The sequence below is a fragment of the Battus philenor genome, unplaced genomic scaffold, assembly GCF_028537555.1.
Source record: "Battus philenor isolate CCGP_79_NKW_IND1 unplaced genomic scaffold, ilBatPhil1.0.hap1 SCAF_2, whole genome shotgun sequence".
Taxonomy (NCBI): domain Eukaryota; kingdom Metazoa; phylum Arthropoda; class Insecta; order Lepidoptera; family Papilionidae; genus Battus; species Battus philenor.
In genome coordinates, this window is record NW_027181682.1 from 7,059,949 (window position 1) to 7,181,391 (window position 121,443).

The following is a 121,443-nucleotide window of genomic DNA, read 5'->3' on the forward strand; positions in this document are numbered from 1 at the left end:
TATATTTTCCAACATTTAAACAATTGAAAGTAAAATTTTATACATCATAAAAATAGACAATGTTCTAGAACGGAGAAAGGTGGAAATGTTTACGAGCTCTAGACCACAGGCAACCTTCTTAGTCTCTTGGCGGTTAAAAAAAGTTTACATTCACTTAATGCACGTCGTTGGACTGACCACTTTACTACGTTCAAAATCCAACACTTATTTATTTTAAAATAACCACTCTCCGAACGTATTGCGTAAGTTTACAGGCCCTTGCTGGAACTAAAAACATAAAGCTTATTGATTTTATTGCCGTTCAGGTCAAATTCCAACATAAATAATTACAAACATATCTATTTCTCACGCTAAAATTGCTTACGCTTTGAAACTTTAATTACGCATGCTTCTGAAAAGTTATTCGGTGCCTTATTTTTATTAGGATTTGGCTAAATGAACAAAATAAAATAAATAATTAAAATAGAAAAATAAGTTATGTGTTTTCATTTGATGTCATGATATTGATGTATGATTAGGTAGTACATAGTTTGACAGCATATAGTTTATAATTTTGAGTTGAGCTTGGCAAAAAGTGCTTTTTTTTAAAAATCAAGTCGTTGCAGCATGAACATTTTGATGGTCTTTAACAGAATGGTTATACCGACAATAACATGAAAGTAAAAAAAAAATAGAGAATTAAAAATTTGCAGTCATGGAATGGAAATAACATCTAAAGATGCTTAAAATGTATTTACTTTTTTGGATGGCAATGATTTTAAAAATGTGATATTACTTATACCCTATTTTAATTATATTAATATGAATTTACAGAACACCTGTATAACAGGAACTAAAAATACATTTTTTAATTTTTATAAAGCAATTGTAAACTATACATTACCATCAAAGCTGTTCGAATAGCAGGTCAACAATAACCGTCTAAAAATACTACATGCTCAGGCGCATTAACAAGATTCTCAATTAAAGTTTAATGTCATTAACATATGCACACGAGAAGTGATAAAGTAAAAACATAATAAAGATTACAATCGGAAGATACAAATTACGACAAGTTCAGAGATCAGCAAAGGAAGTAGCAGTGCGATCAAGTTCCATTTAGGGAAACAAGATGCGACCGGGTGGCTCGCGATGACGGACCACCTGGGATAGTGGCACAATGCCTCTGTTTTTGTCACATGTCCGATCATAGACCCCAACTACATGTAAATAATATATTTATTTATTTTTTATTTCAATGCCAGATGCAGTTTCAACTTGTATTTTATTTCCGTCGTTTAAAACTATCTCTGATATATATCCGTTAACGTTTACACTGATTTTACGAATCTTTTAGAATTTTTGATTAGGGATAAGATCTTTTCCAATATATAGAATAAGAAAATTATGAGTACAGTAAATATTTTGCTAATTACTTAAATCTACATGTATTTTTTTTCGTTTATAATAACACTAATTATCTGTTAACAATTTCACCTAACTTCGTTAATATGCCTCTGTATAAATGATTGAAAAGCAAAGAATACCTTCGACATTAAATACGCCTTTATACAAAGTCGATAAATAAATAAAAACAGCTGTCTGGTATCCTACTTGAAACATTTTCTCAAGCGCTATTATAATCATAATACTATTTTCAAGTTAAACAATGATATTTTCAAATTTAATCAGTGGGCAGGCCACGCAGCGGGCCGGAATGCGCAACTTTAAACGTTATATGTAACAACTTAAATAAATGAATAATGAAAAGCTTACTTAGTGTAAAAAGCTCCAAGTTCTGTCTCCGTATAGTTCCTATTGCAAACTCTGTGAAGCTTTAAAAGTCACTGGACACATGGTTAATGTATAACTTTGTTACGAATATTATGTAGTACAATAAAGTTAAAAAAATTATAGAAAAATTAACAATATAACTGTGAGTGTGGCGTCAAGATGATTTCTCTTTATTCTGGTTGTCCATTACTACACATTAGGGTGTCCGTAGAAAGTGCAACGGTATTGCTAGCAAAAGTGTGACCCAATCGTTACATGCGGGTGCACAATTAGTTGCACGTGACATGCTAAGAATCTTTTATTAAAACCCCAAATAAATTTTAATAAAATAAAATGAATTGATTTGATACCATTCACCTATTATCAATAAAGTCTCAATAAACAATTATTGGTTGGATTTCTTATATTTTTAAATTCTATTGTAAACTAGCTGACTCGGCAGACGTTCTGTTTAGCTACAAATAATAATTTCGAAACTTTATAAATTAAAAAATGTTATTTTTAAAACATAGTATTCATTGCAATGCATTTTAATACACAACATTGTTAGTTCTATTCTTTAGTGTTTAAGGTAATTTTGATAATTATCCAATACGGGAATAGGCAACATAAGCCACACAGGCAACAAAGGCCTTGAAAAATACGAGGATTTTTAAGATTGATGCCACAAACACTTAAAAGACTGCCCTTGTAATTTATATATCTATATTTAAAAGGCAAGCCTCTTAGAAATTGTATTTATTTTTTATAAAAATTATATATTTTTCATTTAAATTATGTTTATAGAAATATTGCAGCATTTGTAAGTAATTTAAAAATTAATTTAACAAATAATGCTTAATTTTATTGCAACATTTTTAAAAAGAGAACATTTTACGATCCCTTATACTTCTACTATCTCATAATTATGGATTCTCATGATTATTCGTGTTATAAATAACTATGTTCGTACATAATTTAGAATAAGTCTTCTTTATTATTCTTCTAATATAATTCTTCATAATTCTTCATAATTTTCATTAATGAATATACATTAAAAACACGAAATATAAGAACAACAATGTAAGCTATTTAAAAACTAAGAGAAAGCCCAATGTGATACAACATAGTCAAGTCAGGATTTTTTTAATTTTCCACATATTTATTCGACAAAAAATAATTTTATAATACATCGGCAAACTTTATATACAGTCTATAGGCGAAGCAAAAACAAAATTTAAATATAGTAAAATTATAAACAGTTCATTGAGTAAGTTATCGTGATTTAAATAAAGATATTTATTTTACACGACTAATAATATGTAATGATATCATTTACCAAAAAAATTCTGATAAGAGAATTAAAATTTATCTAGAAAAACTGTTGTAGTCATATGAGAAACAATTATTAAAGTTTATATTTAATCTGAAACCGGACGTTTGTCATTAAAAAGTTATCGATGTTTTATTTCCGATCCGTTCCTGTGGTGTAATTATATAACTGGTTGTAACATAAAATCATCTCACGTTCAACGCACGGGTTGTGCGCACATCTGGATACAGGGACAGTCTATTACCATAGAGTTATTGCGTAATATTCTAGTCGGGCAGATGTGCGAGCTGATTGCTGTTGGTATATTTAGCAAACAGGTGCTGTGAAAACCCACGTGGCTCCTTAGGGCTGTCACAGGAAAGGTATACCTTTCTTAGGATTCATCAGTACATTCAGTTTCTCATAGTCTTAATGGAATAAAACTTATATTTTCTAATAGTCTGATATTATAGCCTAATAAGGGCCTAAGGTTCTGGAATTGACACGACAAATGTCGACAGATGACCTTGTTACAGTCGTCGAAAAACCTAGCATTTTCCAACCACAGGCCGCTTCTACGGGTCTTGTTTTTTTTCTTATTGCCTCTTGTACCCCATAACATATTGAGGATAGGGACTCTTTATCATTTTAATTTTTTTTTTCAATTTGTGTTTTCATATCACTTTCCTATTTCTTTCTTCACGATCTCTTTTACTCTTCTTCTTTCATTCTTCACATTTTTTAAACATTTATTTACATTCCAATCATACCTCGCCTCTATTTTTTCGCCACACCCTTTTGGTATATCACAGTACAGTTTCAATTCTGATTTTAATTTATAACTTGTATTATTACATTTTGTCACATTTATTTGACCCTTACACTTTTTTCCTTTATTTATATATTTTTATTCTTTTTAACAATTTGCTATTTTATCCTTATTCTTACCCGACCGATGTTGCATTTTTACTTATTTCCTCCTTTATAATTTTTGGCGATATTTTCAAAAGATTTTTGTCTCCCGTTAGGGAGGCGATGGTGCCCTTCTTCGCTCTTCTTCCTGGCTCTAGCTCGCAGTCTGTTCTTACAATGGCACCACAGTCTGGTTCACCGCAGGGTCACAGATGTACGAGAAAAATCCCCCTCGCCCCTTAAACATGTGGGCCAATACGTGTCCAGCTCCTCTCCGGATTTTGTTGGAAAGATCTGAGGGAGGTCTGTTCCCAGCAGTGGATAAAAAACCTACGGCTAAAATAATAATCGCGATGACTGTGAAACGGCTCACTAAATGAATGTTTTATCACACGTGATTATTTGCCTTAATTGAATGACGTAACGGACAATGGATATTAGTCGAGGACTTAACTAAAATATTCGACGGATATAATTAAATTCTTGCACGGATTTTGTACCATTGTAATCAGATAATTCGAGTATTAAGCCAGATAAATGATACACATTTAATTTTTCTATATTTCACCAAACTAGCCAATCGCCATCCCTACAAAGAACTAACCTAGCAGGAATAACCAGTTGTTGCGATTTTACAGGGCAGCCATTGCATAATTATTGCCTGTGTCATAATAGCTATACAAGGAAAATATATTAAAAACTCAGCCAATACAGTACGTTAAACAGAAAAAAATAATATAAATGTTATATCTTTAGTACGTAATACTTTAATGAATAGAAAAAAAAAGTTTCATTTATTTTTCTATAATGTGCTTATTTCTGTTATACTCCACGTTTGGCGCACTGGTGACTCACCGTCGCCTTTACTTCTAATTCAACTGCTAAAATCATGTATACAATTGTACTGAATGGACTTTCGTGTGATCACTTGCAGCACTTATCACAAACTTTCTCAAAGTAAAAGCTGTAATTATGACACAAGAATAATATATAAAAACATGAGGATCTTTTATAACGACGTGGTTTTATCTAAAAAGAGATTTTGATCTCAGCAATGTCTAAAAAGTATTGCTTAACGTCAGACTTGGGCGTCACAATTAAACTTATCATTTTACCCTAATACGGAAATCATGTATGGTATCCTTTAATGTTACTTGTCAAAATTACCGAATGCTTTCACCGTAACCTTTTTTTTTAATTTCAACCTTTTTTCTTACTTTCTGTTCTTACCTGGACTCGAGTTTAGAAATTTTCATATTAATTAGCGCGAGGAGTTCGTTGTCAATTTTTCAACCCATTGACGCAAGACTGCAAGACTCGGGCCTCTGCTAAAGTTATCTAACGGGCGATACAGCGTAATCGCCACTCTTTGCGAGCGGGTTGGCGATTGTAGTGTGCTACTTTGGTACGCGGAAGATACTACCGCCCATACTGTGAAAACTTCTTTGTGCGCACTAACAATCCTGTGTAAGAAATTCACAAAGTTTGAATTTTAAGAGATTGTATATCGGGAATCGAGACTGCAACCAACGATCGCACGTGGAATACTTTAATTAATTAAAATGCAAAGCCTTAACACAGGTGCAAGAGATCACTCCCAAATCTGCCTCCAAAATCAAAGCTATGTGAGTTGCAGGAGAACATGTATTATCCAATGAATTCCAGGTCAACGGCTGCGGACGAGGACAATCACTTGTAATATAATACTTGACGCTACCTAGTTTGTCATTAAACCTTTTTGTTTTTACTCTAACAAATTAAATAAGGAGCGAGCAGGTTAATTTTTTACTTAAGTCACACAGCGTTTGAAAATCGCATGTCGGAATAATAATACAAAGTTGACGGGTGCGGGACAGTTGGTGGGAATAGTATGAATCAGGCATACAGCAGGTGGTTTCTTCGTAGAAAAGTTTTTGCCGAGATATCAGCAAGGCGAGCAGCTGCCGTGGAAGTCGCGAAAATTGCTAGCCCCTATACTCTCCACCACTAATAATCTAGGAATTAATAGTCAATTGCTAATGACCGAATGGAAATGTAGCCAACGTTTGGTTAATCGCAATGCAAGTGGCGATTCGTTAGTCACGTCGGAGCATTGGCAAAGTATACGGGCGTACATGTGCTTATAAAGCCACAATTTTACAATTGTTTGTTAATATCTTACATTATATAGACAGAAAATTATGTATGTTGATTAAAATTAAACGTATACAGGGTAATTAGTTATAGGTGAAAAGCTTAACGTAGAAAAAAGCTTATTAATGTATATAAACATATAATAACATAAAAAAAATGTTTTCAAAATTCAGTTTACTATATATTAAAGTTAATTATTGTATACTACCTGTCCCTGCAGACTTTGTGCTGCCAGAACTTACTGTATTTTTTACTCACCTCTTTCATATTGAAAAGTGTAGGTCCTAACTATAATACAGGTTAATTGGAAATAGGTAATAGAATCTTTAAAGAATTGAATTTATATCTTATTTGCTGTATAATAATAAATAGAAAAGTGGATCATTGACAATTTTTTTATGCCATAGAACATAAAGCAGTTGACTGGATTATCTTTTCAGTTTAGTAAAATTTGCCAGTAGTTTAAACAGAGCCCTTAAAATAAATCTAGAATAGATTCAAAAATATGTTAAGTTTTTTTTAAAAAAAATACTCCGTCTATTGACTATCATCTGAGAAAAAACCGAAAAATAATTAAAAGTAAATATTTCAGTATAATCTGCGTTGAACAATTTGGTACCTAACATATTTTTATGAAACTTATGTAGCTTCGTATTGTGTCATAAATACGGTCTTGGTTTTTTTTTAATTTAATTTAATACTTTTTCCAGGTAAAACTCATAGCAATTTTTATCGCTTAAGTAGCTTTCAGGGAAATGAGTAACTGCAAAAAATTCAAATTTTTCCAACACCATTCATCTATTAACATTTATTGTAGTACCGAAACATTACCTTAACAGTTAACAAATTGTGCATGCTGGGGTCTACTATGATTGAAGAACATGCCACAATGTGAATTATAAAATAACTAAATTATGTTTTTATTATAACGATATAAAAATTACTTCTTATTCCATTTTTTATAATATAGTTTTTAATGAAAACTTAGAAAACTTTTGACTACATTGTTACTTTTTAAGCCGGACCGAGACAAAGTTATTTAAAAATATTATTAAAATTATGAGAATCTATTCTTAAACATTTCTGTGTTACAAAAATCTTAACAAGTCAAATCATAAACATCAACCTTTCAATAAACGGAGCAATTCAATGCAAAACATTGCAAACCTATTGTGTGCGCGCACATGCGCCCTTCAATGTTTAAGAAATACCTAACAAAATGCTTTTCATTTCGTTTGAATCGCTTTGCGCATATTGTGCGCTCGCGCAAGATGAGTCAGATATTGTCATAGATCAACACGGATATCGTGTAGACCTGAAAACAAAAATTATAACGAATATTTAAAGAAGATTAATAGAAAATAAAGGACACTTTTAAGAGACAATTTTTAAAGTGTAGTTACGCTATAAAATTAATGGAGTACGAAAACTACTTCTTCTTGTTCCTAAAGTGCCATCTTCGTACGAAGGTTGGTGATCAATAAGGCAATCTTAATTTTTGACGCCAGGGCTCTGAAATGCGAACCTGTGTTCTTTTCAAGCCTCTAGCGTAAATTTTCTAGCCAAGATATTTATCTTCTATCCGCACTATTACTATTTACACTTTATTAATCATTCTCCGGCATATAATCACAAAAATCTCTTTATACTTGAGAATTAAAAGACAAATTAGTAAAACATCCATTTGACAAACATGAGAGACGATATTTTTACGGTCATCGGAAGACGCTAGATGACCGCTTTCTACAGGTCCTATAGAAAATTTTTTAAGTGAAACCTTTGTCTGGTAGTAGACTTCTTGTAGTTATAATGACGATGATGAAAATTTTATAACCTCGTAAAATATCGATCTGAGGTAATGATGAATAGTTCCAACATAGGTTGAAGCTCAATGAGTGCAAAAGGTCGTATCTAAAAATAATCAGTAAGTACATTAGTCTTTGGGCAGGCGTAATTAGTAGCGGAGTACGCGTTGTCTGTCAGGAATTCTTTTGAGAGGAGACAATCGGAGGAGGCTATAGCGAGCGTCCTGATCAATGGGGTATCGTGTGTCGGCCACCTGCGCGCCTTCCCTTTATGCTTTATGCCGTCGCCAGCCCTGCACCGTGTTGTATGCGCTTCTGCGCACGCCCGTACACGCGCAAAATATATCTTTTACATCATTTAAATTAAGACTTTGTTGCAATCACCGCTTAAAATTAGTTTTTATATTCCAAAGAATTAAGAATAACAATTTAAGGCTAGTAAAATCAAATTAATTTTTTTTAACAATACAATCGAAATTTTTTGAAGCAAGAATTTTTTTTCTTTCAAAGGAAATAAATAGTTTTTTTTTTATTTTTTGTAACATAAAGTGATGATAGCAACACTAGTGATAAATAAACCACTTACCTATATCATTATCATATATCACAAAAATATGGTGCTAACAAAGATTTTGTAATAAACTTTTTCAGCGTAATAATTAATTCGTCATTTCATCGTCATTTTATCGTAACTTTGTTAGCTTCGCGTTAGAAAGGACTAAATTTTAAGTAATTAATATTTTCCATCATTTTTTTCAGTCGTAAAAAATAAAAAATCTTTATTAAATTCCAAAAATGGTAAAAAAAAACATTTTATATAACATAATTTTTTGTATCACAAAAAGATCACCACTTTCCATACTTTTATTCATTAGTAGCACAAACAATACGTAAACTCCTCGAATCAATGATCGTAGTATATAGTGTATAGTCGTTTATATCAATGTTACAAATAACAAGTTTAAAGTACTTAATTTTTTATGTCGACGTTTCCAAAGATTCACCAATATTTTTAACAAACAAATTTTTACTTTTAAACGCAAACTTTACCCATTATTCAGAGACGCCTCTGTTAAATATCCAATACAGGCTAAACGAGAATGTCTCCTGTCCTTGCGCATAAAGGATGCAGTGAGTAAACATTTTCTGTTGTCTTGGTCTTTGCGTTCTGCCTATATGCCTAAACTAATCCAGCTAGGTTAATTATTATTTACATAAAAACATTTCTAAATATTCCATCGATAATGGCATACTTATATATTATATAATGCATCATTAGTTATTTTATAAATGAATAAAGATGGATTTTGCAATTTAAAATGAGAGACACAAAGTAGAGTAAAACCAGGTATGTAAACATTTACGAGTGTATGGTTCAGCAATTTAAATACAAAAGTCTGCCCAATACTATTACTGAGCTAATCAGTTTAAGACATGAAACAAACGTGTCCTTAAACATGAAAACAGTAAAGCTTACATACTTCTATTTAGCAGTTGTACATTAATTTTGATTTATTTCATTTGGTTTCATTTATTATACTTAATTTATTAATTCATTTGGTCATCACCACTGGGTAGTGGTTTTATCACCACTGGATACACGTACACAAGAGTGTGAATGGCAAAATAAACACAACTATTAAAAAAAATATCTTAGGTAAGTTTTTATACTAAGCCAATTTTTAAAAATTAGGGTTACAATTAATTTGTATGTAATACTAATTCATAACTAACACAGCCTTTAAGTAAATTTTGTTACTAACTTACTTGGACTATGGACCCACTAGATTCTAAAATAAAATTTTATTTCATTATTACTAATAATAATAATAAAACCTCTGTATGAATCATTTTTCACCACTTAGAAAATATTTTATATAGCTAGTATCTTTCTAAAAATGAGCTGTATCGCATTATTTCCCTTATTCATCGATACAATCAATCACTAGATCTCACACAAAGATATGCGGTACCCCCGCTGACTCCTGAGAACGGTACTCGTTATATTAACAATTTCTAAACGGCATAAAGTAAAATTTCTGTTATCGATCGTCCGCCCAGTTGCGGTTACTATGGAAAAACATTAAGAACGAGATCCACTTATTACCAACCACAAGATTGGCGAACCTAGTCTACAACTACGGCACAGCTGCAATCCTTTTCAAACATCTTGATATTTAAATGAATTCAAGCTCAATCGCTTTCAATATCACAGTATTAACTGGAAATTATTTTATTTAGATGTTAGTAAAATAATTATGTTAAGATACGGCTGACACGTTGAAGATTAAGGTAATATATATAATTCTTACAATTTTTAGCATATTAAAATAGCCTTCCATTTTAAATGACACCCAATATGTTTTTAAATTGCACAAAACATTTTTTTTTTCAATTAAATATTTAAGTAATGAAAGACGTTCTCGTATAATCACTTTTTAAATGTATAATATTATTTTATCTATAATAAAATATATATGTTTTAAATGAAGATGCTTAAAAAAAGATATTTATTAATTAAACATTTAAATAATGAACAATGTATGTATATAATTACTGTTTCATCAATGTTGTTCAGTTTAGTTATAACAAGTAAAATAAGTTGCTAATAAAGAAGAAAGCTTACCGTATCTCTCACACCCGTCCCTAATTCGAATGATTGTGGGAAATTAGAAAGACAATAGCGATTATATCACAGTTAATAGCTACCATCAAGAATCGGATGGGGCGACGACCGGGGGAACTTCAACTATCAATAGGATTAAGTACTGCCACAAAGTCAGCGTATCTACATGACCGTATTAAATAGTATTACACTATGTTATCTTTCGTATGTTGTGCAAAAAGAAGCATAATTTATTGCGCAAATCTAAAATCAGGAATTGAAACTTAATTTCATTTTCCGGAGACCTAATTAGGCCTGCGAGAAATGAAATAATATATTACAAACTAGCAATCAACCATCTCTAAGCAAAAAGTACCTAATGAATGATTAGATAGGCAATTATTTCTTCATAATATTTAGCCAATATGTCCTAACTAGAAATCAAGTGCAATAATTTAACATCTTAAACGACCCACAAAGTCATAAAGTATAAATATGGGATAAATTTTAGACTTATTAAAACTTCCAGAATTAATAACAAGAATATTAAAATCAGATACATTTCGTAAAGGTAAACATCACATTACCTCCATTTTTAAAACACTGCTACACACCACAGTTTACTGCTTTCCGTAGTAGCCGAAGGTACAACCTTCGTTTACAAAATAGTAAACACATTGACATTTAATATATTGTTTTATAACCCTTTTTGTAAATGATTCGTTATGACAATTTACGTATTTAATTGTATATGAACGTATACATTTATTTAAAAGTAAAATCTTTTTACATACAATATGTGTAAAATTAGTTTCGGATATAAATAATTAAAAAACAAATATTTTAACATTAGATATATAAATTTATAAACCTAAGGAGAAATGCTATTTCAATACCTGTTTATTATATTCACTGCTATACTGCTATACACCACAGTTTACTGCTTTCCGTAGTAGCCGAAGGTACAACCTTCGTTTACAAAATAGTAAACACATTGACATTTAATATATTGTTTTATAACCCTTTTTGTAAATGATTCGTTATGACAATTTACATATTTAATTATATATGAACGTATACATTTATTTAAAAGTAAAATATTTTTACATACAATATATGTAAAATTGATTTCGGATATAAATAATTAAAAAACAAGTATTTGTACATTAGATATATAAATTTATAAACCTACGGAGAAATGGTATTTATTGAAATACCATAAACAGGTATTGACCTGTTTATTATATGAGCATCACAAAGCCTGCAGTATTATGTATCTTAATATGAAATAAAGTCTTTTCTTTTTGCGAATTAATATTTAATGTACTTTAGAAAAAAACGGTATAATCAATCTTCTATCACCTGCAACAACGAGTCACATAGACGCAGATAAATTGCGATTAAAATTACATTATGATGGAATTGTATTTTAATAGGAACTTTTTATTTATTGCACCGACATTTTTGTTTCCAACAGAGACACCCATGACGAAAAAAATTTATGAAACTTTTGTATGTCATTATCTAGTTCATTTAATATTTTGTTACTATAAAATGAGACCTGAAAGTGTTAATTTATTATATTATTCATTTTATATCATTCTTTGTAAATATAAAGTCTTACTCGCACTTGTTGCCATTACATGTAAGTATTACAAATTTTATATCAAGAAATAACATAGATGGCAAAGTTACATACCGATTGAAGTATCATGTAAAATTGCTTTATAACAATTCACAAATGACCTGACCACACAAAAACTAATAATCAAAGCGAACGCCTACAACGTTGGCACACAAGAGAAAAGCTCTTTATCCATGATGTGCGCAAGTATGTACTATAAACTGCACAGATCTAAACACGACCTTATGGCTTTATAATTAGATATAATTTACTTTAAAAACTCATATTTATTATGCAAGGGGGGCAACGAATGTATTGTGTTAATATCACAATATGGTGCTGTCAGTTAATTGGAATAGATTATGGGAATGAAGGGAAGGAGTGTGTTTGCAACGAAGAATGGCCCCGAGGGATGCGCCGTCGATGATCGTTTTACGGATTTTTTTTAACTAGTCATCAAGTGACAATAGAGAAAGGCGGATTATCACAATATTTGGTAAAAGGTCGTGTGCCAACCCTTGAAATCTAAGACCCGTTGCGGTTTAGACTGAATAGCGTAAACAAATACTAACCACGATGATTAATTATTTATGGTTACATATAACTCTCATTTTTATAGAACTCAATAAATTAATAAGTTCATATATCATGTTCATTGCATATTCGTTTAAAAACTAGTGAATATAATTAGAGGCGATTCAAGAATCAGTAAATTTTGCTTTTCTTATTTTCTACTCTTAATACTTTTGCGTTTTTTATATTTATTTTAATAATATAACATTGCTGTACATAAACGAACGAACATTAAACTATTCAAAATACTACCGCTGCTATTATCTACGGTTTGTACAATAACTACATACGAGGAACTAACAATCTTGTCGTATCGAAATCTAGATGCTCTTGAAGATGATATAACTATATCCCGACAGTTTGAGAGCCTAATGTTAAAAAACAATTTTATCAAAGTATGGGAAGGGAGATGGCCGCCGGTGTTAAAGGCGTGACCCAGTAAAAGCCCGCATGTCTGCAACGGCAGACAGCTCGGCTCCGGCTCTGAGTCACGGCAGCACTGACCACGCTCGAGAGGACGTCTTTGAGACGTCCGCTGCCGTCTCGAGAGGCGAGATCATTGGTATTTCCTAACTTGAGACGGTGCATTACCCCGCCACTTCCTCGCCGCGAAGTTGATTGTTTCTCTAGATTGGTCAATTATTCAAGGAAGGGAATTGTTAGCATTCTTTTATACTCTGCAGTATCATAATACCCAATATACTATCATTTAAACCCTTTTTTTCTTATTTGACACACATGACTTCTTTTTATTATTATAATAATGATTTAGGTTTTGTTTGTCATCACCCAAAAAGCGTTTAAAATTTAAATTCGGTTGTGGTCGAATCGTAGCTCCATCAGTTGCTACAGTCGAACTAAAGATTCAAAGTTCAGTAATATCACATATAAAAAATCTGGCCATAAATTTTAATAATAATTTACTAATGTGACTAAAAATGTATTTGTTTTATTAAGATGGATTGAGGCGATAAAGAGAACCAAGTTGCCGCATTGTACATCCACTCTTTTTAATGCCATTAGGTGTGAAGAAAAATGCATTTTTTTTTAATTCTCTATCGAGTATAGTGTTCCTGCTACACACAGGAACACTTTGCCGTCCACACGTTTCGTAAAAATATATTCTCTTGGCGCCGGCAGCGCTAATACGGATTACTTGGCTTGTCGTCGGCCGTTTTTGACATTATCGGGAAATTATGAATTTTAAAGTTTTAATCAACTCATCGATGGTTCTCATGCGTTCTCAACCCTGTTCCCTGACTTTCATGAAATTTCGAAGATATACATACGTAAATAAATACAAAATTTGTTTGTTTTGTATATATTTGTTTATTTCCATTCTCTTTGATATTCAGTATTGGCCGACCATTTGCACACGACACTACTGTGGTGTCGCCGGACGGCATAGAGTTTAGGACAATGAAACCTCCACTGTTTGTTATAGTAAAAGACCTTAATTACGATTTATGGTCAGATTGAAAGACAATGGCACACTCTAAACGTCATGGTTTACATTATTTTTTCATTGAAAAAATCTTTAACATTGGTGGCGAAGGACTTTTCTTTGACGAAACCGTGACTCTATTTATAACAGGCCTCATTTAAAGGACTGTACTAAACCAAATAGAGATCATTTTGAACAAGCTTCGTATTTTATTGTTTTATTGTATTGATGAATACAATAAAGTTACAAAAGTTTTCTGTTATAAAAAAAAAAAGAATTTTTCCTTGTTACAATTAATTTATAGCTAGACTTAGCTTATCATTGTATAACTCATTTGCTGTTAATTAATGTATGTATAATATAGTAAGAAAAAGTGTTTTCATAGGTAGGATTAGTACATATTAAAATCAATTAATCTCTGCAAATTTTGTACAGCCAAAAGTATTTATTTTATCGGATTTACATAAAAATATGTATATAGAAGAAATAGAACAAAGGCGTAAAAGCTTTAAAGGTTTTTGCTGAAAAATAAGCTACATATTAACCCCTTTGAATCTTTAACAATTATAACAAATCTTCCTGTATGTTTAAGGTATATGTAAATTTATAGCTCCAACAAATGCGAAACAACAGAAGTAAAAAAATATAAAGGAAAATTTCGCAACTAGTAAGTTAATATCTTTTTTATCAATAAATAATACTTCATAGTTTATGAGTGTATCATCGGAATTTGTAACAAAATTCTGCAATTTTAAAAGAATAGACTATAAAGGTATACAGTAGGCGAATTACAGCGTGAAAGCATACATCGTTTAGTGGCGACGTGTGTGTCGATAAAAAACATAACAAAACTAACAAAGCTTTGAAGATGAGCAATAAAAACGTAATAATGGATCGTTATGTGCGCACCAGTGACGTCACGAACTGTGACGCATTACAAAGGGCCCGGCGCGTGCGCACTGCACCCGAAACTCGCACCTTGTCCTCTAAGAAAAAAAGTATTATTATGCATTTGTGGCTCTTATTCACAACAATGTTTTTGTATGAATGAAGAAACTCTTTTCGATATTTTTTTACTTCTTTTCCAAATTGAGCCCTTTTTAGGGATATCATTCTACCCCTATGACTGAATGTAAAATTAAATTTTTCTTTCACTATCTGTTTATTGATTTTCTTTCTCTTTTTATTCTTTCACTTATTTTTCTTTCGTCATCTTTCTCTCTTCACATTATCTGTCTTTTTCTTATTCATTTTTTGTTACCTTCTCTTGTTGATTTTTTAAAATTAAATATGTGATTTAAAAAAAAAGAATTTAAGAATATTTACAACATGTGCTTTTGTTGTAATTATTCTTAAATTCTTTGCTTTTGCTTTGCTTGCAATATACAATTTTTTAAAATATGTTATTGGTATAATTTTTACTAGACTGTACACAACTCACAAAAATGCAGTGTAATTATCAAGCCAATCAAAAAATGATATATAGATATATTATTTTCATCCTTTTGTACCGAAACAAGAAGCAGTTAATAGTTTAAAAAAATACTATTTATCGAATCGTCAAATTTTATTTTTATTGCATATTTTTAAAAATTATATAAAAGCCATTATGTTACTCTTATCTAACTACTCAATCGATAAAGAAACACGCTAAGCTCCCGTAAGCTATTGTGGCGAAATTCAAAAAACAAGCTCATATGCGAATAAAAACCTCCCCACTAATACTCCACAATAATCTTCCACAGTCCTTTGTTAGTTTTTTTTTCTTATATTTGATTTGTTGCTACAAATAGCCGATATGAAAAGCATTTAAGGTACTTAATGTCCAGTAATTGGCGATCAATGAGGATCAGTGGGCACATTGTGTTAAAGTATCGAATGACTACGTAAGCATTGTCCGAATTGAAAAGAATATAAAAAAATGTGCCAAGCTACCCGTCAAGGGTCAGCATTAATAGCAAGCTGTCGAAGCTGCCAGATTATAAAAACTTTGCGACGTGTAACGTTTTTTCAACACTGAAGCGATTTAATCTGTTAAGTTTTAATATAAAAACAGGCTTAGGAGCAGAGTTGTATCTCTAAAACAAAAGTTTTTTTTTATTTTGTTTATCTGGACATTATACTAGCTTCTTGCAACAGCTCACTATATACCAATTGTAACTAGCTTTAATGTGAAACTTTAATAAATACTGCTTGCAAAATTTTAAGACCAATTTTAAATAAGTTGACAAAATTAGGCACTGGTTTTTTGTTTATTACGTAAAAACAAATTACGTATCCTAAGGCCTTGTAATTCTAGATTTAGTAAATAAATTAACTAGTGTTTTTGCAAACGTTCTTTTAATCATAGAAAACATTTCGATGGACACATTTTTAATTAAGGAAATTAACCCTGTTCTGAAATCTTTGTCCTCTTACTGTATATTACGTTAACGTTAAACAGCAGATTTCAATTGTAATATGTAAAAGGTTTTTTTTTACCTGTGTTATGGTCACATCACGGAGTTTTTATTGTAATAAACACAGATTTCATAAAATACGTATAATTGTATAATTTATGTTATGATTAGTAAAAATTAACTAAGTGTATAAAGCATACTCTAAATTAGCAACAATAGGACTATCAAAAGTCCTAATTCACGGTCTAACAATTGCAGAATCATTAGTTGTCCTCAACGTTGGATAACCGACACGCCCTATCTTAGATCTTGATTTTCTCAAACTTTCAGTGTCCATTGCTGCATGCATACCTGTCGAATTACTTATTCAAACGCTATGTGATGCAAGCAAATTATCCTTCGCAAGGTGCAGAGGTAACGGTCTTCATCAGCCGTTTAAAAATTTAAACAAAGCACCCGATGCGTAATGAAATCACCGGCGATGGCGGGGCACCGCGGTCCCACGCGCGCTGAATAAGAAATATGAGCTGAACGGATACCGCTATTATCAAAACATTATTACAACACTCGAAACGCTTCGCCCTTCGAATGTAAAAATTAAACAACAATTGCCTTTAATATTCGCTTGCCGGTACCGACCCTCGGGTGGTTTTATAAAAAATCTGTCAATCTGCTGCAGATCAATCATTCCCCGTGAATGGGAGGGGTGAGCGCTCTAAGCCACAATCGAACTTCACAGATAATAAAAGGCGGACTATATTTACGTAAACGCATCGGTTTGACGCACAACATAACACTGCTCCGCATCCGACTTTGATTTCTGTTGTCCCCTTTCCTTTTTTGTTACAGTCCTGTGACTTGAGTGACGTTTGGCGGACGAGCAGACGTCAAGTAGGCAAATTGACGTACCTACAAATTCTATTGATCTTATTTTCTCTTTGGATATTTCGGGTATTATCGACTAGTGACAGCCCCAACCAATGTCCCCTCGAGATGCCAAAGCCGAAGCAATCTAAGAGATCCACAGTTTCCTTATGCTTTGTAATAGTACTATGCGACCCGTGCCGAGGTTCCTTCTGGAGCCTTAAAAAACCTGCGCAATCTGCAAACAATGTGCAGCAAAGTCCAGTCCCAAAGAAAAAATTCAAATTTAATTAACAATTGTTTTAAACCTTAACTTTGATAATACGTACTAATTAAAAATTCATAGAATACTACCCGGAAATATGTTGAAATATGGCGCCAAAGAAAGAACTTTAAAGAGTTATTAAGTCGTGTAAACGGAAACGCGACGTTCCCACTGGCCCGTAAGCTGACAAGACTATCTACTCAGAGCGCGTGTGCCGACGCACGTGTTGCCACGCACAGCCGCGCCCACGTGCCGACCCCGCCAGGTAACACTAATTTCCGACGTGTGTCGGCGATAAAAGGACAACTTACAACTTACAAGTGTTTCTAGGCAATCCAACAAAGGGTACTCTACTTTATAAAATAATATTGGTGTCTATTATTTTAACAATAATAATATTATTGTTCATTATTGCTTTTTTTAATTCTACAATATTATATTATTAGATTTGGAGAAAACTAAAAAAAGCCCGTTGTACGACGACAATCAATTCATACGAATTAATTATACAAAAAAGACTGCACAAGAATGCCTTAAGTTTCTTCATTGGAGATAAGAGATCGACAAATGCAGCGTAAGACAAGGCGGACAGACGACCTTGTGAAGGTCGTCGGCAGACCCTGGATTCAGGTCGCTTCCAACCGGTCCTGTGAAAATCTATATTTCCTATGGCTCAAATGATAATAATAGTGTGTCATTGTTGGAGCATCCAAAAAGCAAATCATTGTGCAAAAGATCTCCATTTAAAACCGCCATAACAAATGTAGATTACATTAAAACTTATATACTGTATCTAGAAGATGCTAAAATTAAAATTAAAAAGTATTCAACGTTTTTTGTTTATTTGATTTTTAAAAAATAAAAAGTTTTATTTGTATAAAAAATTAAAATGGGAATTCATTTTGAAACGTTGATAAAAATAGTTTTTATTGTTACCCTAATATAAACGGCACGAGTGTTGGTAAATAGTTAAATAGAAAGTAATGAGAATATACAAGAGACTGTATTAGCGGGACGGTAATCATAGTGTCAGCCGTGCATTTTATCACCGAAGCTAATCACCTCCTTGTCGCCCTTACTAAACCATCATGCTATTTTATTATGACGTTATTTTCATTTAAAAGCTGTTAAATATAATTCAATTTTTCTTTATTAATAAAGTTTTCTTTTCTTTGATTTTGTTTTTTTTTCTTTAAATTTTTTAAATTTTTTCTTTAATTAATATATATACTTACATAATATATGTACAAGTAAATTAAATTAAAATTGATCTTTTGGGTTATATCGCTCTTAAAACCACAAATGAATTATTGCAATATTTGGTGAAATACTGGCGCATTCTTAAATCCGAGCTATATATTCTCTATATGTTAAAACTACCACGTAATTGAGTATTTGGTAAAACTTAAAGATATATTGCATAGTCTTGATAAAAATATATAAAATGTAGTAGTAATTAAAACAACCGTATAAAGCAGAAGAGTGTTCAATACATCTAAAATGTATACGGCAGAAGATCCTGGATGCAAGCTGCTTCTAACCAAACCTATTGGAAATCCACGGTGGAGGCCTATAGCCGGAAGTGGACATCCTACTGAAGTGACGATGATAATGAGAATTTATATTAATAATCTATCATATCAAATTAAGTTTCTTATTATTTGTACACATTTATGAACATTGTTATAAAATATATAATAGACTGCTGCCTATGAATTTTGTAAGGCAAGCGTTTATTATTTTGGATTTCCAACAATAGAGTCAAAGGACTGACGGCACGCACGCAAAACGTCCGGTCATATTCCGTCTATTCAAAAAATCTGTGTCCGATTAGACGTCAATATGATTATGACTAGTATTTACGTGTTTCTGTATTAAGCTTGACCGCAGGGGTTCCATGATTACACATTGTAACGAATACCATTAATTTCTGAATAAATCATTATTTTGAAATGATACTATATTCTTAATTGACTGGACAAATACCTCTACTAATTTTCACTTTATTTGTCTAGTTTTATTTTGTTTAACAAAGTATATTTTAATATTTCCGTTACAAGAAGTTATTTACTCTTACTCTACGGCTATCTGATACAAACAATTTTTGCAACGCCTCATTTGCATATTGCAGAAATAACAATTAGCTTTTGAGAGGTATTCTGCCTAGTCATCAAACTACCATTTCCTCTCCTAGAAGCACTATAGCACTATATAGCATTATATAGCATATATAGCACTAGCACTATCCAAGCTGGTAGAAGCTTTAGAAACTCTCTTGATAACACGATAATAGCATCAGATCGAGTTTCGGTTGCAGATGATTCAAAACCTTTCTCGGAAACACTCGCTCCCAATAACTCCATGTAGCATTCGCCTAAACAACCCTAGAGCATGGCTTCGCAACCTGGTGAAATAATGAAAGTATCTGCCTGCTCTGCGGTACCTACGTTCACTTGAGGGAGCAGCCTGAACCTTGTTTACGTAACTTAGTTTGAGAACTCCCTGGGAAACCTCTGCTCAGGACGTTACATCACCGCGCAATATTACCGAATTGGGAGGCCGCGGAGCTCTTAGACTGGCGCTCCTTGTAGTAACTGCGCTATTTAAGAATACGCTCATTTATGTTGTACTAATAGTTTCCAAAAGGACCGGTCAGAAGCGGCTTAAATCCAGCATCTTCCGACGACATTAGCCACACCTGTGGTTCCTATATATACCCTTATATGTCCCTGTAGCCAATTTATAGCACAAAACACGAATAGAATGTTTAAGAGTAGAGATAGGGATTAGACGCACGAACCGTATTTTTAAAACTGGATATTGTAAGGTTGTCGCTAAGAACGTACAAGACACCAATGTTTCAAATAAAAATATATATAATTACAATAATTAGTTGACCTCAACTTAGTTTACGGTTTAAGTTAGTAAATAGTTTAAGATACTACAGGAGCAACATTATGTCATCTTCAGCGGCGCATCGAGAGGGAATTCCACAGAAATATAATTCTTTATTTACATCTGTATAAATACGGGCGAAGCTCTAATGAATAAGAAAGGACGCTAAAGTTTGTGGAATATAGATCCTAAAGTTATTAAAAAAGTACAATTTTTGACTTCATTAATTCATATAATTATCCATGCAGGATCATTTAGTGACCGCTTGCGTGCGTCATGGGAAGAATGCTAAAAAGGCTCAATTTGATAGAAACAGATTGACCTCTTCAATATTGGCATCCTTCATTTTAAAGCTGAGAGTTTCAAACGCGTCTTGATCTGATAGGAGCTCAAAATAACCACAGGCTTTTTTTTACTTTTAACATAGTTATTTAAACTAATATTTTGTTTTTAAATATCTCACTATTATATAAAATAATATAAATTAATTATACTATATATAAATTACTTCTAACATTATAACATTTTTAAATTTCTCGATACGAAATAAATACTTTAAGCGCAGTTTAAACGCTAAAAACGCACAATTGTTTCCACTATAGCTCGTAACATTATAGCGTTGAACTCATATTTACGATGGCACTTAACAGTAAGCATAACCGTAAATTTCATAAGTACAAATATTGTTCTAATAACGATCAACATAAAGCACGAGCGGTCACAGGGCGTCTAACCCTTTCCCACCGCTCTAATTTTACTAATGCGCCCCGTTAAGCGAGGGGGTCAATAAAGTATTAAGTTAAACAAACTTACGCTTTGTTCAATCCACGAATTAACTAATTATTAAAGTATTTATGATGGTATTTATAACAATGTTACTACTTTGAAATTTGATGCCCATGACATTTATTTTCACAATGCAAATCACGAAAGATGTACTCTAAAATTGTCACTTCATCGATCAAGCATTTACCATCGTAATGATATATCAAGAACTGTTAACTTTATTGCAAGTAAACTTATAATCTTTTATTTAACAAACATCATTAGTAACCATCGCCACGCGCCTTTGAAGATCCGAAACATAACAATCGAAATGGAATCCGTTCACATGATGTCCGCTGTCACAATCGTAGCTAATTGCGCATAATGAGTTGAGCAACAGCGGCAGTGCAATATGTTTTTTTTTTATTATTTATGTGCCGCAAACACCCTGCCAATTTGGCCACCCTTCACTAGTCGCGGGTTGAAATAAAATTTAATGGTCCGTCGGAAACGTTTTAAGTTTTATAAGAGATTATATGAAATATCGGATTTCCGGATTGTAATAAAAATGGGTATAAAATTAATAAAAAACATCATCTTTGTATCCTGTAGATATATAAATATTACGAAATATAATGTTATCGGTTTTACAATAATATAGAACTCAACGAAGGTTGAGTCAAATTGATCGTGAGAAATTTTCAATTCTTATTAAAAAAAATCATTATGATTATTAAAACTGGTACAGGAACGCGGCCAGAGATTAATATTTTCAAAGCCAAGCAAAACTAATTGCGCTATATACAGGGTTATTGGTTACACGTGTAAAAGATTTAAAGGGTGAATGTATTGCTTATTTGTTTTCCATCAATGTGTGGTATACAAGCTATCCAAAAAATTATGGTTTCAGAAATGATAAATAACCTGGTGGTAATATAACAAGAAACAGGATTTCAAAAATTCTGATTACTACCTATTAATTACTAACTGTCTCAGCAAAGGGTAATTATACAATGTGATTTCACGGCACAATACTCAAAATTGACACCTTGTTGATTATCAGAAATATTCTGACTAAGCATCTTTGCTGAAAACTTTTATGACATCTTAACTTTTATATCGTTATTACTTTTTATCATCTTTTAGATGGCCTTCTTATATTTATGTCTTGTCTTGTCTCCGTGGGCTGATTTCCGCAACGAAGCGGCACTACGCTCATTTTGCGCGAGGGCTAGCTTTACTAAAGCCAACCCGACTCCTTAAGAAATCCCAATAGAACCTTATTGTCGCCAGCGATCTTGGTGAGGCACCTGGGTGATCCAAGATGGGTAGTACCGTACAATGCAACCCGCGTACACCAAAGTAGTACGTGAGTAGCAGTCTCGTTCTTTTTCAGGCAAGCCCTGCACAGAAGACTGACCGTAAAACCTAATGTAAACAGATGTTTGGTGAAAAGACCATTTAAGGTCCACCAGACGCAGTTGGGGTCGCGACAGACTAAGAAGTTAATGTCCCATTATTACTATTTAATTTAACTGCTAATTTCTGCAAGTAAAATAGCTAACATATATCGATGTGATAAATGCAAAACTATTACATTACAAGAAAATCTGGTCATAACGAATCGTTGAATAGGCCCATTAAATTATACAAAATGCATGTCTAAAATTGTCTTTCTCAGAAAAATGATCCGATAGGCTCCCGTTTACTTGCACGTCGAAATAAACAAATTTGTCATAAATAAAGACGTCGTTGCAAATAAAATCATTAGCTCAAGGCAATAGGCATACGCCCGGAAAGTAATAAAAGTGAAATCCAAAAATTGTGCTTTTTTCGTCTCGTGACAATAATATACGAGAAGCATGCAAGTTTTGACACATAAATCATAACGACACGGAATCAAATTCCCACGCTCCGTTAAACATAACCTAAAAACTATTAGAAGCTTCAATTAATTAAACTCGACGATCAAGGTGCGTTCCCACGTCATGATATCTGGCAATCACGCAACATCTTTATACATTTATTAGATTATTCAACACCCCCTTTGTAACCACCATATTGTTTAAAGGGAGAGCGTGAAATGGGCTGACCATAATTACTTTTAAAATTTAGTGTGAAAGTCAAACTTATCAATTACTAATAATTTGAAATTACACATACATTACTGCCTAGATTTCTTGCAGTTCAAATAGAAACCACACAGTAAAGCTTTTATCATTCTAAAAAGTGTATAAAAATCAAAATATATATCAAAATACAAAAATTAAAATTAACAGCTTAGCCGTATAATATAAGTAATAAAATTATACTTCACGCTATCAAAATAACAAAGATTTAAATACATATGAAACAGTGTGCAAATTGTATAATTTTAGTATAAATCAATCCTGCCTTTTGAACCGTTACGACCCATCCGCATTATGCCCATGTTTATGCAAAATTTATTTGCAATACCTTGTAATCAAGCAAGGGTGTGATAAATCTAACCCTGAATAGTTAATAGCCAAATTTGTTTTGAACGACATTATTTTGAAACACTATCTCAATAAGATTAATCTATTCTACATTTTTATTTGTAAAACAAAATCCATATAAATAAAATATAATCTAAATGCGAAACTCTTATTTTAGTTGAAGAACGTGATGAATTCTTATGGAGAGAAAAAATTAAAAGTACAGAATGAATAAAAACATTGTTTCTAGTTGTCAAACATTTGACGGTAAATAAAATAAAAAATATTTTGTAATATAAACATTACAATGAAAATATGATCAAGATATTACTAAAATCTTGCGACATAAGAAAAAAAAACTAATTTTTATTTAAAAGATAAATAAAGTAAGAGACTTATTTTAATCAGAAATCGTTGTTTATTATTAGGACATTACATTAAAAATTAAAATGTTTAATTTGAAATACAATTATTCTTTTTTGTGTGGGGCCACAACAAATCAATAACTTTTGATAATACGAAAAAGGAAATAAATGTATAGATCGAATCTGAGGAGGAATAGCAAATACTTTGGTGTTTGATTTTAAATTATTGCAAAGATATTAATTTGTGTCAATATCGATAGAAAATTTCATAGTTTTTTATTATATTTTATGTTTATACACAGCCTGCAATCCAAGCTGTTAAATAGTTAGGAATTCGAAACACAAAAAAGCTTAGAAGAGCGCGTGGTCGCGTGCTGCATGGCAAGCAGGAGGCGGCGCACGCGCACCCGCATCGTACCGATAACGGACGACAATAAATTAACGTCGAACACACGGCTTTTCACAACAAAACTATTTAGATTGTCAGTTTTCACCTTGCCTTTTTATTTGCTATCAATTTCAAGGTACAAAAAATATTTAATTTTTTCTTCATTTATTTTTAACATGTTCAACTCTTTTAAAATACAATGGAAATATAAAATTAAACGGTTAAGTAAATTACCCTGTTGAAGTCAATTAACTCGAAGTAAGCATTAAGTGACATTACGTTTTGAAAAAACTTTGAAATACGTTACTACGAAAATTAATAATGAAATTTATTCAAACCGCTCATATTTTTTCTGTTTTTTTATTAATTTATAGGTGCGACGTGCAACAATTTAATTACGACTAGTGTAAGGAAATCCCCTGTGTTTCTTTGTTTGACTATCTTTTAAAATGTTTCTGTAGATAAACTTCAATTGATAACTATATACGATATAATTAATAAAAACGTTAGCCAAAAGATTTATATATAAATTGCCCCGACAAATTTCGTACCATCTTATATGTTGTACAAAAACTACATAGATAATTAATGAGAGTGATGGGTTCACCGATTTATTTTCATTACCATAAACAAAGGTTACGTACAGAAATAAGTTCTTTGTGCACTGCAAGACTTCAATAGTAATTATCGTTGTACCTAATGCTTTATGGTACTCAATATGTTGGGTATCGTAACATCCTAATTCTTCTTTTTTTGGTTTTATTTTGCGTTAAATATTTGACAGCTCTAGACAGATAGATATTTAATTTACTCTGAGGTTTGTATAAGAAAATCAATTTTTTCACTATTTGCCCCTCCTTATATAAAACTGCTCTGTAACATCAGGTAATTGAATAAATATTTATTATTGTGCATTAAAGAAATGTTTTATTAGGTATCTCATTGTAAAATTTTATTATTGTAGTTTGACGAACAGTATTAGTACGTCTTATTGGGGGGGTATGAATTACGACGCACCGACGGCACGAAGAGAGAATTGCTGTTTGCACCGCCGGAACAATAGGATCTCTGTTCATGTTATTGCTGTTAGTCGAATATAAGAAGATTCTAAAGAATTTGTTTTGTATTGGAAGAGTTTTGTATTCTGACAAGTTGTGTTAATTATGGCGATTTTTTTCGCAAAAGTGTCTACTCCGTTTTTTATTCAAATTTAACCAAAATATTATTATTTGTAATTGTACTCCTGTCCATAGATATTGATACTTGATAGTCAAAGTCATAAATAGTTGCAATAATTAACGTTACAGAGCATAATCTCTATCCACCACCAATAGTTACAATTCTTAAAACAATAGCTCGTTTTCACATAAGAATCCTTATATGTTCTTGAGTGAAACACATTCGTCAAGAGACAATTAATTGAATCATAATATATAACGCTATAAAAATGCAAACGTTACAGTTCCCATTTAAAAACCATAAATAGCACAGGAGCATTATAGACAGAATACAGCCGGCAAAGCTGTTACGATAATTCACAAGTCACTCGAATTGCGCATTTTGGAACTATAGGATTAGTTACAGTGGGCTCGTTGCGAGCCAGGTCAATCATCGATGTGTTTGTCGCATGACAGTTGGCGCCGAAACGCGGGGGCGTGTTTGAACGCGCTCCGCCGGAATAGTTGTTTGATTAACTCTCTTTCATGTCGGTGTTCGTCGGAACGCGATTGTCTGCGGATTTGTTTAATTTGAAGCTTTGTTTGAATCGCTTGTGTGGAAAGGCTCATAGGGCTGGGGTCGATTTCAATGGAGATGGATGTGGAGATTCGGTATCGGGGACGGGTTATCTGCGTTGTCAGAGACAGATCGTAACCTGTGCTTGATCCGTGAATACCATTGGATGCTACGTAAATGAACCAGGTATTGTATAAGGTTATGGGATGCTAAAACTGATATCATTCGATTATGGTTATTATTTGAGTTAAAGTACGAGGTAATTAAAAAGTACAAATTACACATTACAGCAAGAACAAAATAAAAATAAGCATACCTCTCTTTGTTATTTATTGTATAGGCACAAATTAGAATATTTTTATTAATTGTTAAATATTTATAATAGCTAAACAAGGGAATTGCTTATTTATTTAATATTACCACATATTCCATGACTTTAAATAACAATATTACAGTATCCGGCGATAAATATTGCACATCGATCTTTGGAAAGACACAATCGGTTAACTTCGGCTTCATAGAGCACTATCTCTGTCCCACACTACGTATATGATCAGTCGTATTTCGTGCGACAGAGATAACGCTCTAAGTCGAAATTAGCCGATTGTCTCTTTCCAAAGATCGATGTGCAATATTTATTGCCGGATACTGTATATAATTATTGCAACTATAATATAATATTAAAAAATAAAACGTTGATAAAAATTGAAAGGATTAATTCATAAGGATTTTTTTAAATCTTATTTATATCTGTATAGAATTTTTAAAAGGGATAATGAATAGCTCATTAGTAGGCAAGAAGTTTAAAAAAGCTTTTACATCTACTTTCAATCACCTTGTATAAAGTGACCACTTCGAAATACGTTACGTCAATGTTTTTTCTATTGGAATACAGCAGCAATGTAGTAATCCGAATTTTGAAATACCTTTTTCTTACTTTATTATGTCTTTACGTATTTATAAGTATATTATTTCTGAACCATTGATTTTTAGACAAGATGTACAGTGTACTTAACAAGACAAACTGTACTTAATATAAGAAAATGAAAATATTTTATCCTGGCAACACATGAAAACGGTGTACATTCCTCAGTATCACTTTTTCTAAATTCACATACTTTATCTAAAGTATTGCCTGTATATCTTTAACAATGCAAAACCAATAATAACTTAACGATACAATGAATTAAATAAAAAACAAAAGAACAATAGAGAGGATGAATTACTAACGTGTACATCTGGAAGAGATTGTAGTCTCTAGTGTCTGTGGGAAAAGTCGTCGGGGACGCCATGTGCCGTTTCTTTGATCCGCTGCTGTTTGCTCACAACTTAGAAAAGTTCTCAATTATTTTACTGTTTATATCTATTGCCTCTCCCCGAGTTAATTAAAACGTTGTAGATAAGTAACTAAATAAATATTGATACACTGAAAGCTCATAAAACAAAATTTAAAACATCGGTAATTTATATCCACTCCTCTGAGATTAAATGAATACTCTCATAGCTAATATTTGTTATAAGTTTTGGTACAATTTTCAAAGATAGAAAATAGTCTGCAAATAGTTTATCGATAAACACTGAATTTCGACTATGAAATTTTTCATAAATGAAGTTCGTTTAATCTTTCACTATTGAAAAATTATCAATTCGTGTAAATAAAAACAAAAATAATACGAATCAAAGACAAAAAGAAAAAAAACTGGCAAGCGTCGAATAGTTCGACGAAAAAAAAATCGAATATAAATCATTTTTTTTTAATTAAATATGGTTGACTTTTACTAAATTGTTCCCATATTTGATAATTTAACTAGCTCGAAGTGACTAATGATTATATCATAGTTATATTCCAAATGAGAAAGATTATCTTACTGGTGACCAACAAAACCAATTATTTAGTTTATAAAGTATTTTAATTTCAATTTTTTTTGATAAAGTGGCAAAGCTTGTGGATTTTTTTTTATTTATCATTGTATTCATTTTAAATAACTATTACCATCGTTTGTTGCAGTGAAATGTGGTCTCGTGATCCTTCGGTCGTCATCGGCAAGGCCAGTCGCTTAACGGGCCATGGAAAAGGCTATGCAGGGGATTTCTGGGATCCATAGACGAACAATAGTTAACGACATAACTTAGTGGATTGGTAAATTGAAGTGGCAGGGGGCAATCTACATAGCGCGGAGAACTGATGGCCGCTGGAGCCTTAAGGTTCTTGAGTGAACACTACAGACTGGCAAAGCAGCGTAGAATGTCCGACAACAAAGCAGAGAGACGACTTCGTTAAAGTCGTCGGAATGCGCTGATTCTTTTGTAAATCTATGCAGGGGCTTATGTCCAGCTGTGGATATTATGCGTCTCAAATTATTTTAATGATATACTATTATCACACATTACAAAGTAAGCGATCCTTTCGACGCTACTGTCTAACCAAGATCACGTTCATAATAAATGAGAGAGCTGTTGGAGACAGTGTGCACTGCTTTTGTATGTTGTAATGAAACCGAGTATTAAAAATACTGGGGTTAGTAAGTGTTTACACATATAAACACACATATACATGTAACATCGAAATAGAATAATGAATTTCGCGAATTGAGAACTTCCGGTGCGACGGCGGCGAGGCCGGAGCGCAAATTGTTGGCGCGGAACGAGTTATTTGGGCGTCAATTGATAATGCAGCCGACTGCCGAAGGGGGCTGCCTGCGTGCGCCAATCGTAGCCCGAAGTACCAGCCTACATAATTATTGTACACGTAGGAGGTAAAAAAAAATAAAGTTTACGATTGCATAACTATTTCGCGAAAGAATTATTATCAATAATTATAATAAATTACTTTAGTTTTTAAAAATTAAGAGTGTAGGTGTCAGTAGTTTAACAGTTTTATTAGTATTAATTAATTGATATATTTGATTTAGACGATTTAGATATAGATATTTTAAGACTAACATTATGAAATAATAAAATTAAAATAGTTAATTTCTTGGTCCTCTTAATATTTAGCTGCAGGTCAAGAAAAAGAAACCTTGATAAAGACCGAATCAGATCGTGTGGATGATTTTGTTATGTAGTATAGAAGGAAAATGCTCAAATGTCACAAGTTTATCATCCTACGCGATCTCAAAATCAAAAGCAGACTTTCTACCAGCTGCTTGGGCCAAGTACTGGTATTGTTTCGTCATGGGCCTGAGCATATTCGTATGCTGAGCATAGTCCCATCTGGAAGGTACGACAAAAACTTAGAACAAGTCGTGGTGACAGGAAAAATCGAACGCAAACAACCGAAACGGCGTAATCCCATCACTTGGCCAAACCAAATCGACTCGACACTTGACACCAATCTCTATGCGCTCCACGTTTGCGAATATAGGATCAGATGGCGCAGCTTAATGTAGATGAAGATTATTCATGATTACTTCATGATAAAATTATTTCATGTCCAGGAAATCATAACAAGCACAACGAGAATAACGACGAAAGATAGAGAATCTGTTACACGAATGTTAAAATTCTTTGATGTGCACTGTCTTTTGCATATAATTTTAATTATTAATTCGCACAATAATTTAACTCTTAAAATTCCCGTTTTATGGTCAGGGACCCGGGTCCGTATCGGCAATTTACCGTAATTTACAATCCCTATGCAAAAGGCTACCAGTGTCCTAAGTAAAAAAAACCCAAACGAAGATATTGTTATTTAGTTAGGATAATATTTTAAAAGCAGGTACATGCAATTTTGTACTAAATTTTTAATAAGATTTATCACTTTTTAAATTTGCGGTACCAAACATTAAGGAATAGTTAACAAAAGAAAGCTTTACGCGAGTTGCTCTAAAAAGTTTCTATGAGAAGCTAAACCAAAAAGGTATTTAATCCCTTTTGTGTTCTTTTGTATTTTTATGTCACGGAAGCTATTACTGATACTGTTTGCTTTGAGATCTACGGATAATTGAATTTTCACATTAAATTCAATTGATATAGTTTACTATGAACAACAAACATTACTATTAATATAATAAAAATACATTTTCTCCAATGTCTGCTTAATTCCTTGAAATGATTAAAATCTATTTCAAATCATAGTAATGAAATTTCATAATTCCGGTGGCAGGACGTCCACTACTAGATAAATGCCTTCCGAATATATTTCCAATAAAACCTGTTAGAAAGAGCCAAAAATTCCAGAAAATTTATCATATATAAAATGGCTCCACTTCGAATATTAAAATGCAACGCAAAAACATGTGAAGAACATAAATATTCCATGTATGAATTATTCAGTAAATGTTTTGAAAGCATCCAGATATTTGAAAATTGGGCAAATAAGATACCGCGCTAATAAAGATTTGAGAAAAAAAGAGTTTTTATTACGTAGGGTTATTAAAAAAAACTGTCAACTATTTTTAAAACGTAAATCTTTTACTACTTAGCCTTGCTATTAACATTGTTATAAATAAAAACAACATTATTTTATTGCACGTACCATTTATTATTATTACAATGAGCTAGTTTAATACAATAATAAAAAACGTTATAAATATATAAAGCATATTCGAAATGGTCTCTTTTAGCTGTAAGTCTTTTAAACATTGAGGCCAGTTATCAAAAGCAGCATTCTTTCTATGGAAAAATTCTTCAACAACGACAAACTTATGTATTGTTTCAGGTACTTTAAACCATCATGGCACTTAAAGCAAGCTTACTTTCTAAAACTGACCATCATAATCCAGTGGATTAAGGTTAAGACTAAAGTCATTCTTCAGCTCTGATGAAGTCCAGGACGTTCGTTTCTAACCAAGATTGGGTGGCACGAGCTTAATAACAAAGCGGCGAGTCTTATTGAAAATATCATTTTAGGTTAATAAACATGGTGTTGTTAAGGGGCTTAACTACCTTCCCGAGTTAAGTATTTTATTACACTGGTGACGTTATATTTATACCTTTTTCACAATAATATAACTCAGTTACATCTTCGTAGGTGTAACTCTGTCCCACCAAACCATCACTGAAATTGGATGATACCCACGTTTATACTCTGTTGACTAATTGGGAAGATTCATGAGAACTTTCAGTATATATACGGTCATATGTTTGGTAAAATTTTACTTGATTGTAAAATTTTGTCATCATTAAACAAAATTTTGTTGTTTTTGGCCGCCCTTTGCGTACCGATTAAGTAGTTGTTTTGATTTTATGTCCATATTCTCTTTTAAATTATAAATTAAGAAATGACCAATCCGTCTTTTATAGGCTGCAAATCATAAGTCGAACAAACGCGCGACATGGTGCCATCTTCATCTCCCGACATAATCTTTTTTGGTTTCGGAGAACATTTCGTCTTATTTCCTTTTTATTCGTATTATTTCTCTTACTACTTTAAGCGCCTCTTTCATACGAGCACTACGTGGAAGACTAATACTTTTTCTGTCACAAACAGAGAAGGTTTCGTTGTACCTATCAATAGCCCGGTACATAAACATTTCTCTAATACCTAGCGTAAGAAGGATTTTAAAAATTTTTATGAGGCGCTATATTTACTTTATGTAATACACATACAGCCATTCTATTCTCTTTAAAACCCGACTCCATTTTAATATATCACAAAATGTTGTATAATATATTGGCGAGAAAATAAGAAAAAAACATAAACAATCATATAAAATTAAGAGATTCCAAATTCAAAATAAAATTTTGTTTATACTTAATTATAATAGTATTTATGACCTGACTAAGTATATAAAAGAGACTTTACTTATCGTAATTTAAGACGAAGTATTAGGTCTATAAGTATGACGTCTTTTTTAAACCATCAAAAAAAAAACCCCTAAACTTGGCAAAAGAAATATTTGTAACCTAATATCATAAATAGTATAAATGACGCCTTCTAATTGGCTCTTACTATAACTACAATATTAATATATGTTTCATACAGCCAATAGTCTCCGATATAAATACAATACGTGGATATCTTTTCTTTGGTTTTCATTGTTAGATGTGGGTATATCACATTTATTGCAAGTACTATGCAAAATCGAAGCTGTTAACAACAGTTAGGTTAGGTTAATCAAATCGATTTTTTCACAGGACCTCGCAGGCCGTTCACACGACGGCCGGCGTGCGCCTGCGCCGCGTTAACGGTGTGTAGCGCGCCCGCATCGCTCACCCTTCGCGCACTCGGCCTACATATATTCACAAGTATCTACTCCAAGTGAATACATATTCAACGCTTATTCATTGCTATAATAAAGAAATTTACTCAATTTTAACATTTTTACTGTGAACAAATAATTCGGCGTAACTAGCAGTTATCATCAACACCAAGCCGAGGCTCGCTAGGAAGCCTTTGGAACTTCGCTACCTTAAAAGAGGCTTTAGGCTAAGTGCCCTTGGCGCCTTTCCCCGTCGAACCCGCTGAACTTGCAAATTTCACTTGGGCAACAAGGTAAGTCAGGAGAAAAAACATCATCATTAGTCCATACGCCTTCCTGAAGATTTCCAATACAAGCGTCTTCCGACGACTTTATCAAAATCTTCTATCCACCTTTTGGGATAGACTAATGCTTGACTGTGCGCTCCAACGACGTTGAGTGGTTACGTTCAGTATACGTCATTTATATGCTATGAAAATTTACAATTTTTTATATGTTTTTAACGTCCTTTAGAGAGTTTAAAAACAAGAGAGACATATTAAAAAAAAAAAACATGATGCTTTGTTTAACGTTGTGATTAAGGTTATACTGCACTGAAAATGACTTCATTGAACATATTGCTCCAGTATATATCAGTGTTTATTAATTTTTAAATATAGTCATTTTATATTATTTAACAAAAATACATTGTCTCGCTTTTTTTGTTCTCAGGTCTAAGGCTTTTCATCAGAACAGGAGGCAGACATAATTTGACGTCAACAAGATATGTCATTCATCATTTGTTGAATAAAGAAATTTTGATTTGATATTTATGTTATCATTGAACTAGACGCGGCTTTGGTCTAGATGTTTGCGAGTCATGGGCGATTCTCCGAGTACCTTCATAGTTCAAAATTCAAGGAAAGTCTTTCGTGTATCCGTGACCCATATGTAATCCAAACCGTGTGGTACATAATCACCGGTTCTCCCATTTTTAGTGCGGAACAAACAGATTGCCAGTTTCTTTTGCAGCAAAGAATCAATAAAGTAAACATCCCCTCGCCAGTGAATGACGGGGATACTCGCCGGATCCTTCCAGAACTTAACAGAAAGGTCATGAGTGAAACCATAGAATAGCAATAAATAGTGATTAAATTGTGATAAATAATAAGTAAAGTAAGAAATTTAAATGTTAAGTAAGCTTAAGAACAGAACAGAAATAAAAAACAAAAGAAATCTAAATTGTCATATAGTATTTCTGGGAGGCGACGGAAGCAAGGCGACGTATAGAAGGAGGTAAAGTACAAAAAAGAATGAAAAAATTTGTGATCGATAAAAGAATTTGTGACATTATAGTGAAAATAATAATATTGTGTAATTAATTATTCTTCTGAACCATTACAGAAGGTGAACGAGGGATACCCAAAAACGAAAGCAACCAAAAAAATTAATAAAAATGATGTTCTATCAAAGTTGACATATTAGAGGGAAAAGTAAGTTGGTAATGTAAATTGAAAAAAGCGAAAGAAGACGCGTTGCTATTTATAGTTGTATTAGTAGTTAAGAAATTTACTTAACTTAATGTTTGATATTTCGGTTGACTATGATCCGTCATCTACTGTATTATCGACCTAATGGGTAGACGTCCTATGCTGACCTTTCCAGACCGTAGTGTCACTCCAGAACCACCGTAAAGAAATGATGATAATTTCTGTTATAATTATAATCCTATTTAAAGAAAACACCGTTAAGTAACGATCAATTCACTTGTATGACTTGGAAACAAGAATTCGTATGTATGAATTTCTTGTAATAATCCTCACGGGATCCGCATGGTGGATTAGGATGCATACTGTCTCCCTCTCTTTCTCTCTCTCTCTACCTAATTGAGACAGGAAACCTGTGTCGGGTACACAGAGGGAATTATTACAAGGCTGATGATAAAATTGTAATTAACACAGAATTGTTGAAATTACGATGAAGCATTTACTTAGTTGAATAATTCTCGAATGCTCATTCATCTTCATCACTATTACTTCAGCCGCAAAACGTGACATGGGTCTCCCCCTGTTTAAATGATTTCCAATAGGACCGGTTGGACGCAAGCTTAACAAGGTCATGTGTCCACCTTGTGAGTGAACGTCGTACGTCCTATAAAGAGCGTTATGCTCGAAATTTCTCAGCGATATAAGCGGCGGTAAACAGGCCACAAAGCGTGCAAAACAGATGACCTCAAGGGCCTTAGTAGACTTTAGTCTGAGTAGAGATCACGAAATAGCAAGCGAAGCGCAGGACTGCACATTATATTATGAACTAATAAGGTTTCCCGTTAGTCGTTTTTTAAGGAAGTACAAATTATAGCAAGTATGTAGTGGTAATTAAAACAGTCTCCGTGTTTAACTGTGCTCTATTCAATTTTACTACAATAAATAGAATACATACATGTCCAGCGTATGTGACAATATACGGCAATAAGGAGGAGAAAAAAATTCATCTCAACTAACACATTATTTAACAAATATACGAATTCGCAAGCAGGAATTATGTTTAAAATTTTTTTTGGAATTGTTTCAAAACATTTAAGTAGTACTAATCATTTCTGATTGTACCTTATACGTTGTATTTCCATCAGTAATAGAAGTAACCTGCGAAAAAATCCATATAATAAGCGTATACTCTCTAAAGTCTGCATTCACGAAGTTTTTGTTACCGATTTAAAAATTTAAATTGCGTTAAAATATTACTCGTTATTATCTGTGATTTGTCACCGTGGGTTAAATTCTAATAACTTTTGTTATAATATACAGGATGATTGGTTATATAATTAAAAGCTTTAAACTGATTAATGTGTAGTTCAATTGTCAAACATTAAAGTTTTAATACCTAGTTCATTTCACCTTGTATAAAATGATCAATCTGAAAAATATAACTGTACTTTTCTTTTGAAACGCGACGGGCAAATAACTTTTAACAGTACAAAATATTTAAGGATAGGCAGTAAACAATAATTAATTTTAATATGTAGTAATCCGAGTTTTTAAAAAGTTTTTTCTTACTATATTAACGTTATGTTATTTATGGGTGTAACATACATTAATTGACACCAAATACATTCGCTGCTCTAAAGGTACACCCATAACCAATTACTCTGCATAAAGTTAAGGTTATTAAAACTTACAGAACTTTTTTAAATAACTTTATTTTATTAATATTATATTCAAGCTATGTTCTTATTTAAAAAAATATATTTATTTCATAAGATAAAAACTAACATGTCAGTAATACGTAATGTTAAAACAGGTAAATTACCTGTCAGAGTAAAAGACCTAAAATTCAATATATGCTATCATTAAATCGACATGAAGTATTGACGAATTTACCTCGAAAATACCTGACGATTTTCCTGAAAATGCAAAGAGTAAAATGGAAGCGCTCGCATTGGTCGGCGTTAACGGCGATTCGATTGGTGAGGAGGCGGCAACGGATATGCGGCTCGAGGACATTGGTCCGTACGAACACCCCACCTCGCCGTGGAGTGGGGCGAATCATCCCTATGTTTATTTTTGTTGTTAAAGTCAGTGAGCGATGAGCATCCGACGTGTTTAGATGTATGTTGCGGTAGGTCAATCGAAGCGAATTATTTGCACTATCCTACGTAGAAAGAGGTGTTGTGACTTTGAACTGTGTGTTTATTTAAAATACGTTGTGATTGTGTTGCCGGTTCCACTATTTCGGAGATGGTGATCCTGTAAGTCCATGACATAATTACATAACTTTTATTGCTGTTAACTATTCATCAATTTTAAAATAATATCAATACGTTTTCAGAAGTCGGTCTTTTTAACTTGAATCCATAATCGTATTAACATTTCCTATCATTAATAATCGTAAATTTCTATAAATCCCCCTAGCGATAGATTTAAAAACTTCTCACTAAGCTAATTCGACGTGTATATAACAGATATTGTATAAAAAAACTGCGTACTATTTATATAAACAAATTAATATGATTAATCGGAAATTTATTTTATTTTAAATTATAATGCGTACCTTCCACAATTAAACCGCAGTCTTTGTAACTTTAATTTTTATAAACAAACATATTTTACAGTCGCATACCTACACATTTTCAATAACATGATCAAATATAAAAACTATTTACGTAATACGTTTTGTTTTAAAGAATATTTTGTTAAAAGTAATATAAAGGGTAAGTAATATAAGTAATTCGCATTAAATCAAAACTTCATATTTCTTTCGAGTGCCTTAATAAATTTTTCCTTTCATAAAAATTTAAGTTTTGAGTCAAAAATGTTATAAACCGTAAAGTAGTACAAACTTATTATTTTTATGATTAAAATATCTAACTATAAGTTATAAATGATTAAGTTATGAGATAAGTTGGATGTCATGTTATCCATGATTTTAAAAACCTAAAAAAAACATAATTATTAATTACAGATAGAATTTATCTAGGTCTATATATCAAAAGGAGAGCAAAAACTGTGTGTACTATTTATCATGTTTAAGCTTCAATAAATTTTATAATGGGTCAAAATAGGCCCCCAATACGTATTAAATAGTAAAGTCATTGTATCTGTAAAATTACTATGTATCTTAGTAATTAATTAGCAATTAATCTGAAAACTCACTGTAATAGGATTTGGCTGATTCGACTTATAATCTACTGCACGAAATATTGAAATAAACTTTCTTCAGTAAGTCCTGAAATAAGCACTAGCTAAAGTTAGTGTGTTATAGAAATACATAGTCTTTCGCCGTTAAACACAATAACAAATTATCGAACGAAGAGACAAGTTTTATTAAGGTCTTTAAACATTTAATTTATCAATTGATGGTCAACCCTTTCTCTATCCAACGGGACAATCACATAAAACATTTCGATTGACTAAACTGACAAACTCAAAACTTGTTCCGGATAGCCCATTATTTTTCTTAATTATTCATGATCCCAGACATGTAAATCTTAATGATATCTTTAAAAATCCTCTGAAAAAAGATGATGCAGCGACTTGTTCGTAGAGAGTTGTTTTTAAAATTGAAAAAATATAATTCAGAAACAAATGACTATATATAAATACTCTAGTTTTACGCCGCAACTACGTGCTACAGATTTTTTTCTGAATTGTTCTCTCATTGCGATTTATTCACCAATCTGTTATATGTAATTTGAGCAGAAACTGAATAAATATTACTCGCGAGATTAACATTATTTCGTTATCAACGAACTAGCGGCAGGACATCTTTTTGTTAGTGTTGTAAAAGGTTAAAGGGATCCCACCCACACAAGCCACTAACCAAATAATACGATACGTACATCATTGTGTTTTAATTCCGTGTCAAATATGTTAAAGTGGGCAAACAGGGGAGGGTTGTGGAAGGTGATGGAGGGACCGCAATTGAAACTAATTGAGCCTCGTTGAAACCGGCGCGCCTACCCCGCGGTAAATAAGTAAATAAGCTTATTATTATATTTTGGATTCATCTTTGATTGTATCGTAAACGCTATTCTTTTATTTACGAACAACAAGTAATAAGTTACAATATATACTTTGGAACAATTTTCGAGTTTTAATATATTAATACAACAATTTCGCGAAAGAAAAAACATTTTGTTAAATTTGTATCGTTACATAATCTATTACCAGTTTTTATAAAAAAACATTTAATTATTATAAAATACTATATACACATAGAAACGACTCTAATCGTATAATTTCTTCTGCGCGTCACTAAATACATGTAAATATTTTAATTTAAATATGTAGCTTATTTATTGGAACAGGATATACTTGTTTTTGTGATACATATATTATATGTAATATCTATGTACATCCGTTTCCAGCATGAGTCACTTCATCATCGCTCGCTCTATTTTCAATTAATAACAAGTTCATGCAATGTTATTTGAAAAAAATCGCCCTTTGTGCTTATTTTCTGTTTTCATCTGATTTCATTTTGTCTTGTCGATATAAAGAGTAAATAAATAAATAAAATAAAACAAGCGACCAACATTCATATAAATAACGTCTGCAACAACGTTTAAATTTCCCTATCTCTAACACTCCTCCCTTACCTACTCGCTTTTTACAAAGTTATTTAACCAATTAAAGCGCGGCTTGCCCCTTCAGAAAGCAATTTTGGAGTAATTGGCTCAATGAGCCTGTGCGAGGGGGATTGAAACTTTCTTTACTTGTAACTGTTTTCATTAAGAAGCATATCAAGCACGAACAAATGTAATAATTTTTAAATTAGCTTAATTAATACAAGTGTTGATGTACATATGTATTGTACTATAAGTGTGCGAACTATTTGAATTAATTAAATAGTAAGGAATGAGCAAGAAGTAAACTGAACTAGAACTTGAACCAATTCCTTAATCCAATGGTATAAAAACTTTAAAGTGGAAATAAATTTGAATTAACTGAGTTTGTTCATGGCACTTCTAAGTTCTTGGCACGTTTGGAATCCTCGTAGTATAAACTAAAGAAAGACATTACAGAAGAGTTCAATTTAACTGTACTTTCCGTCAAATTGGGCTCTTCCAAGATTCTTATGCCGTACACAAGCGGCCATCGTATATGGTACTATGTAGATAAATAATATTAATAAATTAATAGGTTTTTAAAGTCTTATTTAATTAATTACATTTTCTACAATCATTTAGTTAATTTATTAATAACACAATAATATATCTACATTTTTACAGCTTAGTGTGTATATTTATCGATTTAAATTATTTCGAACATTTTTGTTGTTTTTGCAATATCTGTTATGTGCACTATTCAAAGACATACATATGACTCTAAACCAAAGCTCACGATAAAAAGTGCCGACAAAATTTCAGGCATTTGACCGAATAATGATTGTTTTTAACGTCTTAACATTATACTTTTTGCAAGTAATCAGATATTGTCAACAAATTATTTGATTATTTGGATAAATATGATTCAAAATATTCATATCAGCACTATGTTAACAGCGGTCGGGCAGACATGTCGGAGGGACCATCGACCCCGGAATGGGACATCAATGACGCGGTTGTGCCCAGGGTCACCAGCTTCGACCCGTTCGGGGAGTGGTGCGACGGTCACGTACGCCGCGTCTACCCTCCCGGGTGCGAAGAGGCAAGGAGACACGCGTCCGGCTGGGCCATGAGAAACACGAACAATCATAACGTGCACATACTGAAGAAAAGCTGCCTAGGAGTGCTGGTATGCTCTGTCAGATGTCGACTGGCCGACGGTTCTCGCGTACACCTTCGGCCCGCGATATGTGACAAGGCGCGAAAGAAACAGCAAGGTAATTGCTGATTTTGACGTGTAAGCATTACGAAACAAAATCTGTTTTAATACTTAGACAAATATAAGTTTTAACCGCTTTACAATTATAAGATAGATACCTTAAGTTGCCAATAACTTACGGTAATCCTGTAATTACATATTTACTTCATTCACATCCTGTTACATATTATTATTATAGGTTACCTCTATGATAGTTTATAAAGAATTAACAGAAAGTTACTGAATATAAACTGGACAGTACTAACTATACATGTAAAATTTCCTCCTATGTACTAACTCATCAAGATATCTGGAACCATAAGGCTCTAATACTTCAAAGCAATATTGCTTTCGTTCAGAGGTCAACTCTGAATTTGCACCTGTCGGATAAAGGAAGATTTAATTAGGTTTCCAACTTTTATAATATATAGCCGTAAGTTTTTTTAGGTTATGTGTAATTTTACATTTTTTTATTAGGAAAACCGTGTCCAAATCGACTATGCAACGGCGGACGCTTAGAAGTCCAACCCTGCCGAGGTCACTGTGGTTATCCAGTTACCCATTTTTGGCGGCACACCGAACACGCAATATTCTTCCAAGCGAAAGGCGCGCACGATCATCCAAGGCCCGAAGCAAAAGGTGCCAGCGAAGTAAGACGATCAATTGGTGCGGGAAGAAGAGTAAGAGGCCTTGCGCTGCTGTTGGCAAGGGAGGCCGCTATAGCTGATAAAATATTAACTGGAAAACAAGAAAAGCAAATGGCGCAGAAGATTAACACTACTCATCTTCAACCACCGCCATTAATTCCTGACAATCAAAGAGGTAAAGACATTCTATTAACATTATGTATTGATTTTTAATAATAAATAGAGTTTGACTAAATTAAACATGAGTAACAAATGATTCAGTTTAGAGTAGATGACCCTTTGTTACTTCGTTTTCGTATCCAACTGTTTTTTTGGGGAAAATGTTTTGCCTTTTCTCCTTTCCCTCTGGGTGAAAGAAAAGTTTGTTGGATTTTTGTTCATTAAAACTCTCGCAGCGTTAGCACCTTAGTAGAGGTTGAGTTTCTAGGTCTACTACGAAAGCCACCGATGTCTCAGAGTACTGGTTAAGGCAAATCTCCAAAGGAAGCTAGACCTCCCATAAACAACACAAAACCTCACATCTATCAATCCAATGTTTGCCATCAAAAAGACAATAGTTACTGTTAGTTAACATAATGTCATACTTTTCACATTGGTTTCTTACATATTTTAGTGCCATAGTTACTTTCCTATTTTAAATAAAAATGCAAAGCCAAAAAACGAAAAATACTGTGATACTAAATGAGATTATTTTATTTAGCTCTAACATGTGCATGCGGACCATTCGAATGCACGTGCCGATGGCGTTCGGAAGTCCCCACCGAACCCTACATTACGAACACGTGGACGCCAGCGGAGCACCAAAACTACGCTACGTACTCTACCTCCGTACCTCCGGCGCCAATGCTACAGCATCAAACTTACGACACTTCCTTACCTGCCGATGACATTTTTCATCCAGAAGAAATATTCCAATTGGACCAACCTATCAGACTAGACTTTCCGATGGAAGAGAGCACACTAGAATCTCCTCCAACGTTTGCCGACCTCAACAATGACAATTCAAGACCTGAAGACTCCTATTGGTTGGAATGGCAAAAAGCCGCTGGATCGGAGTCGAGTGAAACGCCTTCGCCGGAACTCTTCGGTAACGGCTATCAGCATCCAGAGGCATTTTGTGAGCAACCGGCGTATAACCATCAAGTTTATTATTCTGAGGAGGCGCAATACTATCCCATAGAAGGTTCCAGAGAGTCACCTGTCATGGACTTGCAGGAGCAACGTTTCTATAGATACGGACAGGATTGTACCCAAAACAATATGGACATGCAGTCTTGGAATTATTCCGATTGCGCCTTTGCGTCCCATTTCGAAGTGCAACACTCGCAGGGGGCCAACACCTTCGGTGCTCTGTTATAATGTTCCTAGCCTTTATTGTACATAGCACATTGTAAATTGTAAATAATGAATAGTTGAGGCAGTCGGTTACACTGTACATTCCATAATTTTAAGCATAAGTGTTGCAACTTCCAAAATGTGGCAATGCTTTTCACTGTATTGTTGCTTGTTTAATGATTTGACTCATTGAATGAATAAAAAAATGATTTTTACAAAATCGTCTATTTATTGTATATAAAAATTACATTAAAATTGTCAATTTTACATATTTTTTATTTCTAACGATAAAATTGGTCACTACAAAATAGTCCATAAAGCGATCACACATTAAATTTATTATGCATTTTTGCAATCGCAAAATATTTCAAAGCAAAAATACTCCGCGTATTAAAATAAGTCTCGGTGTGTTTGACGACTATGGAGCATTCATATTATAATATAAGTTTCATTAATTCAGCACATCTGAGTGTCATACATAATAAAATTCTTCCTGAAAAGAAAACATCAAACCTTTCTTTGATCTTTTCTTTTCTAGTAAAACTTTTAAATATTATTGAAGCTTGATATAGAGAACTATGATAAATAACAATAAGGTTAGCTTTTACAATTAAAAGTTTAGTAATCATTGATACAACCAGAACCACCTTATCTACGAGACGTACGTCTAAAACAATTTTTCTTACAACTTTTGGTTATTCATGAATAAAATCTTTTACTGCTTATCACTTTGCGTTTTGTGTTGCTAATTACTACTACAACGGATAATTATTCCTTACGTGATATCAACAAACAATTTTCCTCATGGAGAATCCTATAAGTAATGTCTTGAACACCAAATGTGGGCCATAAGACGTGAACAATGTGACATAATAAAGCCTACTTAAATTTAGCTCGATATTTGAATTATTTACGTCCTTAACTATAGGCCCAATGTGAAATCATAATTATAAAGTTGTTATTGTTTCGCGTTCGTAACATCGTTGGGGGTTAGAGGGGAGCACACAGCACGTACTATCACAGCAGTCGGCGAACCCGATCCGTGGCGATATCTCATTAGTTTGCAGGAGACAACGAGCCCCGCGTTGGGCGCCATTACAATAAGGCCACAAACAAATATCAACACGAAGCAATGCCCCCTTATCACATACAACATAACAACATTGCAATTTGCGCATTATTGTGTATAAACTAGCACGAGAACCGCTTGGAAACAACATCGGACGCAAATCTGTGCGGTTAAAACAAGAAACTGTGATGTATATACTTAAATACCTAACCCTATACCTAAGGTGCCAGATTTATTAAGAGTCTAAACGTTGTAACTGAAGCGAGATCGATTGTTTTTGCGTCAACGCGTTCTGCTTAAAAGCCTGTACACGCTTTATTAAACGCGAAATTCTAAGGAGGAATCTTGAGGAACAAACACGTCCAACTATACCTACTATGACTTAGATATCAAGATTGTAGACTTAATGATAGGACAGCTATAAAGTAAGATGAGTTATTTAAAAAGATATCAGATGTCACCTTTGCTTTAACACGAATATTTTAAACACACCAATATAAAAAATTAGACTAACCAAAATATCTTATGTTTAAAATCGTAATTTTTGTGCTGTACGAACTAACACAGAGCCTTTAAAACAAATTAAACCCCAGACATGTTTAGTATTATAAAACTTAAGTAAATACACAACACAAAAATGATACAAAAATAATTAACAAAAGAATAATTCCAATAAAATGTTAAGAAATATATAACATTTTCTTGAAAAGGACTAAACAAAACTTTGTACTATTGAGAAAATATCACTTTAATAATAATTCAAATAGAAGTGTGTACATACTTCCATATTAGAGACGAACTTATATTTTAAATGAATAATGAATATCCAAGATAATCTTTTGCTTTGAAACGCTTCCAGCTAAATTTTAACCATTAAGTCATATTCAGAGATCAAATATCCGAATGCATATTTACGTACAGTTTAAGTGTTAGCTTATTGCAAAGCACGTTTGTAACGAAAAATCTAGAGATGGGAATGAACGAGACGGGCAACTATACCTGATTGTGCGAGTGAGACAACTACACCTGTTTATATGGGGTTATAGAATCAATCAAATCTATTCATCTATTTGCTAATTGAAGCCGATTCTATATATTTTGTAATTCTAAGTAAATATAAACATCCGAACAATCTGATCTCGAACGATAATTTTAAAATTTAATGCATCTTAAAAACGAATTGCCAATTCATTTTGAATAATGTTTTCCAAACCTTATACATTTGTAACCTTAGCCATTGGAAGACATTAATTAGGTGGAAATATTTTAATGTTCGAATAGGGTATATGTTCTGTTACAAATTCAAAAAATTTTGATATATCTTATGAAAAAAATATATGAAGTACTTTAAATGTTATATATGATATAAAACAAACACTATTGGTATTAGTAAAAACCAAAATTTTAAAAAATAACCGTTAGGTTATTGCTCTGTTGAGCAAATCCTTGCATTCAAATCACTTGTCGATCACTATATATTGACTAAAAAAAGAGGAAAAACCCAGTGTTCACTTATATATTTTTTTGCACTTATCTGCCCATTAAAGCTTCATTTGTAGTTAATATCAATTATTTAATATATGATTTGACAAAAATATGACATTCCATAGTATTGTATTGTTTTGTACTTTCAGATTTGAAGCAATAACGGAAAACATTGATAAGCATCAGGACAGAAAGTGAATGACTTGATTCTATTAAAGTGATTCATTATCCAAAGCTCTTCTGCAGAGAATTCCTATAAGGTGCCCGTTGTTAGGTCGCTGTGAAACTCACTTTCCTTAAAAAAAGTTTTTACATCACTCTGCAGTGTGGATGTTTCTTCGTCTGTAACCATTACACACTTCAAGAACAGGATAATAAATAATACCAAGTGAAATTTTAAGAGCCTCTCCCAGCTAGATGAAGATATGTAATTTAACTATGATTCCCAACCTTTTATTATCACACATCCTTTTATGATGTTTTTTTTAATTAATAAAGTAAGAGTATAATTGTTTACTGACTTATAGTGCGGAAAGAAGTAAAAGATATTAATTTTAAATAAAAAACATAGATTAATATAGACTAAAAAACAACAGATGTATATAAATAGCGAATGACAAATTTTATTATAAATTTTTGACATTTCTCTTTACAGTCCTGCCGAAACCGCGCCTTACATTTGACAGAAAGGAACAAACTATTCTGCCATCCCTTCTCCCTCCCTTTTTGCCTCGACGCGGTTCAGCAGTTTCGGTGGCACTCTCAAATTTGATATTAATGATCAAATCTTTGAAATCTACGACGTTCAGTGGTCCAGAATCGCTAATTTGAAAGAAATGCATTTCTGAACAATGTTAAATACAATAAAAACCTGTTAAATTTAATTTCATAACGTAAGAGGTTAACTCAATGCCGGACTACCGTCAGAAAAAGTATATCGGCCAATCGCGCTAGCTTTGGGCCTCTTCGAGTCCGAGAAGCCGGAGATGAGAAGACTTGGGTAAAGTGCTCGTAAGTTTCACAGGAGACATTATTTAGGAGTTTGCACTAGATGTGCGGAGTGTTGGGCGATTGCGCGCGTTGTCAGGGTGCAGCCTCTTGCGCCAGCTCCAGCTCGGCCCCCACACATCGGCCCACGCTACATTCCATGTCCGTACTGCAACAAACGTACAACAAACATTGCAACTGCGCTGAAATATATAGAACTACGTGGACCGACGACATGATTAAGGGCGCCGTAAGCCGGTTGATGCATGCGGTGTTAGTAATCTTTAAGGAAGCTTACGCCTTGCAGCGGGCGTCTGTCTACTGATAAGATAATGGCTAACGGCACTGAAGAATGTCAGAACGGTCATGGTCAAGCTCCGCTCGGTTCTCGCTAAGGTCGCTATATAGCTCGGTTTTTGGCGTTGTGCGAAAATTCATTTACTGACTTATTAGTGACAGTATATTTATATAATAAATATCTACGAACAAATTAAAAATTCCTGTAAATCTTACGAATAAAAATTGGAATGTCATAAGAACTCTACGTCAAGGTCTCTGACACACTCGCGAAAGTATACCGTCTAAAAGGGAGAAAAAATGGAGAGGGCTATGCGCTGGATTACTCTACAAGATCAAATTAGGAGTTAGGAGATCCGTAGACAACGGAAAATAACTGACATAGTCAAGTAGATTAGCACGTTGACGTGGCGATGAGCAGCCCACAATATAATAAAAACACAATATAATAAAAAATATAATTAAAACCACGTTTGTTTTTTTTTAAGTTTATCAATATGTCGACGAAGTCCGGTGGCAATAAACAATTTTGGGTTCTTGGCCAATTTTACCTGCCCGCTACAGGGTTTTCCAGACCTTTGTACATGCAATTTTACCTGCCCGGTACAGGGTTTTCCAGGAATTTGTACTTGTAATTTTACCTGCCCGGTACAAGGTTTTCCAGAAATTTGTACTTGTAATTTTACCTGCCCGGCAAACAGCTGCAAGTCATTGGACATCTTTTCTGGACCGAACAATGACTGTAGAGCGTTCCTCGAAATCTAATCAACATAGGTTTTGTTTTTCTTCAGATAAAGAGTGCCGCCAGCGGCAAAGGAAAAGCACTATCGCTGAATAAGTATACACAATATATCATCCTGGTACGACGCATCACTTTCACCTAATGTAATTATAAAAAACTGGAATTGCAAAGATAAGTTAAAATTTCTTAGTTGACGACTAAAATCGACGCACATATCTGGGTAAGGTTATGCGGCCGACGAACACTTAGTGATTTAAGATGGTGGTGGTATTTAAATCTGGAACACATGATTTTGCAGCGGAACTTTTAATAGTAATAATCTTAAGAAATTGTCGCTTAGTATAAATTCTCATCCCATCTTAATTTAGCATGTAAATAATGTATGAATGATATTATTTCTTACACAGCGCTAACAGTAGACATCTGCATCCTAGCACTGTTCCACTGCTCGCTGGTTTCGATGGAGTCCAGTTGATCTTCTGATGCCTGCGCCGCGGATGATGAGCTATCGCCTTCCACTGGCGACTCCAAATTTATGAGGGTAGCCGTTGCAACCTCTCCAGTTCTGCTCAATTCTTCTGTGTTTGAAGTAATCGACTGACTTGTATCGACAGATTTTGCAACATCTGCCAAACGGTACATATTTCTTGTGTTTACATAAATATTAATGATTGTATAAAGAAATTTATGTCTGTGAGTGATACATAGAATGTTTATGGCTTATTTGCATGCAAAACAGCTTTTAGGAAAGAGTAACTTAAGGAGACGACACAGAAGAGAAAATTTACAGTATAGTGTGCGTGCTAGCGCTTAGTATGTGAATGACAAGATGGAAAAAGTGGACAAATATTAATTCGTCTGTTTTTAAGTATCTCGTGTGCGTCTTGTGAATCACGCCTTTTTCCTTTTTTCCTTACATAGAAAAGGTAATGAAGGACACTTACATACAGACTATAATAAAAGTATTAAGAAAAGATGAAAATAATTTTCTTTTTATTTTTTAAATGATAAAAATCAAAGTACTTTCAATACATTCATCAGCATGGCCTTAAAAAAACATATTTTAAAGTAACTCTGTAAAAAGTATGCAAAGGAAATTAATTTATTAGAATGACATCGAGTTTTTAAATTAACAATGTTAGTGCATTATTTTTTACACTGCTTTACATATGGTTAATAGTTAATATTTTTATATACAAACTAAATAAAAAAATGTGCAAATGATACAGCTACAATTAATAGTGATTTAAATTTAGAAATCGTATAGAATAATGGAACGAAGTGAAGTAAAAGCTGAGACCTGGGGCATGCATGTAGGTCAACCATTTCTTGAGCGGTCGGTTTTCAGCGAACATGGAGAAAACGCTGCCCTTCATTGCATCTGCAATGAAACGAGCGTGGTTCGCATTAAAAAACGGCCGTGTTGTGTATGTGTGTGTGTGCAACTAATATAACTATGTTAAACGCAAAACTAATCAAAGCGCTAGTTAACTATCTGTAAAGCGAACGAACATAGCTAAAAAAGTAAAGTTAAATGAATTTTATATTCGTTATATACAAAACTTTTGTACAAAGTTTTTCAAAACTTGTACCTTTTTCCATCGAATAATCGGATGCATATTTAATTAAAGTTATTCTTTTCGCTAATAAATTGTGGAGAAGGCAGTTGTGAGCCACACGCAAATAAATTAATACAAGGAAGTAATTAATTAATGAAACGTCACATACGTAGTGTGAGACAGAGATAGTGCTCTACGAAGCCAAATTAGCCAATTTTCTTACTTGAGGTTGATGTGCAATATTTATCGCTGGGTATTGTATTTATCTGCCACGCTCGCGCTAAGTGATACAGTTATCTATATGTCTCATTGTATTCGTAAAATGCCTTACAACGCTAAAGATGAAACGTTTACTTTCGCATTGTAAAAAAGTGTTGTTCCATAAATTCCACATTTTCCAGTCCAAAAAAACGTGTTTTGTCATAGTCAACACCTGTACTTATTTCTATAAAAAAATATATCTATAATAAGAACATTTAAAATTTTAAAGTTTTTCAATTGAAATCGTTCTTTTACATTTGAACGTAATTAGACATAAACTTATTTATATCAATACAAGATTCTGTTCAAAAATAAGAAAATTATATTAATCACTTCTAAAATCTCAGGACTTTATTTGCGACATGGACTTTATACGACATCCCACAATTTTTTTCTATCCATTAATAAAACAATTATAACAACACTTGAACATAAATCAATAAACATTCTATTCTATTATTGGAACATTTAATCAAGAAAGTATTTTCATTTTAATAATGTATTCAATGGTAATTCAATATATAGTCTTTTTCACAATTAAAACATAAAAATTGTCATGTCCGAAATTATAGACTCATTCCAATCCAAAAATTTGTTACGTAATAGCCAACACCTAAACATCTGTGACAAGAACATTAAATATAATAATTTCGTAACATCTGTGATTTTTGCGAGTTAAGTGTTCTCTATAATAAATCAGCACCTAACATAAATTAAATATGCATACGTAATATCCGATTGCCAGTTATCAAAATATTTGTAAATGTGTAATGTATAATATGACAGTTTTATAAATTTTTTAGAGTAATGAAGTTATATTTTATGGTTTAAAAATACTATAACACTTCATTTCTCTACAACTTAAGTGATCACTAAAGTCGAGCAGAGATTCTAACAAGTGGGTTATGATCTAACATGTTTATGTGCATACTTACTTTGCTTGTGTTTATGGTCACAACACGGCGGTAGCGCCAGGTGCGGACGCAACGGACGAACTCGTACGCGGTAGAACCGCGACCCGCGCGGCATTTGATACCGGTTGCCGTTCTAAAAACGAATGGAAACATACACGATGACAGATAGGTGTAAAAGTTTTTAAGGGGTTAATGTATCTCTTCTTCTTTACAGCCGATAGACTTCCATGTAAGACATAGGCGTCTCACAAAGATCGGCACAATAACCTGTCTTACTTTGCCTTGACCTTAACAAGTCGTCTAATCTAAAAAAGGGAGAGAGTAGGTAGATTACTACATATTAACATTAATTATTGTTTACTTTCTGTCCTTGCTAGAAGTAATTGGCCTGTCACATTCCAATAGAAAAAAATAATGAATGTAATATATTCCAGAATAATCATTTTATACGGAATGATTGAAAATAAAGCTTTAAAGCTTTTCGCTGTCAAATACGACAAATGAGAAGCAAGATCATCTCTGTCCACCTCGTAGGTGGACATACTATGCTGCGCTTGATAATAATAATAGCCGAGGTGATATCCACATAAAAGAGTTATTGCGAAATAAATTTACCGTTACATACAATCTCGTCAACCCGACATCATAAAGTAGAACAAATGGATCAATATAAAAAATGCGTACCTTTTTAGCATAACAAAACTCCTTTGATTCCACTGTTGCTACGGTGTAGAGCCGTCTTTCACTTTCGTTTGCTACCTCGATACTCAAATCTAACGCGGGAAGACAATCACTGTGCACGAAGTACATCATAGAGGCCTCCTGTAAATAAATGTTCGTTGTTACATATATTTCTATATTATATCTATAGGTATTGCTTGTGGTTCTATACTATCTTAAGCTAATTTTATAATCGACATATTTCATGGAATTTTCTCTTTTTCACTTTGTGTCATTGACAGTGCCGACGGAATTATATCCATGTTTTTTTTTTCAAAAAAAAAAGAGCTGTGTTGAGGCGATTTATATTTTTAAACGATGTTTTAAAGAAATTGTTATTCTAACTAACGGTTGCTTCACAACACATATTTAATAACACATAATTTATGCGCTAAAATTCAAAAACTTATATGGAAAATAGAAACAGGCACATGAAATATAAATAAAGCCATTAAGTTGAAATTACGCCTTTTAAGAGTTAACAAATCCATCACGGGTCTGAGTGCACGTATATATAATTAAAATCACAAGATATCTTAGCCCTTCTTTTCTTAGTGTTAAATATAAAATTCAAGAGCTTTGAATTGATCTAAATGCATGAAACTTGGTTTGTTGACAGCAACTGTTGAGTTTATAACGTTAAAATTATTGACGATTCAAAAGTGCATGCCAATTTTAATAATGACATTTTAGACCACTTAACTTAATGAGGTTCTAACTTTGCAACTTGCAACTAGATTCTTTCATTGGGTTCTTACAATCACAGAAGTGACATACCCCGAGAAACTTGAATATTGATATTCGGATACACTGATACCGTTTTTGATAGACAGGAAGATATAGATTATTCCAATTCTAATAGATGTATGTTCATAGCTATCTCACCTGCATGACTGTATAGTTCAAATGTGCCGGGTCCCAAAGTAATAGCACTGTGTGGCCCGGCAAGCAAGAAGACAAGCTGAGAGTCCCAGCTGCCAGTCCGTACGGTGTGTGGCAACGAGCGCGTGATCGTCGCCCTTCTTCGCGCTTTGGCGACGACCTATAAATACATTATTTTCACTAATATATAGTACCTATAGATTAAGAAATAACGAAATACATGACTATTTAAAGACAACAAAAGAAGACCAAGCGTTATAAAAACGATTTCACTTATTTTTGGATCGCTCAACGAAGTCAATGTGGTCGACCATTCAATATCTGTGGTAACTTATAAAGAAAATAAGTTCTTAATTAATGTGGTTGTATTTAATATAACAGATTTCAAAATCGAATTTGTCAGATTAAACCGTATTATACCGAACTTCTGTGAAATGTTGATCCCAACGATTTTTCCATAGACGATTTATTGTTAGAGAACCAGGCCTTCTTTCTGGCCTTGCAGTTTTTTAGACAAGCTTCTGTGATTTGTTTCCTCTCTCGTGACTTAAAATGTCCTCAGAAAGAGCTGTAGCAAATTTAGATGTTTTTTGCGGACTTACAGAGGAGTCGCGGAGAAGTTTTCTGACCTGACGATCTATAGTCAGACAATTTCTGTTCTATTTTTATTTCCGTGAGAATCAGTCTCCGCAAATGAAAGCGGTAAATTACAGAGTACGTTTCGAAACTTTGACTAAACTGCCAATCTATATTCAAGACTTTCCCGGTTCATTTAGTATCTGTATTTTATCCCAGTTTCTACGCTCTCGTTGTTTCGTCATTTTGTAGCACTTCATAAATAAACAATACTTAACAGCTTCTAGTAACCAAGGCAGTATAAAGACTGGCAAATATTGTATCAATTTTTTTATTATATTCACTTTCTGCGAGCCATATAATTTATGGGTCTGTCAAACCCTTGTCTATTGTTTCAAATACTATATCATTATTGCTGCCAATTTTATTTTTAAACAAACGATTTTTACAATAAATTTCAGGGCACATGTTTTATGAGAGCGCTTAATTTTGGCTAAGGCTTGGCGGTGGTTCATTGATAATAAAGTAATAAATTTTAAACCCGACAGCGGCAATTTTAGTTTACCGCTGGGTATAACGTGGAATGTTATAAGGGTAAAAAAGTTTTCAATAGAAAATTCAAACAGGAATTGGGCATCAAATTCCAAACAATGTGGAATCCAATGGATAGAAACTACTCGACAATTGTTATTCCATCAATAAAATAATATTGCGGTGATTAAAAGAAAACTCTCTCTCCCTCTCCCTTCCTTTGGTTCGTGTTCACCGCACAGAAACCGGTTTAAGTGTAATTAAATCACAGTCTTTACAACGTACCTTCCTTCGCTATCATCTTCCCTACTCTTATCTCCCTCGTCATTCTTCTTTTCCAACTCTTTTTTCAGCTCAATGACTTGCACTTGGAGCGCTGCCTTCTCGTTCTCCATTGTTGCAAGCTAAAATTTTTACAAAATCTATATAAATCAACACATATCAACAATAAGACACTAAAAATATTCAAGTAAGAATTACTAAGAATTATGAGTTCCCTCTATTGGTTTCAAAGAAAAATAGTTTTAGGTATGTTAAATAAAAAAAAATTACTTGTACTTATTCAAGATAAAATTATGCCTAAATTAAATAAGCTTAATAAATCTAATAATATATATTTTTATGTGAATAGGCATGGTACTGAATAGCTGGCAAAGCAGTGAATTTTCGTGGAAGCAAACAAATCTTTCTACCTCTGTTTTAATTTAATTTTAAGAAGTGATATCGGGTATCCCTATAAATCTTCGATAAATACGGTAAAAAAACGTATTAAACACATATATAAGCAATATGAATATATTCCAATACTTATATTTTTTATATTATTCATACATAATTATGTATCGGTATGTATCATATAATAATTATATAGAAACTCTTTCACTGGATGTTACATTTAAATTATATTTCCAAATCATATATTTTGGTTATGATTATAAAAACAGAATTTCTTATTTATAATGGTGGTGAAAACTTCCAATACAAATACCGAGACTTAACAAGTTTTAGAAGACGCGCGAAAAAGCACACTAGCGCCACGTGGATTGCCGGTAACTAGTCAGACATCAACGGAATTGTCAAATAGTGCGAGTTACAGTGTCATTTATTTATATTTTTTATTACGGATAATATATCAATATTTACATTGTTTTTCAAAATATCACGAGTGTAGTAAGTGGGTTAGTGGTAGTTAGATTTTTTTCCACTATTTAACATTGTTAAAAAGTAGTAGTGTTAAAAAAAACTGATATTAAAATTGCTATTGATTAATTTGGATATTTACACAGATTATCCAGTAACCGTACGCATACACTAATATGAATATTCTTATCAATTTGTGGGAATTATACCATTTAAAGGCTCCGGTCATCTTTAGTAAGTTTTTTTCTTCAGTATTTCACATTAATAATTATTAATATAAAAAATTTTGTATATTTTTATTCAGACAGGAAATTACAGTACCCGGCGATAAATATTGCACATCGACGCACGTCTGACAAAACGTCACATAGGTTGTGTGGGAGAGAGATAATACTCTACGAAGCCGAAATTAGCCGTTTGTCTTTTCCAAAGGTCGATATGCAATATTTATCGCCGGGTATTGTACACGTACTTTGAATCGTTAATCATTTTAAAATTATAAGTGGTAAACTACCGTCGGCTCGGAATGATAGTCTGCTGAGAAGAGCCGGCTGGAAAATAGACAGTTGCTTTATTTAAAATGTATACATTGGTAGGTGACTGTGTTAAATATAACTTATATAAAAATACAATTACTGGATAATCCATATAAATCCACAGGAATGTGTGAGACTTTTAGGATGTCACTATAGTCATCTGTATTCGCATAGTATAAAATATAGCACCTGCGTCTTAAGCAGGGCATCGTAGTCGTTGGTGTCAGGATCGGTGAGCTGCTGTATGGTCTCGCGGTACTTGTTACACTCGCGCGCCAGAGCCTGCTCGCGCTCGCGTACCAACTCTAACTGCCTGTCTTTCTCCGACAATAGGCGACGCGTCACCTCATTTATTGTCACCTAAGTATACATTTTTCTTTTATATAAGTAAATTTCAAGTTTATGAAACACTATCCTCTGTTATATACATGTTGTCTCAAAAAATCAAGCCGTAATCCGATGACAGAACAGGTAATAGCTGGCCTAAAAGTCTAACGCGTATATTTAGAATGTCAAAAAGCAAAATATTTTGACGATGAGACAAAATTAAATGAGAATTGCACTTTTGTCAAATCATATACTCAAAATTTTTATCACGTCTATCTTTAACCAAGTGTTAAAAATGTATTTAATAAATATCTGTAAATAGCCACTGCATGCCCTTTCACCCGATTCCGACTTGAAGTTGATTTATAGGACATCACTATACATATATATTACATATAATATATGCTCTAATATTTTAAAGTAATAAAATACTTTGTTGAATAGTACGGAATAATAAACAAATAATATAATAAGTAATAATAAGCCCTAGTCCAAATATTGCTGACAAATAACCATCTGTTCCCACTGTTCGGATACGTCTAACGGTATTGTTCGTCTATTTATCACTCTAACCTGTGCAAATATAAAATTGCCATGTATTTCTTCATTAATAAAAGGTTTTTTCCCCGTGAAGCTTTTTTCGCCGTTTTAATCGCTTTTTCGTAATTGAAATCATCATCATTTAAGCTGTAGAACGTCTTAGACTTCCCTCAAAAATTTTAGCACTGGTTGGAAACGGCCGGTATTCAGCATCTTCCAACAACCTTAACATGGTCGACTATCGACCCCAGAGGTGGACGTCCTCGAATATAATATGCCTAAAAAAACTAATACTCAAAGCGGGCCAAAGATTTTTGGATAAATCCAAAAAAATCTAAATATTCTTATAGTGTGGCATTTAGTGACGAAAAATAAACTCGGCACCTACAATATAAAGAAGCAAGCAGACTTAGCTTATGTTAGATAATAAATATTCTCATGTAAATACCTGCTTATCGGCGTCGTACTTCGCTTTCAACAGAGATATTTCCGCGTTGATCTTGTGTTCGCACTCGGCTCTACATTTCTCCACCGCAAGTCTTACTGCCTCTTCTTTTTCAACCTCCGCGTTCTCTTTCGTCTGCATTACTATGGCATTGTGATTACTTATTTCTATCACATCAGTCCGTTCGATCTTCTCTAAACTCGATTCCGAAGGAGACCGATCCATATTAGTAAGGGCCACCAATCTAAACCTTTTCAATTAAAAAATTAAATGACGTATTATTATTTTTTTTACACAATTCTTAACACGAAAGGAATGTACTTTGTAGCAATATGATAACAAAAACAAATATATTTATTGAACGACGAAATACACTCAAAATTGTCGTAGAAACAAAAGTAAAAGTATAAAAAATAATCTTAAGTACCAATTAAATAATTAATCTAGGCTAACCTTGTAAAACTATAATAATAAAAAGGATCAAAGTAAAATTAAAAAATATTACACAAAGGTTATTTTCTTAAAATTTCAAAACCTAGGTAAACCTTTTTATTGGTTTTAGGTAAAGCATTTGACCTCTGTCCCACCCGATTAAACTATGAGGTCTATGATGAAACAATGCCTAGAAAATACCTATTCAATCTTCACTTAAATACTCCCAAGTTATAAATAGCTGAAAACATCAACGTTGGTAGGTTGTTTCTTTCCTTGGCTGTTCAAAGTATAAAAGTATTAGCAAAACGCTTAGTGCAGGTTAAAAGTATTACAACCGTATATGGGTGTCGTGAATCCGTGCGTTTCGATGTCTGATAGAAAAAAAGGAAATTGTGGAGCATTAATTCATGAAACTCCGACGCACACTTTTCAAAATTAATCTATAGAACACTGTAAAACTGGCAATTTATGTGTATGTTTAAGTATTAAGCAGACCTATTCAAAATTTTCCTAAGTTTAATAAAGTGTATAACGTAAACAAAATGTTATCATACCTTGAACGCATGGACTCAACTTCTGCTTTGAAATCCAAATGCATCTTTTGCTTTTGTGCTTCAGATTCTTCTAGTTTCTTTTCAACTTCTTTCAAGCGTTCACTTGTTTTTTCGAGTAAATCTGTTAAATTCTGTCGTTCCGTCTCCGATCTCTCTTTATACAACTCGTGTTGTACTTTCAGCTCTTCTTTCTCCTTGGTCAGATATTTAATAATTTCATCTTTATCAGTAAGGCATGCCTTCATATCACTTAATTCTAGTTCATGGTCTACGGTCAATCTTTGTGTCTGCTCTCGAAACCTTGTAGCAGCCTCTTCGTTGCTTTTTTCCCAAGCTTCAAAAACTTCTAAGTATTTTCCGGACATGTATTTCTTCTGTTCGTCGATCTCAAGTTTTAATTTCACTAATTCTTCTTTAATGTAAAGTATGTTTGCTTTGCATAGCGTACATATTTTGTATAGAAAGTCTTGAAGTTTTTCCATATTTGTTCTATGTGTATCCATATTGTCCTTTTAAATTAATGAAATTTGTTAATATATAGTTACAAACAGCAACCTATAGTACACATTACATTATTATAGTTACATTTAATAAACAAATAGTGGGCGACAATTTAATAAAAAATCATAAAGCAGCAATAATAATAATATAAAGGATTCCATGGGGCCGGTGAAGACATGGGGGAAAACAAGTTGTTGTAACTCCACCCAAATAAAACCATATTGAAACAATAAACAAAATTATTAAAAAATTGTCGTTTTATAATGGACCGTCATATACTTTCTTTCTTATATTTGTTATAACAATAAAGACTGTCATAATTTTAAATTAGTTAACTAATATGTTAGTTAATTAATAACAGTTCACCGGTAAGTTACTAGGTCAGCAAATAAAATGACAACAGAGACACCGGGGTGTTACATGAGCGAGGCAATTGTCTACGCTAGATTCAAAGTGCACCTGTCGGTCTCCCCGGCCCCAGTCCAGGCTGGACGGTAGCGACTCCTCAATGTAAAACTCTGAGTTTTCGAACTCCTCCTGTCTTTTCGGCGGACTTTCAACATTTTCCAATATAACTGGAAGTGTTCGCACCTCGGTCACCGTCGACACAGCCATGGTGTCGGGAACACATGACGTAGATATATCCATTTTCTGTTTCAGAGAAGCACTCTGTCCGCCCACTTTCTCGAAATCGCCGGTTTCTGTCTCCGATACCAAATTCCTGTTTTATGAAATAATAAATGTATAATACATTTTACAATCACAAATTTAAATCACAAATTGCTATGGAATCATACTTATCCAAATCCACTTGAATATCAATGTCTTTCTCGCTGTGTTCTGAAGCTGATAGCCTGTAATAAAAAATGGAAAACCGTTAAGAAAAGTTTGTTTTTAATTTTTAAGTTTAAGCGTCATTCCAGTTTTTAATTTTAAGTGTGATTTAAACAATTTTAAGAAGATTGTTCAGTGGCAAACAAAAGTCGTCATGAGTTCTTAGATATAGACCTTTATAATTTGAATCAATAAACATAATTTAAAAACGTCAAAATAATAACGTACATAAATATTGTATATAGGGCTAAATACCAAAATTTTTTTTTTGGTTAAATTTATAAAAATATTTCAAAGTCTATTTAAAGATGTAGCCTAACCAAGATATTAATATTTTTACAAACCTCTGTTGAAAGAACTTTACAATGGTTTCCATGCTGTACTGAGGTACATCTTCAGTTAATTCAGGAAACATATTGGAAATGAACTGAACATCCTCATCCGTTATCTTCGGCAAAAGACCATCAAACACGGGAGGCGCTTGCGTAGCAAAAGTAGGCGGCAGGTCGGTCATGCCGGGGAACAAATTTTTTAAAAAATGACCGTCGAACAGGGAGTTGAATTCTTGACGACGAGTTACTTCCTCTTCGTGAATCTTTTGTAATTTCTCAGCGAGATCCGTTGCCCACTAGAATCCAAATACGAAAGTTGTTTTGTATTAAATTTATAAAAATTGTAGCTTTATTCTGCACGTGAATAAGCATTTTAAATCAAAATTTATTATTAAATAATTGCATTATTTCCGATCATATCTTTCTTCTCTTTGATCTGATCTTATTTTTATATAGTCAAAACTGTTAAAAATAATTTATTTATATAACTTTTATTCAATACCTTAAGTACTAAAACAATAACAAAGTTAAATACATTTGATATATGCGTAATATTAGGTAACAGTTCAAGTAAAAAGTATCTTATCATATTTTAAATGAGTATAATTGTAATTAGTGTTATAAATTTATCAATGTTTAATGTATTGGTAATCAATAATGCAAATATACTAATGAAACAGGTGACAGGTTAAGGATGACAGAAACAATTTTAAGAATTGTTAGTTATATTCTTAGGAGCGACTTAATTCTTAGCGCCTGCGTGGGAAGAAATATAACTGAGAAACCTTTAGAAAATTTAACTGAGGCTTCAAACTTTCAGTTATCTGGTTTTTTTCTCCTATTGATACAAAATACTACTTTCTTCTACTCCTCCTCAGCCGAAAGATGGCCACTGCAATGCATAAACCTCCCCAAAGATTACCACGATGACTTGCGATTAATGTCTTGCGCATGCCCGCATCCGGCGACTTTCCTTGACCTTAACTAAATGCGCGGTCGGTTAATTCAATACACTTTACATAATTTGCTCAAGAAAATATTATAAAGGCTCGAAGTTTAGTAAATATTTTGAGTAATTACTAATCAGTAAAAGCAAATTACGGTTTTTTTATTAATTCTAATTTGTATCGCTAGTGTTTTTTTACAATATTTATTTTTCGCTTTAACTAAACGCAGACAGTAGGGAAAGGGTTGCCGCTATTTGATACGGATCTTTATTCTCCCAGCTGCGAGGCACGATAGCGTTTAATAATTTTCAGCAAATTACGGTTACTTAACTAAGAATCACTGCACGAATATATTCACAGCACAAAGTCAGGTTTCTTATTATACAACAATTTAATACTGGTAAAAAAAAGTTATAAATTGAAACAATTTTTTTTCTTTCAAATATTCAAAAGTTAGATATGAATTATAACTCTCCATTGCATACAAGTTTGTCTACCTGACTTACACTACTGCATGTTATTTATAGATTTCCTGGGTTAGAGGGTACTCTTAGCATAAAACCTCTTTTAAGGTAACGAAGTTCGAGGGCTCGCTGGGGCCGCTATATACCAGTGTCATCGGAATGGGAGGCCGCCTAGTTGTTATAACACTAAGGTAAAGTACCCAGACTTTTTATCATAGACCACTCACTTTCTTCTTTTTTCATAGATCCCTTGCCTTTCTACTTTCTACAATTTTCCAAAAACTCAAATAAAAATGTGATGATGAAACACATATATTGATCTTACTATGGAAATAGCGTTACGGCTAAGTTCCAACCACGAATTAATTGTTTTGGGAAAAGAATTGGTAACATTGGTATAACCTAATGTTTTGAAACTTCGGGGACAGCAAAATAAATAGATTAGGAATATGTTAGCATAGGTATTCCTAAATTGATAGATAAGTCAAAAGAACATTTTAAAGCAATGTATTGAAAGCAGTAAAATTTATGCTTATGAATAATTGGCAACTAATAAAGGTACTAACATATAGCTACTTCCGTTATGCACCGTTAATCTATGAGGATACCCCGTGTACATCTCCAGAGGGTGCCCGTGGAGGGGTGAAACACGTGTAGAGTAGAATAATGGTGGTAGTTATGTTTCGCATAGTTTACCGCACGCGCATTATCAGCGGGCTGGCGGGCGGTGCACTTCATTGCAAGACTGCTGCTTCATAGCGGAAGTAGCTATATATTAGTCCCTTTCTTAGTTAGAATGGATTTCCGCGAGGTAGCGCCTGAATCTATTAGAATAATTAGCACCGAGTTTTTTGTAACGCCAGGGTAGATATCCGTCGGGTCTACCATGGAGCCGCACACCTGGGGATCCTCATAGGGTGGGTTTCCAAAGTGGTCCAGAATGGCTTAGGTTACGCTTCATAGAGTGACTAGTATCAAGGGCCCACAGGACTTCTGCTTGGGCTGCCACTTGTCTTTAATACCCGTTTAGCATTCCAGCCCTCTCAGGCTGGGAGAAATTGTGTTACCTTGAGGTGCGACGTAGAAAAGGCACGACGTCTAGCTACTTCGTACGCAGCCCGCACGAACATGGCGGGCGCGCGGTGCAGCTGCGACACGATGCTGAAGTACCGCGCGAGCCGGTTGAAGCACTGAAACGACAGCATCGCGTGCGCGTCCTGCACCGACATAGAGTTCTCGATCATCAAGACCGCCCTGCAAACACCAAGTAAATATTTATATAAAAGTAGTCATTGAAAAAAGTTTTATACTCTAGAACAGTGTTTCCTAACCTTTTTTATGCCATGCCTCACCTTAGCTTTTTAAAAATTCTTACGCGCAGCATTTCAAATTTATTTTGTATACATTTATATTTATATAAGAATTTGCTTTTAACATTGCATTTAAATGGCCCGGAGCAGAAGGCTTAAACTCATATTGATTCCATTTTCGAATTACCCCTCTAAAAAATCAAATAACACCTTTGTGGGGCGTGGGCCCTACGTTAAGAAACACTGCTCCAGAAGATGTTCTCATTTTCTTTCTATTTTTATAGTTTTTCGAAGACCTTCATAACGTTCATTTCTATTGACTTCGTATATTAACATATTTTTTCTTATTTCATACACGCCTTAATCCATGAAAATTCAGTCACGTATCGTGTTTGAAATAAACAGTAAATAGTCAAAACAAAAGAACACGAACACGCAGGTAACACGTACAGACAAAAAAATTCTTTATTTACTTACTCTAATCTAGCTTTCAGAATATGTGACAGTTCGTCCTTGGAGTTAGCGATGCGGCGCCGGATATCAACGAGTACTTGATGGCCACTTAATAGTTTTTCCAATTGGCAACAATGAGATTGCACCAATGTTGGCAGCACCGACGGATCACACGCAGTATTTAATCGTTCACGATACTATAAAATATCAAGGCAAAAGTTTTTAAATGTCAAAAATAGCGATAAATCAGCGACAATTTATCAGACACTAAAAATAAAAGGCATTATTTTCACCTAAGCGCAGTAAAAGGTTTTAATAATCTAGCAGAACAAAAATTAGAAATTTCAAATTAATACATAATGCTTAAATTATTTTGTATCTATTGTTATCTATCTAGTTCATAACAATCAGGTAAATACCTAGTTTAGCCATAAATTCTGTGACTGTTCAAATACGTTTAAAATATCATTAATTTGAATTTCGAACGTTGACTTCTACGATAAAAATTTTTCTTTCAAAAAAAAGACTTCTTTCCCGCCATTATTACATGTTTTTTGTTTAGAAATTATTTTTTTGAAAAAAGAGTGGGGCACTAAAGAGAATAGAATGAGTAGACGAATGTTTGTGTATAGTACCACCCAAACGTACACTGAAACCGTGTCTGTTGATGACCGTAAGAGATACGGCCGACCGCGGTTTTTTCGAACAAACCAGGCCATTAATGTAGTCAAGCAGAAAATCCTTTCAGATAAATGAGAATCCCCGCCGAGGACACTATATCGGATTATCAAACAAGTCTTAGGTCTAGAGGCTTACCGGAGATACACAGAACATACCTTAAATCGGGCACTAAAATAGAAGAGAGTCGAAAGATCAAAACATTTGTTACTTCGATACGCGGACAAAAGACACTGAAAAATTCTATTAACCAATGGAAAAAAATTTAACCATCGAGGAGCACTACAACAAACAAAATGATCGAGTGTCATTCTAAAGAAGCTTCCGAGGTAGTGGTCAAAATTCAGCGAAGCTTCATCCAACATACGTCATGGTTTGGTAGTGTGTCACCTACCAAGGGGTTACAAGACTCGATTTTTGAGAAAAAGGAGTGATAACTTAAGCTAAAGTGTTACAAGATACCGTGTTAGAAAAGGTAGTTAAACCTCTCAACAACGCCTTATTCAAAAAAGAAGTGTGGACATTCCAACAGGATTCAGCCCCGGGTCGTAAAGCGCTCACTACCCTAATTTGGCTTAAGAAAAATGACCCAGGCTTCATAAAGGCTGATGATTGGCCTTCAGCTAGTCCAGACTTAAACCATTTGGACTATAAATTGTGGTCTGTGCTAGAGGACATAGACTGCTCTAAGCATCACTCAAATATTGAGTCGCTCATGAAATCTTTGGAGGCAGCAGTGACCAAGTTTCTAATGGAAACCGACGTATGGCCCGACCGTTTAAAAGCGTGCGTTAAAGCTAAGGGTGGACACTTTGAATAATTAGTTTAGTACGTTAACATAACTTTTTTACTCTACATAGTCCCAAAAAATTATCGGATATTTTCTTTGTAACAGGACTTATGACTAGACTAGGTATTTGTCGGTGCCCTATGAGCAATAACAAGTCGAGTTGGGGTGGTAGTGATGATATTTCGTTAGATAATGTTTAAGAGAGCGTATATTACGATTAAATTATTCACCGTCTTCCCAGTGAGTTATATATATGTTATAATTATTTGTTTAGTGATCTATACTCAAGAACGTTTCACAGGTAAGTGTGTGTAAATGTACTTGTAACATAGTAATATGCACACCTTTTACGGCACGAAAATGAAATATAAAATATACATGTTTATTTTTAATAAGCTAGAGATTTTAGTTATGTTTTCAATCGAGTTTAACTATTAAACCTTATAGGAAATTAACGTTAAAGTGTTGTAAATTACCGATACCACGTAGAAAAGTTTTTGATCTCTTAATTAAAACTGATAAATATATACGCGCTGATGCTATACTTTGATTAATTTCAGAGAAAATGGGTCACGAAGACTTATCTGACAACATTCTATGGTTTATATTTAATTAAAATAAAATGTTTAATTTATTAATCTTGCTTTTATCCTACACTTGTTATGATTTAGTGTAAATATTTTAACAATATCTTAAATCGAAGAATTTTCATTAAAAAATTTTCTTTGCTAATATTCGCGTTTCATTTAACACTTTCTGAATTTCGTCCAGCTAGATTTCTGAAATGTCACTTTGTGCAGAGGGAACAAGACAAGTAGCCCATTTTTCAGTCTTGATCTGCCTTTAGGAGTAAAAGCATATTTAAAACTACATTAGAAATGAAGTGTCTCGAAGCATCTTCAAATAATACAGCAACTGACAAAGTCTAGAACATTGTATATATAACAATCTTCAATCAGCCTCGGTAATTGAGGAGCTATTGTCAACATTATCACAGACATCTCAAAAAACAGTGCTATATTGCTTATATTATGATATACATTTAAAATCTAACATACCTGAACTATTAGCACAAGCAATCATATTTATGTTAAACCAAATAACGCCTTTTGCTGAATCAAACTTATTGTAAATTTATTTTGTTATTTATAGTTATATTAATTGTTAAATTTATTGTAACGGAAATCTATAACAGTAGACGTATTATTCAATAAGAAATAAATTCGGCTGAGATATACGGTTTTAGAGTTATATAAATCATTGTACTTTTTCTTTTAAGTATAAATATCAAGAGTGGTGATAAAATGTTATTTATGTGGAATATATAATATACGAATGCATAGTATTAGTGTAAATGGAACAACATATGTAGATATTAAAAAATATTTAATAAGGCATAATTTAAAATTAGAAGTATTAATTTTAGGTTGATTTTTTAGATTTTTGGTACCTATTTTATTATTAGCGAATAAATCTAAGAAACAAAATGAGCTTTAAACCTGTATAAGAGATGCTGCTTGGTCATGCTGGTCCCGCTCAATTTTTTTCACTTCACAGAGTAGCTGGTCCAGTCCATACAAACGGTCCTCAATACCTTTTATTTGCTTCAGTCCATGCATGTTTGCATACTCCAAGATATGATAAAGTTCCGCTTCTCTTTCTTTTAGAGGCTCTGCATCAATCTAAAAAAATAATTAATACTATATCATATATCTACATGTAATAAAAAAAAATTCGAATAAGGTAACTTGGTTCAAGACTTTTTTTTAGGCATTAGATTACTAAAAAACTTAGTAAATTAGCTGTCCCGCCACCCACCGCTTTGCATAATCCCCACGGGTGTTTGTGGTTGTAATTTCATAGAATTCATTCTTGGTAATTCTTAGATACTAAGAAAATATTATGCCCTAGCTTAATACCTACAAGAGCTTTTAGTTTCAAAATATGGATTTTTTAATAATGGTCTACTCGACCTCCCTTCCCCCATAAATTGTTCTTTAGCTAACTTCTAGTCGGCAATAGTAATTTTCCTACCAAACTAAATCTAAACTGAAGGGTTCCAGTGTAATTGTGTTAGCAATTGCAAGAAATCAAAGCGAATTTAGTGAGAATAGTTATGAATGTCTGATCTAAGAAGTTTAGTATATTTAGTAAGAACTAAAAATAATAACTTACCAAAGCTAATCCTTTCTCACAATAGTCTAAGATGTCTTGCAAAGAAGCTTTATTCCCCTGTGCAAGTATCCAATGCAGTAAAGTTGGTGCCTCCTTGTTCTCAAAAGAACTTGCTTTAAATATAATGCCTTCATCAGACTCTTCAATTTGTTGCATTACTTCTGCAGACTCCACTCCTTCTTTACTAGTGGATGGATTTTTTTGATTAAACACTACAATATTTACAAATGTATTAGAGTATGAAAGAATTGATAATAAAAATTATTTCGCACAAGAAATAAACTCTACCATCTTCCTCTGACAACTTGAAAGCGTCAACACCAAAATCCTGGTAGGCTCTGTTTTCAGAACTATTGTCCAATGGTTGATTAATCCTATAATGGTGGCCCTCAAAATCTGTTTCCTCAAAAACATCAAATGCTGAAAACCTGTGTGCTTCAGCTTGTAATTGAAGCGCAGGGAGGATTGGAATCTTCTTCAAAGATTTCAAAACATCATTGAGACTATAAAAAAGATTGTTCAATTAATTCCAACTAACAGGGCTAATTAACAAAAAAAATATAAAAACAATCAAACTTTACACAACAATGTTAGAAAAGACTTATTGTAAAATATAACTATTACAACATCATTTTTAAAATCCAAGGTGAACAAGTTATATAGATACTTAAGGTCGAGGTTTATTGGGGATATAAAAATTCCTATTTCTCAAAATTAAATATTTTGATTATTTTACTGTACACATTGGGAGTATATATAGTTATGTCTATTACATATAGTTAACAAAGCAAGTGCTAAAACGTAAATACAGTTAGTACAGGCGAGTAACTGAATTAAAAGGTTATATAAATATTCAAAAGCATTAAGAATTTTTATTCAAGTTATTATGTTACTCACGTATTTAGCATTTCGTGATATTCTTCCTTTTTTAGTCGATGCTTTCGAAAGGAATCTTTAAAACTTCTTGACCGTTCACAAAATTCATTATATATATCTTCCAAATTAGCAACAACAGCTGCCCATCCCTGAAAGATAACAATTTTTGTATTGAAAATCAAATGTTACCTAGATACTCAAGTTTTTAATTATGTAGAATTACTGAATTTTGATTATTGCTGAAGTTATCAAAAGTTCACTACTTCTTAATATTAGGGAATAAATAAGTTTTAAAACGATAAAACTAGTATAAGGGTATCTTGCTTCACAGCTTTAAATTAACATATAGTAAATGTGTATAAACAGAACTCAAAATATCAAAAAGCAAATATTTCCTGGTAGCTAAAATTCATCTACACTCCAGATACTTTCTATTGAGTAACACTATGCAACATGGTCAACACAAGGGAACTATTGGTAGCTTTTGTGGCTTATCACCTCTTATTGAATTTTAATTACTCGATGCTTCCATGTCACCTATTACACAACAGAAATTAGCAAAATATAACATATCGTAACTTTCATCAATAAGTTATTTGCCAGGTGTATGTTTCTCAAACTTCAGGCAACCAATGGCTAATAGGGTTGGCATGGATGATTAAAAATGAATTATAGCAACAGCACATTTTTCATTTTAAATTAAAAGGTAAAACTTCATTTAACAATGTTATTGATTAAAAACCAAGGTGACAATCCTTAACGTATACAAACATAGCCACATAGCAACATATACCAGCAATAAATAACTATTGCTATCAGATGCTGTAGAATATTACTTAAAAATTTTACTTCACAAAAAGTAGCTGCAGTGTGAATACAGCATTAGAAATATAATATGTGGCTTTTTATGTCACAAATATAGTATGTTCAAAAAATATAATGTACATGTACATAGAAGTAAAACTCACCTGGTGTTGCAAATGCTGTTCAAGGACCAATTGCTCACAGCTTCTCGACACCTCATGGGCAAGATCACTAAACTGCTGTGCTAATGTTGCGCATGATATAACTGTGTGTACAGTTGGAGGTAATGAACAACACATTTCAACAGAACTCATTAGATCGGCAATAGACTTCCCCTCAAAAGCACTGCGAGAGTCACTTCGAAAAGCTCCCGGACTTAATTCAACTATTGGACTTAGATCTCCCACCACTATAAGAAAAAAAATATAGAGTCTTTACCAGTGTCAAGAAAAAATAATTGAATTATTACATTTAATAAACAAAATATTATAAGGCAATGACTTTTAAAAAATTCTGTACTCATAATATTAGCATTAAAATTTTTATCATGGCAAAGGGACAGAAACATTTTGAAAATTAAAATCCACCTAAACCATTAACAGATATCTATTTGTGAATAAATATGATAGAAACATATATTGAACATCATTGAACGAAAATATAAAAGTTTAGCACAACAAACATATTAACTAAAATTCATTTTTGCACCAGCAAAAAACAACTTATCTCTAAAAAGTATAGGATGGATATGTGATAAAACACAGACTTGTTTTATTTTTTAGCATATTCTCTGGAAGTGATGTAATGGATAATCAATAAAAATACTAAACACATGTTTTATTTCGACATAAACATAACAATTTAAAATGCCCAGCGTTCATTTCCAATACACCTATCATAATATATAATGTAAAAAATAAGAGAATGAGCAAACACAATATCTATAAATGGATAACACTGTTAGACACTGAGTAGTCAGCCTTAGTTTGACAAGACTTGAGCTTATCCTACAGAGAGACAATGCTCTTTTGACTTAAACTAATAACACTCAGAGGTGACAAAGACTACTTTAGCATGATAAAAATTACCACATTTCCCAGGTTAACTCCAACATTCAAGCTCTCATAGTTTACAACTTCAAATATAAAAATATTTTGATATTTTACCTGTGATGAACTCAGATTGAAAATCCAATACATATTTACCTAATTAAAAATATATTTCTATATATATATATTTCAATTTCTTAATATTATTATTTATCTGTGATAAATCCCAGGACAATTATATGCACATCCTAGACATCTACTCAGATTGCAGATTTGCTACTGGGTACTGCCCAGTCCCTGGATTCTTTACCTCTTTAGCCAATTAAGACTATACTGTATGGTCAGTTGACCAACCAATTTGTTAGGATGGATTTAAATCCATTTCTTTTACATTTTTGAGTTAGCCAGATCTTTTGCTAGACTTTGGGAATAGCATGGTGGTTGATGCACTTCATCATTTAAGACCAGAGTGTATCTACTATGGCTCAAAGAATTTTGATCTGCTGTCTCCAGATAACATTAACTTTTAAGTCACCTGCACTTCCCATTTATAGGAATTTCTACCTTTGCACCAGTACAAGTAATCTGTCATCTTACATTGCAATTAATTATTTGCTAAATTATTTACTAAGAAATGCCTCTCAAAATCTCATCCCTAATTAATAACTATAAAACAATCCATGAATTCTCTCCATAAGAGAAAATGACATTTAATTTGCTAGAAACTTAATGTAATTAACTTACTAGATTGTTTAATCCGACTATCTTTTACTGAAGGTTTGCTGAACATATATATAGGATTAGTATCTGTGCCGGCACTATAAGATGAAACAAGGTGGTCAGACTGTAACACCTCACCCCCACTCACAAGAAGAACAAGAGAAGTTGCAGGAATTTTGGTTTTCCGCTCTATTGCAGTTTTTAGAATAGCAACACTGAAAATACATAAAAAAAACATCAATAAACTACATTAAATTATAAATAATAGTGAATATTTTGATAGATAGACTTGCCTTTGTAGAGTGAGATTCATATCATATGTGGTCATAAGACCTGCATCAACATGGAATACATACAACATATTGGTGGTTTATTTTTAATAATCAATTAATCCAGTCTCATGGTACTTTGTAGCTTTGTTTAATTAAAATAAAGCTGTAACAAAAGCGTTTTAATTTAACATTATAAAAAATTCCAATGATAATAATGTTTTTGTATATAAAGATAAAAAATTAATATAATTTATCACATCCATAAATTAAAATCAAATATTTTATAAACTTTTGTGTTACAATATTTGTGTAATACAGCAATGTTGGAGTGAATCGTGACCAAACTTAGTTTTTAGTGACTAGTTGTATATTATATTTTATTTGTATTTTAATATGATCATATATTAGTATTTTATAAATCATATTGTAAAAAGATTGAATAAATTTAATTTTTAAAATATTGCCATTGCCCAAATATACTTCTGGCTGGTTTGTGTATTATTAACGTTAGATTTTCTTTATCATGCTGACCTCAAATTTCTGATTTATTAACATGAATAAATTATGTAATAAATTTAATAAATCGTAAAAATGTTAAAAACATCGACTTATCTTTGTTGTATATTACCTGACATTTGCTATATTATATTTGTTATTTATACCCAGAGGATTCCATACTGAGAAAAAGATTTACAAATTATCTAATTATTCATAACAATGTTAGGGAAACTAGTACACTATTTTTACTTTCTTTGTGAATATATGGCCAGTATACGTTATAATATACATACTATATTTTTAATATTACTTATAAAATAATAATTATAACTTCATTCCGTGAAAATGGAACGTGTTGTTTTTTGCGTTTGAACAACAAAGATACTTACACAAACAAAACGGGAATTATTCAATAGCCCTTATAAACATTTTTAGCTCTATTATATAACTGTATATTTATAATATAATTTCTCTAACGCAACTGAACAATTAATAGGACAAAAATAAACGTCCAATGCAATGAACAATAGCTAGTAAAATCTTCAGATCAACACCACCATTGCTTTCTTGACGTAAACTGACGTAAATGAACGTAAACTAAACTCAGCTGACAGACTCGGTAATGTTGCAAGTCAATATTTTGTTTTTAAATTTTACATCGAAACGTTTACATACATAATATTTTAATATGTAAAATTTGATATTTTTATTGCGAATCTTAATCACGTTTATACAATAAACGAAGAAAAAGTTACTTTGTACTAATCTGAACTAACGATTGTTATTTTTGTAGTTTGTAAAGAATAATATCGTGCATTATAAATGAGTTTGGTTTATATAAATTGACTCCCCTGCTAATTTTTCGCATGTCATTTACTTTGTATTTTTAATAAAATAATTACTTTGTCAATTTATTAGGCACCGTTATTGCGCAAAGTTTTGGGCTAATTAAAATATTTATTTATTTTATATTTCCATAAGATTATTATGCTTACTACATTAATTAAGATCTTTTATCGTTAAGTCAGAATCATATATTCATTTCATCGAAATGTGCACCATATTTAACTTTGCACTTACGCCATTTTGTAAAAAGTTAACGATTTTTTTTTAAGAAAACTACTTGAGAGCGAGTTTTAATGAATTCTTTAAATGAGGAATAGTGGTTGACAGAAACTTTCAATTGGCAGCTTTTATAATTTACCTACTGCCTACCGTGCGGTGCATGATACCATTTGCCTAGTTGTGTTTAAACCTAAACCTTTCTCACACAAGTGATACATGTTGAGCTATACATATGATGTTGTGCTATAGATATGATGTTGAGCTATAGATATGGTGTTGAGCTATAGATATTATCTTGAGCTATAAATGATGTTGAGCTATACATATAATGTTGAGACTAGATATGATAGTTATGATAGTTCGAAACCATGTCAATCCATCGTCTGCCTCAGAGTTGCTAAAGCTAATGGGTTTTTTTGTTAAAATGGCCCCCATTGTTGGGGTCCTCTCGTACATTCCTGTCATGGCTCGGATGGGGTCCATCTTTATTTTGTTAATTTTTTTTTCATACCTCATTTTTTTCTCTTCTTATATTCTTCACAATTTCATCCATTCGTCATCTATTTTCTGTCAAAATATGTGGCTTACTTCTCTCCTTATACACACCGTTCACTTCAGTCCTTATTCATACAGTAGTTTACTTCTTTATACTACAATACAGTTATTTGTTTTATCTTTGGATTTTTTTCTCCTATCTGTTTATTATTTGATTTTTAAATATTTTTAATTAGTAAGGAAACTAATGATAACTAATGATATATACTATTTACATTTTAAAATTCCAATTTTTTATGTCCTAACCGACCCTTTCTAACTTGCTTTATTTTTATTTATATTCTTTTATTACCCCACTGCTGAGCTTCAGTAAAGGAGGGCGAATCTTTGCGACGCCCACGCAGGAGGCAATGGTCCTAATCTATCTTCTTTCCTGCCTCCATGTCTTGTTCCGTTTTTTGCCGTGAATATGCAGGATAGCCTGTGACGAGATGCAGCACGGTCTAGACTGCCCCCGGTTCACATGAGCTCGAGAGACTCTCCTTTGTTTAAACCGATGAAGGTACTCTGACAATCTGCATCTGCACCGTGACCTGCACTTGGTGAAGTACGCGATAGGCCTGTGTGACACTCGGGAAAAATTTCGGCAGCTAGTGGAAGTTTAGAACCTTCATCCTAAATACTTACTATTTACTGAGCTTGGCCACTTTCCAAAACCCAGAGAAGTTATTATCACGACCAGGGTTAATCCATAAAAAATATGATTACTGATTACGATAATAATAAGTGAAATTAATTTTAAGTAGGTTTAAACCTAATTTATCTAATGGATAATACAACTAATTATAAACGAACAATTAATAATACTTATAGTGTACTATACAATTTGCAATAATTGGTAAAAATTACACTGCTGTCTGTAGGCGCGTAATTTATAGTTTTTAAGTAGCCTTTTAATATGGCTTCAAGTTAAAGATATATAAAAGTGTGTTATAACAAAACAAAACCGCTAAGAATCCTTGGTGCTGGGCATCGATGGCCACAGAGGCTTGCTCATAACTAATCAGCAGGCTAAACCGCTTCACCGTCTTCGCCAGACTAACTTAGGATAGCGGAACTTGCAGTTTTTTCACGAATTAATTGAACAATGAACATAGAAAGTCCTTGCCTAGAAGGTAACCATTCAAGGCTGGACGAATGCACAAACACAAAAGGAAAAAACGACAAGATTTGTGACTAATTGACATTCGGCTACATGTTCACCTGTAAATGGGCACCTTTTTGCACACTTTTGTAAAGTTACAAAAACTGAAATCAATTATAACATGACGAAATGACTTGTCTTTCGTAAGTGACCATTCCAATGTATAGATTTAATGTTTTATTTAAGATTGGCTAAGTTGCAGCAATGGGCTACTTAAATCGATTTTCTTTATAGTTATATTTAAATAAACACGTTTAGCTTATTAACACCTTCGTCTATTATTTCTAATAAGTATTTTTATGCTACAGGATAAAATGGAGTTTACCAAACTGTAGGTGATTCTACGCCTGATACGTCGAATATCAAACGGTTTTATCTATTTTTAAAGTCAGTCGTAACAACTTAACGATTTTTACTATAATATATATACCAACTCGGGTAGGTATATACGTTAGATATGCATTGTAAAATCTTTTAAACTTGCTGTAATATCGCTTGAAATTTGTTATCATTATGTTCCTACAGGAAGGAAAAGGTGGTCTGCAGGTTTTTTAAGTATGTATATGTAGTCAATGTATGTATGTGAGTATGTGTATGTATTATTTACCTTAATATTGTACTCGTTACATGAAAAATGGAAAATGTTTGGAATTCAATTAAAGAAGTGTTCAGAATGTAACTAGAATTTATGTTAATTACAGCGGTCATGTTATTTAAAAATGAAATCTAAATTAACATAAAGTTTTATTAGAAGATTTTAATGCTCATAGCTATATATTTCTAGTTAGTAATCAATTAATATTAACGATGTATATTATCACTTGTTTGACGATTGAAAGTCCTTAATTACTGAACAATCATCTGATATGACACTTGAAACGTTTGTGTACATTAACAAATCTTTCCATACAAAAGTTTGAGTCAAGAATTAATACATATTATTTATGGCGATAATCTTCGTAGGAATAAGGGATCAATCGAATGCTTCTAGAAGGATGACCTATGATATTGCTGCATCTAAATACTTTGAACTTAAATACCAGATTTTTACTTTCGTTTCCAAGCACAAATTTATAAATTTTTATAAATTAGTTACTTATTCGTTTTGATGACATTTTAGTTTTTTCTAACATGGTTAAATTTTTAATTGTGGAATTACTAAAATGTCGTATCATTTCAGAATACGAATGTCTCCAAGGAACCAACTGTGTAGAAAGTATTCAAAGTATAAATGACGTGCGGATCAGCAATCGCTCAGTTGGTTTTGGTTGTTGGTCCGACCGCACCAAGATTTTGTTCCCAACAATTCTAAAGTCTTTAATTTTAAAGTAATATCTTTTCTCGGGGACACAAAACTAAAAAATATATACCTGTGAGCGACAGTGGAAGGCGATCCACCTCGAACCATTTCACATTTTATTCATTATCGTAAAATAAATTAAATAGCTTGAAAAATTTATGCCATGTGAAATTACAATTTCACGTGGCACAAACTTGCTTCTACAGAAGCATGTTAGCTAAGACGCGTTGAGTACTGCCTCGGGCTATTCAACTGGCACAATGAATGAACGAGTGAAGAGATTCTGAAACATACTGTCCCTTGTAATGAAAAGAGGATTCTATCTGATAATCTAAAATAAGCTCTCAGCCAAAGTTGACTACATATATCATTTTAGTAAGTCCTACTATAATAAACTACAGTATTTTAATACCTGGTACTATATTACTGTGCATGCCGTACATGCTGTTCACAATTGCAAATAATAATGGACTATGTCAATGTTCAACACAACTTTTAATTATTCCAGGCAACCTTAGATTTTCACCCACACTGCAAAACAGACGGTTGTAAAAATGAAGGAGCTTCATCAGGCAAGTCTTTATAACCTACCGTTATTTATAGGCTTACTGTTGATTACCACTTTTTCCAAAATTTAATGATTTCTTTTATGAAAAAATTCAATAAGGATGAGGCACTTATTTTCATTTAATTTTATAAAAATACCAAAGTACATTTTTCATTGACAATAATGCATATTCTGGATATATTAGTATATTATATTAAATTTAAAAGCAATTGGTATTAAGACCTAACCCAATTAAATAGTGTTAAATGCTATAATCTCTCCGTCTTTAGCTTTTTTTCAGCCATTTGGTGCTGTCTTTGCTGTTTGATATTGGAGTAACAATGATAAAGTAATTATTTATTATTGATATCATTATTTAAAGTTTCATAAACATATATACAGTGACATCAAGACTGAAAAATTACTGCATGTAGTTCAACAATAATGAAGAAAATAACACACACACAAGTCTTTTCATCAAGTTAGAAAATACGGAAACTATTATGTATATACTTTATCATATGCTTAGAATATAATGATTTGTACTTTAGTATATTATGGTTATATTGGGAGGATTGTCCAGAAATTATTTAGGTCTCTAAGAAAGCTGCTTTTAACAATGAATGGCACATTACCTCTTTTATCATCAAATTGTGTCTTCAACATTGTAAAAGAATAAGATTTTACATTTTTCTATTCATATCATACATTAAATAGTAAATAAAAAGACATCTGTTTTGATTTTTTTAAATTATGTATTGGTGTAAATCTGATACAAAAATACATTATCATCCATAGACAATAGTTAACTAACAAAAAATAATTCTTTCACCAGTAAAATGCTAATACAAAAATCTACAGATTCAAGTAACAATTGGACATGCTTTAAATTTCAAATATTTTATTAAATACAGAGGTAAAGCAGGTAAAATTTTAAATAAATACAAGAGATAAAAAAGACAACAATGAATCTCCTGATTATCTAGAGCCTAAACATAAAAAATGGAAGAGTAAAGGGACATTATAAAAATATAAATTTTCACATATATTAATCGATTTTATAATACTAAAATTGTATGTCATAATTGTTTACCAAATATTCACAAAAAGTCAAAATGTATTTAATTTCAAAAATGCTTAAAATGCCGAGTCATTTATATCCACAAATGATGATGCTGTGGTTATTACAAATGTAAATGTGACATTAAAACTAACAAATCACAGGCTTGAATCAAAATCTCCATGAGATTTAAATGTCATAGCGAAGTCAAGATTTAGTTCAAAAATTAAAATTTTAATATGAAAATTTTATTATGCTTTGTCCGTCTATAAAGTGAATACATACATTAATGTAGATATATAGTAGCACAATGATAAGCAACTGTTTTAAAGCAATTGAAACAATTTGCATTTGAAGGTCATACAAGTGACCTCTGTATACATATTGAAAGTTGCTCATAGGATTAAAAGTTAAGAACATTGTGATAGATTTTTGACTTTTTTCATTCCTTATGTGTAAATAACAGATCATTATGTAAAACTAAAGTAAGGTACAAGAATATTGTTTGACCCCAAAATGACCTCTGCTGAACAAACATTAATACCAAAGAAAATGGAATGCAGATTACATATTTAATAAGAACTTAAAACTAATATTGTTATTAAAGTATATTGCAGTAAAAATTAAAAGGAATAAATACCACCACCGCTTTGTTCCCAGGCTAAAAAATTGAGCAATTTCACGCAAGTGCAGGTTTCTCCCACTTGTAAGATCCTGAATACTTAAAATCATTCTCAGCTAATTTTGCATCAGCTTCAGCAGGTCCTCTAGAACCATATATGTAGGGAATGGGTTTAACATGGTTCTCCTCTAAGTCTTTTAGTACTGGTGTAAAAATACGCCAAGCTTCTTTCAATTCATCATTACGGACAAAATGCATCTGTGTTCCAGTAAAGACATCCAAAATCAACCTTTCATATGCATCTGGTACATCTGCTCCTTTATAACGTAAACTATATGTTAAATCTAATTCTGTTTCAGTCAAATCAAATTTCATTCCTGGAGATTTACACATGAGCTTTAAATATAAAGCTTCACCTGGTTGTACTCTTATAACTAATTCATTTCTCTTTGCATGGCCAAATATGTCTCCCGGCACATCTTTATATTGTATCCTTACTTCTGCTTTCCTTTCATTAAGAGCTTTACCACAACGAAGAATAAATGGAACACCTTGCCACCTTGTATTATTGATCCACACAACAGCTAATGCATATGTAGGTGTAACAGAATTTTTCGGTACAGTTGGATCGTCAAGATACCCCAGTGTTTCATCTCCTTGACCATTAGGATTACCAATATATTGACCAACTAATATATCGCTAAGTTTTATTGGTGGTATGTGTCTCAGAACTTTAACTTTTTCATCTCTAATATCATTTGGGTGCAATGTTACTGGCTTCTCCATAGCAACCAAGGACAGAATTTGAAGGAGATGATTTTGCATAACATCTCGTAGAATACCAAAGTCATCAAAATAGCCTCCACGACCTTCAGTTCCAAATGGTTCCTTGAATGATATGAGAACAGAGGCAATATTTTCTCTATTCCAAGAAGGATTGAAGATTTGATTAGCAAATCTAATTGTCATGAGGTTTTGAACCATCTCTTTGCCTAGGTAATGATCAATTCTGTATATCTGGTCCTCTTTAAACAAGCCAGCTAAGTGGTTGCTTAATTTATCAGAACTTTTGTCATCTCTACCAAAAGGTTTCTCTATGATAACTCTAGTATATCCTTTAATTGCATGGCATGCATTCCTGATATTAACCGTAACATCTTCGAATACTGTTGGCGGTACGGCCAAGTAAAAAATTCTATTTGCTACAGGCCCTTTTTCAAAGGTTGTTATATGTTGATTCAGAAATTCATAATCCACCCTTTTGTCGTAAGATCCGGATACATATGAGTTGGCATCCCAAAACGCTTCGAACTTGTCTTCTTCTCCTTGCCGCACTTTCATGTACTTTTTACACTTTTCTCGAATTTCCTCCAATGTTTGTTTAGTTCTAGCATAACCTACAAATTTTGTAGTTTTCGGTAAAAGATTGTCTCGGTACAAATACCATATTGTAGGATAAATCTTTTTCTTGGCTAAATCACCTGAAGCTCCTAATAAAACAAACGTATGAGGGTAATGAAAATCACCTTTATTCTCCATTTTTTACTTGTTTACATGCAACTCTAAATGTACCAGATAATTGTAACAGTTGTAAATCACTACACGTATTATTCTAATAAAATAGAACTTATTGAAATTCACGAACTGAATATTTGTGTACACAAGTTCTTAGTGATGTATTTGTAATTAAGAGTAAGAAACTGACTTAAACTTTACAATTGAATCTATATATATAGCAAAGATGACTAAATTACGTTACGAGTTACCAGATCTTTTCTTGCAAAGTACCAACTTTTACAATTTCGTTATTAACACCAACATGTTTTCCAGAGACGTAATAGTAGTAATCGAAACAGATTTGTCCTTTCAACATTGTTTCGTAAAATTTAGGATGTAGGTGAAAAAAGAAATTGGCAGCAGGATGTAAATACTATAATCAAATCTGAGGTGGTAATTTCAACTTATTACATAGTATTATAAAGTTGTATGAGAGTGTTTCGTTTCAACTGACATCGTCTATTTTCTAGCACCTCCTATGATAGTTGTACCACTTATGTACATATCGGTGAAGAAAAGAAAATTTTATTTGAACAATCACTTTTGTTTGCATAGCGAGATCGCTAAAGCATAATTTTTTTTTTAGTTTATTAGCTCGCGGATCTGAAATCCGCGAGCCCTGAGTCCGATGAAGCTGTAAAAGCCAAAACGACTAACAGCGCCCATCAACATTCGAATATAGCCATAATTTTATTTAAATTTATAGAAAATAATTTTAATTTGCTAAAGTTAGTTTTAAACTAGTTGCGAACTATGCAATTTAATTAATACCAGATATATTAGGTAATAAATTTCATTGGGCAATAACATAAGTGTTGCACTTTTTTTAATCTTTATTTATTTCAATAACAGTTGATTACGGTTATTCTTTAAATATCTATGGTCTACAAAATAATTGTTAAAATGAGATTTTCAATTAAAAAATAAAGTTTAATGATTTTAATATTTCTTCAATATCTGTTCTTTATGGTATAGGCTAGGCATAGTCAAAAAATTCACTAGTAATAACTACAGTAAAGTACGGATGACGTGACGCTATATGTTTTTGGTATGTCACTTGTGTACTTGTTGAGGAAAAGGAAATAGACATTAGACACCCTTTAGGTTCAAATTTTATATTTAATGAATTTAAACTATTGATTTTGTATCTCCAGTTTCTTTCGCTAAGATTTATATAACAAGTGTTTTTCATAATATCTTCAGGCTGTGGGTTTAACGAGTAAATATAATTGCATTTGTAGGTATATTTAGTTCAACGACCTTGTTACTGACAGGTTCATCGTTGTGACTGAACTAATATATGAAAGTGGTATTGTAGGCGATAAATAAATTACAGCTGAGGATGGAGCCCTCGAGAGAACCAGGCAAGTGTTATTAAATCGTATTATAACATTACATTCCTGGAAACTATCTGTATTATCAAATTTTTCGTAAATGTCATAAACGGAGTCCTATTTCATTTATGTTTAATACTTTTAAAAGTTCCTAATTTATTATAGTTATTCATGCAAATGAATTTTTCAATTTTCTACATATGATAATATTTTTTCTTTTATGTTGCCTTATTCTCAAAAACCTTTTTGATGTAAACAAGTGTGTGTATCTTTAGTGTAAATATCATTTTTTAGTATGTCACTAAATGCTATACCCCTAACAACACATCCTAATCTGTATTTTGCATACTTTAAAAGTATTTATGTATATAAGAAGGTAAAGATAATTTAATGACAAATTATGCATATCTCATCTTTGACACAGATCTTTAGCAAATAGGATAATCTTCTTGATAGCCTGAATTATTATTTCTATGGCTCAAACTTACTATTAATTTTGTGGGCTCAGCAAATTGGCTCATAATTTAATTTTGTTAAAAAAATATTTTGTTTCAAAATTATTACAAATTTAAATCGGAGTTAAATTTATGTTCTTAACAAAAATTTTGTTTAAATACTTGTAAATAGGATCTGGATTAACATTACTTTAGATAAGAAGTTGAGAAAGAAAACCATATGGTGTCTTGTTCTCAATATGATATTAATACTTTATTTAATTTTTATAATTAATTATTTTTTAAAATTGAAAAATGATACTTTTAATATTTCAGTTACTATTTTACTTTATTGCTAAGTGAAATTGCATTTCCAATATTTTTCAATTTGCTTATTTATATATAGTTTTTGTAACAACTGTTTTATTTTAATAATATTCCATAAAATTTTTATCTAATTAAGTTTATTGATATTATATTTATAGATATTATATTGCTATATTTGTATATGTAGTATTATATTCCTATATATGTGTATTTAGGATACCAATAAAAGAAACACAAGAACAACTTTGCACTTGCTCATACTATATGGAATAAATAGAAAAATGTGCTTAATCCTTATCACAAGTATCCAATATAATTAGTAAACTGTTAATGATTTATTAATGTTTATTGGTACCGGTAGCCAACTTGATTAGTTTGACTGGACTTACCTCAATACAAGTACCCCTAATGATTAATTATTATTAAAAACAGCATCTGCAGTATTTGTTAACATTACTAGATTCACATTTATTAGTATGGGTTTGTATAAAAAAAAATATTATTCATGAAATATACATGTTAAGCTTGGTAAGTAACTTTGATAAGTGTAAAATAATAAACAACAAAAAATGTATAACAGTAAAATATTAAAACATGAATATGAAAAGGTTTGTAAGAAAGTTTTAAAAATAACACTTTGTTCCCATATTGATACAATATACGAGTATATTTTAAGGATTCTTTATGTCATATATACATACATAAATATATATATATAAGTGAAAAGTAATGAATGAATACAATGGGACACTATCCATACTTATATTTACACACACATAGATGGCGCTTGCACGTGTAGATTTATAGCAAGGCAGTAGATGGCGCTGATTGTCAATATTGTTATTGCGATTACATTACGCTCGGAATCACAAAATAAGCATATAGGTAAGTTAGGTCCAACTCAACAACATATAACCCACCTAAGAGTATGAAGTTTTGGTTTGTTAGTAAAATGCTATTATAATATAAAATTCAGAATACAAGTGTTTCGTAAAATCATTATGCAAGTATAAAGATGCAGAAATAATGTTAGAGTCAAACAATAATTTCTCAATTCTTCTAAAAAACAATTGCGAGTAGGTAGGTAATAGCATTAAAATTTCACAGATTCTTATAGTAGTCAGGAAGCAAATGCATTTCATGCGTTTTAAGTATAATACTAACACGAAGGTGGAAATAACAGTTTCTTTTTTTGTTGTTGTTGTTTGTTTTGTCTGATGACTAGATCGGCTTTTCTACACTTTTTCCAGCAGTTTGTTCGCAGCTTTCGATCTATCCTGAACGTCTTCGCGTTCCATGTAAAGCGAAAGCTGCGGCTTCGGCTGTATGATCGCAGTTATCGAATTAATAATCTGTTAGATTGCAAACGTTTTACGTTTATGTGAAAGGCACTACATAAGGTTAAGTAAGTTAGGCACGTATTGTGAGAGTTCTTTTCTTTGACAATTACTTTTAATACTTACAATGGCGTTGAGATTAGCAAACTCACTATTGATGGAGATAAACTAAACATGTTATTGTTTTTATTCTGCGCATCTACTAAATGATTGAAACATAAATGGGATTTAGTGAACAATTATAACGAGATGCAGTTTGGGAAATAACACGTGTGATGCATCGGGATAGGCAGTGCGGGCGGTAGGGAGGGTGAGGGGTGTGCAGTCGTGTGCAGTGGACCACTCGTCGTCGCACAAGGTCAAGGAGAATGATTAACAACGAAAATACAGCAAAACAAACTGGCGGCGCGGCGAGGAGGCGGGGACGAGGCTCGGCAGTCGTAGCAGCGACGCCGGTCGCTTTTGTCGTGCGTCTCACGTTGTCGCGGAGCTCCCGAAAATCGATGCACGATCCGCAACGTGCACCCGATACCAATCATACATTGTAATTCTTGATTTAACTTATGAGTGACGTCGTATTCATTAGCTTGCGCCCCGGACTTCTATTAATACATCATTCGATATTTATATACATTTAAACACCCTCTAAATCATAATATCTGAATAAGTTATCAATTTAGATAGCTATTGTCGATATAAAAAATGAGAATTCGATCGTCTTTATTTACATTTTATTTTGTGCATTAAATTCGCATTGGTTAACAATATATATATTTAAATCTTGGTAAAATTTACTCTTGGTAAGTAGTATGAGATACAAAATATTTTGATAATTTTTGTATACGCTGCTTCTGTTTTTTAAAGTACGTAGCATTTATATACGGTGCCTGTTAATATGTTCAGCATGAGTCAGAATGGTATAGAGGTTTGTACTAAAACATTATGTATTTTGGCTTCTGCGCACTTATAAAGTTGTAATGTTTTTTATGTCCTAGGTCTTTATCTGAACACACAAGTCGTAAAGAGCATTGCAAGGTTGCAAGTGTATTGACTTCAATATATTGAATAAGTTTATCTCGATGTTCTAGTCTCATTATTTCCATTGATATCAATTTTAATTTTTCTATCACGATAAGAGAGAAGTTGGCTCATTTGATAGTTTGACGTCAGGGTAACGTGATGTAACCTATTGCCGTAAGCGTGCCAAAGTATACTCCGAAATTCGGTAAATCGACAAACTGTGATGAAGACAAATAGAATGTGTTTTGATTTCGATATAACACTGATGTGCATTGTTTTTTCTGGAGACGAAATTAAGAAATCGTTACTATATGTTTGTCGCTTCTGAAATAATATTCTTTAGATATTTGTCTCTTTTGCTAAAACATTTTACCGTCCGTAATAGATCGTAAATAAGCTTGTTTTACTGTAAAGATAACAGTTGACAAAAAAATCTGTGTAATAAAATTGTCCTGTAAAAGCAATTTTTATTCTGAATATATTTAGCTTCTAACCAACCTTCTGTTGCTTTTTCGTGGTTAATGACTATGTTATTAGGTATATCTTCTAATATATTTAATTAGAATGTCTATATCCTTGTTTAGAAATTCCGGAGTATTTAATTAGTACAAATGAAATCACTGTGACCAACATTTAAAATGCCGTTAAATTTATTTCGATTATCTCATTTACTTTTTAATTCAGCAATCATTGTCACAGTGAGTGTCTCAAATTTTTAAGACTCTTTTCTACCAAGGGATTTTTCGAGTTTAGTTGCAAAAACGTGGTTTATGCCAGGCGCTTTTAACGCCTTATGCTCCCTATTGCGACGAATGTGTTAATGCTAATAATTCAAAAATTAACCTTCAAAAAAGTCGTCTACTATTACTATTTAACATTACTAGACTAAGAGGAATAGAAAATCTATTAGTGTGCATTCTGCCAGTTTCTAGTGTCTTAATTCATAAGATGATTACGAATAGATAAATGTTTCTCCCTTAAATATGTTGTAACACACGAGTTTTCGTTATAAATTTGTGCTAGCAATTAAATAAAATACCATACTAAATAGCAGTGTATATAAACATTGACAGACATGTTTGTTACATGACATAACGTCTAGAAACATGAAAATAAGCCAACGTCCAATCATTGCAGAACGTCTCCCTACCGGTTCTGAGGACTTTCTATTTCTAATTTCTATTAAAAATAAATATTTTATTAAATATTCGCAAAAATAGAAATATGGGCATGTGTTCGTTTTGCTACATAAGACGGCAATAAAAATTCTGTTACATGCTCCCATTTAACTTTTAATGCATGTGTAAATTCTGTTTTATAAAAACAGACGCGAGTACAACTTTGTGATTTAAGCAGACAAACTAAAAAGATTGTATCACTGTCAAGGCCTTCTAGTTTATTTGAATTCATTGCCGCCTTCGTGCCAACTCACTCTTTGAATTATAATTCGCCAATTTACTTTTTTCAAATAGACTTATTGCTAGCTAATTGTATTAAGATAAAGATTTACATGAAAACATAAAATTTAATCAGGAATTAGCAGTTCGCATTGGTAATATTTTTTTTTTGTAAATTGGATTTGTATTCAACTTCAACATCCCATTAACAGGTGTGATAGATTTTGCAAACGTAACTATCAACAATTGTTGTCAACGCGGCGTTCCCTAGTTGCGAGCATAGCACGTCACGCCCCGGGAAATGTTTCTCTTTGGCTTGGTCACGGCCAAGGTTTTTTGCCGACACACTGCGCTTGTTATGTAATCTCTGGTAAATAAAAAAACGCTCGATTTGATTGTGTACGCCTACTTTGCTCTATACAACACGTTTAGCTGGTTAATAACAGCTGCGGGAAGTTTAACAGTACTAATTGACGTGTTAAAATTGTAATTATGTATTTTAAACGAATATCTTTGCTGTGAACCATAGATATAAGTTTTATAATCGAATTAAGCTGTGTGTCTTGGCGTAAACATTCGTTTTTGACCGACAAGTGACAAAGAAAAGGAACTTATTGAATTAGAAAGATATATTCGCAGTAACAGTAATCATGAAAAATCTTTCTATTTAATTTTTTATGAATATAACAGGGTTTTGTTCAATCAAAGTCATATTAACTAATTTAACAACTCCTCAATTTCAAAGTCTATTATCTCAAAAATCAATTAAAATCCAATCAGTCTTTTGTAAATTAATTTTCGAAAGAGTCTTGCTTTTAATATGGTCGGCTGCGCATTATGTCGAGACGAATATTAATAACCTTATAAAAAATTGATCTTTGTGCATAAAATATCGATATAAAATTCCAATCAGGTAAATATCTGCATAAATTTAGCAAACTGTGAACTAATCTCGAAACGTACGTCGTGCATATTTTAATGTACTTATTGGATCTAGATTTAAGAGGGAGTGCAAACGTGACTACAGCGCGTCTTTGTCTTCGCAATGGAAGGAGCATTGTGTCGATTCGAGTTCCGGTTGCTCTCCCCTCCACGTGAGCGCATAGTGTCCAGCGAGAATCGCGCCGAGATCTCGTATTAACCGAATGCAAACAAAAACCACCTGTAGTCGTCAGAGAACCGCCAAGGTCGCAGGCCCCCGCGGCTTCTCTGCGTTCCGTTTACCTATATCTCGCGGCGAGTGCACGCGTCTCGCCGCCCCCGCGCCTTGACTCATCGCGCCCGCCGCCCGCCGGCCCGCGCTCCGGGTCAACTCTAGGACGCCGCTCTGACGGTGCTGCTTCGCTTCTGTACTTTGCGGTTCTGTGAAAGATTGCGCTATCGTGTGACGACACACTGAACCAGTTCAATGTTTTTTAAGTCTACTTATACAGACGTTCCACCACTTTAATTCCAATTTCAAATTAAAGCGTGGTAATAATAAAATACTCTTGGATTAAGTTAGAAGTCGATGCTGATAGCCCTTAACTCAAGACTCTGTCTGACAGCCTCGAGCTAATTAATAACACACGGTGCGGTGTAACAATCATATACCGCTTCGATAATATTTAGAATTCTTTACTAGTATTTTAAAATTGATTAGAAGTTGCTATTTATCGTCCAGTAGGTCAAATGGTTAATGTTTAATTTAATAGTATTAATATTTCTATTACTATTAAAGACAATAATGCTAACGAAATGAAAATGAAAGTGTGTAAAAGTGAGTCGGGCCTGCGCAAGCGTCGCCATTGTCAATGTTAATTGTAACTGGCGGGCGTGCGTGCGTCAAGGTCGGTGCGGATCGATAGCATTACAGAGAGGACGGAGTGGGGCGCGGCAGACTCGCTGCACGTATGCATGCATGCACTGTCTCGCGCTATACCGTCGAAAGTGAAGGAAAGTGAGAGTATTCTTAAAGTTCCCGCATATGTCTCTTTCTACTGCCCTCATTGCTCAAATTAAAAACTTATTTTTCGATTGCACTAGAGAACCGTTATTGGGTAATAAAATTTCAAAGCCATTATAATTTATCTGTATATTTGTTTCACGTCTCTCAATTGACCAGATTTAAAAGTCAAAATCATGTTCTTTCCTTTACTTCGTGAATTAAACCAGATATTGTATGATAAAAAAGGATCTTCATGTTTTATTACAGCATTGTAGTAAATTAGGTACCTTTTATATACGTTCCTTAGTGATAATGTGTTTTCTTTGTTCATAATAATACAATACGGGTAGGTAGTTAGTTGATCTGTGCCTGCTTAGTCATTGTTGGATTTCATACCTATTGTGTGGTCCATCAATTCCATTAAGATAAAAGCCTCAAACCTTTCGTCCATTTTACTCATTATGTTGACAAAATATTTTGTTCTCTACCTTTGAACTTACGTAACAACTAAGTGCTCATTTTTAAAATTCCTTATATATTTTTATAATATTAGTGAATGTTTTACAATACTAATAGTTACAAATGAACAAAATATTGATAATATAATCTATAGGTTACATCCGGATGTAGATAATTTTTACCCAGTGAAGATAGAATCGTGAAATGCAAGATAGCTAGATTATTATAAAAAAGCAAAATTATTAATAAATTCACATCCTTGTCGATGTGTCTGAGATGCCTGTTTCTTATAGACCGCTATCAAAATTCATCACAAGGCCACATAAAAAATTGTTTACCATATTTTCACATTGAATACGGAAAAGTATCATTGATATAATTGATTTTTCATTTCTCAACTTCTACTTTTTACACAGACAGTGAGGGTTCAGTTGCTTGTCACCATCGTGATGTTATATCTACATCGCATTTACGGCTTGCTCTTTTGTTGCCATCAGGCTTGTAACAGGAATTATTTTCCTGTCCATGTGACCGACCCATATTCATTTGAGTTTTATCACAAGGCCGATACCTGTGGCTTCGCTCTTGCTTCTGAACAACTTAGTGTTTCTATTCTATATTTACCGGCTTCCTTTCTTCTGCTTTTTTGAGTAAACCAAAGTAAACTTAGATTCAATGTGAATAAAGATCAAGCAACAGATAATAAATATGTTGAATAAATCCAGATAATATCCAAATATATCGATAAATTTTATTTAATGTATAGGAATAGTTCTAGAGAAAGTTTACGTAGCTATTTAGGTAATTTATAAGGTATATTTATATGCATAAAATATGATAAATATTATCAAAGTACGTATTTGTCAAAATAACATGCAACCATCCGTAGCTCGAATACTGCGCAGTTATTGCGCAATATTGCACTTGCCCTTTTTTAAGTATAGACTATAAAAGATAATTGAAACATACTTTTGTAAAATATTCTGTATGCGCTTACATAAGCCTTTATTTAAAACTCAAATAGAGTTTACTACTAATAACGCTTTTATTATTTTTTTTATTCTTGTAACGTCTTGCCATGGCCATCCGATCTATTAAATTTATTTTTCGATAGTCAACTAACTGTTTATTTTATTTGACCGGGTATTCTGTAAGAAACCGATGTTACTGTTAATAATAAATATTGTTTGTCTGTAAAAAATGTGTATTTTTGACATATTTCTTTAAAAAGTATCTTGAACAATTACGTGTTATAAAAAAAAAATCAGGAGCAGTTTTCTATTAATAATATGTGTAGCAACATAAAATTCATTACGTTTCGTTAACATTTTTAATCAAACAAAGTGATGTAGACCGTGTTAAGGTTGAATTGAGTTTAGTGACATAGCGAAAATTTAGAGGCTACAGCGGGGTAGAGTCTAGTGCGAGTGACGTAAAAGTTAATTACAGAATCGCTTCGCAGCCCCGGCCGTGGCGAACGCTTCACTTATTCACATCAATTCAATCCCGTCGTACACTATAAATGTTTAAAACATTACCTTCGTCGGTTTATTTAAATGTGATAGTAACAAAAAATTAAATCAATTATGGTCGCTTGTTTTCCGACATAAAATCCGATTTATTCACGTATGATTGTATACGGACCTTGAGCGCGACTGTTGAGACCTTCGTGGTGGTTACCGCGCGGAAGTTGACGGCTACGTTTTTTTGTCAATTTCAAGCTCGTCGAATTTTAGCGCGCATTAGTCACTGGACAACCTTCGTCGGAGCGCGGCGCATTGTTGACGCGCGGTACTGCGATATCGCCGCCTCGCTCGGCGGGTGCATTATCAGCCGCTATCACAATGTCATAGCCAAGTCTGCACTGCAAGGTGGCGATATCGGTCGAACCGGGTCGAAATGCAATCTCAGACATCGCCGTTAAAACCCTAGTGCGTCGCAATTCGCGAACAAAGTACGGGGCGCAAGTTGATCGTGACAGTTCGCGTCGAATCGTGTTTACTTCGAGTCTCGTGTTTGCAGTGGTGACGCGAGAGCGTAAATCCAGTTGTGCATCGGGTCGTAGTGATGTGAGGATGTTAGTGCGTGGCCATGTCAGTGGCGAAGAAAGACAAGCCGACGATGTCGGTGACGGCGCTGATCAACTGGGCGCGGCCGGCGCCTCCCGGCCCACAGGTGCCGCCGCCCGCCTCTCCGGCGCCCATCACCATGCTGCAGCCGCTTGCGACACCCTCCAACTTGCCCAGCGTTGATTGCTCTATCGACATGCAATGTAAATATCTATACTTTACATTACACACGTATTTGTAAACAATCAAAACTAAACACCCAATTTACCTAATACAGAACAGGTTTTTACAACCCATAATATTCAAAACATAAATAATATTACAAAGTTAAACCTTCTGAAATAATATTTTTAAATGTGTTTTCTATTCTTTTCTTCGTAATTCAATCGTATGTTATTTGAATTGTTTATCATCTACACAAATTTTCGGTTAAGGAATTATTACACTCGGTACAGCCAACTCTGAATATAATAATTTACAGTTTGCATAACATTGCGTATTAATTTACAGTTAATTAGTAGTTTAGTTGTTAGGTTAAATAAATTTCACGCGCTATTTCGTTTATTTTTAAACAATATCAGACGTTAGTTAGCCCTTCCCTATAAATTTTAATATAAATGTTGTGTGGTTACTTAACATACATTAATGCTGTGTTTTATATATATTTGTTTAAATCTCTGAATACAGTCACAGTTATACAATTGAACAGTTGATGATATGCAATAGCATAAACAAAGAATACTTTGTATAGCAAATAAATGATCGGAGCGATAAAAATTATTACAGAAATACTTTTTATCTCTAGTGGAGAACAATACGGAGAAATGAAAACTATTTATTGATATCGCTTCAAAGTGTGAACAGGGAATTCACTGTGAAATGAGCAGTGGTAGAGGACTGAGACTTGCGATCATAAGTCGCTGGTTTGATTCCCGGGATATAATCATAAATAATTCACACTTTGTGCATTAATAAAAGGATTGCCATCGACCACAAAACATGTTTTTAGATGATGGGATGCAGCGCCTTCTGCGGAACATAATACCACACTGTGATCCAACCCGCCTGCCAAGTGTGGCGATAATGATATATCCTCATTAATATCTTTTGGGAAAGCCTACGCATTGATTATGGAAGTCTTTAGGTTAAAACCACCATTCAAAGTTTGAATGTCTTTAGGTGTCTTTTGCAAAAAGAAAAAAAAAATTATGACGGCGTTTAGATTGTTTATGTTAATCAAGCAGGCATATTAACACTACTTCATTTTTCTATTAATGTAATTTATGTATATTTTTTATATACCTTAAGTCTGAGACATTCCTAATAATCCAAAAGAACAGAGTGATTGGTTATAGGTGTAAAAATTTTAATTTTCGTTATTTATATGAATGTGTTACGTTATTTATTAATTTTTCTTTTGAGATGTGACTGGCAACTTCTGGCAGTACAAAGTCTATACGGACAGATAATAAACAATAATCAATTTTATTATATGTCGTAATCTGAATATCATAAAAACGCTTTTTCTTACTGTTTTTGCAATACATTATTTATTATTTCTGAAACCGTTGATTTTGTATAGGGTGTACCGTTCGTACATTGAATGGCAGCAAATTAGCTGTACATTCAATTTGGCTTATAGCTTTTACACCTATAACCAATCTCTTTGCATGATAATCAACATACACCTTCTTATAGCTAGTGTTATCATTATTATAGTAAAGAATAATTATTTTTGAGAAAATTATAGTATTGTCTGTTAACACCTTAATTTAATTTTTGGTAATGGTACGTAGACATTTTTTCTTTATTAATGGTGTTTATGAAGCTAAAAAAGAGTAAACTTAATAAGCTTGTTATTCCATCATTAGCGTCTATTCACTTCGATAAATTTATGCAATTTACAGACTGTAAATATTTAATTCAGTATTAACTTTAATGTTTACTAAGACCGTTCATGACGACCATTTTTCAAGCAGTACTAAATGTTTTATATCTAAAGTGTTTAATTTAGAATTAAAAACATGTTTTTTAAGGATGGTGTCACTTAATAATTACATTAAGTGCTGTTACATAAAAAATGCCCATCATCTATTCTTTCACAAAGCTATTAATGAACTGGTAAAGAATACCATATATTTGGGTTAAATACTGAGTGTGGCAAATTTTTTAAAGTAATTAAGAAGGTTGGCTCATTATAGATTGAAAAAGTTTTAAAGAGGTGAATTTGAACACCTATTTTCAAACACTTGTTTAAAGTAATCATTTTGAAATATGTTACATGTCTACACGGACACGTAAACAATAATATTTTTTTATAATTTAGTAGCCTGTATTTTGAAAACGGTTTTTACGCATCGCGTTATTTATTATTTCTGAAATCATTGATTTTTAGATAAGGTATATCACATATTAATTGAAAGAAAATGAGATACATATACAACTTTGTAAAGAACTCAAGCCAGTAAGTAATCATCCTGTGTATACGATGATAGTATGGTAGAACGGACATGTGACGCATTTTATTTTCTAAAAATTATACCTTGGTGGTTGAGCAGTGGGAGCATTGAGAATTACGATCGTAGGTCGCGAGTTCTATTATCGAGATTCAATATTATATAATTTACACTTCACATCTATTTTGCATATTACCTCTGCACACAAATAAGTTTTCAGAGGATCGGCAATGGTGTCCTCTGCGTACTCCACAGCGATCGCCAACCCGTCAGCCAAGCGTGGCGATTATGGTATACCCCCCACAGATAATTTTGGAGGAGACCTATGCCTTTCAGTGGATACCTATGAACTGAGATAATAAATGACCTGGTTGTGGTTAATATGCTATAACAAAAAAAGTTTTTATCTCCAAGAAATGTTAAGCTTGTGAAAAGCACGTCACTAGTTTTAGACCAACTATTTTCACTTAGCATTTCATAAATGATCCTAAATGGCTACCCACCTCCACAACGCTGACAGCATCGACATCTAACATAACCTAGAGAAGTATAAAATTTTCTGATGGCTTTCGATAAGGCTTTAATTAATCTACTACAGTTCGAAAATACCTCTAAATTTTTATTCAAACATAATAAAATGAAAATATCACACTAAGGAAGCAGTCATGTATCTCCACTTATGGTTTGCGGGATTCATGGTCGATGTTTATTATAGTATTTATGTTATTGTAATACTATATATATAAAAATATATGTTTTAATCGTTTTTATTTTACATAAGCTGCAAATAAATCATCTGTGTATGGCGTTATAATGCCTACCTTATGATACTACCACTTATAAACAATTTAAATTACACTTTGTAACGTTGGCTTTATGGTCGACACAAGCCATGTAATGAGATTCTTTTGACACGTTTCTTTAATGCGTGACTGGTTTGCCAATCTTTGTGTTTATTCATGTGTTATTATCATTTCTTGAATTATTCACGCTAGACATATTTTGATGTATTTGATACAGCCCGAAACCATCAAAACTTATAAGTACTAATACGTAAAGCAGAACTTGTTTTAAATCATTTTATTTGTAAATTGTCTTTTATGCTTTGAGAAGATTATAATGACGCGAGACTCCGGCGCTATAAATAAACGAAATATTCTAAAAGAAAAATTATTCAGTTCATTGGCAACTACGTAATAATTAACCCTTTCATGCTGAAAGCTTTTCGAACTTTGAAGAATTAATATGAAATATAATACTTCACAAGAGACTTTCAAAAGAAATTATTCTTCAACAAACTGAAAATATCTCGAATTCAAGTTTCTTATAAAAATCGATTTACTGGAGGACGGTTTGCTTAAGAGCAAGTCCAGTGATCGGGTGAAGATTCAGGTTTAAATTTTTCTTTCCAATTATCATTATTTCAGACGTTAAACACCCACCGTGTGGGTGAACTAGACACAGGCGTCACCCAATTAACACAGGTCACGTGATTGTCTACCATTTTCTATATTATTTAAAAAACAGATAACGTTAAAAAAAATTCAATCAATTAATATTCAAAGAATTCAAATTTATTGTTATTTATTCTACCATGAAAACAATTCAAAACAAAAGCTTAATAATGTTCTGGTTCCAGACAGAAGAATTGATTTTTTTTTAGACAATCTCAATAACACCGTATTTCTAGGGTTTCGCCTTTATTTATTTAGGCGTGAAAAGAACTTTGAACAACAAATTGTTTACATAACAACGGCCTCAATATAAAACACTTACGGCTACCTTATTACTAATTGAGAATTTTTCAAACAGCGAGATATATAAGATTATTTTTGTTCGTGTATTGTTTTGTTTTGTTTTGTACGTGGTCGGTTTTATTTTACCTTCAATAGAAAAACATACATCTATCAGTGAAACCTATACAGAAAAGCTGCCAAATATTACATAGAAAGTTTTTTTACTGATCACCCTGACATTTATTTCGTTATTGCATCATACGCGAACATTCGAAAACCTTAATCAGCTTCTTATTTCTTAATTGTCAACCTTCACCTGGTAATTCAATTGAACTGTTAACTTAGTTGTGGTGATATTCGACGTGAAATTGCTGCCCGTGAGTACGTTTTATGTTGGCAGCCTCTAATTTACGTCGCGAGCTGCTTTGTTGACGGGCGTGGAAAGAAAGTATAATTGCGCTATCGGCAGCCCGCAACGAGATATCTAAACCGAAATTGCTCTCCTACAATTATGTCTGTCGGCTCGCCCGGCTTATCCGCTGCAGCCGTCGCGCCGAGACAACTTGATTATACATAAATATGTCAATATGATTTTGCGGTATTCAATTTGCTTTCATTGTCATACGTTTTACTTTCGACCAAAATCTTGATGATATTTAACGTAATTAGTATATTTTATAAATAACTTTCTGCCTCGACTTTTAACTGTGTGGCTATTAACATGTTGCGTTCCAAAAGAAAAAAAATATTGATATAACATATTTCAGAGTAATCCCATTATACAGGCCGATTGGAAATGGGTGAAAAATTAAAATATTCCTTGCTGCATACATCCATCCTTTTAAAGCTTTTACCAATGATCAATTACCCTGTATAAAATGATCATTGTAATTAATTTGTTAATGTTTATTTCTATATCCATACCCAAAAAATGTACTTTGATGTAGGTTTAAAATCTGCGTTGCGTTCGATATTAAATTTACCCAACAACGAATTACAAGCGTAGAAAATATCTATAGATATGAACAGATTGTGCACGAACGTCTCGGGTTTCAGGTTTTGACCCGTCTCGAGGACGTCCTGCGCAGAACGTTGAAAATTCCGATTTCTCAACCATGCATAAAACATTTTGTGAATACGCGAGCCAACAACATATATTCTTTTGTGGCGACTTCCGATGGAAACCTTTCGACCGCTCCCTCCCGATTACATTTTAATGCATAAACACTGCATTTTCCTTGAAAGTTGAATTTTATTTTTACCTCAATCATTCCCCATGTTCTTTTACAATACATTGAATTAAGCTTCAAGCGACACTTAAACCTTTGAATTGATCGTACATGTAGTCAACGAAAATTTATCCTTTTAAAATTATTTCAAGGATTCTAATAATTATTGTTGCTCATTTTTATGTTAATTTAAGTAAATCAAGAGGAATTCATTTGAAAAAGGAATAACGTCATTCTTATCACTCATATCAACATTTTTGTACCGGTTGTCTTTGACGTGGACTTTGTGTGCAGATTGCGTCGAAGTCATTTCAGTGTTTATCAGTAAACCAAACCATGTTGTTTTTATTTTATTACATTAAATTCATACAACTTCAAAAAAAATTCAGACTTCATTCTGTTATATAACGTTAGAGCGAATCGTCGCTATTTATTGCACAAACTATGAACATCAACAATATTTTTATGATATGTTAATTTCCCGATAAGCTTATGTAAATGTGTATTGTATTCAATGTCATATTATTTATTTTCACAAGTATCATTCAGAGAATATCATCTCCAGCGCGTCTGCGTGATTGATTAATCTTTATGACGGGGCAGCATCGATCGGAGCGTTAATGTCATGCCACGAAACATATTTCTTAATATATTTTTCATCAAAAATATGAGAAATGAGTTTTTTCTTTTTTTTACGCTATTTGTGGTAGTTATTTGCTACAGACATATAAAACATTACGTAAGTTAATGAAAGCTCGTTAATAAATAATATATCGTTTATGTTCTTCAAAATATTGTTTAGCTTTCATATTAAGTTTCCTTTAGCTCGCGGAGTGTAAACAAGTTAGTTGGTTCGTTTCGCTTTCATCATTAGGTGTAGGCGTCTGTTTCACTTGATATACTTTATTTGGAATCGACTTCATTTACTTAGTCTTTGATTTCGCTTTCGTAATTCTTTGAGAATATTTAGTTATTTTTAAAGCCAGGTTTAAATGTTTTTCACGTTAAATATGATTTACTTTTTTAATACTTAGCGGACCAATAGACGAGACCGTATCTACTTTTATTAACATTTATTGTCGGTGGAGCTATAGAATATAATTTATTTCGCCATTAGTGTCCGAACCTGCTCCGCCAGCCATTTTGTTTTTATTATATTACGGATATTGTAAATTGTTCGCAATACTAAATCTATATTGTACCTTTAAAATTTAATTCAATTTAATTGGAAATTTTTATTAACTAGGTTTAAATTTATATATCCTATTTACGCTTTATAACAAAATTATAACATTATTTGCTTGCAGAATATAATTTTTTCATGAAGAAAAGTTTTTACAAGCAAAATCTTAATTTACCTCATGTTATGAGTTCGTAGTTGGATAAAACATAAATTTAGTTTTGAATTTGCGATTCAAGCCAAGATCGTAGATAATAAATGTTAATTGAATCATACAGACTTTTATAATTTATGAAATGCGCTACTAATTATTTCCTAATTAAAATTAATGAGATAAATGATAATTCGTATACCATAATATGCATAGTGATTTGTTATAGGTAAAAGCTTTAAAAGTTTGAATGTATATTAAACTTATTTGCTATGGTACACCCTATCTTAAACTCAGTGGTTTCAGATATGATAAATTACGAAATTATTATATGGGAAACGTTTTCAAAATTCGTATTACTATTACCAATTAATTGTTGTTTACTATCTGATCCTGCAACTTCTGTTTTACCAGTAATTATTATCCTGACGCATTCCAAAAAAAAATTAATTAATGTGACATTATTTTACATTATACAGAGTGATAATTTTGTAAAGGGTGATTGCATATAGTTATATATTCACTACTTTAAAGCTCTTATAATTAATTAATCACCCTGTATATACGACTATAATAAAGTCGGTTTCAAAAGTGAATTTATCTTGCTATTGAAAGTTTCGTAAAAGAATGGTTGATGTTTACTGTAGTGTCGCGACAGCCCTCAAACTAATGGACCGGTCATGTCGGTACGCTATGAAGGGCGGACATCTTTTTTTTTATTTTTTACGCTTTTGACGTGTTGTGTTTTTTGGTTTCCAAACTTTTGGTCGATAAACATATGTCGGTTTCTGCCTATGTATACAACAAGTACGCTTTTAAAACCTTTTTCTACAATATGCATTTAGTACGTATGTATAGTATGTGTGTGTACGAAACGTTTACCTTTAAGTATTATTCGATTATTAATCTATTTTATGTCATACATCTATATTGTTATATAACCGCAAGTGACTACTCCATATGACTCAATACAGAAATTTTCCAGGAATTTTTTGAGTGTGCAAGTTTACTGTATGTCCATTTTTCATTTTAAGTTACAAATTGGATTATATAACGTGATCCTCGATTTTAAACATGCAGCCTTGGTTGTTTAACTTTCTTAGTTTCATACTTTACTATAAAATATCCTGAAAAAAATTTAATATTTAATTTATGAAAATAAAGCCTTGAAAAAAAGTTACGAATGTATATAAATATAACATTTTTAATAATAAGACTTGGTCCAGTGTTGTCTTTAGTGTTTTTCGAGTTTGATTTTTTCTTTTTTATTATTTAGACACTAGTTATTATAATTATGAAACCATGTACACCTTCAACAAAAGAATATAAACCACTAACTCCACTGATATAAATAAGGGTTGCTGAAATTGAAAATTTTTCAAAAAATATGAATATAACCTAATTAGTTACTATTTTTCTATTGCATAAAGTAAAAATCTTTCAAATTTATCCTATGTCTAGGACTGCCGCGACCTTTGGAAACACGCCAACCTCACCTGGTCTCAGAGCATTCTATTGTTTGATTTTTCAAAGCTTCACTAATGACTGTGGATTTTTTTTTAGAGCTGTGAGAAATAGTTTTTAACGTCGATAACATTTTCTTGGACGGTACATATAAAATTAAGAGCAGGAGCTGTTATATTATTTTTCAATTAAATTCGTATTGAAACTTAATAATATCATGACAAAAATATCTAGAAGCTATAAATACCAGAAGTGAATGTAAACATTACTTATTAACGAGTTTACTTTCTTTGTCTGTTATTAAAATTGAAGATTTATATTTAAGTTGTAGCGTGATCGTATACGACAATTGATTGTGATATTTTGTAAATATATTGTTTTATTGTTGACTAGATTCTCTCATTACTATCGCCGATAGTCTACTAAGATCAGCTTAGCTGGACTGACTTACCTCGAGACACTAGGAACGTATAAATTGTGCGGTGGTAGCCCCACAGTAGACGAATGAGACTCGCAATCATAGATCGCGGGTTCGTTTTTTCACTTTGTGGATTAATTATAAAGAATTTTCTCTGCACACAAGTTTCCAAAGGATGGGCAGCAGTTTCCTCTGCCTACCATAATACCACACTGCGATCTCCAACCTGCCTACCAAGCGTGTTGATTATTATATATCCTCCCATAGATATATTTAAAGAAGGCCTTTGTCTTCAGTGGGCGCTTACGAGCTGACTAAAGATTGTTTTATTGTTAGTCCTAAACGAACACAGCATGTTTAGAGAATATTATGAATACGTTAATCTTCATTACAGGGCTGAACTTGGAGGCGGGGTTCATGTCGCCGATGTCGCCGCCCGAGATGAAGCCCGACACGGCGATGCTGGACGGACTACGAGACGACGCGACCTCGCCCCCCGCTCTCAGAAACTATCCTCCTAACCATCCCCTGAGCGGCTCGAAGCACCTATGCTCCATATGCGGAGACAGAGCTTCGGGGAAACATTATGGTGTATACAGGTGACAATTTAGCTTCCAGCGATATAGCTTTCCGAAATTAGAGTAATGTAGCTTTTAGAAGTTTCGCCCATAATAAAATTTATCGGTTAAGACGAGACTCTTCGTGTACCCTCGATTCGCCTATATTCATTTAGGAGTTATATCAGCATCTGAACTTTCGCACCTTTAGCGCTTTACCAGCTCAAACATGGTGCAGCTCTAAATGATAGCAGGCAAAAAGCATTTGTCCAAGATTCAATCCTACCTTTACTGCAACAATCAAATGCATTATGTGACTTAACAATTGACAGTTAATATAGTCAATATGGATGAATCCATTGATGTTATTTATAAATATTTATACGCATTTCTTCATTTGTCGGAATTCATCCCCTTCACGCGTCATTTTTCTTTATAAAACTTCCGAGACAGTTTTCGATGTAGCGAGTTGAGATCGTTTGCATACAAGCGCGGCATGTTCGGGTGTAGGTATATAGCCGTACTCATTATACAGACCGACGTCTAGACTCCTAGACGGAGCTTATTTACAAAGGTATATTATATATTTAAATGCATGCGAATGCTTTGGGTGGTTTTAAGTGAACAAGTTGTATTAAAATGGAACAATTTGCAGCGTGCTTTAATTTTGCTAACAATTTTATGGAATCGCGTGTGTTACGCGTGGGACGGGAGGCCGCAGTCGAAAACTATTCCTGTTTTATTCAATCCGCACTTTATACATTATTAAAAAACATTTACAATTCTATCGATGGTCGGCCGCCTGTAATGTCATGCAAAAGACATATTATTTTCACCTTGAGAATACCTCACGCTGACGCGAGGGCACATAAAATGGATCATGGGTATCCGGAATGAATTATTTTTGAATTACTCCCGGCCTTTATTCACGTTGTCAAACTTTGTTAATGTGTTCGCCATGTATGGCTCTCTTAGGAGAGACATCTACGAACAACTCGTTTTGAAGAGGCTATAGAATGACCACTGTATTCTCGAAAAACATAAAGAATTTTCAATACTTTATCCAATATTAAGATCTTCTTGCGTTTATTTAATTCTACTAAACCATTTTATTTTTTAAAAAGGGTTCAGTAGAAGTCTATTTTTGTAGAATACCTAATATTTTGTTTAATATTTCTTTGTTTTTTTTTTTTACTTTATTTGTTGTTAACTCTTCACAGTAAACAACAAGACATATGTACCGTATATATGTAAGCAGACCAAACTTCTACAGTGATTGTTCAGTCGATAACGTAGTTCCAACGTGTTAAAATCCGAGTCCATTGAGAGGACATCTTCTTATAAAACTATATTTAGTATACCCCTAAACACATTCTTTCCTTCGAGTCTGAAAACTTAGTGTTTTTTAACGTGTTCATTTTTACGGATTTTGAAAGTAATTTAATTTTTTTTAATCTTTCGAAAAATCGTATCAAATGAATGATGATCCATCGTAACATCAACCATGTTTTAGTTACGTAAAGGATACGGTTTAAACATCTCTTGGTTTGAAATTGCAATTAGATTGTTCCATACGCCGCCAATATTCAATTGTAAATTTAAATATCGATCGACCGCCTGTTTCAAGGTTGCCTGTGTCCTGTCGTAATAACAAAATACATTTCATTCGATATAAACGATTGTTTGAATTAAACATAAATAATAATCATTTTTGTAAAAGGTTGGAATGCAAATGAATTGATATCCTACCTATCTACCGCGATATGAACAGACCGTATACGTCTATCAATTTTGCAAGCATTAACTAGTTATTATTAATAAAAATCCAAAACTACGCTCTTGATATTTTAAATGAGTTTTGCACAGATTTTATTTGATATCCATGAAGTATCCGGTTTACATGTTTAACAGAAAACGAGCTCAACATAAGATATCTTACTTTGTACTACGCAAAGTTCGATTTCCATTGTGGGGCATACTGTGTTCATAAATGCGTAAAAAGCTTTGCATGTTGTTAAATCATTTTCAATAATAAACGGCATTGTCATAAATCTGTTTAATCCTTATAAATTGGTTTCCTATGCAACTCTAATGATATTTTAGTAAAAACAAAGTCGCAGTATTTATAATTTTTAATTACTATCACGATTATCTTTTCGAAAATGATTACCACCCTCAGTAGAGGAGGATACGACGCAAGAATAGAATTACGATTATAGTAATTCGATATATTTATAACAAAACATGTCTTACATGTTGTCTTATCTTTTATCCAAAAGCTTTGTAAGAAGACCACGGTGCTCACAATTTTTCGGATTTATTATTTGTTTTAATGTTCTACACTTAAAAGCGGAGTACCTGATTACAGATGAAACTTCGTTTAATGTTCTTGCGAAACCGTGCAACATGTTGAGTGTGCCGTGCCGGTTGCATGCCATTATTTCAATTGTTTGTTCGTATATTACCATTTTACGATTCCGTGTTCGCACATTAATCAAATTAAATTTAAAATTCGTTCGGCACCAGCGAGTCCATTAAGTTTTCTAGATTGTTCAAAACAATAGCGCTAAAACCACGCCGCCTAGCGAATCGATTATTTGGTTCGCACCGCCCGCAGACGCGTCTGAGTTCTCAATAGATCACAATAACGTTAAATTGATTCGTGTTGCAAATGTCCGCCGCGACAATGGAACTATAAATTCATAAATCAATTTTGCAATTGGGTGCTCGCCGTCGAATGTATGCTTGAAATAAACTTCTTACATTGTTAGCCTTTACCTTGTCGGACTTCAACGCAAAGCTGCCTGTTAGTGGCATATGAACTTATAGAAATTAATAACTTATTATTAAATACTTTTATCGTTAATTTATTAAAATTTGGAATACAATTTTGAATTGAGAATAAATTTAGTGTGTTAAAATGATTTTGATCACGGTTTTTTGCACTGGTTTAAACACACAAGTGTGTGATGCATAGTCATGAATTTATGAAAAAAAAATTGTTTTCTTTAAAAATGGGTATTTTAAATTAGAAGTCATATCAGAAAGTATTGCGGCTTCAGTGAAAAGGCGCGGAAAAAATTTAATAAATGGAAAAGATTTTTATTCTACATTGATGGGTGTCCGCAATTGTCGGCTATTAGTCATTTCCATAAAGGTTATAGCGGTTACTTATTATTTGACTTTGACTTGAGCAATGAGCGCAAATGTGTCGCGTGGGATTTTGTATTTTAAAATAACCGAAAGCATATTGTTGTTAGCGAAACGTTTAACTAAAAGATAAACAACCTCGCCCCTTTGCTTTACTTGGTAAAACGTATTCAACATAAACAAAGGCCTGGATTAAATAAATCAATAGGTGAATACTGATTGCAATAGATAAATTAAGAATTCACGAGTAATGCGTGCGAACGCTGCCACCTGTTGTCCGATGCCTTTGTAATGAACTGCAACTGCAATCGATACGGAACTTATGGTCTTAATTACTCCCTTTTGAATTCCAGTTGCGAGGGTTGTAAGGGCTTCTTCAAGCGGACGGTAAGGAAGGATCTCACGTACGCTTGTCGCGAGGAGAGGAATTGCATAATCGACAAGCGGCAAAGGAATCGTTGTCAATTTTGCCGCTACCAGAAATGTCTTTCCTGTGGCATGAAGCGGGAAGCGGTGCAGGAGGAGAGACAGCGCGCTGCTAGAGGAGCCGAAGACGCGCACCCCAGCAGCTCCGTGCAGGTAACGAAGGCACTGTTAAACTGAATACTATTATAGATTTAGAACATAATATTCATTTTGTCTTGTTGTAACTTGCAAGTTTGCGCAACTAAACGACATTGTGCTCATTATACGTCGAGGTTGCCTTTAAACAAGCTAAATTTTTCAAAGATTGCCGACAGCCCCTTAATGTCGCCGGCAATACCGACAGGGCACCTAGTTAAACCGAAGTAGGTAGCTCTACAAGATGCTACCCCTGTACACTGGACCGTGCATTTGAGTAGCAAAGTTTTCCTCTTCTAGGCTTGCTATGCATAGAAGATCTCGTAACAATGAATGAAAACAAAAGTATCTTTTTTTTAAAAAGACTATGAGGAGGCGATATTTAGATTTGACGATTTAAAACAAATGAGACATAGGTTATTTTAATATATTTATTAAAGGTCGGAACGTTAATGAATGAAAATATGAATAAAGTTCATTACAAATAATAATATTATTCATAAATTAGCAACGCGTGTCTTGTCGGTTCGGTTAACATTTCACTACGCACACGTTTCATGTGGAGCCGCTTTTTGATTAATCATTTATGACTCGCTCGCGTCTTCAAACGACCAGTTCTACCTAATTAAACACCGAAAGCGTCTAATAAAAGTGTCAAAGTGGCTTTCAGCGTTTATTGGCCGCGCCGATTCACCTACAGTTCAGTTTCAATACACCAAACGACATATACATTATAAATGACTTCTAATTCAAAGCGTCAACAGCCTTATAACCGGGCGTCGTACTCGATACAAATCCCAGCAGGCGTGTGGTCTTGATGAGTTTTCAACTTGTGTAATCGTTTACTTTAGCTTAATTTTAGTCTTTACGTAAGGATGAACTTGTAGTTAAAATAATTTAGAATCTGTAAACCATTGCCTTTGCAATTGGAACACTATGTATTTATGATCGATCACGTTGCGAGGTATTTATAAAGAGGCATGTGGCATTAATGTTTACAACCAAACGGTTCCGTCCTTGACTAGATTCGAAACCCCCTTTGTTAGGCACACAGCTGTCACTTCCTGGGACACTGGCAGTTCGTCCAAGGGCAAACTTTATCAGATTGCGACTACGTGCTCTGTAGCACACATGTATATAACACGTACAAACAACTTTTGGTAGGTACGCGCTATTATTATAATGTGGGGCCACGTGACTTCTAATTTGAATATCGCGTCGCTCTGGAATATTTAAACGACAAAACACTCGCACATACCACTTAGGCTATCCACTAATTTAGCTTGGACTGGCGTGTGCCTACGGGTTGCATGTCGATCGAATGATTTTATACATTTTAACCAACTTATTGTAATACAGTTAAATTATTAAAAAAAAACTTGTATTAAGTGGTACAATCAAATGTTACAGAATTCTTTATTATAGTTTTTACATGTATTATAACAAAAGAGTGATTAAATAATAAAAATAAAACGAATGGCAATTCTAATCTGCTAAATTTGGTAAATCTCACTGGTGCAGTTGCTTTATAGAACCTTTTATCGAGATCGCGACTTGCTACTAACATCTATAAGTTATATAGTATAAGTTCTATTAGTATTTGGTATAAAGCATGGTATACATACTTAGTGAATATAAATAGCTGAGTTATATTCTGTAGTAATCAAAATGGTAAACTTATTTTTAGCTTTATACATTGATGACCATGATATGTTAGATGTTTTACGATTAGTTCGAGGCACAGAGCACAGCGCAGGAGCGATCGAATTAAATCAATAAGTGCCTCGCGGCAGCACAATAATAAAGGTGACATCATGAATATGTGGACTATCGGCATCACGCGCCGCCTCCGAGCTTCTTTGTTATTCTTTATTGATAAACATATTATTAAAATACACGCCAATTTATACTTCACTGGAATTCACATTACCATATACTATTGATTTCAAATGTTAATATATTTAGTTAATACCTTATTTCGTTTTACGTATTGATTCTTATCTACCGTCATACTAACTTTTGTATTTTTAATGAGGTTTACGATTTGAATACAATCGCCAAAAACCATTCAACAGTTGATCTCTTATGTATGGTATTATAGTACACAGGCCTCCATCAAAGTCACCGCCGTGTTTATATTTGTTGCCAAATAATAGTGACTACTATATTCCACTTTGAAACTGGCTGTAGTTTGTAGTTAGGGAAGTTACTGGGCTTTACCACGTACTGCCCACGATGAAGTAAGAAAATTCAGAGTAGCACTATGTTTGAAACATAGTAGCACTATTATGCCGCAGTCATTCAGTTCAGGTTTTGCTTAAGGAGTATAGATTATAGGTCAATTAAACTTGCTCATTTAGCATCAACCTAGTTTAAGGAAATTTTCACTAAGATCAGCTTGGTTGGAATGATTTGCCTCAAGACACTAGGAACCCAAATAATACAGTTTATGGTACTATAAAGAAACATGTCGATTAAACACATCTTTTGGTAATAGATTTTCTTGCTTCAGAATAAAAGTAATTAACAATGTGTTTCTCTATATACGCTTTAAGTTTTTATGCATATGTTATAAATGACCAGTTGTTTCATAGAAACAAAATAAGTCGTATGAATTGCCATTGCAGAGGATTGTTTTACCGCATCACACTTATCAAAGGCAATTGAATGATACAGCAAAACTGCAGCGGCTGACATGCGATATCAAAAATATAATGCGATATGACCTAGAGACCTTCCAGAAAACAGCTCAACCTTATCTCGCAGGGCGATGGCGCACCTGCTACCTATTTGGTTACACTTTCGTGATTATTATTCAACCTTTTGCTATTAATATCATACAAAAAAAACTTCAAATAACCTAAATATTTTTTCATAAAATTCGCCACAATTTTACGTCATTATGTTTTATTACGTGACTGATGTACATGATACAAAATCCAAATCAGCGTTATGCAATTTATACGCTAATTTGTATTGTATTTTGTACTCGTGCGCTGAACAAGCTTTATACTATTCCAGGAGTTGTCCATCGAACGGCTTCTTGAAATGGAGTCATTGGTAGCCGACCCCAGCGAGGAGTTCCAGTTTTTGCGCGTGGGGCCGGAAAGCAACGTACCGCCGCGATACCGAGCACCAGTTTCTAGCCTCTGCCAGATAGGTAAACTTCATTTTATTGCTGATTTTTTTAACGAAGGTTTTCGACAACTTACGTACCTACGTGATGTGGGATTCGTGTTATATGGTCATGCAACATCTTCATTTCAGCTGAAGGAGATATCCAATAAGATTGATCTAAGGCGGTCAGCATCCAGTCTTCTGACGAACTTACTAAAATCGTTTGTTAATGTTTTATATGCGAATCATCAAACCTTATTAACCATGTCTAAGTAAAGCTTAAAGAGACTCTTGCATGCCGGCTATTGCGTGAAGAGTCCGCCTTACTTACTGGAATATCTTATTGAACTGTCTGCACAGAGAATACATGAAACCCATTTCGTAGCAAACAAGGACTATGCCGGACTCATACCAGTTAGATGGCTGGGGAGAAGGCTGGGGCCTTTTCAACGCCCTAGATAAAACTACACGAACGTATTCGCATACTGCAGTAGTTTCAACGGCGGTAGCCTACGATGTTTTTACCCTAAGGATAAATGATTTTTTTATTAATTATTCAGACAAAGGATTGTTTGTTTTTCTTTACAGGCAACAAACAAATAGCGGCGTTGGTGGTGTGGGCTAGGGACATTCCTCATTTTGGACAACTTGAGATGGAAGACCAGGTGGCGCTTATCAAAGCCTCGTGGAATGAGCTATTGCTCTTTGCTATTGCATGGCGATCAATGGAGGTAACTTTTGTTTATTGTAACATCATTTTTATCCAGATCGAATAGCATATTAAAACATAATCGAAAATGCGATTTAATAGTTCATATTTTTTGTTTTATGTTAATGGTTGACGTAATAATCTTATACAGTGAAATAAATCTGCTGCCATCTAGTGGCAATATTTTGTTCAATGTCATCAAAGGAAATTATGCACAACTCAGTGTATATATCATTGTTTCTGCATGTGGTTAACATTTACCATTCGTTCAGCATATTGCAAATTTGCGATAAATAGTGAATTTATTGCACTACAGTGCTACCGAAATATATACACTAAGTTATAAGTATAGTCCAAGCGCTAATATTGCATTTCTTGCTAAGTAGTATTTATTGTGGTATAAATTTTCTCTTGTTGAGCGCACCGGCAGATGCAGTTTGTTGTTTCAATTACTCATCTTAGGTAAATATAGTTACATCCGAATAAACGATTTCTGAATGTCAAATTTGTTTCACCTAAAATTCATCCTGCATGTTCAATTTAAAATTTTTTGCGGCGAATTTTAAATATAGAAGCTGAATTTCTGGTGTATGTTTTCAGTATTTAGAAGACGAGCGGGAGAACATGGACGGCACGCGGAGCGCCGCAACACCACAGCTTATGTGCTTAATGCCTGGTAAATAAATTGACACGATGTTTATTTGTTATAACAAATTTTTTCGCATTGTAGTTCTTTTGGACGTAACTCGACACATTACTCGTCTGAAGGCACATCGCTTGTGCAACTGACCGCTGTTGGTGACGAAAGATTTTTGAGTGGCGACCACGAGCTATTAACGCGGTGTGGGTAACCCCACTCGGTGGACCGACGACATATTTAAGGCCGCGGAAGGTCGTTGGATGCGAGCAGAGCATGACTGATCAACGTGGCGATATTTGGAAAGACTTATGCTTTGCATTGGGTGTCTATTGGCTGATAATGATAGACTAATATAAAAATGAACAAGTTCTTTTACTTGTAAAATGCTTTTTTTTTCGTGTGATTTATTACATCTAAAACATAATAACTTCCTAGTAAAAAAAAAAACTTTGTACTACATAATTTTTTTAAAAATTAACTATCGTTTTGATCCTTTCGGAATACGTAATTAGTTGTGTATTTGAATTAGTTTTATTTAATTTACCGCAGAGGGTATCACCTCTATGGTTTGCTAATAGTAGGCAGTGACTGAAGCCTGTGAAACGTTTTCAATATTATAGCATCCATTTGGTGTCAGCTTGCATATAAAGGAAATCATATATTCAAGGCTGTAAGAATTTAGTAAATGAAACACCTAACAGTTATACCACCTCATATTTATATTTAAGACTTTATTTCACTATAACACAGAAGTTTTCGTAGCCTTTTTAATCTAAAGACAATACAAGCATAGTGGTAATAGGTAGGATCAGTCCAGTTGAAAAAAACGCTGCCTATGATTTTGATATTTAAAACTAACTTTGCTTTGTTTATACTTATGATGTAATTGCTTTAAGTATATTAGGTTTAATGTAGTACCATTATTTCGTTCCATCGGTTAATTTGTTTGTATAGCGTGTGCACGCATCACGATTTATTCAACGTCTATTAAAAGCTTTATTGATCTATTCCATTGATCACGACATTTTTTTTTGGCTTCTATTTATCACTTTTTATATATTTTTAGGCCGACGGATACAAAATCTCTATAAGGCATAAGTCCGTCATTACACAATATGTGTAAAGAATAAATATATCTTAAATGAATATATTACTAAAATAATTTGTCTATTGCAACAAAATTTTTTTTTTAATTAAAAACTACAGTCTGTCGCTACAAGATAGATTGTGATTGATTATTCAAATATTACAGCTGATTTTATGAAATTTAATAAATTAGGAATTTCTTAATTTGGTTGCAATGAAAGTGTATTTATATTAACAATATATATTTTTCACGATTTTTATTTATTTTGATTGATTAATATGCAATGATTATAAAGTTTACAAAAAATAAAGAAATATTTAGTAAGGATCGAATTATTTTCCAAAAGCCAACAAATTTAAATTTCCAATTTATCAGATAGACATCACGATGATGATGATAACCATCCTTTTTAGAGATTTCAGTCAGATGTACAAGAGTAAGAGTTGACAATTTCTAACATTATTTCATGTATTTGTTACTTTGATTTACATTTCAGAAATTGGCCCTTGTGTGGTACTCTAGGAACTGAATCGTAGAGACGCATTACAAGAAACCAAAGCAATGAATTATTCATTTGTTTGAACTGAGTTATTATAGTGATCTCATGTAATAAAGTTATTTTGACTGAATAGGCATGACACTCCACCGCAACTCCGCGCTGCAGGCGGGCGTGGGGCAGATCTTCGACCGCGTGCTCTCCGAACTTTCCCTAAAGATGCGCACGCTGCGCATGGACCAAGCGGAATACGTCGCACTCAAAGCCATCATCCTGCTCAACCCTGGTTTGTGTCATTTGTTTAGTCTAATGCATATCTTGACTGGATAAACTCTGCTGTTTAGGAGAAAGTTACCCTTTTTGTTTTTCGTGTGAAGGCAAGGCCTCTTCATCTAACAAACAGCTAGTGAACTCCCGGAGTCCACGGTGTTGTAGTATCCATTAGATCAAGAAAGCGAGTACACAATTAAAAGCTTTCTCAACATCCAGCTGCGGATCCTAGCTAACTATTCCCATAGCCTAACATTTGCATCCACGATGCGACCGCGATTACTCGCGTAGAGCCACAGTTCTTTCCCTTCGTTGCGGAAGCAGAGGCATTTCACCTCTATTCCTCAGTCTATCTGCTCGCCTCTAGAGGGCATCGATTTAACGAAGGGCTGTCTCGGGCAGGCTATGGATATCTAAATGGCCCATCGCAACGACTAGGCGGAGCCCGTTTTAGGAGCTGGACTAAATTAATATAAATTAGCATCTATAATAAAATATATTATTAACAAGCAACACTTTGTTTCTAGGTTTATTGTATGTGAAGACGTCTTAATGTACAATTAATCGTATTATTAATAATAAATAAATCCTAAATAAATTCTTACATCAAGAACGAAGGTTGATGTTTAAGAATATTGAGAAAACAAGACAGAGTTTAAGCTGTTTGTATCTATTTATCAATAGTATTCAAGGTTTAGTTATTCCCGTTTTCCATATTGATGCATATATCTGTTACAGTGTTGTCTTTAATACTCATGTCGATGGATAAAGATGAATAATAATAACATATTCAATTCTATCCTAAGTCGTTAGACTTAATACTCTAAATATTTCTCTTTGCAGACATTAAAGGATTAAAGAGTCGACAAGAAGTTGAGATTCTTCGGGAAAAGGTACTTTTATCTAGACAATTGAATTCATATTCCTTGCTTTTTTAATTCCCTTATTTAACTTGACAATTTTGGTCATTTCTTTTTCACTTGCATGTCTTGAGAACAACTTCTTTTACACAAGTAATAAATGTAATGAGTGCAAAAGTTTAATGTAGTAACCTAAAAAAAGTTTTGATTGGTCACCAATTTAGTGTGACTAGACTGCGAGTCTTGTTAAGTGGATTTTGGTAAACTCAGATTATGATTTATTTACAATGTATTTTGTTCCAAAATCTGGCTATACACTGCATTATAATACATAGCACGTAACTCGTACCTATCGAAAGGGATTCATTCGTCGTTTTATAAGTATATAGAGTAGATTAAGAAAATGTAGTTGGCTGAAACATAAAACTATAAGAAGCGATTGATTTTGTAGATGTTCTCGTGCTTGGACGAGTATTGCCGGCGGTCGCACAGCTCCGACGAAGGGCGTTTCGCGTCACTCCTACTGCGGCTACCAGCGCTGCGCTCCATCTCGCTCAAAAGCTTCGAGAGCCTTTTCTTTTTCCACCTGGTCGCCGAAGGCAACATCAGCGGTTACATACGCGAAGCTCTTCGTAATCACGCGCCGCCCATCGATGCTAACTCCATGATGTAAGGCCGCTCGCTGCCGACAGTCGACACATCGACCACCCCGATTGATTTTATTCATAAATCTGTCTCACATTTAACTGCCTCTTAAATAGTTATTTACGTTAACTAAATACAACTAACATGTTACCTAAACATATTCATTGTGTGATGAAATATTGATTAGTCTCACGCTCATTGTGAGATCGGTTTATGAAAATATCGAATCTCCAACATTGTGTTTCGAACGGCAAAATGTTCATTATTGGCAGCTTTGTAAGTTAATCGTTAGCGCTTTGACAATGCCATTTTAAATTGGTATGCATAACATACCGGCCGTTTATTTATTTAGGCGCTAAGATTCATAACAAAAACTATTTCATTGTTATATTTTTACAAGCAGTACCTAAGAGAGGAACCGTTTGGTATAGTTTACACATTACATTTAAGTATTTACATTTATACTATTGATTAATAACCAAATAAAACGGCTGCGTGTGTTGCGAGAGATATAAAAACAAATTATTCATTATAAGTTAAATTGATATCATTAATTATATGTGACATTACAGTACCTGCAAAATTTTGCCTTTTTATTGTATTAGATATAACTTAATTAAAAATTATGACATGAAATAAAGTTTGATAGAATTTATTCAATAGAGTATAAGAAAAGTTTGTTTGGTTGTTAAATAAATGTTTGTTATTTTGCCTGACAAAAATCACTTCAGATGAAAGGTACGAACCATGCTTTGGAACAATGTTATTTAAGCTTATTTTATTTTTTGATTTGTTTTAATCTACGAACAATTTTTAATGACTCAACATTCCGTCTCGGGAGCACAGAACCCTACACGTGACGACATTATTACATTAGATCGGGAATCACTTGTCCAGTGCTTTAGTGACGATAAACAAAAGGTAATTGGGGCCGCCTCTTGAATTACGTAATTATAATATTATTAATCAAATTACTCGTTCGTTATCGTTCTTGTAGTAGGGAAATATATTTCTTGTTGTAAGTGTAATATTAGGGTTAGTTAATACATTTTACCAAATCTCATCTTCAAAGCACTTCAATGTGGTTTTATCATTAATTTATCTATATTCAATTAGTTTAAATTGGATAACATATATATATATATATATAAATAAATGTGTGCAGTTGTTAATACATTATTAAAAAGAAAGCCCCTACAATTTAATTTGTTTTATATCATGTTGGTGCTTTTAAGATAAAATACAACTGCAAGCAGCTATTATAAAATTATTATAATTATTAAATATCATATTTTTTTCAAGAACTACTAATATCTAATGAAACTGTAAATATAACGTGTACTATTTAATTTTTTATGCACGTGTAGTGAATAAACAGGCCTATATAAGTAAGATGTTTGTTAAGGCCAGTTTAATGTATGGGTTTAAGTTTAATCTCAAGAGAGGTAAAATTCATTGGTATTGACCCAAATTACTAAGGTTAAAAAATTTAAACTAGATGTTATGTTGTTAAATGTAATAGTAACTATTGACTCTGTGTGAAGCTCGGTTAAGCGCTCAAATAACTACGATCATTAAGTTTCGATGAATAAATTTAGCACAGATAGCCTTCATAGTAGTTATGTGATTAATCTATTGTTAACACACAGTCGAAAATTGTATTGATATCGATCTATGAATGAATTTCAATATTTTTTATTAAAATAATGTTGCAGAGGTTGTGAGAAGATTTATAATAATGTTCTGATTAAATTTAAGCTATAATTTCGGTACATAAGAAGGAAATAAATTGCCACAGTAATTACTTTGTTTTATTTAACATAAAGCGTTTATTTTTAGCAAGCAATATTTTTAACCATCTTACAACATTTACAAAACTGTATTACGATTCTTAAAAACAAACCAATTGTATATTTTCCTTCAAATAAGGCACAGAAAGCGAAGCAACGTTATGTTAATACTGTATACATAATCATAATCTTTCATCAAAAATATATTGAATACACAGCATTTTTTATTTAGTGTTATTATATTCTTTTAATAATTGTAAATATAAAAAAGTATAAAACAACTTATTCTTATTTATTAAAATGAGAGACCTCCATTGATTCAAACGCATCCAATTTAATTTTTATCCTGAAAACAAAAATTCTTTTATGAAGAAAAGTTTGTACAAAACAAATTAAAAAAATTGGTAATCGGAATTTTTTATGAAGAATAATAGAAAACGTGCAAACAAAACATTAAAATGTGTACCCAAATGTATTCAAACATTCCGAAGAAGTATTCAGAAAATGGGCGTTTGATTTGCGGTTTTTTGAGCATCATCAGGAATATTCAAAATTGTCGAAGAAAATATCAGCCTTTTGAAATTGTAATACATAAAATAGATCTTAAACTATTTTAACAATATTTTGATGTTACCTTTTTATACTAATTTCCTTATTGGCAGAAATGGGACTATGCTAATTTAATATTTTTATGTACCAGATCCACAAATAGATAAAAGTTTTAAAAATTGTAGATTTACAGTCTAAATGAAGTATTTATGATAGTGGTAATAGTTATAATGTTTACTTACTTTTCAAAAGCTGCCTGTTGGTCATTGACTTTGGTGGGATGGCAGACGATGGCCAGCTTGCTACTGTCCGCGTCGAACAGCGTGGGCAGCCATCGTGCGGCTGCCGCGTGAGCTTCCGCTGGAGTCACAGCCGCGATCGCGCACACCAAGTCCCTGCGACGATTAACAGTTATAAAAACAACAATCACATAACATTATGTAAAAAATTATTAGCTGCTCTTTGTGTTAAAGAAAAATTAGCTAATCACTGTTTAACTTAAGATTAAATAAATTGTCTTAATATGTTTTCTGACTAAGTCTTAATTAAAATAAACAATGTCACTGACATGCCAGCCAAGCCAATAAAGCCAGAAAGGCTAGGCTTACAGTGTCCAGCACCAATCAAATAAAGCCATACTGGCATGTCAGTGATGTAGTTGTCTATTGTTCTCTTACATGATTTTCTGTCGATCACCTGTTTATCGGTAACAAATATGAATCAAAATCAACATCACATAAGCAAATTATGTTAAACAACAATTAACAATATATTAATCATAAACACAATTGATAGACATATCTGAAACTGCTTATAAATTTACAATGATGCTAAAAAATATTATGGTAAATTAATTTTAATACAGAAATATTTCATTGAAATTTAATTTAAAATTAAATCCGCATACCTGTTATGTGTCTCGCCCACACGCCGAATGTAGTTGAGAAGCGACTGTTTGACCACGTCAGCGGGACATTTTTCGTTTTCAACAACTTCGAAGAGAGCTGTACTTTTGGCGGATGCGAATAGGTCGTCATCGAATTTGCCATCCTTTAGATATTCTTCCTATATATAGTAATTAACGGTTTTATTGTATTTGCAAGTCTATTGTTACATTATTTATTTATATAGTAGTTGCTCAAAAAACTTCATACTCCCCATGTTATTGTTCAATAGAAAAAAGAATTATATAAAACTTATTTCAGAACATATAGTAATTCATTGTAATGTTTTATGGTGTACAATATTTTTTGATTGATTAGTATTATTAGTTTTTAATTTACTCTCTTGTATAGCAAAAAGAAAAGTTGTTTTTACTCAGTCCTGTTGAAATTATCTCAATTTTTGATTATTTCACTTTAAAAGTTTAGTCTTGTTTCATTTGTATTCAAGACAAATTTGGTAATTCGATTTTGTTTCATATAACAAAAGTTGCACATTGAAAATCCACTTTATTGTTTATTTGTGAATAAGTTTTTCATATCTCATATAAATTTGGTTTATTAACTTTCTACCCATATTTGCATAAACTGTAAAATTTTATAAATCACATTGTACCATAAAACTATCAAAATTACTTAGCTGCGACTAATAACAGAAGAAACAGATTATATTGATCTAAACAAGAAACAAAATAAGTAGCAACATTGTTGAAACCATTCTAGAGTTCTGCACTTTAACGTGTATATAAATAAGGAGATACATGAGTTAAGCAACACATTTGAAGATTCATTTATATCCATATTGATCTAAAAATATTTGGCATTATTTGGATTTACATTTAAATGTGATTCGAGACATTTAATACAATATGTGAAGATAAAAATTGTCAAAGTTAACTTGTGTAATGAAATATTTACCATGATGCTTTTGGCTTTGGCATAGGCGGCGGGTGCGTTGGTTGCACGGTAGAGCGAGAACACAAGGCAGCCCTCCGCGGCTGTCCTTCTCACGCCGTAGCCGTACGAGAGCCCCCCGCCGCGGATCAGTCGCCACATCGGACCCTGCGCCAAGCGGAGCATAAAATCGGCGTCTGCTTTATATTGTGGAAATATTCGCCTAATCTAATTCAGTACACTTCCACTCTAAAATAAATTAAATCGATTCGCATTTATAATTAATGGCATCGCTCATGTATACTCTAAATACAACAGTTATGGTATGAATTATTTTCAAATTTTTAGTCAGATTTTCGAAGCTATCTACAGCGGTTTTTATTGGTACGTATTCACTAGACAAAAGCATTTATAAATGATTTGGTCATGACTTTGTAGTAATGTGGAAATAAATAAATCATACAAAGAGGAGTTTTTTTTTTGGTTTCAGAAGTCGGTATGAACCAAAGTGCACCAATAAGTATTTAATATCCACCAATCTTACTAAATGTCTGAATTACATAACAACACGAAACTTGTGTAATTCATAATAATTTTTTAAGAATAAATTACTAACAATTTTTTTAAACTACGAAGCCTGGTTAGTGTTCTGCACCTATATGCAGTGTGTATTTGTTAGTAGTAGTGTTGTGTTTAGTAACATCACTAGCGATATTCACCTCAAGTTGTGTGAAGTAGTTGAGGGCGACGAGGAGAGGAGCGGCTTCCGCGACTTCGTACCCCAGCGGGCCCGGGCTCATTTGCGCCACGAACGACGATTCAACTCCGCCCACACCCACCACGAATCCGCCTCCCCAACCAGACATCAAGTTTGCGTCCCAATACAGTTTTGGTCTATGTAAAGTAAACAAACAAAAAGTACCGTAAAGTAAAAGTAACAAAAAATTATTAGCTAAGCACCATGAAGGACCTACTTTATTTCTATATTTAACTCTACAAGCTGTGCATAAGATTTTTTCTTTCTCTCGTACACCCCTATCTGATTTTAGACAGAGCTTTGCATACTAAAAATATGCTGTTTATTTCACACGATTTTACGCTCGTTACCACATTTTTTCACATCAAGATTTTGAAATTATTACATAACTTTTAGTTAATAAGTATATATATATATATATATATATATATATATATATATATATATATACTTATTATCTTGTTTACAATTATGGTTTTCCTTTTATTTCATTTCCTCCTGTTTTTACATGCTCACCAGACCTGTTATTTGTCGATACTGTTTCCTTTAATCACGTCCTCAATTATGGCCCAGCAGTATTTGAGAAATGCAGGCCTATTTTTATCGCATAAGAAGTCAAACAATGTTACATACACAATAAAAAATTTCTTAAAGAAAAATATAGACACTTACTGAAGTGATGTAATGGTATTTTCTCTGGCAAATTGTTTCCAAGGTTCTGTACTGAGCTTGTATCTTTCGAAGTCTGTCGCTATGTGCAGCCAAGCGCTGTTTACTATGTTTTCAAATGTAACTTTCGCTTCTACGAGTGCCGCCTCAGCTGAGTCTCCGCCGGCATTCAATTGTTCCACCAATTCCTTTAAGAACTTCTGCTGCCGAAGGACTGAACACCAGTGAGCATTGCTGTCTTTGCAGTACAGCGAGTCGCGAAGGATATCATAAACCATTTTATGTCCATTTCGACGTACCTGTAAATTTTACCGTTTGCAAACATTATTACAGCAATTTGTACTCCCATGCAATAAAGATAATTGAATTCTAAATTAAAAATCAATCAGTTACCTGTGCTACATCATTGATTAACCTCTGCGCGAACACAAGCAGCCGATCTTTTGTGATCTCGGCTGAGTAAAGAACTTCATACAAATGATTAACAACTTCCACATAATCAGATGGTTCACACTGGAAAACAAGAAAGGGTTGTGAATGTACCTTGTTTTTTATTTTTAAATTTAGACTGAAACTACAACAGCATTTAAAAAATTTTACTGTTTTCGATTGCTACTAATTTGATGATCCAAATTTTAATACCCTGGTTTCGATGTGTACAAAATTGCCGAATTGGCCGACAGAGAAGTTCCCTGGGCGATCAAAGCCTACATCGTTGTTAAACATGACTGTCAGTTGTTCAGTGGTGGAAATAACGTCTTCATGCGGAATGAGGCTGTCGCCGCGGCGCACCGGGCACTCCGCGAGACCATTCAGATGGAGAGTGAGCCATTTACGTGTGGTCTGATCGACATCTGTCGTATCTAGGATGAGGTTTATCTGCAAAAGAAAAACGTTCAAGTAACATTTGTTGTTTCATATAATTATAGACTCACAAAAAAACTATAAGTACCAACACAGATTTCATGCAACAGTTAAAAAAATAAGATTACATACATAGACAAAGTTTGTATTAAGACTGTGAACTCTGGTGTAGAGAGGAACTTCCTTGAGGTCGAAGTAAGGGCAGGGCTGTCCATCCGAGCTCCATGTGGAAATTTTGTGACATTTTAAGTTGTCGCTAGATGGCACTGGTACAGAAGCTAACATGCCTGCAGGTGGAGCACGCTGAAATTACAGGAACATTTAAAATATTTTTAAAGGAAGATTTAAATAGTTTAAGTTTTATATATGATAGTAAAGAGTGTTCATTAGCGCGACACATACAGGCGAAATGGTTGTACTTACATAGCCTTAGCAGCCTTAGCAGTAAGGACATATTAGTAGTCATCAGTACATAATGAGACACAAGATTTTATAGTAATTATCGTAATTTGAAATCAGATTCGATTTTATTACCTCGTTAAATTCCATTGCTTCTTCTAATATTTTGCCCTTTTCAGCTAAACCAGTTTCTCCAAGTTTCTCTCGCTGTGCTTCTAAACGTTTCTTTTCCTCTTCAGACATTCTACAATAAAATATGGTATTAAAATACTAGCATAACAATTTAACAATCTTTAAGGCATGATGAATGTTCAAAAAGCATGAGTTAAAAATTGTTTTGTTTTTGCAAGATAAATAAATCTATTTATTTTTACAAAAAAAAAATATAATAGAATCTGTACTAACTTGCTTTGTAGTTCAATACTTGGCGAACCTATAATTGTGATCGATTCTTCAACAAAATACTTTTGTAATAGTCCAAGCCAGTAGTCAGATGATTCTTTTAAAAGTTCCAATAGCACTTGTTGGGGATTCATCCGAGATACAAACTGCAGAGAAATATAGATGTATATTGTTATTATATTATTATGTATGCCTTATAATAGTCATGTATAACATGAAGAGGGCCTATAAGTCATATTGTCTTCGGTCTATCATGCAAATCAAGTACTGATTGCATGTCATATATCCATCAATTCTTATTCAATTTACTACGTAATGGAAAGCCTTATTATACCTAGTGTACATATTGCAATAAGTGTTCCTAGTAATACTCTAAATTACTCATGTCTGGATTATTATATGTGGTCACAAAACAAACAATTATATTGTAATCACATTTGATATTTTTAGGAACAGTGTGCATTTTCTTCTTTCTAGCTTTGATTCCAAAGATGCTATTATTTATTAGGGAGACAAATTAGATTATAGTTTATATCCAATTGTTCACTATTATTGATCCTATATTAAAATCTAGGGCAGTATTAACCAATTGTATATACATAGTGTATACATGAAATGAATTCTGTAATCATTTTCATTGTATTCGAAATATATTACTTAGTTATAAAAGTTCACAGCACAGAAAAAAATAATAAGCATTTATTTTAACACAAATGAACATGTTCTCCCTCAAACTGGCATTCAAATAACTTTTCATTTGGGCTAGTAGCATGTTTATAGGTATGTAATTTTCATAGAGATCAAATTAAGCAAGATTTTTAATTTTTTATTTTAGTACTTACATCTCGGTCATTTTGAGAATATAATGCGTCACCAATACAACGGAATGCAACAGCATGGTGGGGGTCCGACTCCAAGCTCGCCATGCTTTCTCGTAGTTGTTTACGGAGTAATCTTTCCATTCGCTGCATGTCAATTGCTTCATCACCGGACCGTACAGTCGCTATACATTTGCGGGCACTGTCACGGGCCAACTCTAGTTTCTTTATAGGCACATTGTCAAGTTCAATTTTGATTAATGGAGCCAAATTTTCTGTTAAATTGTATGAGACCTATGGACAAATTGTGAACATACTTATAGTTAACATTTAAAGTAAAAATTTTGCAGATTTAAATAACACAGTAAAAAAGGTACTGCACAAATCATCCCATCATAATACTTTAACACAAACATATTATCTATTGTAGTATGATGTAATATAATATACTTCACTTAAGTTAGTTGTTATTTATAGAATAATATAGATACAGAATTATATTTATGTACTATCATTATACCGTTTTTGAATTTATATTGTAATTTATAACCAATGCAAGTAGTCATTAATCAATTGTGACTTCATGTTGTCTAAAATAGACAAACAAGCTAATTAACATGTAATTTTGTTTTGACATACTTACATCACCAGCAAGAGCATCTTCTCTTTCGACGAGGCATCTCTGAAGAGGTGCTGCAGCAGTGTCACAGAGATATCGTAATAAAACTGCACATCCAGTAAGATCTTTCATGGCTGTTTCTTCTGTGAGTAGTGGACCACGCCATCCAAAGAGTACCTAGGGAATTTCACCATTATAATACACATCATGCCAACAATGTAAATAAAACAATGGTCCTTGTAACATATATGCTTCTTATAAGTTGCATACATTTTTTCAATATACGGCATTTTATAAACAAAGTACTGATAGAATGGAAATAATATTTTAATGCTTTATTACATAACAGTACTGTTGTGTTATGTGCTAATCAATTATAGAAATACTACGATAGAGTATATAAGGTGTAAATCTTTATCTACCTGTCCACAATCTTCAGTGTCAGCTGGCCACTGTTCTGTATATTCCCCATATAATGGCGTTGGAGGCACAGTCTGCCAAGGCTTCACCCATTCCTCTGGTGTTTCGTTTTGGGTCTATAAAAACACAGATATAATGATTAATTAGCTGTATAAAGCATTAACTAATGGAGAATAAAATTACTAAATTGGTCATGAGAGAAGTAATTAAATACAGCAACAAAACAAGAAATAAAACTTATATTTTTTTAATGCATACATTAGGTTTTTCTATTCGGTTTTTTAAACTTTTATACATAGTATGTGATCAATATACTCCTTTTGTAAATACTATCAGAAATAAAAAAATTATGCCATTGCATGGCAAGTAGGATAAATAACAAAAATATATTTTTTAATTCAGCTTAACAGATAAAGTCATAATAATTTAAAACAATATATGAGCCACAAAGAAATTAGATTTTTTTGGGGTCTCAGTTTTATTTTTTTAATGGCAACCTTTGTTTGGTTACACTTTCGGCTTTTTACATTAATTGCAGTCTCTATAATTTTAGATGGAAGGACTCTGGTGCTTTACATGCATTTACATATTCCGTGGATGTTAAGTGCGCCAACTATCGGTATTGTTCGAAGTTATAGCATCTAACAGCCTAACAGTCATTTTTTTATATTGCGATATATATATTTGAAGCATAGAAAAATTTAACCCACCTTTGCAATAATGTCATCCTCTACAATAGACAATGCATTAAAAACATCTTCAGCTGCAATTTGTCCTGTGAGAATTATTGTAAGATTTTCAGCTCTATAAAATTTTTTATGAAAATTTCTAACCTGGAATTTTAAATTGGGATTAAGATAGTTTTGGAATAAATGTGAAAAGGTATGAAGAGTAACAAGGTCACTTTGTGACAAAAATGAAATTATCTTTGATTTTTTTTAATTTGGGTTGACCTTGAATAATTAAGAACAAGATACACAGACGTTAAAGTAAGATGTTAATATTAACTACAATTGAATTAACCTAAATATCACAATAGGTTTTGCTGTCTTAAAAAATGATAGGCATTGAATATAATAATAGTGGCAAAAAAAACCTCAACTGTATTTATTTAAGACATTTATCATACAACTTACTTTTGTATTATTAGTAGAAGTTCTAAGATTTTCCATAATTCCCCCGGTTTCAGAGGAATAGCCGCTGTTTGGATACATAGCCCGCAATAATCGCAATTCACATCTGTAAACAAATAAAATACATTATTTACTATAAGTTACTGCAAGTGACTATGTACAAAACTATAGAAATCTATTAAAATATAATCGTTTAAAAAAGGAGAGAATAAATATTGTTATACAACAAACATTATAACTTCTAGTTTTGAATAACCATTACATCAAATAGTGCACATTTATTGAAAATGCAGTAAGCAAGTAATGGTAAACAAATATAAATACATTAGAGAATGGAGTATTTGTAGTAAATATTAGATAAAGCTACTTCAAAATACTTGAATTAATAATAATTAGTGTGAAATAGATTTTAAGACAATCTTTATTAAATTAATACAAAAAATTAAACTTTTAAAATGAATTAACCCAAAACTTTTTTCATTACCTTTATATCATTGTATTTAAAGAGAAATAATAATAAAATATGATCACAAATTGTATCTTACAAAATAATAACATCTTTAACAAGGATTTAACTCAATGTATGGTTAAGTTGTATCACAAACGTTTACAATTGAAAAAGAGAGATTTAATAAATAAAACTTTCTTTCAGACAAAGGACAATCCAGACCGCTTCTAATTAATCTTATTGGAAATATATGGGGAAGGCCTTTGGTACAGCCATGGCCATTTGTCAACTTTTTATTTTAGATTTCAAAAATAGAGCGACTAAAATTGATATGAGATTTGTTTAAGAAGACTGATACATATAAATAACTTACCTACTGTCTGCTGTGTTCTCACGTCCTTGCATCTCACAATACACAACTCCAGCATCTTCCCCATCACCGTCAATATGATGCACTTCGGTAATAAAGCCTTGCTCTGTGAGGGTGGGTCTTAAAATGTGATCAAGATATATAGGAAGCAATGTTAACATTCCTTGATCTCCAGCAGTATAAATAGTGTAACATGTATGGTCAGTATCTGTCCAAGCATTAGTTCCATGAGCCATACAACGGTTTGCTAATAAGTCCAGTATTCCTTTATAAGGATAACGCTCGGATCCCAAAAAGATTAGATGTTCTAAAGTATGAGGTAAGCCATCGTCATCGTGCGCTTCGGTTGCTAAAAGGTATTATATGATTTATGAAACGATTATTTTTTCCAAAAAATATTTGTCGTAATATAATTTGCTTACCAAGACAGAAGAAACCATTAACAAGAGGTCCTTCTACATCAGCAATAATTATCTTCAAGCCGGTCTTTTCGGACACATACTTGTTTACCGGTATGACGTCTGAAGCTCTAGTTGATGAAATTAGCTTAAAATGAGACATTTTAGAATAATATCCTGTGTTAAGAACGATGAACCTTTTTAAAATTTATTTTATAAACCCGGCTCCCCGTTCAAATGAGTTGCATTAATTTCAAAATTGACAACTAGAGGGAAATTGCGGATAGGGGCAGGGGAATTTTTTTTGTTTGACTTTGACGTAGATAGTATTATGATCATATTATAACAAAATTTTTCAACAGCTTAAAAATCTTAGAATAGATTGCATAAAATAACGAATGATTTTTGTAACACACATGCCTAAGTAAATGAAAGGTGAACTGAAAATTCGAGTAAAAGGTATTAATACTATTAATACACGCCTAAAAAATTATAATTATCTGATTTACTACATATTTTTGGGTTTCTGGTATCAATAATTAATGTTCAATTATTATATCTATTTTTGGTTCTATGAACTCCTGATATAAATTTTTGATTTACTTACAGTACTAATGATAATTAAAAAATGGGAACGTTTTAGTATTTTTTGTAACGAACCCATAGCACTCAAGCCATATTAGTTCTATAAGTTTGAGTTCAAATACTTTGTCTCAAATAGCATGAGTCCCAAATCAAAAAAAAAGTTGGTAGGCAATACAGTAACTATGTCATGTAATGTCATATAATTTTTAGAGTTACGACACCAATTGTTAATTTCTGCTCGACAAAGATAAGCAACATGCCACTAATATAAACCCCCCTGACTTCGTTATGTTTAGGAAGAAAGACAAAACTTCAATTTTCTACTTCAAATCTGTCTGTCAAATACATTACTTTCTCAACTTAAATTTTTATCTATCACTTATTATGTTTAAGTTCAGGCTAAGGTGTTAAGGAAAATCTAATTAAATATTGGGTCTACGTCTTTTTTTTGTTAATTTTCAACTTAATCTAGCATTTTTGTTTTGGGCTTTTGGGGTCTCATTAGTTTTCCCATTAATAACTGTAAGGAGCTTGACCTTGTAACCCTTATAACCGTATTGTCTAGGGCATGTTAAGCCTTTGAAATTGCATCTTGCCATGACTTTTTTTTGACTAGGATCAAGTAGAACTCTTTAAAATCGGTGTTGCCGAAACGCGAGCCTTAGTGCTAGAGGTCACTAGGTGCAAAGCGACACAGTATAATGGAATACTACTCTTTAAACCTTCAGTGCCGCTTGTGGGATTCCCTGTTGTTAAACTATGACTTTGATATTTTGCACGTTACACAACTATCACCAAATTTACGAACAATCTTTGACATGTGGTCAAACCAATACAGATCCAAAATCTTTTCAATTGTTTTTTTTCCAAGCAACAAGCTTAAATAATTCATCGGCTGTGTTTAAACGTTTACGTGTAACTGATGAAAGCCAATTTATTCAGAGACTTATATCTGAACATACTGGACGCCATCGTATCTTTTTTACCTCTTAAGGTAAAAACAACGGTCGGTAAATTCCGAATGTTTCTAGGAATATCAATTCGAGACAATCGTATGCAAGCGCAAAACTACAGCGTCTCAAACGCAATCTCCATATTTTACACCTTCTGTAATAATTGTAACATCATGTAATAGCTAGAGTAAACTTTTATTTTGTGCTATATGTTTTACCTAAAAGTGCTTCCATTGATGGCATTTGAAAGCTTGAGTTCTATTTACTAGGCCTTACAAATCTTCGTTTCATTTCCTGTATAAGAAGAGGCCGTCAAATCATTACGGAGAGATAGTTCGGGTTTTTAATTTATTGTTACACTAGCTGCCTGGAAACTCACACGGAAAAACATGTTACATTGGAGAGTACATTTCAGTTTTTAAAATAACGCCTTTGTTCTGTTTTTGGGTTCTTAGTTTAAAGGTTAAACAATGTAAAATACGCTTATTACCTTTGATTAATTAAGTATAACACTACTATTTAAATTATATTCACGAAAAAGGGGCCAGAAGTATTTTTATACTTTTGGCACATTTATTTTATTTTTAAAATATATCATAAAACGTTATGTTTTTCAGAATGCTGTTTTTTTATAAGATATTTAAAATATTATCACATTAAATTGTAACTTTATTTAATTTAAAACATAAGGTTTCTGAATTTTTTGTAAATTATGAGTCATTATGAATTACTAAAGCCTATCTTCACCATAATATAAGAATATGATTAAATTAAAAATTGCCATTAGTAGAAAAATTGCTACCCTTTATTTAAATGTAGAGTTTCGATATAATATCTTTTATGTAAATTAACAAATAAGTCATTGTCAGGCGCTTTGTAATAATACTAATCTGGTGGAAAATTTAGAATAATTCAAAAATACATAATTTTTTTTTATAAATTGTCGGTTTTATCAAATTTATCTATGTCAAAAGTGACAAAATAATTACCAAAAAAAATTGTATATACATTAAAAGATCTATGTTAATTCATTAAACAAATAAAAATATATTCTATAATGAAAGCAACAGTATTTGTTAACGAAAGAAACGTTACAAAAAATGTGTTCCATGCGATCATCTCAAAAACCGGTTTGGTAATATGACGTAAATT

The 121,443-nt window shown here is 32.8% G+C and overlaps 5 protein-coding genes across 7 annotated transcripts; 2 read left to right on the forward strand and 3 right to left on the reverse strand.

Annotated features, from left to right (window-relative positions):
* The first annotated feature begins 36,016 nt into the window (after positions 1-36,016).
* Positions 36,017-41,745, forward strand: LOC137922414 (transcription factor glial cells missing 2-like). The gene is made up of 4 exons (XM_068765395.1): positions 36,017-36,161; positions 39,417-39,736; positions 40,195-40,539; positions 41,065-41,745. Exons 1-4 carry the CDS (start codon positions 36,151-36,153, stop codon positions 41,721-41,723), a joined length of 1,335 nt encoding a protein of 444 aa, XP_068621496.1. The 5' UTR covers positions 36,017-36,150; the 3' UTR covers positions 41,724-41,745.
* Positions 41,746-41,947: 202 nt separating this feature from the next.
* On the reverse strand, positions 41,948-68,958 carry Atg17 (autophagy-related 17). Of its 2 annotated transcripts, XM_068764848.1 has the most exons (22): positions 68,792-68,958; positions 67,926-68,067; positions 67,657-67,847; positions 66,028-66,272; positions 65,081-65,208; positions 64,472-64,686; positions 64,184-64,395; positions 63,508-63,690; positions 60,565-60,737; positions 59,845-60,031; positions 57,379-57,662; positions 56,998-57,054; positions 56,792-56,921; positions 55,700-56,208; positions 54,714-54,960; positions 52,008-52,126; positions 50,619-50,775; positions 49,698-49,835; positions 49,035-49,146; positions 47,580-47,660; positions 46,683-46,905; positions 41,948-45,409 (listed from the first exon to the last, which is right to left on the reverse strand). In XM_068764848.1, the coding sequence occupies exons 2-22, from the start codon at positions 67,991-67,993 to the stop codon at positions 45,337-45,339; spliced, it is 3,732 nt and encodes a 1,243-aa protein (XP_068620949.1). In that variant the 5' UTR covers positions 67,994-68,067; positions 68,792-68,958; the 3' UTR covers positions 41,948-45,336. The 2 variants fall into 2 exon arrangements, with proteins under 2 accessions (XP_068620949.1, XP_068620950.1); XM_068764849.1 differs by lacking the exon at positions 47,580-47,660.
* Positions 68,959-73,763: 4,805 nt separating this feature from the next.
* Zw (glucose-6-phosphate 1-dehydrogenase Zw) lies at positions 73,764-76,400 on the reverse strand. Its single transcript, XM_068765541.1, has one exon. It carries the CDS (start codon positions 76,232-76,234, stop codon positions 74,753-74,755), a length of 1,482 nt encoding a protein of 493 aa, XP_068621642.1. The 5' UTR covers positions 76,235-76,400; the 3' UTR covers positions 73,764-74,752.
* A 908-nt stretch (positions 76,401-77,308) lies between these two features.
* On the forward strand, positions 77,309-109,083 carry LOC137922079 (protein ultraspiracle homolog). Of its 2 annotated transcripts, XM_068764933.1 has the most exons (10): positions 80,120-80,228; positions 86,510-86,759; positions 95,585-95,789; positions 99,251-99,476; positions 102,480-102,618; positions 103,164-103,306; positions 103,885-103,960; positions 105,644-105,793; positions 106,621-106,670; positions 107,089-109,083. In XM_068764933.1, exons 2-10 carry the CDS (start codon positions 86,579-86,581, stop codon positions 107,308-107,310), a joined length of 1,392 nt encoding a protein of 463 aa, XP_068621034.1. In that variant the 5' UTR covers positions 80,120-80,228; positions 86,510-86,578; the 3' UTR covers positions 107,311-109,083. The 2 variants fall into 2 exon arrangements, with proteins under 2 accessions (XP_068621035.1, XP_068621034.1); XM_068764934.1 differs by lacking the exons at positions 80,120-80,228; positions 86,510-86,759 and adding an exon at positions 77,309-77,616.
* Positions 109,020-119,038, reverse strand: LOC137922078 (uncharacterized protein C05D11.1-like). Its single transcript, XM_068764932.1, has 18 exons — positions 118,778-119,038; positions 118,359-118,704; positions 117,541-117,643; positions 117,115-117,237; positions 116,407-116,520; positions 116,009-116,161; positions 115,390-115,659; positions 114,551-114,693; positions 114,281-114,389; positions 113,879-114,049; positions 113,525-113,761; positions 113,276-113,395; positions 112,886-113,181; positions 112,176-112,350; positions 111,481-111,624; positions 110,529-110,686; positions 109,864-110,016; positions 109,020-109,418 (listed from the first exon to the last, which is right to left on the reverse strand). Exons 1-18 carry the CDS (start codon positions 118,914-118,916, stop codon positions 109,361-109,363), a joined length of 3,012 nt encoding a protein of 1,003 aa, XP_068621033.1. The 5' UTR covers positions 118,917-119,038; the 3' UTR covers positions 109,020-109,360.
* Positions 119,039-121,443: the final 2,405 nt, after the last annotated feature.

Excerpts from the sequence above, each read along its gene's own strand:
- LOC137922414 (XM_068765395.1), top strand. Across the intron at positions 39,737-40,194 it reads GGCGCGAAAGAAACAGCAAG|GAAAACCGTGTCCAAATCGA; the intron begins GTAATTGCTGAT and ends TTTTTTTATTAG. Across the intron at positions 40,540-41,064 it reads AATTCCTGACAATCAAAGAG|CTCTAACATGTGCATGCGGA; the intron begins GTAAAGACATTC and ends TATTTTATTTAG.
- Atg17 (XM_068764848.1), bottom strand. The coding sequence starts at position 67,993 with ATGTTGTATGTATTCCATGTTGATGCAGGTCTTATGACCACATATGAT. Across the intron at positions 66,273-67,656 it reads TAGTCGGATTAAACAATCTA|TGGTGGGAGATCTAAGTCCA; the intron begins GTAAGTTAATTA and ends TTTTTCTTATAG. Across the intron at positions 50,776-52,007 it reads GAAGATGATAGCGAAGGAAG|GTCGTCGCCAAAGCGCGAAG; the intron begins GTACGTTGTAAA and ends ATGTATTTATAG.
- Zw (XM_068765541.1), bottom strand. The coding sequence starts at position 76,234 with ATGGAGAATAAAGGTGATTTTCATTACCCTCATACGTTTGTTTTATTA.
- LOC137922079 (XM_068764933.1), top strand. The coding sequence starts at position 86,579 with ATGTCAGTGGCGAAGAAAGACAAGCCGACGATGTCGGTGACGGCGCTG. Across the intron at positions 95,790-99,250 it reads AAACATTATGGTGTATACAG|TTGCGAGGGTTGTAAGGGCT; the intron begins GTGACAATTTAG and ends TTTGAATTCCAG. Across the intron at positions 103,307-103,884 it reads TTGCATGGCGATCAATGGAG|TATTTAGAAGACGAGCGGGA; the intron begins GTAACTTTTGTT and ends GTATGTTTTCAG.
- LOC137922078 (XM_068764932.1), bottom strand. The coding sequence starts at position 118,916 with ATGTCTCATTTTAAGCTAATTTCATCAACTAGAGCTTCAGACGTCATA. Across the intron at positions 114,390-114,550 it reads AGTATTGAACTACAAAGCAA|AATGTCTGAAGAGGAAAAGA; the intron begins GTTAGTACAGAT and ends ATTTTATTGTAG. Across the intron at positions 110,687-111,480 it reads CCAAAGCCAAAAGCATCATG|GAAGAATATCTAAAGGATGG; the intron begins GTAAATATTTCA and ends TACTATATATAG.